This window comes from Eretmochelys imbricata, chromosome 6, assembly GCF_965152235.1.
Source record: "Eretmochelys imbricata isolate rEreImb1 chromosome 6, rEreImb1.hap1, whole genome shotgun sequence".
In the NCBI taxonomy this organism is placed as follows: domain Eukaryota; kingdom Metazoa; phylum Chordata; order Testudines; family Cheloniidae; genus Eretmochelys; species Eretmochelys imbricata.
Genome location: NC_135577.1, coordinates 125,996,543 through 126,119,825, shown reverse-complemented (window position 1 = coordinate 126,119,825; position 123,283 = coordinate 125,996,543). Strand labels below are relative to the sequence as shown.

The 123,283-nt window shown below is 49.3% G+C and overlaps 2 protein-coding genes across 2 annotated transcripts; one reads left to right on the top strand and one right to left on the bottom strand.

Moving 5' to 3' along the window:
* The first annotated feature begins 2,108 nt into the window (after positions 1-2,108).
* RTRAF (RNA transcription, translation and transport factor) lies at positions 2,109-24,635 on the top strand. The gene is made up of 8 exons (XM_077819634.1): positions 2,109-2,305; positions 6,070-6,194; positions 8,309-8,408; positions 9,384-9,470; positions 12,846-12,934; positions 16,966-17,034; positions 23,378-23,426; positions 24,295-24,635. The coding sequence occupies exons 1-8, from the start codon at positions 2,245-2,247 to the stop codon at positions 24,447-24,449; spliced, it is 735 nt and encodes a 244-aa protein (XP_077675760.1). The 5' UTR covers positions 2,109-2,244; the 3' UTR covers positions 24,450-24,635.
* A 937-nt stretch (positions 24,636-25,572) lies between these two features.
* On the bottom strand, positions 25,573-79,364 carry NID2 (nidogen 2). The gene is made up of 20 exons (XM_077819633.1): positions 79,161-79,364; positions 77,898-78,209; positions 61,991-62,223; positions 57,977-58,692; positions 55,541-55,690; positions 55,206-55,451; positions 53,678-53,878; positions 52,155-52,385; positions 46,592-46,735; positions 43,016-43,144; positions 40,106-40,249; positions 38,053-38,172; positions 36,082-36,324; positions 34,189-34,410; positions 33,366-33,535; positions 31,469-31,598; positions 30,579-30,750; positions 28,956-29,113; positions 26,700-26,823; positions 25,573-25,768 (listed from the first exon to the last, which is right to left on the bottom strand). Exons 1-20 carry the CDS (start codon positions 79,362-79,364, stop codon positions 25,636-25,638), a joined length of 4,182 nt encoding a protein of 1,393 aa, XP_077675759.1. The 3' UTR covers positions 25,573-25,635.
* Positions 79,365-123,283: the final 43,919 nt, after the last annotated feature.

The window sequence follows — 123,283 nt, the reverse complement described above, 5'->3', positions numbered from 1 at the left end:
GTCCACTGCTTTCCCCTCATCCACAGAGCCAATTATCTCATCACAGAAGGCAATTAGATTAGTCAGGCATAACTTGCCCTTGGTGAATCCATGCTGACTGTTCCTGATCACTTTCCTCTCCTCTAAGTACTTCAGAATTGATTCCTTGAGGACCTGCTCCATGATTTTTCCAGGGACTGAGGTGAGGCTGACTGGCCTGTAGTTCCCCAGATCCTCCTTCTTCCCTTTTTTAAAGATGGGCACTACACTATCCTTTTTCCCGTTGTCTGGGACCTCCCCCGATCACCATGAGTTTTCAAAGATAATGGCCCATGGCTCTGCAATCACATCCGCCAACTCCTTTAGCACTCTCGGATGCAGCGCATCCGGCCCCATGGAGGGGCCACAAGGGGGCACAACCGTACAAACTTGGTGGAGAATGTGGACATTGATCTAGCCGCTGGAGAAGGGAGCAGGTCAGGACTTTAAACAAAAAACAAAACCTAAGAAATGCATCCCCAGCAGCAGGGACATGGATCAACTGCTGTAACAGATGGCAGAGCAGAATGCCCAACACCAACAACACCTCCAGCAGATGGTTACACCGCAGCAGCAGCTGATCCAGGATTTAGCTGCCCGGCAGCAACCGCAACAACAGCTAGTGCAACAAGTCACGAACAGATTGTGATCTCCCACAGTGGCAGGGCCTTGCCTTTCTGATCCTATCAGACCAACAATGATGTGACCTGAGGATGATTCAGAGGGTCTTTCTCAAAATGTTTGAAAGGGCGGCAGTGGCAGCATGATGGCAACCTGAGCCATGGGTAATCTTTTTGGTCCTGTACTGGACCAGGATGGCGCAAACAGCCTCGTATAAGTTACCTCTAGTAACATCCTGAGTTTATGCGGGACTCATATTTTGGACCCCTTGGGTATCTTGGAGGAAACATTCCACCAGCAATTTCAGGAGTGGTATCCTCCAGGGGCCTGACCCTACATTGTGGCACAGAAATTGTGAGATCTGTGAAGGCGGTGGACAGGGGTCCAAGTACCAGCAATGATTCTGCTGGAACAATTTATGTAGATACCCCTCATCATGTGAGAAGACTGAGTCTTATACCACTGATCCAAGTCAACAGTTGAAGCCTTCCAGCTAATGAAGAATGATATAATGGCTAGGACAGCTATAGTGACATCCCGATAGGGACCCCTTAGGGCCAACGGATGGGCTCTGGTGAATGGGAACCTGCCTGGGAGGCTCCTAGGCCCAGTTGATCCTGCCTTACTAAACCTACAGCCAATGTCAGGTGTGGAGAGGGGAGTTAAAAGAAGGTGACCTAGACCAGTTGAGGGCTGACCAGCAAGGACAGTAGAGCTCTGCTACTTCCTCAGTGAGCCAGCCCCCACCCCCCACCCCATACCTCTTCCCCAGCCACCTCCCCTCCCCCTCCACCTGTAGCCCTCCCGCAGCCACCTCCCCTCCCCCTCCACCTGTAGCCCTCCCGCAGCCACCTCCCCTCCCCCTCCACCTGTAGCCCTCCCGCAGCCACCTCCCCTCCCCCTCCACCTGTAGCCCTCCCGCAGCCACCTCCCCTCCCCCTCCATCTGTAGCCCTCCCGCAGCCACCTCCCCTCCCCCTCCATCTGTAGCCCTCCCGCAGCCACCTCCCCTCCCCATCTGTAGCCCTCCCGCAGCCACCTCCCCTCCCCCTCCATCTGTAGCCCTCCCGCAGCCACCTCCCCTCCCCCTCCATCTGTAGCCCTCCCGCAGCCACCTCCTCTCCCCCTCCATCTGTAGCCCTCCCGCAGCCACCTCCTCTCCCCCTCCATCTGTAGCCCTCCCACAGCCACCTCCCCTCCCCCTCCACCTGTAGCCCTCCCCCCCATCTGTGCCTCTCCCTGTGCCCTAATTGCCCTTCTCCCTCCCTAAGCCCCGCCCACAGCCCCCACCCCCTCTCTCGGCCCCGCCCCCCGCCATTTATCCCTCTGCCCCGCCCCTCCGCTGCCTGCCCGTGTCCGTCTGTGGCGCTGTCAATAAAGTTGGTTGAACGCGAGACCCCTCTGCCGGCCTGCCTCCCCGCTGGCGTCGTCCCTCGCGCTCGCTCCGCGGGCAGCCGATTGGTCGCGGCCGCTGCCGCTCTCGGCCTTGAGCCAGTGGGCGGCCTAGGCCGCCCCTTTCTCCCCGCCCCTCTCCTGCTGCCCGGCGCTGCGAGCGAGCGAGCGGCTGCTGCGCGGAGGCTGAGGCGCTGCGGCCCGCGGAGGGACCATGTTCCGCCGAAAGCTGACGGCGCTGGATTACCACAACCCCGCCGGCTTCAACTGCAGAGGTGCGGGGCCGGGCGCCGCGAGCGAGGGGACGAGGCCGCGGGCCCCTCTCCCCGGGCGGGCTCCGCCTCCCGCAAGCTGCTCCGGGCCCTTCTCACCGTCCGCGGGCTACCCTGAGCCATGCCCCCGCCGCCTCCGCCTCCAAAGAGCTGACCCGCCCCTTCCCCCTCAGGCCTGCTCTGCCCCGCCCCCCCGCGGCCCTTTCCCCTCAGGCCTGCTCTGCCCCCTCCCCCCCCGCCGCCACCGCCGCCCTGCCCCTTCCCCCCTCAGGCCTGGTCTGCCCCCTCCCCCCCCCACCAAAGAGCTGACCTGCCCCTTCCCTCTCAGGTCTACTCTGCCCCCTCCCCCGCGGCCCTTCCCCCTCCGGCCTGCTATGCCCCGCCCCCAAAAAAGCTGACCTGTCCCTTCCCCCTCAGGCCTGCTCTCCCGCCCCCCCCCCCCCGCTCTGGTGGCCCCCAGGGCACCGTGTCCTCCTCTGCTTTGGTAGCCCCCCTATCGTCATCCCTAGCTTTGGCCTTAGAGCGCCCCTCCCCTCCGGCTCCTGCAGAGCTCCAGGGCTGCTCCCAAATGCGCTACGGACCCTTTGGCTTCCGCCCTCCAATAAAAACGCTTGCCGCCTCTGGCCCCATATGCCCAGCTGCTGGTCGGCAGCTGCTCCAGCCTTTATTGCTGGCTTCATGCACACAAGGTTGCGTGGCCCGGCGTCCTCCCCTCCCCTCCCCCTAGGAGAGAAAAGTGTGTGTTTGGGGTGGGTGGATTCCCCACTGTGGGCTTGCCTGGACTGGGGAAAGGCAGCGTTAGGAATGGTGTTAACTAACAATCCATGCAGACTAACACAGCTGCTACTCTGAAATCCATGCTTTGTCCTTCCTGGCAATCAGGGTATGAAAGAGATGTTCCTGGACAATGTACGATAAGGCTGTTTCTGGTCAAAATCTGTGTTTTTATTTTTTAATTCATTTTAAATTTAATTTATGAAGGTGGTGAAGTGGCACTGTAAAAAGTTAGCAAATGCCAGAATTCAAGTTGCCTGTGCAACCTTACTTCAGCTGGGCGTGTGCATTGTTTTATAGTGTGTAATTACCTGATCATATTCAATTTTTTTTCCACAGGCTGCTGTCTCCGTGCATAGGATTTGCTTAGTTAATGAGCAGCTATTCTATATTTTGTTTCATCTTCGTTGTTAAGGATGTGGTCCTAGACCTACCTTACCGCACACTATTTAAACCCTTCCCTGATCACAGAATTATTTCCTCATGAGTTTTTCCATGGTGTTTATCACAACAGTACCTGAGTGCTTCCCAAACAGTAATGAATTTATTTTCACAAGACTTCTGGGGGCTAAGGTGGTGATATTATATACCCATGTTTGCAGTTATCGACCGGAGGAGGCACAGATGTCCAGTTTGAGATGCTTAGTAACTGATTTTTCAGAGTGCTTTCCATTATATATTGCTTTATGTGTTCAGACGCAGCTTGGATTGATTGACTTTGGTTGCAACTGTGAGTGCTCAGCACTTTTGTAGTTCAGATCCCAGGATCTCAAGTTGGGCACCTAAAAAAATGAACACACAGTTTAGTTGCTACCTGTGAAAAGTCTGGTTTTAAGTAACCTACCAAGCCTGCTGTAGAAGCTCTGTGCCAGAGGCAGGGATAAAACCCAGTTCTGCAGTGCACCATTTGGCTGACTTTTTACCATGAGACCATCCTTTCTCTTCCTGCAATCCCTACCTTGTTCACTACACACCTTCCAACATCAACAACCAAGGAGGTACAGTTGTCCTGCAGACAGGTCTCATTCACACATAGCCCTGATTCATTCCCCAGAGCAGGTCAAACCTTCACTGAATCAGGTGGTGTTCCTATGGAAAAAATAGTACCTGATCATGTAATTATAGACTGTATCATAATGCATGTGCACAGGCATCCCTACTTCTGGCACTTCCTAACTTTTCAGCGCTTGATTTTTGCAGCCTTAATGTTCTTTTACTGTAGTCTTTTGGGAGATAGACATATATAGATCGATAGATGTGTAGTTTGGCTTGTGTGTTCAGTTTTAAGCTTCAGGTGGTTTGTTGTCTTTTTCCATGGTGGCTCCTTCAGAAAGTGGAAAAGAGATGTTCTTGCATACTGACATTTGCCATCGTTGCTTGTCTAAAGTGCTTTGTGGTACACCTTGATCACTGTTGAGTCTACCTTATCAAATCTATCTTGTCAGGCAGTTCCACTTCATTTAGGTTGGGAGCACATCTCTTTTTTGTTTTTTCCCTTCTGCTTTCAACAGGATTAGGGTACATTATTCTGCCAAAACATTTTTTCAGGCATTGGGAATATCGATTTCCACCCCTTCTGAAAGAATGGCTCACTGCAAGGATTGAAAATTAACCCTCGTCCGAGGTCCAGGAGTAGAATTTGCTACAGGATATTAAGCACTGAACCAATGCAAAATAGCCCTGCTGCTTTGAGGGGCCAATGTGAGATACTATAGCTTAAAAACATCCATCAACTGTGTGTAGAAATTAACGTGTTATATCACTGAAGAGCAGGTTTTTGTTTTCCGGATCTCATGGCCAAAGAGAGAACCATCTTGCACCCCTCCCTCCATCCCCAGACCTCAATTCGTCTAATTTAGTGATTGTTCTGTAGGACCTGTTAGATTTGAAATAAGCATTTTACATTGAATGAGAGCCAGGAAACCCAGGACTACATTCGCCAAGGGGCTTAGGTGCTTAATTGCCATGTTAAGTGCCTAAATCCCAGAATCAAACCCCACTGGGATTCACAAAACCCCTGCTTATCTGCTCTGAACCCTGTAGGTGCCTGAACTCACTCAATGCTTAAGTTTTTGCAAAAAAAGTTTCCTAGGCATATGTTTTTCTGCGTCTGAGCATGCACAGTGCTTCGTCACTCGAGACATCCAGATGCCTAAGCTCTAGTGTGATGGTACGCTAGCTTGGGACACTAGCCTCCGAGAAACTAGACTGACAGGAAATTTTGAAAAGTGAAATAACACCCATACTCTAAGCACTGAAATTTTGCATTCTGACTAAGAATGCTTTCACAGATCGATACAGATACTGCTGGGGCCATTATGTGTTTCTGATTTAATGTAATTTAGCACAGTATCTTAATTATCTCACCCTAAGAATCTGCATGGACAGTTTTTAATATTTTATTATTATGTCCTGGATCACTGATCAGGAACAAAATTCTTTCTGCAGTGCCTCATGAGGGGGTAGAGGGGCGTGTACATGTATCATATATATGAATGTTGTCTTTACAAGACAGTGTTGATGCACATTACAAAATGTAGCATCCTTGTTTCAGTGACCTGCTAGCCAATCTGTCTTGTAACCTGTGACTTGATAGAGTATTGAATTGCAATTTTTTCCTATCATTGCTTTGTTCTCCTTTCTCTTCATACTTTGCTTAGTTGTAATTATAACTACATTTTCTGACAAAAATCTGTTCTTGTTGTTGACTGATTAGAAGATTAAGCCCATTTTTTAACATGATTAAACACTCAAGTAAATTCTCACCAAGAGACCACATGGTGAAAGATTATAAATTAAGGTGTATTATTGGAATCACTGGACAATAGAATTTAAAAAGAAAATTAATTGGCTGGGGACACAGGTATTTAAATTACCTCCATGCAGTGGATCAGAATTTAAGGGCCTGCTTCTTCCCTCATTGACTTCTGTTTCTAAGAAAACATTACTTTATTCTGATTTATTTCTTAGCTTATTTTTATTTCTGGCTTTAGATGAAACAGAATTTAGAAACTTTATTGTCTGGCTCGAAGACCAGAAAATCAGACACTACAAGATTGAAGACCGAGGAAATCTAAGAAACATACACAATGATGAATGGCCTAAAGCCTTTGAAAAGGTAACTTTGTACCTGAAATAGTAGAACACATTATAGCCTATGTGTGGTGGTAGTTTTTGGTGATAAACCATTTCTCTTTTTACTCAATTTATATGTTACAACAAATATATTTGAGAGAAAAGGTGGGTGAGGGAATATTTTTTTTATTGGACCAATTTTTGTTGGTGTGTGACACAAGTTTTTGTGCTTACACAAAGCTGAAGAAGAGACCAACAGAAGTTGGTCCAATCTAAGATATTCCCTCAACCATACTGTCTAATATCCTGGGGCCAAGGTGGCTATAACAGCACTGCATACAACAAATATGTATGAAAGGGGAAAAATGATGAATTCGAAATTTGCTAGAAATCTAAATATCTTACAGAAACCAAAATGCAGGGGTGATTGAACGCTTTAATTTGTTGTACATAATTTCCACTTTAATCTAAACACTATCAGTTTTTGCAATATTTGGTATCTTTACCTCTTTCCTTACTGGATAAGGTATTTCTGCCTTTGATGCAGAAGGAAAGGGACTAAAAATAGTCAGTTTTTCTCTAAATGAAACTATACACCAAGGTGGAAACTGACTAGGATCAGATAATCCTAGTTTTAGCAGCATATAAAGGTCTACTGTAGCCAACTCCATCTGTTGCTACTTCTGATGGATGATTGTCCACTGTGTGCAGAAAGCATGGTAGACAGCCATCTATTTGTGGCAGACCTGCTGTGCATGAACACTTTGACACTCTCCTCACTGTCTGTGTGTGACATCCACATTCCTTTCTGTCTGAAGGCACAATCCTGCAAGGTGCTGAACACTCTCTGGATCTGATGCTGCAAAGCCGTTAGTCTTTCAGCACATTTATTTCAGTGGGACTACTTGCATGCTTCAGTGTCTTGAGGGATGAGGCTAAAGTGCTCAGGACTTTGTAGAATTGAGCCCTAAAGCACTGGAGGTGTAGTTCTTCAGTTTTTCTGACCTGTCCTTTGCTTTCCCTGCTTGTGTTGTTGGAAGAAATGTGGCGGGTCAGGGTGATGGCATAAAATATAAATTTAATTAGAATGTTTTAGAGTGTCTTAAATCTCTTGTGTATAATATTATAAGGAAAACATCAATTATTCACTAGCTCAGAAGCAGATATGATTCCAGTAAAAGCTGTGTTATCCGGCCCTATACCAACTGGAAAGCTCTATAAACCGGCATTTCTAATCTTCATAGAAAGTCCAGTGTATAGTCCAGTTGGCTTGGGGCCAGCAAGGCTGGCTCCGTGTGGCTCTCTGGAAGCTGCTCCTAGTGTGGGAGAGGGTGCGGGGCTGGGGGTTGGGGTCCAGGAGGGGGTGTGGGGTGTAGGCTCTGGAGGGAGTTTGGGTGCAGGAGGGGGCTTGGGGTGTGGGAGGGGTTTTGGGATCTGTGGGTAGGGCACTCACCTCAGGCAGCTCCCCACAAGCCGCGACCTGTCCCAGCTGCTCCTAGGCGGCAGCTGTATGCTGCCTCTACCTGCACGCACCACCCCCTCAGCTGCCATTGGCTGCGGTTCCCAGGCAATGGGAGCTGCGGAGCTAGTGATCAAGGCGGGGTGAGGGCAGCACGCAGAGCCACTTCCTGCACCTCTGCCTAGGAGCAGCCGGGACAGGTTGCCGCTTGCAGGGAGCTTCTTGAGATGAGTGCCCCCCCTCCAATCCAGCACCCCAAAACCCCTCCCACACCCCAAGCTGCTGCCTCGAGCTCCCTCCCAGAGCCCATACCCCCTCCCGTGACCCAGCCCCGTGCCCCCTCCCACACCCAAACTCACTCCCTCTTAGTTAACCGGCATTTTTCACTCACTCATCGACATTCCCCCAACAAGCCGGATAAAAAAGCTTTTACTGTACTAAGATGAGAGACATGGATGAATTGTGGCATGGGAAGCACTGAAATGCCTCAGAGGAACCACAGTGGGAATATAACGAATTTCAGGATGACATCATTCATTAATACTAGCCTTCTGACAATACAGAGCTTGATAGAAGAGGTGATTGTCCATAATGCTTATTTATCAAAGCAGTTCTGCCCTGTTGACTCGTTCGTGGATATGTTCTCTCCCAACCAGCCATGATGATGGATGTGTTTTCCCTTTTTTTCTCTTCTACAGTATCTGAAAGATGTTAACTGTCCCTTCAAGATACAAGAACGACAGGAAACAATTGATTGGCTTCTTGGGTTAGCTGTTAGGCTTGAGTATGGAGATAATGGTATGGTTGATTTTTTAAATACCTTTACTTAAAGGTGGTAGGGAAATGGTTTTGAATGATTTTTGTTAATATTTTACAGGATTTTTCAAACTGAGGCAAGGAGAACACACAGAAAGTTTGTTTATTAAAAAGGTGTAATTTACTTTCAGCGTTTTTATGAATTCCTATTTTTATTTTGTAACATTCAAAATAAGAGTTTTTTCTCCTTTCCAGAGCAACTTCTCTGGGTTGATTTTTAACAGCAAACTCAAAATTGGTTTCCTAGTTTGTTGGCAGAGGAAGGATTGAAGTAATACACAGAGTTGACTTCACTATGGGATCAATGTGAGGCACGGAGGTGCAGAAAAGACATCTTTGTCTGTCTTCAGCATATCTTTGATCTTCAGAAATAACAAGTCACATGTTCTTAGCAAGATATACTTAATTTTTTTCCCCAATATGAAAGCAAATGGCAATATTCCTATCATGTTATCTAATAGGAATGGTGTCAGTTGTATAGTAAAGTGTCATACTCATCCATCCAATGTCCAAGGATCAGGGTCAACTGAAATGTGTGACTAATGGTCCCATCTAGAGTGATTACTGAATGTCACCTTCATTAATATTGAAGCGGCTCTAGCTTGGAAAGCTAGTTGACAACCTTTTTTTATAGTAGTTCTTAACTCTACAAGAATCAATTGAATTGTTCCTTTGAGCTAGTACGTAGGCAGTAGTAACAACTCCTACTTGAGTAAGGTTTATTAGAATCTTACTCTTCTGGCGTTTCAGTAGTGGGGAAACAACTGAAACCTCTACAAACTGATTTGGCTGCCAGTCTTCCACCGTGTGGTGAAAATGCAGCTGGCCCAACTGCAGCTAACAATGTGCATTAATAATGCTTTTTTCTATGCTTTTGAGCTCTATTAATTTTTAACTAATTATTAGCTCTCACTTGAATTTTACATTCATGAAGCAAAACTGTTTTTATTTTGGCAGCTGATAAGTATAAGGACTCCACGCCTGACGGTGCTAAAAATACTGATAATGCAGCAAAAAATGCAGAGCCACTGATAAACTTGGATGGTAAGTATGCAGTAACTTTATCTTTTTGATCTCTAGAAAAACGTTTTTGTTGTTACATCTTCCTTCAATCTGTTCCACTTAAATCTACAACCTCTATGTATATTTTAAGCGAGAACCTGAAAGTCAATATTTTAGCATTTTGGATACCAGATAGATTGAGAAAATCATCTTCTGAGTTTTTGAAATTTGTGGGTTCCGATATTCTAATCCTGTACTGAAAATACCTATCTCAGGGCATGCTATGTCTTTTGATGTTCGTTTTGAAAGCTTTATTTCCCAAGATTCTGCATTTATACTGAAGGAGAGACGAGTGCTAGTGTTTTGCTCCAAAATAGCTACTCCATATTAATTTCAGTCTTTTTGAATTGGATTGATGAAGAGCTTGTTTTGGTGGGAGAATCTTTTTCCTGTAGAGCAAAATACCTAGAGTTTTATTTGGGCATGAGGAGGAAGGAACGCAAGCCAGAAGAAGGGGGGCGGGGGGAAAGAGAATATTCTAAATAATAGTCTAGTCTAGTCTAGATGTAGTGTAGTCGGCAGGGCCTGATGAAGTGCACCGTAAGTACTTAAGGAACTAGCTGAAGCAATGTCGGAATGATTAGTGTTCTCTTTGAGAACTCAAGGAGGATGGGTTATGTCCCAGAGGACTGGAGAAGGGCAAACAATAGTACGTATCTGTAAAAAGATGACCTGGGTAATTACACTATAATTTTGATCCCTAGAAAGATATTGGAGCAAATTATTAAGTGACCAATTTGTAAGCACCTAGTGGATAATAAGTTGATAAGTAATAGCCAACATGAATGTCAAGAACAAATCATGCCAAACCAATCTAATTTCCTTCTTTGACAGGGTTACTGGACTAGTGGATGGGGGAGAGCAATCAACATGCTATGTCTTGATTTTTATTAATGCTTTTAACGCAGTCCCATGTGACATTCCCAGAAGCAAACTGGTAAACACACTTTACCAAGTGATCCAGATCCCTGTCCTCTTCATTATTTACCATTTCCCCAATCTCTGCGTTGTCTGCAAACTTGATCAGTGATGATTTCATGTTTGCTTTCAGATTATTCATAAAAAGCTTAAATAGCATAGGGCCAAGAACTGATTCTTGTGGGATCCCACTGGAAACATACCCGGTTGATGATGATTTTACAGTTACATTTTGAGACCTATCAGTTAGCCAGTTTTTAATCCATTTTATACGAGCTACGTTAATTTTATTTAGTTCTATTTTTTTAATCAAAATGTCATGTGGTACCAAGTCAAATGACTTACAGAAGTCTAAGGATGTTATGTCAACACCACCTTTATCAACCAAACTTGTAATTTAATGAAAAATATCAGGTTAGTTCGATAGGATCTATTTTCTAAAAACATGTTGATTTGCATTAATTACTTTACCCTCCTTTAAGTATTTGAGTCCCAGGATCGATGTCAAGCTGACAGGCCTAAAATTAAGGCTCTGATTTTGTCATGGATATTTTTAGTAAAAGCCATGGACAGGTCATGGGCAATAAACAAAAAGTCACAGAAGCTGTGACCTGTCCCTGACTTTTACTAAAAACATCCCTGACAAAATGGGGAGAGAGGAGGGTCCAGCACCTGGCCCCGCTGCATGCAGCGGCTGAGAGCTGCGGCCTCCCACCACTGGCCAGTAGCTGGGAGTTGTGTGTGGGGGGGTGTCCCCCACTGCTCTTGGTAACTAGGAGCTGTGGGGCGGGGCGCTGCCTGTGGGGGCTGGGAGCTGCAGGGGTCCACACCGCCGGTAGCACCTGGGGAGCTCTGGGGTCCCTCTGCTGCCCATGGGGCTGGGAGGGATCCCTCACTGCCCTACAGGGCTGGGCAGCTTCCGGCTCCCCCTTCACCCCTGCCTGTGGCAGCTGCTGGGAAGCTGCCTGGTCCTCCCCACAGCAGCTGGGCAGCTGTGGTGCCCCAGTGTCTCGGAGGTCTCTGGAAGTCATGGATTCCGTGACTTCTGCGACCTCCGTGACGTAATCTTAGCCTTACCTATAATTACCTGGATCATGCCATTGAGCCTTTTTAAAAATTGGCAAAAGATTAGCTTTCCTCCAGTTTTCTGTAACTGGTCCAGTGTACTCCTCAGCCAGCTCTTTGAAAATTCTTGGATGCAACTTACCTGGACCTTCTGATTTTAAAATGTTTTACTTTAGTTGCTTCTGTTTATCTTGCTCTGGAGATACTAGCAGAATGGAAAAAGTGGTTATCACCATAGGATGAGATTTTATCATCTCTCTCCCCCTCCCCCATAGAAAAGACAATTTGATGGAACACTTCTGCCTTTTCTGCATTATTATGATGATTCTACCATTTCCATCTAGTAATGTACCAGTACCATTGTTAGGGTTCTTTTTGTTCCTTGTATGTTTAAAAAACTCCCTCTTATTCTCTCTAACTCTGCTGCCCATAGATTTCTCCTTGTGTCCCTTTGCTTCGTTTGTCCTAAAATTCTTAACTTCTGATTTATATTCATTATTGGGATGTAAATATTTTTAAAATTACCCTTTGAATCTGTTAAAATTATATCTGTTTACTAATATTTTACGTCCCTAGTTGCTACCCCGTCAACACCCCCTCCTGCACACTGTCATGGCAATGGGGGGGGGGGGGGAGGACACCATCACATGATCCGGGAGTGTTATGGTGGTGGGGAGAACCTGTCATGTGACCGGGAGGTGTCCATGGCGACATCAGCCTCCCCATCACATGACCCAGTCTCCCTCGGTACCTTGTGGGACTTTGGCAGTTGCCCGTACAATAGGAGTATGGATGATGTCCAGGGGCCCGGTGGAGTCCCCGGGGGGGGCAAGGGGTATTCCGGGGGGCCGGGGCAGTGGCTGCTCCCCAGGCAAGGGGCCCGTGTCTGTGGGGGAGGGGATGTGCCTGGCCACGGTCCCTGTGCTGGCTCCTGGAGGGGAGCAAGACACCCAGCCCTGGGAGCTGGTGCTGATCGCCCAAGAGCACAATGCATTCTGACTGTCTCTGGTCCCTGCTGTTCCGGACTGGCCTTCTGCTTCTTAAGACATTTCCATGTATTTAACATGCATACTGGGTTGAAAATAATGCTAATTACACTTTATTGCCATTTTTATATAATCAGTTTTCAGAATACAGCTTCACTTTAATTGCTCAGCAGTTCTCAGGGTTTGCTTGCTTTATAAAATGAAATGTAGGTTAAACAAACATATTGCCAGATTGTGAATCCCTTACTCACCTATGTAGTCTTGTGGGATTACTCATGCAAGTTACTGTGAACCCCTTATTCAAATTTGTGATCAGTCTGATACATGCAGAGCTAGAAATCTGACCTGCATTTTAGAACCAAATATAATGACAGTATTTATCTTGCAGTGAATAATCCTGACTTTAAGGCTGGAGTGATGGCTTTGGCTAACCTTCTTCAAATCCAGCGACATGACGACTATTTGGTAATGCTTAAGGTGAGGTTCACATCTTTAGTTTTTCATCTTTTGGGAATCTGGTCTGAGCAACTATTATCTACCAGGAAACAAATTCACCCATAACATGGTGTGTGAAGACAGTAACTTTTGATTTTTTAGGTGCAAATAAAAGTTTGTCTGCTAATACATTTTGTACTTAATTTCTGGTTGGAGTAAAAGAAAAATGATCTTCCAAATTGAAGATATGGGCATTCAAAGATTTTCAACAAATGGTGGTAGAATTCCTGAAGTCGTTATCTGAGAATTCGTGTTCAGTACTTGGAATGCTTCTGAGCCATCTAAAGCTACTGCTTTGCACTTATTTCATGCCTTTTATTCCAGCATCTCTGAATGCTTTAAAAATGTTAATGAATGTAAACCTCACAACACACCTGTGAGATAAATAATGGTATTCTATTCTAGAGATGGGAGAAACTTAAAGACAGAGGCTAGGTGATATGTCCAGAGTCTCTTAAAAAATCTGTGGCAGAGCCAGAATTAGAACCTGTTTCTCCTGACTTCCAGTCCTGTACTTCTTCCACATAACTGTCATTCCACTTTGCCTTAACTAAAGCAGATTTTATTTTATCCTGTAAATTAATCAGACTTTCTAGTGGCCAGATAAAGCAAATTGGCTGATTAATTTTCTAATTTATGCTCCGATCCCAAGTACTAATTGAAAGGCACAGAAGATCTGTGGTTCAGTGATGGAACTCTGGAAGTCTTCTATGAATCTCAGTTCAAAACTGTATTCTTACATAATTGTACTGGATTGGAGCAAACTAACAAAATCATTTCCACATTTTATTATAAGCTTTGTTTTGTTCAGCAACCAAAAACCTGCTAGGTATTTCAGACAAATGAAAGGATAAGGTCCCTGCCCTGCAGAGTCTACAATCTAGTGTAAATTTGTTTTGGAGATAGTGTGGATTTAGAAGTTTGTAATGCCTTCTTATGAAGTATATGGAAACCTGTAATAGCTATGTTAAAAATGTAGTTTTTACATTTTCACTATATCCAGTGCTAGACAGCAATAATTGCTATATTTTAGGGCTGTCAGGCGATTTAAAAAATTAATCGCAATGTTAAACAAGAATAGAATAACATGTTTTTGGATGTAGTCTACACTTTCAAATGTAATTGAAATCAGTATAACACAAAATACAAAGTGTACAGTGTTCCCTTTATATTTATTTTTTGATTACAAATATTTCCACTGTAAAAAACAAAATAGTACTTTTCAATTGCACTACAGTACTTGTATTAGGTTAATCTCATTATCATGAAAGTTGAATTTAAAAATGTAGAATTATGTACAAAAAGTAACTCCATTGCAAAAATAAAACCATGTAAAACTTTAGAGCCTATAAGTCCACTCAGTCCTACTTCTTGTTCAGCCAATGACCAAGACAAACAAGTTTGTTTACATTTGCAGGAGATAAGCCTGCCCGCTTCTTGTTTACAGTGTCACCTGAAAGTGAGAACAGGTGTTCAACATGGCATGGTTGTAGCTGGTGTCGCAAGATATTTATGTGCTAGATGCTCTAAAGATTCATATGTCCCTTCATGCTTAACCACCATTCCAGAAGACTTGCGTCCATGCTGATGGGTTCTGCTCGATAATGAGCCAAAACAGTGCAGAACAGTGCATGTTCATTTTCATCATCTGAGTCAGATGCCACCAGCAGAAGGTTGATCTTCTTTTTTGGTGGTTTGGGTTCTGTAGTTTCCGCATCGGAGTGTTCTTTTAAGACTTCTGAAAGCATGCTCCACACCCAATCCCGATCAGATTTTGGAAGGCGTTTCAGATGCTTAAACCTCGCGTTGAGTGCTGTAGCTATCTTTAGAAATTTCACATTGGTACCTTCTTTGCTTTTTTTTCAAATCTGCAGTGAAAGTGTTCTTAAAACCAACAACATGTGTTAGGTCATCATCTGAGACTGCCATAACATGAAATATATGCAGGAGACCTACAATTCTTCCCCAAGGAGTTCAGTCTCATTTAATTAATACATTATTTTTTTAACGAGTGTCATCAGCATGGAAGCATGTCCTCTGGAATGGAGGCCAATGCATGAAGGGGCGTCCTAATGTTTAGCATATCTGGCACATAAATACCTTGCAATGCTGGCTACAAAAGTGCTGTGCGAACACCTGTTCTCACTGTCAGGTGACATTGTAAATAAGAAGCAGGCAGCATTATCTCCCGTAAGTGTAAACAAACTTGTTTGTCTTAGTGATTGGCTGGACAAGAAATAGGACTGAGTGGACTTGTAGGCTCTAAAGTTTTACATTGTTTTGTTTTTGAGTACAGTTATGTAACACACAAAAAAGTGTATTTGTAAGTTGCACTTTCATGATAAAGACATTGCACTACAGTACTTGTATGAGGTGAATTGTAAAATACTATTTCTTTATCATTTTTACTGTGCAAATATTTGTAATGAATAATATAAAGTGAGCATTGTACACTTTGTATTCAGTGTTGTAATTGAAATCAATATATTTGAAAATGTAGAAAACATCCAAAATATTTAACAAATTTCAATTGGTATTCTATTGTTTAACAGTGAGATTAAAACTGCGATTAACTCAAATTAATCTTGATTTAAAATATTAATCACAATTCATCACGAGTTAACTGCGATTAATTGACAGCCCTACTATATTTGTACTATGTTCTTCTATGTAAATGTGTTTGGGGAAAAAAAAATTTGAGAGAAAAGCAGTGAATAGGACCAGAAATGTGGAGAGGATGACAAAACAAATCAGGCAAGAGGAGAGTATGGCAAAGAACATCCTGAGAGAGCTCTTTTGCTCTTAACTGGGTTAAGACTAAAATTCCATGTTGGCAGTTCTGGCTACATAAACCACCCTAATTTTGTTCTCGTGGCTTGATATTGCTAGAATGTGTCGGTGGAATTGCGGTTTGTGCACAATTTTGTGATACATAATATCTGTATGTGAACAATGTGATAATCTAAATTAATACTTGGATGTTATACAATGGCTGCTTTAGAAAAACCTAAGAGAGAACGAGTTCCAGCTAAAATTTACTAAACCTTAGTAGCTAGTAAAGCAAAAATTCCTTTATGTTCTCTTTGCCCAACTAACATTTTGAGAAGTTGGCCGGGGAGAACATCTTCCTCACAGGTACCAACTGTGCTAAAATAATTTTCTTTTTGCCACGTCTCATTATTTTGATGATCATCCGAGATGTAATGATTTCATGAGATATACTAAACAAATTCATATTCTTAGTCAAATTAATCTCTCTCAATGCTAGCTCCCCTGGTTTGAAAGAAAATTCTGTATTGCCGTAGATCAATTTGTAATGTCACATGTCAACTTTAATCATATGCCAAGCAACAGGAGAAATAGAAAGTGAAGTGATGCATGAAGTAATTTTGAGTGCTTTTGTCAAACTTGGATAACTCAGCAAGGAAATGGTGAGAGAAACCGCTGTAATGAGCAGGCTTTTTGCTTTGTTATGGTCGAATTGTGGCTCGCTCATATCCCTTGTTATTTTTAGAGGCCTTTATACAGACCTGTATCAATATGAATAGTCCTGGAGTGGTGCAAGTTGCCAAGTGCAGGAGCCAGTAAATTAATCAGATGGGCAGAAGGATTCTAAGATATCCAAGATCAAGGCTGGACTTTTTTCCCCCATTTTTAAATATTACAGGTCCTTTTGATTTCACATTTTATAAACAATTCAATAGCCAGATTTACTTCAGATTCTGTGCGCGTGGATGAGGGCTTAGATCATCGCAAAGGACTCCCAGCTGCAGAAAGCACATTCAATGGAAAGGTTCCAGTAGTGCAAAATTTTGGGGGCCTTGCAGCTGACAGCATAGCCTCAAAAGTAGGTACTGCTGACTTGGGAGGGGACCATGGCTAGTTCATCCTGGGGATGAGCTAGCCTCTGGTAGAGGTTAAAGCTGCTTCAAGCTGTTTGACTTCCTTGGAGTACTGGAGAGACATGCATCAACATGGAATTCTTATGTTGGTCTTCAAATTTTGTTTCCTAGGCAATTCGCATTTTGGTTCAAGAGCGCTTGACTCAGGACGCCATAGGAAAGGCAAATCAATCAAAGGAGGTATGTGCATGTAACACAAGTCCACCTGATGTAATGAGTCTTTACAGTGTTCAGTCAAGTACATTTAAATATAGAAATGTTATTTGTGTGTGGTAGCATTCAGGTAGGAGAAGCAGAAGATGATTTATCCACTTCATACAGCAAACCTGAATCTGAAAGAGCAAAGGAAAAGTCACAAAGCATAATCAAATGCATGTGATTTTTCATATTACAAATATAGCTATATTTGTAAATGATAGTTATTTAAACAAAAGTTTACTGCTTAATGGAGTGTAATCACAATCCCCTAACATTACAGTAATGTACACTACGACAGGTTTCAGTATCATTTCAGTGAAATTGGCAGAAAGGTCCTGGGCTGACTCTTGTTTCCAAGTAGCAGTGGTGGCTAAATAAACAAGTGGAAGTATTTTATTTTCTTCTCTGTAGTGTAGAATATGCTGTTTCTAGCTTCTCATGTGACTTTTGTGGGAGTTTGGGAGAGAATCTGGGCCTCTTTCCCCCCCATCCAAGAGAAATGACGGAGATGTATAATTCCGTAATTAAAGAATTGCATGAATAATATATCCGTGCAAATATGGCTACAGAGCCATTTTGAATACTAATAGGTTTGTAAGGCATTCAGAATGCTTTTGGACAAACATCGCAGAAGGAATGTTCACGGGGAATAATTCTGGTTTATCAGAGTCGTTTCTTAAACATTCTGGCCATTCATTCCATTACTTGCAGTACGAGCTGCTGGTGTGGTGTACTGAGTTCAGGTAGTAAAGGCAACTTGTACACCTTTAGGGCAAAGCATCGTCCAGAACTGTTCCTAAAAAGCATCTATATGTGCTCAAGAGTAGCAGGTCCCTTCATTCCTTATAATACCTACATCACAGCAACACATACTGTATGATAAATAGATGGCACTTCTTGTACTTGTTAACTGGTGACTACAAATGAGTCTTGAGTTATAACCCACACTGACTTAGTAAGCAGTGGTGCAATAAACAAAGGCTGTAAATGTACATGTGATGGGTTCCCCAGTTCCAGGTGGCACCTTGGGTGGTTCCACTGAGCCCTCTGACCCATCAGCCTGGGCTCCCTCTCACACTGTGCTGCTGGGACAAGCTGTAGACTGCTCCCAGTTCTACACTCCCACCAGCATTCACGCGGGCAGGGACACACTGAGCTACCGTTACATGCCAGCTGTCCAGCCACTGCATGAACCAACAATAGAGAGGCTACAGCCAAGATACCCCCAGCTTCCCAGCCTAGGACCCCAGAGCTGTACCGCTCTGCCCTGGTCGAAACTCCAACCGGTATGAATTTATTTTCCGGTTCACCTCTCCCTCAACATGGAGAGAAATATGCAACAAAGTCGTGTTAACCAAGTTGAGATTTTTTTTCCCCAGACGCTTCACTTAAAGGCAAACAGGTTTAGGTCAAAACATAAAACAAGTTTATAAACTAAAAAAAGATAGATTTTAAGTGATAGCAAACAGATCAAAGCAGATTACCTAGTAAATACAAAAAACCACAAACTAAACCTAGGATATTAGAAAGATTGGGTGTGAATTAGCTATTTCTCACCCTGACTGATGATACAAGAAGGCTTGCAGATTCTCAAGGCACAAGCTGCACTTGCTTTGCAGTTGGGCTCCCTGCTGCCATTCCAAGTCCTTTTCTTTTAGAGCTTCTTTCAGGTGTTCAGTTGTGGAGGAGTGAAGAACAGATGATGTCACTCCCTGCCTTATATAGCTTTTCCATATAGTGGGAACCCTTTGTTTCAAACTTGGTTCCCAGACCAGTTTGTGGAAAAAATACAGGTACCCGAAATGGAGTATAGAGTCATGTGGTCTGGTCAGATGCCCTTGAGTCATAGCAGCTACTACTGACAGACTGTCTGGAGTTCTCAGGAAGGCTCACCAGGTGGGGGATAAGCTTCTCCTAAGGCTTATTGTTTTTCCTAATGGCCCATTATCCTGAATAGGCCCTTCACCACCAGCTGTCTAGGCTGGAAGCATTTTGCCTAGTGGGTGTTACCCAGGTGTAACCACATTTGAAATACAGATATATATATATATATAGTCAATATTCATAACTTCAGATACAAAAATGATACATGCATACAAATAGGATAATCATATTTAGCAAATCATAACTTTTCCAATGACCTCTTACATGACCCATCCTGTATGAAATGCATCATTATTATGCCATAATCCTATCATCATAATATTACTATGACCAATATGAGGTGCACTGTCACAGTACCTTAGTGGTTGAATTAGATTTTAAAACTATTACCAGAAGAGAAATGTGAACAGCTGAGATTACGATATCAATTTCAGTTATAGGATGTTAAGCTTGTAAAATTGAAAGCTAACCCTCTGCTGCTGTGACTTGCGTCACTACGGTGTTGGAGTAGGAAAACAGAAGTTTGATTTCTCCCCGCCATGCCCCCCCACTAGTAACTGCTATGAGAAAACATAACCCTATTCTTTTTTTGGGAGAGGGTAGAATTCCATTTTGTTCTCTACTTTCGGCAATCAGGGTTATCTGTTAATATTTTGTAGTTCCCAGAGGTGTGTTTGGCTCTTCACAGAAGGCATAGAACGAGCCAGTAACTAGCCCAGAGTTCTTATGGACTAAATTTTTAGAGTGATGCAGTAAGTGACCAAGACAAATAGTAAGGAGGAAATCGGTTTGTGAGAGGATGAGTGTTTTGGTAACATAACCACTCAGATACTTAGTTAATGAATGTACACAACTTGGTGGTGCTGCATAGAGTTGGGAAATCAGATTAGCAGAATAAATAGATTATATAATGAACTACTGGATCTTCCACAACACACCTTCTAGGAGGAAGAAAGACCAAAGGTGCCAAATTGATCAAAATGTCTTTTAAGAAGTTAAATCATTAGGAATTTAATGGGATAGAGAGGGTAACAAACTTTTCAGACTTTGCCCAACTTTGGACACTACCAACCTGAGCTGTCTGATGGCTATTAAATAACTGCTTTCAGTGAAGCTATGGTCTCTTTCCTGTGCCCCTTGGACAAGACTCTGCATAAAAATTGTCGTACTGACATTCTTGGCAGCCTCAACACAATGGCTAAGGATTAAATGGATGTAGAAATGGAACTCCTAGAGATGATTTCTCCAACTGAAGGATGAGGCATGCTGCCAGGACTCTGTGGGGAGACTTGCACAACCCCACCTGTTCTTTACCAGCTCTGTGAATAAACTGAAAACTTAAGTTGGTTAGGACTCTCAAAAACTGCATCTTTTAAGGTCAGTAGATTTACTTACTTAAATAGGGACTAGGATTTTTTTTAACTGACACTTTATAGCTCTAGGTCAATATTTAATCAGAGTCTAGACTAAGATTCTGATTATACTTTTAGCTGAAGAGGAACTTTTATCACTGACTTGAATATGAACACTTTCCAATTCCTGTAATGTACCTTAGGTATATTTGAAATATGAAAACAAATTCCGTCTATAAACATAAGAAACTTTCAGTACAAGATCATTTTATCTGTATTACAGTATTTAAAGGTTTGCAATCAGTGTCCATACTGTAAAGTCTTTACAGTAGACACAAGGGAGAGGAAGTAGTTACATTAATTATTTTGGTGTCTTGCCACAAGACCACATTCTCATCCCTTCATAAAGCCTCTTTATGGCACAAAGGGGATATAAAGCTGCCTTAAGACAGCATCTGATTCCTGGGGTTTTTCTGACATAGGGAGTGTCAGAGGTAGGAAGGGGTAGGTCAAGTCCAATGTGCTCCAGTGAACCTGGCCAACAGAGTGGCCCTTTGAGAGGGCCATTAACGGTCAGCACGAGTTAACGAATACCCCAGGGGCTGGTTCAGGAGCTCAAGTGTAAAACGGACAAGGGCATTTTTACCACCATATTGTCTAGACCTTGCTGTACAGTGCACATGATTCAATGCAGCACTGCTTACGTCATCTGGTATAAATGTATACTAGAGTCACTGGAAAACAATAACTGTCTTGTATAACAAATTGTATAATGGCATCCCTCAGTGCTTCTAAAGAAAAGATAGCCCTCTATTTTAAGGGACTAGTATTTAAAATTTTAGTGACACTTCCATGCTGGATAAAACGTGCATGGAATGGCTAGTCTTGAAGCAAAGGTTTTGCACAGCCTGAAATCAGGCAGGCTTTCATTTTATTTGCACTGGATTGCAAAAACGATAGGTGACTTCAATTATTTTTGGTCACACAAAATTGAAATTGGTTGCTTATTAAATTTGATTCTTCCTGGACATGAGTCTGTAAAGTGAATTAGTGTAGTGGATGGAGGGGATTTTAAATGACCACTTGTTTCCTTTTCTTTATGTATTGTAGTCAGGGCCTAATTTCAGGTTGCCAGCTCACCATTAGAGAACTAAAAATCACTTTGGGCAAAAAGCCTGGAGCCACCGGGGGAATAAGAGCACACCCACTATTGCTGCAGAAACATCTGTTGCTCCCACAGCTCCTTGCCTGCCCCAATAACAGATACCACATGATCCAGGAAGAGAATGACTTCCCTGCTGCTTTGCCAGGATGAACAGCTGCTATGAGAGCCATAGATCACTGTGTATCACCAAAAGGACTCTCTGTTCCAGGGACAGAGAGCTGACACCATGTCCATGTGGGAAGGAGGCATTACCAAATAGTATTTCTCATCAGAAAAGTAACATTAGTGGCCTCAGTCCTCCAACACACTTTAAAACTAACAAGTCACCAGTTTACAACTGGTTGTTGTCATGTTTACGTTGTAGAAATATTTTTTTTCGCTTTCTTCTGAAACGAAGAATTTCACATGGATTATCTGGCCCCTGGAAGCTAGGGGCTTTCATATGTGGGTAACAGCTTTCTGAGTAGTAGCTTCAAAGCCTGCTGTAGATCTTGCATGAGTAGTTCCTAAACACTGAATTTGCATTGAAACATTGGGCCATGACTGTTTTGAAAGTGTGTCCACGCTCATTCAAGACTGAAGATGCTAGTTGTAGCTTTGTGGGGTTTCTTTGTATGTGGGAACCAGTCCACAAGGAACTGACTGAGTTCACTTACGTCCACAGGCCTCTAAGGCCCCATAAGGCAATGAGGGTCAACTTAGGTCCCAAGTTTGGGTTTTTTTTAAATGCGTGTTTATAGAAAACATCTATAGTGGTTCACAAATTTTAAAAATTGTTTCCATTGAAATTTAACGTTCTTCTGGAGCATTTGCAATACACACATATAGCATCCTGTGAATGTACAGTATGATACTGATTAGAGAAAATTGTTTTCATCGTATCAGATGAATGTAGTAGAAGAGGTAAACAGAATAAATTGTGGGAAATAACACTTTAGATGATTACAAGTAAAGACTTAAAAAATCTAAGAGGTAGGAAATTTAATATAAAAGTTTGAATCTGACAGTTACCCTTTACAGGTTGGAGATGGAGAGAACATTGCATATAAAGGACCACTTACTTTCCTCATGCTCTAGGAACCTTTGTGTAGCTGGACTGAGGGTGTTGTGCTACATTTAACTTAATTTGCTTGGTTTGGCTGTGACCTCTCAGTCTTACATAAAATTTGAACTGCCTTAATAATTGGATTGTTCCCTCTTGTGTTTAAGTAGTCTTGTATTATCCTTGTCCATGGACTTCTGTCTCCCAGCCAGTAAAATCTCAGCTGAAACTATTAGGCCTGGTCTGCACCTAAAACTAAATTTTAATCTAGCCATGTCACTCAGGGCATGCAAATTTTTCATAGCCCTGAATACCATAGTTAGGTAGACCTAATCCCTGGTGTAGATGCATGTAGGCCTTCAGAAACCTTCTTCCATTGATGTACCTACCACTTCTCAGCGATGTAGATTATCTACGTTGAGGGGAAAAGTCTAAACTGGGGCTCTACAGTGGTGTAGCTGCGTCACTGCAGTGTAGACGTAACCTTACAGTGGTGCCACTGTGAGATTGTCTTGGCATTTCTATTAGCAACGCTGTAGAAATAGGACTTAGAAACTTGGCTACCGCAATCTGCTCGAAAGCTGGAAGGTGATCCAAAGTGTGCACTCTGCTCTATGAGCAGGCAAGAGAATGAATGAATGAACGAACGTAGGGAATGGTGTTAAGGATGAAACTTTCCCTTTGATGTACAGCTAGATTACACATTGCACTAAACTGGGTCAAATGCTGTCCTTGTGAGGAACATGGTACTCAGGTGGGTTCAACCGGAATGATCACATTTGTGTTTTAGTTGGGCAAAATTATGGTCCATTTTATTCCAAAGTTTAGTCTAATTTTTTCCCAAGCATTTCTAATGGCATTTTAATTTTTTTTTCCTTTAAGGGTTTGCCTGTTGCTTTAGAAAAGCACATTCTTGGTTTTGACACAGGAGGTAAGAGATTTTATTCTTTATATGCTGTTTTAAACATGATGCTGCATTGGACTAAGTACATAGTTAATCTCTAGAAGTACATGACATGTACAGTAAAAAGGCATAATTTTTCCAGAAGCTGATAGAAGCCAAAAAGGGATGGTTTTTCTTACTTGCAGGAATTTGTTTACAAAAGTTCTTCCATCTTCTGCTGGAGCATAAAAGTAGAAGACTACTGGTATATTGATAGAGTAGAATATGTCTCAGGATAATGTTTACATGTTGCTGCCATATAAAGACTGACATAGTTTATTGCAGGAAGGATTTATCCTTTTGAAAGTGTCTTGTTTATAAAACCTTGTTTCTCCTGGCAGAGGACTTCTGTTGATTTAATGGTTGCCAAAGGAACCAGTGTTGATCTGCTGTGTTTTGATTATTGGTTTGCAGGTAGCATACTTGAGCCAGACATAATAGTACAAACTGATGTGCTCTCTGTTTGAGTGAATAATGGTTAACTGTCTACAGTCTAGTATACTCTGACTGCCACAGATATCGTTTTTACCATTAAACTACTACTCAAAACTAATTCATTTTCAGGTCTGCTGCAGCTCCCTTGTTCACTTAATCCTGGGCAGCTTCAGATTTGGAGTACCACAGAGGTTGTGTAAAGCCAACTTAGGTCTTGCACAGAACACGCTGGCCAGGCCTGAGAATCAGGCCCATTATTACAAAAGGGTTCATGGCAAATTTGGAATACTTCAGTTTTTGCTCTGAGCTTTTCATACAACTGAATTGTTCTAGAAATTATTCTTGGCTGAGTGTCTCCATGTTTTAAAAGGGAAAGTGCTTATTAGCTATTAATCCATTTCTCCTTTTGCCAATGAACTAGATGCTGTTCTTAATGAAGCTGCCCAAATTCTTCGATTGCTGCATATAGAGGAACTCCGAGAGCTGCAAACAAAAATTAATGAAGCCATCGTAGCAGTTCAGGCAATTATTGCTGATCCAAAGACAGACCACAGACTGGGGAAAGTTGGAAGATGAGCAAGTGAAGACTATAGTCTCCTGTGTACTTAGTACAATGAGGAGCTATGTACAACTCTGGCATGCATTTTGAAGTGGATATTCCACTCTTTTGAAAGAAAGCAGAGGAAATGGAATCCTGACTGGTCTAGTGAACTACCGTCATTTTTCTTTTAAATAAAGTTGGGGAAATGCTAAACAGAACAATGTGTATCTATAAGTTGCCAAGTATAGTAGTCATTCTTATTCCTTGCTTTGTTTTTGTGCTTGCAAATCTTTATATAACACGCCCTTTTAGAGTTCTGTGTTGCTATATTCTGCATTATGAAATCCTAGTTTTGGTACAATTACTACTACTCTGAACTCTGCTACGCAACAAAAACCTAGATCATATGGAAAATTCAAAACATACTTTATTTAATTACTGAAATAACCTAGAAAAAGTGAGAAGTTACATTTCAACAGATATTTACGAACATGGATTGGTCAATAATGGGTAGGTCTCTGGAGGCACTTAAGGACCATAAAGTTAGCATATTCTTCTAATATAAATACTAAAAGACATGCATTGAGGCAAAGGGAAAGATACCTAGAACTGTATGTTGGAAAATCTTTAATGCATTTGCCATTTCCCAGCACAGTTTCTAAAATACATACAAGATCAGGGCTGTAGATTAATTGACCCAGGTAAGACACTGCATTAAAATCTTTCCATTCACATTTAAGTTTTTGGCTAAAAAGAACCTATGGGTCAGATTGTCGATTTGTTTTAATTTCCTCCCATAAAATACTGGATTAAGAAAGTTACACTAAATTTTTTTTTAAATTGCTTACATAAGCAAAAATTAGAGTAATGGCATAGTATTCCCAGAGCCATTATATTTTCTTGCAATATATCAAAATGTCATCTTAAAAAAATACAGTAGTAAAGATTGAGGTATAACTTAAAAAATACTTGATAATCTTTTGCATTAAACTAGATCACTTCATTGCCTTCAGTAAATATCAATGGCCTTTTTTGTAGTTTCTTCCCCTCAGTGGTGTGCAGTGATAATTTTCTGGGTCTGGAATTCTTCCTCCCGGTGTAAAGATTGAACTTTTTTTCACTTGAAGTAGCAGATTATTTTCTTGCTGCAGAGGGAGAGGAAATAGATGGAAGTTCATGTTAAGATAGTGAAATTTACATATTGGCAGTAGCTGGTCTACACTAAACAAGATGGACTTTACCTCCTGGGCAGTATGGGTAAACTGCAGTTATTCCATAGAGATGTGATCTCTGCTCTGGAAGATACTCATCGGTAAGGAAGCCATTGTCTTTATTCACAGCTATAACACCATCCCTATGAACAAAAGTGAGAAATCCTTTAGTCTCCCACAGAAATAAACAGTCTTTCAATCTTCAGAATAAATTATAATGGTTCCTTGTGTCTTAAATTCTATGACCACCTGCATAACACAGGCCAGAGAACCTCACCCAGTAACTCTGCATCAAGCTGCTTTGTTGTGCTAATGTTATTTTAATCAGCACAGGGCAGAATCACTAAGGGAACTTTCAAAGGCAGTGGTATTACCTCCCAAATGTCTGTCATTAAAAATTTGGAAAGAGGTTTAAATTGAAAATAATGGAATGAAGTTGGGAGTGGTTCTTTGTTGCCACTACTGTCACTATAAGGGTTTTTTGGAGTGGGTGGAAGAAACAGGAAGAGGACCTTAGTTATGGGGCATGTTTCCCATTTGGAAATGGGAGTCAAGATTTTTCCTAACACCAGGAATGTTTTATAAAAATGTAGCTGTGGCCCCATTCATACTTTTTTTGCATTGATAATGTGAAAGCTGGGGTAGGTTCTTTTAAAATCATCATATACCTTTGTACACTGCTTTTAAATACAAAGCGCATATTCCATTTGGGCCTCCATTGAAAGGACTACTAAGCCGAACTGGCTTGAAGAATGTGGGGTTGATTTTGCAGTCTATTTGACACAAATGGTTTCTGTAAAAATGACTAACTTGTATATTAGTTAAAATTCAGTTGAAAACCCCTGCCTATAGTACTAAGGCAACTTGGAAAACAAGAACCTGATATTCTAGTGAGTTAACATCATTCAGTGTAGGCTGAACAATTGCGATGGAACAGAAACTTCCCAAACCATGCCCTAACTGCTACTAATACAACTCTCAGAATAGGCTGGCTTGCTGCTTAATATGACATGCTGGCATTTTGCCTTTTAAATAGTTAGGTGACCATCCAGGGTGTAATAGTTACTAGCCTACCTTCTCCAGTCAGTGTGATAAAAGTGATTGGCATAACTAACAATGCTGAAGGGGTAGTTGAGGTTATTCTGAATGACACGCCTTCGTGTTCCATCTGGTAACGTGCACTCCAGCTTTTTAGTACCTTTTACAAATAAAACATTTAATCAGGCAAGAAATAGTGTATTTTCCATGGAATTTTACTCAAGCTAGAAGTTGATAATAATCAGAACAGTCCTGATCAGTAAACTTGTATCCTAGGTCCCTTCCTTCTAAAGGATGTGAAAATCCACATAATTCAGAAGGACTAGAATTTTGGTTTTTAGGGTGTTTTCTTTACCCTAGAGGAAATAGAATCATAGAATATCAGGGTTGGAAGGGACCTCAGGAGGTCATCTAGTCTAACCCCTGCTCAAAATTAAATCATCCCAGCCAGGCCTTTGTCAAGCCTGACCTTCTCTAAGGAAGGAGATTCCACCACCTCCCTAGGTTACGCATTCCAGTGTTTCACCACCCTCCTAGTGTAAATCTCCCCCACTGCAACTTGAGACCATTAATCCTTGTCCTGTCATCCACTACCACTGAGAATAGTTTAGATCCATCCTCTTTGGAACCCCCTTTCAGGTAGTTGAAAGCAGCTATCAAACCCCCCCTCATTCTTCTCTTCCGCAGACTAAACAATCCCAGTTCCCTCAGCCTCTCCTCATAAGTCATGTGTTCCAGTCCCCTAATCATTTTTGTTGCCCTCCGCTGGACTCTCTCCAATTTTTCCACATCCTTCTTGTAGTGTGGGGCCCAAAACTGGACACAGTACTCCAGATGAGGCCTCACCAATGTCGAATTGATTCTATACCGGGAGTATAGTGACAAATGGCATTCCCACTTTGACTGGGTACATATGCCTGCACCTCTACTCAATCCACTATAGGGATGTAAAGGAAAGCATTTACCATACATACTTGTTCAAACGCTGAATTTTTTTGGTTAAAAAGTGAAGCATTAAAGAGAAGGGGTTGGCTTATTGATGGGTCTACACCAAAATTTGACGATTTTAAGCTCTGTTGAATATCTAATACATTGTTGTTTTGCTTACCTGGAGCGTTCACAGGCACAGAGCCCCTCAGCTCCCAGTGGCCGCGGTTCGTTGTTCCCAGCCCAGAGGAGTTGTGGGATATGGTGGCCAGCATGTTCCTCGGCCCACGCCACTTCCCACAGCTCCCATTGGCTGGGAATGGCAAACCGCGGCCACTGGGAGCTGAGGGGCTCCATGCCTGTGAATGTTCGAGGTAAACAAAATGTCCTGACCCACTAGCAGCTTACCCAGATAGGCCGGGAGCCAAAGTTTGCCAACCCCTGAAATGAAAGGTTCATATAGTTTTTGCCATTTTTACCTATCCATCTTGGGGGGGTCGGCTTATAAACAAACGGGCTAATGAACAAGTATATAGGGTACTTTATTTTTGTCTGTGCACCTGTGTACAGAGGCTCAGTTCTTCAATCTGTGCCATATATACAGTATTCACTGAAAGACCCATGTAGACTCTAAACTCGGTCCTGAACATATCTCAGTACAAAACGCATCTACACATGCATTCTCCTTAGATGCTGTATAGGTACAGAAAATGCCCATCTGTGTATAGCAGCCAATACACCCTTGTGATGAAGTACGAGCTGTTGTGGGTTAAATGTTATAATTCCACATTAATATTCATGACAGTCAAAACAGCATGCAAAAGAACTGTGGAGAAATCCAAACAAGGAACGCTTTTGTAGAAACTATGAAGGGGCATCCCAATTTTAGAAGTTAAATTATTTCACCTTTCCTTTAAAAATAAAAATCTCCTATCTACGTTGAGTTTCTACATTCTACTGCTTGAAGTTGGAAGCCTTTGTTCTGTATACAGCCCTCTGCCGGTGGCTCTAAAGCTGGTCTGCCCTACGCTCACTTAACCTGTGAAGACATCCACACTTTATTCACATACATAATCCTAATTCGTGGTAGAGGAATATCGTCCACAATCTTTTAGTTGACAGAGGCCAGCTAACACACTTACACAGCCTCAGCAAGACCATATTATTCAGTAGGACATTTTCAGAAGTCAGTAAAGTATTTTTTGCCTTTTCAATCTAAAATTTGTCATGTTTAGACAGGCAATGTGTGAAAAAAGTCTACTGTGTTTGTTATGGGGGGATGATGGGAGGTGAGGAAGCGTAAGGAGAATTTTTATAGCTGTGCTTTGTTTCCAGTATGTTTCAATCTGTATTAGCTTAAGTTACCTGCGTCTGCCCAGCAAATCAGTTTGGAGAACGGGTCAAAAGTCAAGCCATTTGGTAAGCCGATGTCCTTATTCACCAGAATCCTCCTGTTAGCTCCATCTACGGTTGAGGTTTCAATTTTAGGTGCTTCACGATTCCAGTCAGTCCAGTAAAGGTTGCTGTGAGGGAACCAATTAAAAAACCTCAGTAAGGATGCACAGTGGGTGAACCAATTTAAAAAAAAAAAACAAAAAACAGAATTTGCAATAACTATCAGAAAAGTCCCAGACCTCTCAGTCTGCTTTCTGGAACAGATCATTAGCTGATTTGAAAGTCCATAAAAGGAAAGCTGAACAAGCTCCAGAATGTTTTTTACAACCAATCATTTGCAATGATTAGATTAAAGATATTCTTCCGTGATTAGGGCCAGTCCCATTAACTTTCTAGATAGCAACTGTACATACATGGGGGGTTATAACAATTGTCATAAAACCTGTGTTCCAAATTTGCACAAGATTCAAACCTTTCAATAATATTTTAAATCTGAACACAGAATATAATTGTGGATAAATTGGAGAGAGTCCAGCGAAGGGCAACAAAAATGATTAGGGGTCTAGAACACATGACTTATGAGGAGAGGCTGAGGGAGCTGGGATTGTTTAGCCTGCAGAAGAGAAGAATGAGGGGGGATTTGATAGCTGCTTTCAACTACCTCTGAAAGGGGGTTCCAAAGAGGATGGCTCTAGACTGTTCTCAATGGTAGCAGATGACAGAACGAGGAGTAATGGCCTCAAGTTGCAGTGGGGGAGGTTTAGATTGGATATTAGGAAAAACTTTTTCACTAAGAGGGTGGTGAAACACTGGAATGCGTTGCCTAGGGAGGTGGTGGAATCTCCTTCCTTGGAAGTTTTTAAGGTCAGGCTTGACAAAGCCCTGGCTGGGATGATTTAACTGGGAATTGGTCCTGCTTTGAGCAGGGGGTTGGACTAGATGACCTTCAGGGGTCCCTTCCAACCCTGATATTCTATGATTCTATGATTCTATGAAATTTAGCCAAATAATAGATTAGTAAATAAAAGGGGACAACGCATAGGGCAAAAGTGTTTCATGCTCTGACTGTTGCGATTTTGAGAGCTTCCTTCCTACACACCCTTAAGGAAATAACTAGCTGGAGCGTGTGCACATGAGAGAAATGTCTATCATGACAGACAGTACCACTATTACTTGATTTGCAGCTAGGTAGCATTTACTCATATTATTTAGAGCACAGAGAGTTTTGTCTCAGGCCAGTGACTGATTAATAAAATTACTGTAGGGGGCAGCATGTACATGAGGAAAATTCAGATTACTTAGCCACCGGTGCTTTTCCAGCAGGGTAGCCAGGAGGCCAATGTATTTACTAGCAGGTTTCTCTAACCCTGCTCTGAGACTTGTCTACACTACAGCTTCCACTATTGCAGCGGTGCTAGTGGTGAATTGTGGGTCTGACTTTTAACACTGAAAATGCAGCTCCTAGGTCCAGCATTGTAGTCAGTGGCCCTGTAGGTGAATCTCATTTCATTCCAACCCACCCTACGAACATACTGACACAAAGGTCTGAGAAGACAGCCTTTTCCAAAGCATGGGTGCTGTGCTGCCATTTACCCTCTGATTGCATCCACAGCGATTGCACGAGGATTCACAAGGTCTGCATCAAACAGAACTCGGCGCTCAGAACCATCCAATCTTGCACGCTCAATTTTGTCCAGGCCGCTATCTGTCCAAAACATGGTTCTGCGGAAGTGGTCGATGGCGAGTCCTTCGGGACTCATCAGGCCTGGAAGGATATGCAAAGAGGAGCACGGTCAGTATATGTGCAAGGGAGTATTTCATGCTCATACTTGGTGTTTATGTACAGTAGAACATCAGGGTTACGAACACCTCGAGAATGGAGGTTGTTCGTAACTCTGAACAAAACGTTCTGGTTCTTTCAGAAATTTACAGCGGAACATGGACTTAATACAGCTTTGAAATGTTACTTTGCGGAAGAAAAATGCTGCTTTCCCTTGATTTTTTTAGTAGTTTACATTTAACACAGCACTGTACTGTATTTGCTTTTCTTTTTTCTTCCCCCCGTCTCTGCTGCTGGCTGATTGCATACTTCTGCTTCCAAACGAGGTGTGTGGTTGATTGGTCAGTTTGTAACTCTGGTGTTGGTAACTCAGGTTCTACTGTAATACATTATATTACAAAATTTAAAGTAATTAATCCTCCCTGTACCCCTGTCTGGCGATTTACTATTATCCCTGTTGTTCCATCTTGCTTGGTAATCATAGTTCTCCTCCCCAGAATCTATCATAATGTGTGATGCCTAATTGGGAAAGCCAGGCAGATAATGGCTTGCCAAAGGTTAGAGAGAGTGACCGCGTCAAAGCTGGGATTAGAGCTCAAAAATTCCTCATTCCCAGCCCCACTGTGATTCTGCTATGTGGACAACAGCTTCAATGTCTGTGTTCAAACCCGCCATATTCAATCCCAAGGAAATGGTGATTTACCTGAGTTAATAATGGTTTCAGGTTCAGCCCCTGGTTCTAAACTTGCTCGGTTAACTGTCCGACCAGCAACGTCTGTCCAATAGACCATTTTTTCTCGACAATCATAATCTAGTCCAACCACTATGGAACCCTGTAGGGATAAATATATCTATACATTATTTTTACTTATTTTTCTCCACTGCAAAGGTCTTTACGTGGCTGCAGCTGATGGGAGGCAGAGCTGACGCAGGCAATCCTGCATGCCTGGCTCGGCATTCTAGCCGTAGCTTGAGGTTTGTCACTTTAGTTCTGCTGGGTACAATTTGGTTAAAATGAGCAACCTTTCTGCGTGCGGGAATAAGATTGTAAGACATCAAAGTTCAAAATGGGTGGTTATATTTTAATTCAACCAGCGGGGCCAAATTCTGTGCTGCTGTAAGTGGCTGCAGCTCTACCAACTTGAGTTGTGTTTCAGCCAGCAGAGAATTTGAACCGCTCTATTTGTCTGACTTTTGTTTGGTTTGAGAGACTCAGGCTGGAAGAATGTAGAAGTGCTTCCTTCTACGCTGAAGCACTGGTGTGTTACTGTCCAGGTTTTGTTAGTTGCACGGCCTAAGGGTTTGTACTGAAATCTTTGGGAATTCTTATTTAAGACAGATGTCCAAGCCACATGTCTGTCTCCAGCTGGGCTTTAAAAAAACCTCCGGGATCAAGCAGAGACTTGTACAAGATTGTAGCCAACACATGTAATGCCCTTCAAGCTTTCAGGAGAGAATATTTCACAAGTATATTTTCCACCAAAATACAGATTTGATGGTCATGCCCCAATTCTTAGTGTCTGTCTGCCTGTTTAACCCCTTTTGAGATATGTGTGACTAAGTGGCTTGTCTCTAATGGGGGGAAGGGGAGGAGGAGGAGGAGGAGGGAGAAAAGATATAAAAAGAGAAGGGGCTGGGGAAAGGTTCAAATACTTTCTCAACGAAGTATCTGAAGCAAAAGCTCAAATGGACGTTACACCTTGGAATCATTTGTATAGTTGAGAGCAATCTCTTATTTGGCCTGAAAAGAGATATTTACAGAGTGACGATGTGGATAGTGTCTTAAAAACAGACTGGGGCAGAGGAGAGCAAAAAGGTCGCTCAGGAACGTTGAGAGGAGGGAGACGAATGCTGCCCATGTTGCTGGGGCAGTGGAGGCAAGTGACTGGGAAAGAGGAGGGGCTGTCTTTCATACAGTAGGGATAACTGACCGGTTTTGCCTCCTGTTTTCTGGTCGTTGGAACCTCACCACCTCAGAGTCCGGTTTTATTTTATTGGATGGAGAAAGAGGAGAGAGACGACAAAACTGAAAATATTATCCTGATACACAAGCCAGGCCCACTGGGTGAGGGGCTTTGTGTCCCTCTAGTGGTGGCCATGGCACAGCAAAGTCGATGAGTCTACTACAGCCTTGTCTCCAAGACCTGGGTCTTGCAGTTCAGGAAGCAGAAGCACATACATTCAGAGCCGGAGGTTCAGTCCCCGGCTCCGACAACACACGCGGGGCATGGCAACACAAGTGGTGGCCTGTACAGAGAACTCAACTGGGAAACCTCCAGTTCAAGCTGGCCAGGTGGAATGCGTAAGCCATGTCCGCTTGGCGTAGTGGTCGGTCTCCTTCTGGTGGGGGCTAGGCCGCACTGCGATTGATTAGCCTGCTCCAGTTTGGGCAAGAGAGTTGGGTTTGTTTTTAACTTAGTCAGACAATTCCCATCACCCGGCCCCTCTCCCCGGGGTACTGGTGTTACATACGTATACATTACTTATACAGACAGCTCATCTCCCGAGGCAAAGATTCTGTATCGACTTGTCACGACAGAATACGCATCCTTTAAAGCCTGAGCTGCTGGACTCAACGCATTCTGAAGAAGATACTTTACATGCAATGAGAGCAGGGTCTTTGCCATCTCTTTCTGAAGCCTTGTGCCGTTCAGCGGTAAATAGCCTATTTGCTGTCCCTGAGCATACAGCAGGAAGGTCCCTGCAGTGGGCGGAGTCACATCAGGACGAGGAGAGGGCTGGACCGTGGGAGGAGCAAGGCTGGGGAGACCTGTCAGTCAAACACAAAGATTACATTCCTGCTTGACCTCGCACAGAGAGACTTTAAGGATGCAGTGACCTCTGGAAGGGGAAGATCAGCTGTTCTGAGCAGAGTTCAAGTTGGAGACGTGTGTGTGTGGGGGAAGGGAGGGGGGGGGAACACTCTCGTTTGCCCCTCGCTCCACCACCATTTTCTTTGTCAAAACTTTGTTTTGATGGGAATTTTCCACCCAGCTCTAAGACTGTGTGTGGGCAAGTGCACACACACACAGAGACAATGTGGGTGAGGTCGTATCTTTTATTGGACCCCCTTCTCTTGGTGGGAGAGAGACCAGCTTGCAAGCTACAGCGAGTTCTTCCTCCGGTTCCACACTTCTGAAATCTACCACACTGGAATCATTGCTAGATGGATGACAGTTCAGCTTCCTGATGATTGATTTAGGGCCTGATCCTGCACTTGGAGCGGCACAGACATCTGGATCCCATTGCAGCATCAGGGCCTTAATCAGTTATATCCTCTGATCTGCAATGTCTATAGACCCTTGGCTGTGACCCAAGTGAATCTACGAGCATTAGACTAGCAGCAGTGTGACTGTTTTCCTTGCCCCACCAAGCCTTTTGTTTCATACACCATTTCCCCCCAGCAAATCATTGCGTACTCACACGGAGGGGGAATGCCAGGTTGCGATCTCGTTCCTTGAACCTCTCTGCCGCTTTCATCCACGCACCAACAATACCCACTGTTGCCATGACACTGCAGCGGGTTAAAGTTGCCCAGAGCATCACACTGGGGTACGTACTGGTCTTCACGTGGCCTGCCACCGTAGTGCTCAAGAAGGCTTTGCCTCCAGCGTTCACACATCGTCTGCGGTCTCTGGGTGGGCTCTACAGCGAAGGGTAAGAGGTTCGGATGGGAGCAGGGCCAGGCTCTCCTTACAACACACACAAGCCCTACGCACAGGCTCCACCTTGCAAGGCTCACCGGCGTTCCTGCACCAGGCCCATCAATGACGCTAAAAAAGTTTAGCGCCCAAAATAATTAAAATTGACTCGAGCTTAATGGAAAACGTGCAGTCATCTGAAGTATTTTCAGGCTGGTTTATAATAGCTTTCAATGGGACGGCGTCCCTTTAAGGACTTACTCATCGCTCCAAACCCAGGTCATTCTAACCCGTACAATGCCAGCCTCGGCAATCGGTATCCATGAAAAGAGACAGTGGCATTTACTACAGTAAAGAGAAGATACATTTTGAGGACCGAAGCAGGGTCAAGTACAGGAATTGACACTTTGACTCTGGGCTCTGGAAACCGTCTGAGCCAATGATAAGCCCTGGAGAGCAGCCGACTGGTTTATACAGAACACAGCGGGAACTCTTGCTTAACCTCTAAATACTTTCCTAAGCAAAGGCTATAGCCTTACGGCTAAAGAAAGGGGGTGGTTTCTGTTTGAATTATTTTCTGAACAGCTTTTGGCACCGGTTACACAACCCACTGAGCTGAGTGCAATTTGGAAATGGGGGGTGCTGATCGTAAGCTGGGCCATCCCTGATCGCGTGCCCAGAAGGGCAAAATATAACCAGCCAGCGAGGACAGTGATGGGATGGGAATGGAAGGGAGAATGGAGAAATCCCTTTTGTACCAATGCAGCTCTGACCCCAGGTGTGAGCACTGGGCATCTCACAACCTCCCTAGGAAGGGCCTTTGCCTTTACTCAGGAACGGTACGAGAAAAGGCTCCGATTTGTGGGGCTGGGATCTCAAAGGGGAGCTGAAAACACAAACGGTCACGTTGATTTGGGAAGCTCCCCAGTGACCTTCTTCCTCCCCCAAAGCAGCAGGGGGCTGAGGCTCAGCACTTCAAAGGGATTTAGGTGCTTAACTTCCAGAGATTTCAATGGGAGTCAGGTGCCACAATATCCTTAAGCATCTGGGCCCGAGTGGCTTCAGCCTGCTTGGACTTCACCAGGGGCAGGGGGGGCTTGTTCCACCATGGGACAAGCCCTGCTCCACGTACTTTGCCTTACTCAGCAGACAGATTAGTAACCCTCTCTGTTCACTCTCATCAGAGGGACCTTAATACACCTGCTGCTCTGGGCCTGATGCTGAGAGGTGTGGTGCACCCACAGCTCCAGTATATTATGACAATAGCTAGTGTGCTAGGTGCTGTACAAATACCTAGGGAGGGACCGTCCCTGCCCCAGAGAGCTTCCAATCGAAAGCGGTAAAGTGAGTTACGCAAGCTCAGTGGCAGAGCTGGAAATAGACCCTCTGGCACCTGGAGCCCAATCCAGTGCCCGGGCCCCACTGCCAGCCAATGTGTGTACAGGAGCAGGAGGGAACAGGGCTCAAAGCCTCAACATCAGCCCCTAAGCCAGGGCTCATAGATCTACAGCGCCACCTCCCCCATTGCCACCCCGTGCCCAGGGCTGGGGCTGTGTAGTACTCAGGAACCCAGGTGCATTTTGGCTGTGCACGCTGAAAAGCAGGCGTCCTTGGTACCGGTGTTACGGCCCCCGGCAGTTCCCACGGTGGCCTCAGGAGGGCGGGGCTCACTCACCCGACGTCCTGCAGCGCGGCGGGGCGGTGCCCGGTGGGCGTCTGCTCCCAGCGATCTCCTGCCCAGCTCCGTCCACACACCAGCAAGAGCCAGTGCTGCCGTGGCACTGTAGCGGCCTGTAGCGCCCCTCGGCGTCGCACTGGGGTCTGGGGAGCCCCGGGCGGGCGGAAATCCCCCCAAGCCCACCGGCGGGCTTTGGATAGAGGCGCTCCTGCTCACACGGCGTCAGGCGCTGGGCGGCTTCTGCCCACGGGCACGCAACAGCGAGCAACCGACACAGCCAGGGAAGAGGGGCGAGGCCGAGGTAAAAATCAAACACTCGTGGACAGCCCCGGATAGCCGGGGCCAGGGGAGGCTAAGTCTCCCCAAACAGCCCGGGTGACCCCGCCCATGCTCCACCGCAAGACCCCCCCTCCTGCCTCCCGCTCTTCCCCTGTGGCCCCAGCCCAGGCTGCTCCTCTGCCCACCCTTGCTCAGCCTCTCCCCCGAAGAGGGCAGGGGCTAGGGTGGGCCGGCAGCCTGGACTCGGGGTGGCTGGGGCCAGGGCTGGCCAGCACTCCGGGCTGGCCAGGGCTGGCCGGTTGGGGCCAGGGCTGGCCAGCACTCCGGGCTGGCCAGGGCTGGCCGGTTGGGGCCAGGGCTGGCCAGCACTCCGGGCTGGCCGGTGGGCTGGCCGGTTGGGGCCAGGGCTGGCCAGCACTCCGGGCTGGCTGGTGGGCTGGCCGGTTGGGGCCAGGGCTGGCCAGCACTCCGGGCTGGCTGGTGGGCTGGGACTCAGGGCTCCTCTGGTCGTGGTGGGGGGCTTGGGGCTCTGGCGGGGAAGGGGGAGAAGGGTGGGGCTTCAGTCTGAAGGGACGGGGCTGGGGACTAGTCCCACCGCCCATGGGGACAGTCGTTCCCCCCAGCCTCTCTGAGCTTGTTCCGGGCAGTGCTCCAGCCTTAGGCACCTTTGCATGGGAAGCAAATAGTACAATCCCCTTTCTATTGGTAAACTGAGACACAGAGAGGTCAGGTGATCAGCCAAGGCCACACAGCACGTCACTGGCAGAGTCAGGACTAGACCCCATGAGTCGCAACTGCTTCTCCCTTGCTCTAACCACTTGACACCCCCCCTCCCCACCTTGCAATCCAGCTTCCTTTACTTGCCCAGATTTGGGGTATTTGTTTTCATATTGCCCCCCATGGCGAACATTGGCCAAACCAGACAGATAAGCTTTGGCCACGTACATACTCACGCTGTACTTACACCAGTGAATGGTGCTATAAATTACAATCCGCCCGTTAAAGTACTCATTACTTGTTCTGCCCAGCATCAGCAGGGTTTGACCCTGGGCCCTTCAGCAGGGCCTCTACCATTTGAGCGAATGGCGCACCTCTGGTAGCAATAGTAGGCAATTATCCTCTAGCAGTGCAGTCAATAGAAAGGGGAGCATGGTATACACGTTGCCAGTGTGCTCAGCTAAAGAGAACTAGGCTCATGTGTTCAGTGACTTTTGTCCAGCCTTGGGCAAGAACACACGAAACAGGCCGCACGAGGGAAGCCAATACAAGGCTAGCAGTCAGAGTCGGTGGGTATAAGAGGCCAGGGGAGGCTAAGCCTCCCCAAACAGCCGGCCCCATGGCCTTTGGTATGCGCCACCACCAAAATAGTGGGTGCTTTGGCTGCGGCCCCGCCATCACACCCCGCTCCAGCTCGGCCTCCTCCCCTGAGGGGCGAGCGGCGGACGGGGTGGTCAGGGGTGGGGGCCTTGAGGAGGGGGCCGAGCAGGGCCGGTGATGGAGTGTGAGTGGGGCTTTGAGGGGAGGAGGCTGAATGGGGGTGGGGCCACAGTCTGAGCACGCACCGCCTCCCCCCCGCAACGGAGCAGTCCCACGCCTTCCACGCGAGCAGTGTTTATATGATGCTCAGCAGACGCATGGGCCAGTCCTGACGTTCGTACTGCATCAGGCCTTCAGCCCGTGAGCCCTTACCAGGTGTGCAGTGGAAGCCGTCCCCTTGGTAGCCTGGTTTACAGCGGCACGAAAAGGAGCCGGGCGTGTTGTAGCATGCGGCGGCTTGGTGACATCTGCCTTCGGCGCATTCATCCACATCTGCAGTAGAGTCAGAATCTCAGGGTTGGAAGGGATCTCAGGAGGGCATCTAGTCCAACCCCCTGCTCAAAGCAGGCCCAATCCCCAATTTTTGCCCCAGATCCCTAAATGGCCCCCTCAAGGATTGAACTCACAACCCTGGGTTTAGCAGGCCAATGCTCAAACCACTGAGCTATCCCAGGTAGTAGTTTACAGCTGGTCTATACCACCGTGTTTAAGCCTCCCCTGCCCCACCCCAGGTGCAGGCTCAGCGGTGCCATGGTAGAGCCCGGGTTGTCGGTTTTGCACTCACCCACCCGGGGGAAGCAGCAAGCGAGGGCGTATTCCTGCTTATTCCCAGACCCAGGCTCCAGGTTGCCGGCGCAGGAGCGTGAGTGGGGGACTGACTCCCTTGCACGTCACCCTTGACCCCACAGAGCGCAACCCGCATTGAAGACCCGATTGAAACTGACCAACCCTGTTGCTATCGATTGTCCCCAGCCCAGAGCTCTGTGTCGGGAAGCAGGCCAGCATCCCATCCCATCGGTTTCCACGGCGGCTAGGAATATAGCTACAGCCTATGGCTTGCTTCATTGATACGTTTCCCTAGTCGTGTTAGGGCAGTACACCGGGATCAGGAAAGTGCAAGGCACGTGTGAGTGTTTGGGTTCCTGCACGAGGTCATTCTGCCCATCCCTTCCGGCTAGCCCAGGGCACGCCCGTCGGCACTGCTCTCGCGGCCCGGCTGCCGCAGCGACACCTCCAGCTGCAGAAGGCAGCGAATGTATTGGGCACGGTAAATACAGATGTGGAGCAGGACAGAGCCTAAGGGGAGGGAAGGAGAAGCCCCCCCGCAGAAGAATGTTCAGGGCCTCCGCCAAGTCGCTGGCTTTCCCCCTTCTGCAGGGAGCGGTTTGGCTGTCCACGGCCCCGGCTGCGGGCATCACCCGAGCCTCGAGGGGTGGACTCGATCAACGGGTTGCAAACCCTCCATGCTGCAGAAACTGATGCCCTCGACAGCTGGCTGTGGTGATGCGTGCCACGGCAGCCCCTGCTGAGCCCAGTTGTACCAGACTCTCGGGCCATGGTCTGCAGGGGCTTGTGGAGAGGAATGCAGCGAGTTCAGACCCTGGACTATGCATCTGTGTAAGAGAATAAAATCCCTCCTTATGCTGGATCTCCAGTCCTTGGGCAAGGGACTAAACCGGACTAAGAATCCTTTTGCTCCATCCCTGAAGCACGGGGATGGGGCGTGGGCAGGGCCTTGGCTCGTCCCATCCACTCACCAGCCAGCACAGCTGAGTTGGCACGGGGGTTGGGATTGCCATAATTTATTCCTGGTCCAAGCCAGCAACAAGTCGCTACCCCATTCCCACGCCTCTCCCCAGACGGCAATGAGGAGGCAGAAGAGGATTCTGGGTCTAAAGTCACAACCCAGTCCTGAGGCTAAAGGAGGATCCAGTCCTGCTCCTGCTGAAGACACTGGCACAATGCCCACTGGCATCAATGAACATAGGAGCTGGATCCTGGGCGAGGTGCCCGCTTGCGAGGAAAATCCAATAGGCATAAGGCTCGCAGTAACCCTGCCTCCTCCTGCCCAGGCTGTATGTTCTGTTGCCCAACAAGGGCCAGGACATGCCTGGGGATAAGTTAATGTACAGATGGGCCCAGAACAGCCCCTCAGCTCCAAAGGACCCCGTCCTTTAGGAGTGTTCACAGTCTGAACCCAGAAACGTGGCTGAATTTTGCAAATGGCCTCTCTCTTTGGAATGGGGCCATTCCAACATCCCCTGAATGTCGAGTCCAGATCCGGATTTTGCAGCGTGTTATCACCAACCCAAACTGGCATCTCCCCCTGACGGTCCAAGCAGAGAACAGTGGTCCTGACAGGGGAGCACTCCAGAGGGAAAGAGGTAGGTGGGGAACCCAGCAAGGCCAGTCTGAGTGAACGTACCAGAGCAATTATGCCCGTTGCCCGTATAACCCGAGAGACACACGCAGCTGAATGAGCCGCCTCCGTGGTGAACACAACGGGCCCGGTCTGCCGAAGCGCAGGTGTGGCTGCCATCTTCGCAGGGGTTGGATGGCGGGGGGATTGCTGGAAAGGGAACAACATGATACGAGGATTGTGAGTGGCCTAGGGCTGCCTGCTCTCTCGGACTCCTAGACTTTAAGGCCAAAAGGGACCATCATGATCATCTAGTCTGACCATGGAACCTCACCCACTCCTGGAATAGACCCCTAACCTCTGACTGAGTTACTGACGTCCTTGAATCATGGTTTAAAGACTTTGAGTTACAGAGAATCCACCATTTACACTAGTTTAAACCTGCAAGTGACCCATGTCCCACGCTGCAAGGGAAGGTGAAAAAGCCCCAGGGTCTCTGCCAATCTGACCTGGGGGAAATTCCTTCCTGACCCAAAATCTGGCAATCAGTTAGACCAGGGGTGGATAAACTTTTTGGCCCAAGGGCCACATCTGGGTGGGGAAATTGCATGCAGAGCTGGGGCAGGGGGTTGGGGTGCGGGAAGGAGTGCAGTGTGTGGGAGGGGATGTGGTGTGCAGGAAGGGGCTCAGGGCAAGGGGTTGGGGTGCAGGAGGGGTGCGGCGGGGGCTCAAAGTAGGGGGCTAGGGGTCTCAGGGCAGGGGGTTGGGGTGCAGGAGGGGCATGGGGTGTGGGAGGGGGCTCAGGTCTCAGGGTTGGGGTGCAGGGTGCACGAGGCCTGACGCCACTTACCTTGAGTGATTCCGGGATGGCAGCAGCATGCAGTGGGGCTAAGGCAGGCTCCCTGCCTCCCCTGGCCCCGCGTTGCTCCCAGAAGTGCCCAGCGTGTCCAGCAGTGGCTCCTGAGGGTTGGGTGGGGCAAGCGCTTCTGCCCCACGCTGCCCATGCCTGCGGGTCCCACCCCCAAGCTCCCATTGGCCACAGTTCCCCGTTCCCGGCCAATGGGAGCTGAGGGGGCAGTGCCTGGAGGTGAGGGCAGCACACGGAGCCCTCCGCCCCCCCACTCCAAGGGCCACAGGGACATTGTGCCGGCCACTTCTGGGAGCGGCACGGGGCCAGGGCAGGCAGGGCGCCTGCCTTAGCCCTGCAGCGCCATGGGGTTGGCAATCCCGTGGGCCAGATTGTAAGCCCTGATGGGCCGGATCCGGCTCGGGCCCTAGTTTGCCCTCCCCTGAGTTAGGCCCTGAGCCTGTGGGTGAGATCCCCCAGCCAGGCACCTGGGAAAGAATTCTCTGTAGTCGCTCAGAGCCCTCCCCATCTAGTGTCCCATCACCGGCCGTTGCAGATATTTGCTGCTGGCAGTGGCAGATCGGCTACGTGCCATTGTAGGCAGGCTCACCAGAGCGCTGGGTACAGCAGCGAGAGGGCCCAGCCCTGGCCCATCTGCCATTCAAAGGAATAGGCCCAACAAGAGCCCCTACAAGGAAAGCATCTTCCCCTGTGGGAGTGGGTTTTACATTGTCACATAAATGACCAGCAGCCAGCCAGCCCTCTCCATCCCACCACACTGTCACAGGGCAAATGGGTCAGGCCCTGGCACAGCATCGCCATCTCTATGCTTCCACTCCCATAGCACAGAAGGGCCTGGCAGGGCTGCGGGGGGGCCTGGCCAGAGTGTGCTGAGCTCTGGTGATGCCCACTGGCTTTACAGCCCTCGCGGGGGCATTACAAGCCATTACAGCCCTCAGGCTGCTTTAACTTGTGCTGTTGGCCTGTGCCAGGCTGAAAGATGGTGGAAGGCCACCTTTGCCCCATCCCACCTCCCTGGGCCTGGGTTATTGCAGGGTTAGCCCGGGGAGTTGCACCCGGGTCCGAGCTCCAAGTCAGCCTCGCCCAGGTGCGAGCAGCCACCCTGCAAAGCCCTGCCTGCGTGACTGGGTCCTCACTGGTGCTGCGGTCCCCCATGCGTGTCGGCAGGGTTTCTGGGGAGGGGCGCACCCCGTGGCGCACAGGGTGCTGAGCCGCAGTGAGTGGCGGGAGAATGTGTCTGTCCTTCTGGGTGCACAGGGGGCATTGTGGGAAGGCGATGGAGGACGAGCAGCACTCGGGTGAGCTATCTGCATGAAAGCAGCCCCCGAGCTCAGGGGAGAGGGCTCTGTGTGCGGGCCAACACCTTGGCAAGCGCCAGCCCTAACTCCACCACCCCTGAGCACGGTAATTAACAAATGCTCACCAGGGTGGTCCCCTGGCAATCAACGGGGGCAGCTCACGGGAGCGCAGCGCTGATCAGGGTGAATACGGGTGGCCCACCTAGGCCCCAACTCAGGGGTGGCCAACCTGAGCCTGAGAAGGAGCCAGAATCTACCGATGTACATTGCCAAAGAGCCACAGTAATATATCAGCAGCCCCCCCCCCCATCAGCTCCCCCGCCCCCCGCACCTCCCGCCCACCAGCAGCCCCGCCAATCAGCGCCTCCCCGCACCTCCTAATCAGCTGTTTCGTGGTGTGCAGGAGGCTCTGGGGGGACACGGCAGGCTCAGGGGAGGCGGCGGGACGGGGTGGAGTGGGGGCAGAGCCAGGGGTTGAGCGGTGAGCGCCCCCCGGCACATTGGAAAGTTGGCGCCTGTAGGTCCAGCCCCGGAGTCGGTGACTAGACAAGGAGCCGCATGTTAACTTCCGAAGAGCCGAGTGTGGCTCTGGAGACGCTGGTTGGCCACCCCGCCCCAACTGAACGGGCCCCGGCGAGTGCTTGGGGCCAACTCTCGATTAACTGCCAGGCGATGGCAAAGCTCCCTCCGACTCCAGTGGCAGCAGGATCCTGGGAAAGACGCCTTTGACCCGTGCTGTAGCATGCAGGGAATGTACAGCTGGGGTCGCGGGGAGGGGGAGGAAGACTCGCAAATGGGCTCGACACTTACGCACGCAGGTGTGTCTGTCAACAGCCAGCTGGTACCCGCCGGGGCACTCGCACCGGTAGCTGCCTGGAGAGTTGATGCACATGGAGCGGTGGCCGCATCTGCTGAGGCTCTCCGCACACTCGTCGACGTCTGAGCAGGAAGAGAAGAATCCGGTTACACAGACGGATGGGGAAAACATTTGCTTTTAACACTTCCCGGGGGCCTCAGCGCAGGGGTCTCCGTTTAAACCGGCTGATCAGGAGCGTAAACGTTTCTTTCCTAAGCACTGGTTTGGCTCTCTTTCAGCGGGAACATTTCGCCCCCCTCCACTAGAGCCAACAAAGAGGGAGAGAAATGTCTGCAGATGTTTTTAAGGGGAAGCAGATCTATGAGCTCCTTTCTGTACTAACAAACATCAGCTCAGTCTGAGAAAAACACCAATTCAGCTCAAACGCACACAGCCCGAGCCGGACCTCGCTTACACCAGTGTAACCCCACCGACGTCAGTGAAGCTGCTCCCAAATTCCATGACAGTCACTGAGGGCAGAATCAGGCTCCGAATATCCCGCTTCCCCCCAAACATGGGTCTATAATTTCCTCCCTGCCAGCGAAGTTCTTGGAAGACTTTTTTCCCTCCCCCACTAAAAATGTTCAACATAATTAGAGCAGGATGACGGGGCTACACCCTGGAGCTGGGCCAAAACCCGCAACCAAGCTCCCGGAAACTTTGGATTCCAGTTCAGCAGGTAGGCCCAGCACTATTAGACTTCAGGGAATCTATTCCTGCCTCTGTCACAGGCCCACAAATGAGGCACCATGGTCCAGGGGATAGAGCGCAGGCCTGAGCGTCAGGAGACCTACGGTCTATTGGCCTGAAGAGTCACCATGGGCAAGTCATTGTGCCTCCCTGCCTCAGTTTCCCCGTTTGTACAATGTGGGTACTGCTGCTGCTGACCTTCTTTCGTAAAGTGCTTGGGGCTGCATGGACGAAGGATGCTACCTACTAGGTAAGTATTATTCTGTTACGACGTGGCTTTTGGCAAGTCACCGGCCCAGATCCTCCAAGGCACATAGGCGTCGCTCGGCAGCATTGCAACACCTCCCCCCTAGGCGGCCTGAGGCATTCTCTGCCCCAAGCGAGGCACCCGTGCTCTCTGTACAACGCATGGGGCGAGTGAGGCTCCTCCGACAAGGATCCTCAGAAGCCAGCACGGTGCAGGGGGTGCTGCCAAAGCTAGCCAGGAGGGAAATGCCAAGGAGCGGGGCAGGGAAGGAGCAGGACTCAAGACGCCTAGGCCGTGGCCTGGTGTTCCAGGCTGATGCGCCAGAGATGGGCACCTTCCTCTGCCACAAACCTGCTCCTGGAGACAGGCCCCTGAGCCAGGTCAGTCGTTGAGGCAGCTGATACCAGTCAGCTCTGTGTTCTTGGGGAACCAGGGTGCAGTATCCAGCCTGTCGGACTCATGAAAGACACCTCCTCCCCTCATTTAAACCAAAATCCATCAGAGGAAAAAACTTGCAGAGAGTAGGGAAGGGTGTTGGGAGACACACTTAGACCCCTCCTGACAAGGGTGACGAGATTAACACATCTCCATTAGCATACAGAATGAAGAACAGAAACAACTCCCCTAGCCTCGTCTGCATGAGAGATGGGACAGGGAGACATCTCAATTTGCATACAGAATGGAGACTGGAGAACCGCACTGAACTCTGGGACCAGAAAAGCAGGGACGCACTGCATCATGGGAATCTCTGCTCCAGATGCTAATGAACCTACACCAACCCACACCCAGCTCAGCAGTTATCAGACCAATTCTAGTAATAAATCCTTGACTGATAGCCCAAAATACTGACAGGTTTCAGAGTAACAGCCGTGTTAGTCTGTATTCGCAAAAAGAAAAGGAGGACTTGTGGCACCTTAGAGACTAACCACTTTATCTGAGCATTTCCGAAATACTGAAGCAGCCTAGTTGCATTGTGAGCTCCCTGGAAGAAAACACCGCCAAGAGTGATCGGCTTCTATTGTCTAGCCTAAAGAAAACCCTCGAGTCATCAGTTTATCTATAAACAAATCTAGTGTTCGCCCTTGAACCATTGTATTTTCTCTGTAAATACCCCTACCTATGCCCAAGTAAGTGTTCTGATGCTTAGATCCAAACTTTGGATCAGTTCCACTGGGAATCCATCTTCTCCTGACTGATCGTGCTGGGGGCTCTGCCTGTCTCCAGCCCTCAGCACCCTGAGCTACCCCCATCGCCTGGGAACCCCGACCAGTTCAAGCCTCCTGGAGTGGAGGAGATCCCCCTCTTTCTCTCCGTTTTCCTTTCCACCTCAGGTATTAACCTTTAACCATGTACGTTATGTTGGTTTAGCCCTCCTTGTGTAGTGATCACTATTATTCAGTAAATAACTGTTATGGTTAAGCGGGTTGCTTCTCTCTCTGAACTTTACTCTTTTGTGTTTTTAGCTTCCCCCATGCTAGATCCCTGTAGTGCCCCAGAATACTGTGGGATTTGCTCATCAAGTGCTACCATCAGTACAATTGCGAGGTGAAAGTGGGAGAGGGACGTGTTAAACCTGTGGCCTTGACAGTGCTGCTCAATCCAGCCCATTGAGTACGGGGACAGATAAGGGGATCAGCTGGAGAGGGCTGATTGACCCGCTCAGACTTGCTCTGTTAGCCTGCGTGCCCATCTAGTTCTAGGGCTGGAGGGACCCAGCCCCGGGGAACCTGGGGCCGGCAGGAGAGCCCCATTGGGAGGGGACTTACAGAAGGAAGGAGTAGAGCTCCATACGAAGACACAAGTGACATAAGCAGCACATTAATAGAATTACAGAATCCCCCCCGCCCAGAAGAGTAACCCTAATAAATGAGCATACCCCAAAGTAACGGGCACACCTGGTAACACAGCCCAGGCCCTAGCAGTCTGCTGCTCACGCTCTCCCGCCCACCCTACATTTCCATGGGCACTGGCGGTCTTTGTGTGGGTGCTGTGAGCACCCCCTAGTATCAGCAGCCTGCTTCCAGCCCTCCTCCTGACAGGTGTCAGGCCTGAGGCAGACTCAGAACATGCCTCTGGGGTCAGGCCCTGCTGGTGAGACAGGATCCCTGCCTGGTTTGAGAATCCTCCGGGCCCACAAGGCTTCAGCTTGAGCGGGGCTCAGAGCAGCTTGTTAGCTGGGAGGTGGCATCAGCGGGGAGCCTGCTTTGCAGAAACTTAGGAGCCTGGGGGATTTAGGCACCTCCTGGGTTAGGCGGCAGCTGAACAGTGGCTTTGGAAATGCTAGTAGCACCTAAATGGCGGATTTGGGCACCTAAAGAGGCGGATAGGTACCTAAATACCTGTGCGGATCGGGGCCATACCTGCTGGGTGCCTCAGTTTCCCCATGACCATGATACTGACCCTACTTTGAGCTCATCCGGTGAAAAGTGCTGGGTACACTCCCACTAAGCAAGTATCATTATAAATCTCCCTTCGGCCGTTCAGTAAGGACATACAGAGACAGGCAAGATGGTGGACTGTAGATCACGACGCCTGACCCGCAGAATTGAGCCTGCGATCGGGCGAGCAGCCGCTAGCCAGGTTCTCCACTTACCCACACAATCTCTGCCATCTCCCCGATAGCCGGCCGTGCACTCACAGGTGTAATCCAGACCGGTGCCCGGCTGGCACCGTGCTGTCGTGTCACACGCATGGGTGCCGTCATAACAGGGGTTCACTGTGCTCAAGTCGGCGCCACCTAGATTGGCCAGAAAGCAAAAGGCAAAGCTGGACGAGGAGCCTCGGGACGGGTATTTATATCACAGGAGAAGCCAGAAGCCCCCACTGAGCTCAGAACCCCGTTGTACTAGGCACTGCACAGATCATAGCAAGAGTCTCCCTGCCCCAAAGTGAAGGAAGGAAAACAGAAATGAGGTGACTTGCCCAAGGTCACCCAGCAGGGCAGTGGCAGAGCTCAGAACAGAACCTAGCTCTCCCGACTCCCAGGCCAGGGCCTTACCCACTGGACCACACTGCCTCCCCAGGGCACACAGCTGTACGGCATGGGCTAGGCAATGAAGATGCTGCTGGTGCCACTGCAGCTTGCCCCTTGGCCACCGTATCACTCGCACACAGAGCAGAAGGGCGAAGTTCTCTAACCCACCAGGCAAACCTGGCCTGTGGCATTCTGCTCCCCTTACATGCGTCGGATGCAGAGAGGGGGAAGAACATCCCAGTGCCGTGCAGATCGGGAGGATAATGGTGTCCTAGAGGTGCAGAAAGACCCAGGCACGCAATGGTGAGTGAATGCACCTTGCCTGCTGGCACTTTCTAAAGCTAAACCAAGCACAGCTGGTCACCCAAAATAAAGGAAGAACCACAGTACATGCTGCTGGGGATGCAGCTATTGGCTAATTTGGGGCTGGACGCTGCTCTGTCCTGCACCCCATATAGACCATAAGGAGGTGGAAGGCACCACCTTAATCCGCTAGACAGGCTCCCCATAGATAGGCTCCTCCTGCACGTGAAAGGATGGGAAACGGTGCAGCTTTGGCTCGAGCCTGCCAACACAACAGCCAACGCACCTGTGCCAGGGTGCGTCCCCCACGGAGCAGGGGGAAACCAGGACGCAGAGTGTGACTCCGAAGCAATCTGCCCCCAGTCCGTTCCTATGTGCTGCCCCCTGCACGGTGCCCGGGCAAAGCCAGAACTGGCTCTTGAAGTTCCTTGTTTAGGGAAGTCAGGGAGAGATTGAATTCGGCTTTGGACTTTGTCTCTAGGTTACCTCTTAATTCACTGGCAAGATCAGTTCATAATGGAGAGGAGCCTGACCCAACACCCAGTGGAGTCCAAGGGGGTCTTTCCCATGGAGTCTGCATGGCTTCAATGGGTGCTGGATGGGGCCCTTGAGTAGAAATTTCAAAAGCCCCCGAGTGATTTAGGATTCTAATTCCCATTTTCAATAGCACCTAGGTGGCTTAGGAGCCTAAGTCTCAGGGAAGTCATTGATTTCAATGGGAGTTAGATGCCTGAATGCCTTTGAGGATCTGGGCCTAGGTGACATAGGTGCTTTTGAAAATGTTTCCCCTGACCAGTTGCAAGTTTGTGAGGAAATCGAGAACTGCTGGTTAAGGTCTCCTAGAAACAACCCTGAAAAACTCAACGAAAGGACTTTCCAGGATGGTAAAGTTCCACCAGCTTTAAATAAATACAGACCAGTGAGGACCAAACCCTGAAGTCTATATTCAGTTCTTACACAAGCAAAACTCCTGTTGACCTCACCTTACGAAGTGAGTAAAGACTCGCCAGCTTTCAACCAAGATCGTAATTCAAATGATTTAGCCTCCTCTGCTTCTGCGTTTTCATGGGTTTTCCTGATGGAAACTGGCATGATCTACATTGGCCCATCTGAAAACCAGCCGGAAGAACACCCTGATTTATAATGTTATCATCTCGACTCTAGAGGGAGCAGGTGTGATCTATTGTACATGTCCCAGAATACCCCTCTGGGTAACGAATGCAAACCACAAAATCATTCCAATGGCTGGAAGTTGAGACCAGATAAATTCAGATTGGAAATAAGGTGTACATTTTTAAGGGTGAGTGTAATTAACCAGGGGAACAATTTGCCAAGAGTCGTGGTGGATTTTCCATCGGTGACCATTTTTAAATCAAGGTTGGCTGTTTTTCCAAAAGCCCTGTGGCAGGAATTATCCAGGGGCAGTTCTCTGGCCTGGGCTATGCAGGCGGTCAGATTGGACAATCACAATGGTCCCATCTGGCCTTGGACTCCATGAATCGGATTCCATAGGGCTGGACTGTGTTTTCACCAGAAGCCCTGAGTAAGGGACTGGGCGTAGCTGTGCAGGCCAATGCACGGGGGCTGGGACTTCCCCCACTCCCCATCAACCTGCACAGGGACCAGGGGCTTGCAAGGGCTGCTCTCCTACCAGGCTGCGATGTGTGATCCAGGAAGCCCAGCCGGGGGAGCACTCAGGCATTTTACAGCTCCTTACTCACCAGGGCACATGCTCTGGGCCAGAGACAAGCTGCCCGGCCCAGTGTAGATTCAGCCCAGCATGCAGGAGCGGCTTTAGCAGCAGAACTCCCACTAGCGTGGGACTAACGTGACTCCGGCAGCTCTAGCCAGAAGCCTATTGCTGAGAATGCATCGGACCGGCACTGGGAACGTTCCAGCCCAAGGCTCCCGGGCACACACTGCCTGGCTTTAGGGAGGCTGCCGGGGCTTCTGCTGGCTGTGGCCGGAGCACAGCCCCACCTACAAATCACAGCTGCTAACTCCAGCCCCAGCCCCAGCCCCAGCCTTCCCGCGGACCCGGTTTTGCTTTGCCCCTTTACACCGAGAAGGGCTGGCTGCAGAGCAGCCTGTGGATCTGAATCTCCCCCAAGTTCTGGGGGTGCTGGGACCTGGGTTCTCATGCCCATCTCTGCGATCAGCCCAGGTGGGCACTACGCAGCCTTGGCCGTGATCCTGGTGTAATTCGTTTGCTACAAGCCCCCGACATGGAGACGTCCCTGAGTTGCAGACTCTGAATCCCTCTCACATTCGGTCCTGGTTGTGCTCTCAAAAGCTTCCTCCTCTATCTCATTATTGCACTTGGCTAGCCAACAGGAGCATCCCCCTTTGGATCCTTTACGGCCTCTATTAAATGGCTTGACTTCCTGACCCCAAGAGCTGGAGCTAATTTACTTGCTTGGAGTAGGAGGCTGGGGAGGCTTTTGTCCAAGGAGCGGCTCCTTAAGCAGAGCACATCCACCCTGCACGCTCCCTATCTCTTCACCCTGTAGGGGGAAGAGCTCTCCACTCCCAGGTGATTGCCCCCGCGAGAGTCAATGTGCCCTTTAAATTCCACACAATCAGGAAGGGAAGAGGAGGGTCAATAGCTCTGGCTCCCAATTACTGATTCAGGAAGGACACGGCCCTTTGACTCCATCCTCCTGGAAACAATGAGGCTCCCAGAAAGCGCAGACAGCTGTGTTGTCCTACACGCATTCCAATTAGATAACAGCTCCCTGGGGACCAATAGGGAGATTGGGTTTCAGGCTCCACTCAGAGGAAGACCCCTCTTCAGAGGGATTACCAGCTTTCTACTCTGACGGCAGCAGCGGGAGACAGAGAAGAGCCAGCGTCCCCCACCTAACCAACCAGACGGTGGCTAGCACCCACCCACCTGGCCTTAATCAGCTCTCTCCCATGGTATATCCACACTTCAGGCCTTCCAGCTTCTCTGTCTTTTCGCCACCGATGGTGATATGCAACTCAACAGGTAACGATGCAGACACAGCCGGGGCCTGATCCAGCGCCCATGGAGTCTTTTCACTGCTGCCAGACGCACCCAGAACAATGCCCACTGCACACATGGTACTACGAAATACACTCGGCACCACCTCTGATCACCCCACTCCCACTCCGGGAAATAAAAGGAATACAGCATCTGGCTCCAAATCTGGTCCTGTACAGACATAGAGAGAGCTTTTCTTCTATCTTTTCTTGAGCAACTCCTGGGCCAGTAGATTAGACAGAGATTACTTACACACACACACACACACACCCCTGTACACAGAACTCCCAGTAAGGTTTAATGTAGAATCTGCTTTGGCTGGAGAGCAAAAATAATGAAGCAGCAATGTGGAATTTCCACCCCACTCTGCAAACGGGCTGTCCTGATGCTGTGCAAGAAGGGATGGAAATGGCTAGATGGGTAACACGTGGATGTCCCGGTGCATTTTTGAATGAGGAGAGACCAAGTCCGTTTGTAGCTGTGTTACCAACCTAGCTATTTCGTTCTCCTCTAACACAGGACACCACCACAGTAGAGCTGGGTGGAAAAAATCCCCATTTTTGCTACTTTACTTTTGTCTTAGAGCCAATGCGGAATCGCGTGAAAGTTCACAAAGCCGGGGTAAATGGTACCACTTTCTTGACTAAAGTTTTGAAGTTGTAGGAAGCAGCAGTGGCTGCTGGGAAATGGGGTTCATTGTATTTCAAACTATGGGCCACCGTATCATCACTGGCTATGCCAACCTGGAGACAGACCTCTGCCAAGAGAAGGCAGGAGGAGATGGGGGTGGGAGGTGTGGGGCGGGGAGGGTACTTGCTTTCCACCTGGCCTGTCACTATGTTTTTTCATGGCTGGGGAGGGGTTTGCAAGTCCAACAAACAAACCAGACCCCAGAGTTCTGCCTTTCAACACTGAGAATAAAACTCAGCACGAAGCAACACTGCGGGGCGATTCTGGGCCAGCTCTGTCCGCAGCGTGGATAGCTTTGTACCCGGCCGTGCAGCAGAGTTTACAGCGGGAAAAAGCTGCCTACAAACAACGTGTCTCAAAGCACAGCATAGGCCTGCCAGCAAAACCCTCGCTGGTACCCCAGGCACTCAAACTAACAGCTTTTGCTGTGGGGCGAATCCTGAGCAGATGAAGTCCTGCAGGGATCTATCATCATGGCAGGTGCTTAGCAGGACAAAAAAATCCAATCCCTTCATAGTCATCTAACAGCTGTGGGGAAACTCCACCTGGGTGAAAACGGGGCAAAGCCAGAGAGGTCAGCGGCGTTTGGCCCCTGTGCACACAGCCTACAGGAGCTCCACAGATATTTTCTACAGGGAAAATTGGAGCGTGTACAAGCCTGGGTGCGCTCACAGGAACTGTATCATTCCACCAGCAGTTACACCCAGGGCCAGACTGCCACATGGACCATGTGTCTGTGCAGAGGAGGAAAAATTCACCTTGCCCTCGCGCATGGGCTACCAAGACTTTTGGTCTGGGGCCACTGGAGTCAGCCGGTCACTCCTCCTAGAGCAGATGAACAGAGAGCTCTGACTCTGTCCCGTCCACCCCCTGCCCAGCCCCGCTGAGCCACTGCAGGGGGTGGTGCAATTTACTGCTAGGAAATCACAACCCCCAGGGACCAAGGGGAAGCAGGGGAGGGTTGTGACTCAGTGGCACAAGGCCCCCCAGGTCTAGCCCCGGTGATGCAGCTCATCGCTCCGCTCATAGCCATGCCTGTAGTCACAGTAGACTGACACCGATCTTCCTTCTCCTTGCCGCCTGCTGTTTTAGGCCACGCTGAAAGTGGGGGCGTTGCACCGGCAGGGAATTCGGCCCTTGCTTTCAACAGGCCGACGGAGTCGGGGATGACTCGGCAGAGCTCACCTTCGCTGGAGCCAATCTGGTTGGTGATGGCGTAGCGCAGGACCCATTCCTCGTCGTTGTACAAAGCGAAGATCCGATCCACGCTCAGCTGCTGAACGGCAGGAACGACCCTGTGGTGGCGGGCGGGCAGGCAGTCCTGGAAGGTAATGTTCTGGTGCAGTCGGTAGGCAAAGGTCTGGTTGATGCTCCCAAAGGTGAGGAAATACTGCCGGTAAGCTGTGGAAGTCACGGCTGCAAAACAGCGTAAAGGACCCTGGTCACACAGGCATGCGGTAGCTTGATGAATTATTATTATTTGCACCGCAGCAGTGCCTAGAGGCTCCCATCAGGGATGCAGGCCCTGCTGGGCTGGGCACTTTCCAAACATGGAGTCCCTGCTCCAGGGAGTAACGCAACAACTGGTGGATAAGCCCAAGCAATGGAGAAGGGGTGGGGGAGAAGACGAAGAGAGGAATAAATACAACCGTGTTTTCACAGACTAATTCTGTGCACTGATGACTATGATACTTTCGCTCTCTGGAGATGTGAGCACTGGGCTTGGGCCAATGGCCTTTGGTTAGCCCTGAGCACTGCCATGCAGGAAATAGGGTGGCCAGATTGAAAAGCGGACCTGATAGCGTCCAGTCAGATCTACTGACCGGACAACCAAAGTCCGGTTACTGCGGGTGGGGGAGGCTCTGGGTCATCACCCACGCCGGCCCCTACTCAGCCAGAGCTGCTTCCTACCTGCATCGGGCGGCTGCAGCTCCCACCCCAGCTCCGCAGGAGAGTCTCTCCTGAACCAGGCTGCGGGGGGGGAAGCCATGAAGAGCAGCGAGCGACAGGGGGAGGGGGAATGAGGAGCAAATGGGGGCAGGGCAGAGGCAGGGCCTCGGGGGGGAAGAGGCAGGGCGGGAGAGATTCCATTTTTAAATATTACGAAGTTGGCAACCCTAGCAGGAAACGTAGTGATTTCACGATGAGCAAGCATGCACAGCACAGGGTGGGGGAGGAAGATGATGGGAGGGAGGCGGTCTATCGCTCAAATGTGACTCCTGCAGCCACGTTACAATGGCAGCCATGCCAATCTGAGATTACAAAATCCGAGTCAGGGCTCAGCTCTGGATTCCAAACACCCCAATATTCCGGACTGTTCAGTTCCTGGCTTTCGGCTGATCCCTTCAGCGAGGCAGAGCCCATCTGCCAAATTCAGGGGAGGATTTTGATCTGGGATTTGGACTCCATCTCTGCAGTCCAGCCCTTTTCGGCTGGGAGAATGTTATAGGAGACCCGGAGTCCCGGAAATGCACTGAGTCCTGCTGCCTAGAAAAGGGAGAGCGTGAGTGCTGCAAGGAAGCAGTTTCTCAGCAGATAATGGTGGAAAAAAATTAAAAATGACCATTGGTTACTTGAAAAAAACCCTGCAGAACACTGCAGAATTCCAGTGTGTATAACAAGCTGTGGGCAGCCTGGCTAAGAGCAGGCTAACAACATTTGCTCTGCAAAACAAAAACACACAATGAATGAGAGTCCTTCAGTCATACCTGAGTGAGAGTAGTGGTAAAGCTCCTTGTACGGTGCAATGTGGACAGTAAAGTTCTCCGGAATAAAAGGCACCTGGCCCTGAATATTTGTCTTAAGGCTTAGGTAATTTTCTGGACCCAGGCCATCAGCTGTTTGAGTGATATGGACCTTCTCCTCTCCTGGGTAGAAGGTGACTTCCAAACTGTGGGTGAATTTAGCACCTACAATGAACAGGGAAGAAAACCAAGCTCTGCTACAGCCGTTTTAATGGATAAATGAACAATCTTTTTACCCAATCCTTAGAGTATATTTGAGACAGATAACACAAACCGATCATTAGCACAGAGCGGCACCAGAAAATACCAGTCAATAATACCGACCTTTTCTGAAGCCTTTTGATTCAAGACGCTGTTTTAAAGATCTGCATGTGCTAATATCACACACTGCCTGCATCTACAAAGGGGAGACTAATCGGTTACACATCCAAGTCGTTACCCAGCCCGGAATAGGTCAACGCTGCTAGTCACTTGGAGCCCAAACCCGAGTTCGCACTACGCGTTCAGAAGTTTTTTGGCAATAACGTTTTTGGTGTAAAGGCTGGGCCAACACTGGTGTAATGGGATCACAGGGAGATGGAGATTCTGCTTGGTGCTTTAGCTTCCAAGTCTGCGGGGTCTGGGAGCACCCAGAGACAGCACACTTAAGCCCCAGTCCTCGGAGGTATTGCGGCACCTACCTCCCACTGGCTATGGGCCTTAGTCCCGGGGGGAGGGAAATGCCTCTTGCCCCTGTAGTGAACCCTCTGGCCACTCCAGGAGAGCTCCAGAGAAGACCAGCCAGAGAACAGGGAGTGTCACATAAGGGGAATAAAAAGGAGGAATGGGGGTTAGGGCGCTCAAGGTTGAAAGACATCAGGTGTGAGGAGAGGAGGGGAAATTTAAGGAAGTATATAACCATTACACAAGACAACTTAATACCCCTGTCCCAGAGGCCCGAGGCCTAGCCAGGCCTGATTACAAAGGAGCCACACCTGGGTTGGATCAGGTGGTCCCACCAGAAGGCTTCCACCGTGACGGCGGTCTGGAGAGTTGTTGAGGGGCAGGGTCAGAGCCTCAGCCCAGCAGGGGAATAGTTACGGCGTCAGACGTAGCTCTGGTTTGCCGTATGGGGAAAAGGAAATAAAGGCCTGGCCAGGAGGGCCTGGGAGAGCCCTGAAGAGGGGAGAAATTGTTAGCAAGGCACCACAGAAGCATGCCTGGCTGGGGAGGGAGGGTGTGGATGGCAGGCAGCTAACCCTGCCACAATCCCCCAGAATAACTAGTTTCCTCCATCAGTAGAACCAGCCCCATAACTTTGGAGATTCAGAAGGAGAAAACAAACAGCAGCTCAGAAGATACTGGGCGTTCCTGACGATTAGCTGTTCCATGCCACTCCTCTCACTCCTTGAGAGCCCCCCAAAGTCAACGGGAGAGGCTCCCCTGGGGAGCAATGGGCCCCAGCCCATGCCCTGTTTGCACTGCGTAGTCAAACGTGACGCACTCCACTTACCAGTGACACTAAAGCCGTTCTCGTAGCCTGGTTTTTCCAGAGCAAAAAGCCACCCGAAGAGACCTCCGATTGGAGTCAGCGGCATGAGCGCACGAGCTGCCGGCTGAGGTATATGGCTAATGGCGGTGTAGGCTCTCCCATCGTTTCCAACTATGTAGGCATGTAAGTCAACGGCACTAAACCGCACGGGCGTTTGTCCCACCAGGAGATTCCCACTTACTTTACCGTTGAGACGGTGAGCGGCCCCTGGAAGAAGACACGACGCCTTGGATCAGTCTCAAAGAACAAGTCAATGCCAGAAGCTTTGAAGCCTGCAAACACCCGCTACAATTTACCTTCTGGCAAGCAGTGTCTGCCGTTCCCATAGAACTTGGGCTGGCAGTGGCAGCAGAAGCCGGTGGCGTAGTCCGTGCAGAAGGCATGCTGGGAACACAGGCTGTGGTTCCACTGGCAGGTTTCCTTGCTGGCGGTATTGTACGTGAACCCTACAGGCAAAGCACAGGTTAGCACGTAGTAAGGAACCATGCCTTAGCACATCGCCAGTTGCACAGCAGTCTACTAGCAAAGCTGTACAAAGAAGGACAAAACCTTCAGATCTTAAAGGAAACCTGACAACATCTGCCATCTCACGGTCGTTGTTTGGAGTTGGACAGTCAGCTGTCCCTTCAAGGTGGGTGGGATTCTGCACAGACAAAGCTCTCGCTGACCCCAAAGGGAGTTTAGCCTGCAGCAGGACTGAAGGATCGGGGCCTGCAAACACCCGCTACAACTGAAAACACGATAGGTGTTCCACTGGTGAACAAGACAATAGGTGCCTTATAAATGCCCTAGAGAGACAGCCAGTGGTTTCCACCATTCCCCAGTTCCACCCAGGTGCCAGGCATGTAGTAATGGAAAAATCCTTCCCAAGGAGAATTGCAGAGGTACAGGAAACCTGCAAACTCTATTCCATCATGGGGTCTGCAGCCAGCCAGTGTCCCCATCCACAGGGGTGAATTCCCCCCTGCCACAGACTGGGGTGGGATGGGTGACTGTGTGAATGATGAAACCCAACACCTCCACTGGCCATTCTCAAGGGTGCACATGGGGAGACGTTCTTATTAGCGCCCTGTACTGTAGGAAAGGACAGTTGTAAAATTCATGTAGGCTGGGAGGTTCGAAGGGGCTTAGGGAGTTAGGCACCCAACCGCAACTGAAGATCAATGGGATTTTAGCACCTAACTCCTTAGCCCCAAGTGAAAACTCCAGCCTGCATCCCTCCTAGATACTGAGAGACACGATCACCATTGCACGGGCCCAGGGCAGACCGTGACCCCATTTCGTATGCCACGATTCACTAGAGCGAAGTGGCTTACAAAGCTGCAGCCTTCGTGGGCATCACCGTAAAAGAGCCGAGGTCCTTGAGTTCAGTGCAATCACACCTGGGGCGAGTTTGGCCCAGCATACGTCAAACTTCACACACAACTACAGCCGGCCTTGGTGCTCTCGAGCATTTGCCTTGGTAAGGGCCAGTTCTCAACTGCCCGGCGTTGCAATGGCTGAAAGGTTCAATTTCTGGAATTTCTTGCTTTTCACCTTCCTGGCCAACTTTTTCTCATGCAGCTTGTAATTCTCACCCAACAGCCAGGCTACGTCCTTTATCTGGCAGCTGTTAAACATCATGCCTCATCCTTCAGAAGGGCTGGAATCCCCAACCCCGCTCTCTCTGCACATCAATAACAACTCCTCCTTACTCTCCTTCCCTGTCACTCAGCTCACTCAGGAGGACATCTGGCAGAGCTCCCCCCGGCTTGTGTCAGCTGTCATAGGGACAGACAAGCACAATGAGCCAGCCAATGCAAGCTTCTCACACAAAGACGCTACCTCCCGCCGAGACGGTTCCGCTGTTGGGGACTCATTACCTTCTCCCACATTCCTGCCCCCCCCCACATCCCCGGTGTAGGACCAAGGGATCCGGCCCCATTACCACGTCCTTAAAAAGTCTCCAAAAAACTCTCAGGCAATCTCGTCACCTCCACCTGGTCCTTGTGGAGTATGAAGCTTGGAGTAAGCTTGGAGTTCGCTCTGTTCTGGATCATCCAATCCCCCTAAGAGTTCACGTAGCTCCCCTGCCTTTCGGGAGCCGGAGTGGCCCCTCACACCCTTGTTACAGGAAGTTAAAAAATAAGATTTCTGAATATTAGAAGCATTTGTCAAATGTGTTATCTCGGCAGTTAGTTCCCTGCGGTGGAGAAATCTCTCTCGCCCAAAGCCAGTGTAGGGTTATACAGTGACCCCCTCCCAACAATGCCCAAAATAACAATGCTCCTGCCACTGGATTATCTGTACTTCCCCACTCCAAACCTTAAGCTAAATCTCCCTTCCCTTTGATGTAGCTGAATTCCCGCTCTAGGTAAGGGTATCAGAATCTGGCCTTGTGTAACTCTGCTTTCAGTTCACACTGCTGGGGTGAAGGTCATTTACTGCTCAGTGGATATGATATTCAAAGTTCTGCGGGACATCGCCAAGTTAAATCGCTCACGATGGGCCACATCCTCAGCTGGTGTGAATCGGCGTCGCGCCCCGGACTTCAGTGGAAGTCAACTCCTAAGTCCAGCTGGCTTCAATGCAGTCGATGCCAGTTTACGCTAGGGAAGGTTCTGGCTCGGTGGATCTTAATTTCACTCATTTCCTGATCAACAAACAGGTCTTTTTGGTGAAAACGTTGTTAGCTACAAAGAAACCCAACAGCTGGAAATCAGTTACAGACACTTTGGATTCACATCACTTACCCTCCCGGTTAAAGCTGCCGTCTTCGTCCACACCAACTACCTGCCTCCCACGATTAAAGGGAGGGGAGTTCTCTGGGTAGCCCTGAAGCATGACCTCCCCCTGTGGGTAGACTGAAAAGATGTCCGTCTCGGACGGTACAGTGCCACTGTCTGGGTAGGGCTGGGCATTGTCCTGTTCAGGGTTTGCTGGCAGCCCCTGGGTCGTTAGCTCCAGCAGGCTGTCCTCGGTCTCTAGTGAGGATGGGTTTCTGATTCCTGTTTCTTGGGAGGACTCCACTTCATCTTCCAACGCAGGAGGCAGCTGGGATGGGCCTTCCTTCATCCCGGGCACTTCAGGATAGGCCGGGCGACGGCTGGACACCGGATATGGCAATGTGGATTCCAGCTCCGAATCCAGCCTGGCACCGGAGTGTCTTGGCTCGCTGTACAAAACATCAAGTCTTGTGTAAACATCAGGCACCAGCTCAGTCGGGTACTCAATGTCGTCTTCTTCGTTCTCATCATAAAAGGGCTCGGCATAGTCTATGTTTTCATCAGGGTAGTCAGCATCCAGGATGTTCTGCTCCAAGGTGGCACTGCTGAGCGTGCTCTCCGGAGTTTGCTGGGAATGCCCCTCAGAAGGCTTTTCACCAACTCGAGCTGGCATGACATTGTCCAGCGGGGAGGTGCTGCCAATGTGGAAGGCCCATACGCCAGGAATCCCTGAGTTGCTTGTTCTAGAGACAAATTACAAACAGTTACATGCCACTGCTATTTACAGCTGCTTACAAATCACAGAGCGTCCCATCCAGCAACTCCTGCTCAGAAAAAATCTCCCACTGTGCTCGATGGGAGATCTGCCTGAGAAAAGACTGTACAACTGGAGCTATGGGTCAAAACGATCAGAAATGGCTAGTAATTTGGGGGGGCAAACACCTGAAACACCTTAAAGGGGCCTGATTTTCAGAAAGTGCTAACTACTCACCCTCTCAATAAACAGACCCCTTTAATAATACCTAGCCCCTGTCATCGGTAGATCTCCAAGTGCTTTACAAAGGAGGACCAGTATCATTATCTCCATTTTACAGATGGGGAAACTGAGGCACAAAGCAGGGCAGTGACTTGCCCAAGGTCACCCAACAAGCCAATGGCCAAGCCAGGTCTCCTGAGTGCAGTATTCTCTCCACTACACTGCCTCCCTTAAGGGGCCTCAAATTGGCCCCCCTTAATTTGGAATCACTCGTCCCATTTGAAAATTTCGGCAATGATCTTTCTGGCACAGGAGAGGGTCAATATTTTATTAGGTCAGGAGGAAAAATCAAAGTTTATTTCTTATAAAATCCCATTCCATATGTTTTCACAGCTGTTTTTTAATTCAATTTGATCAGCTCTAACCAGCCTGCGATTTGAGCTGCGCCCGGCCTTAAAAGGCACTGGTGCCTTGTGGGAAAAAACGTTTCTTTAGAAACAGTTGTGCTTTTATGTCACATTTTCTGCATTTTTTTTTCTTTTTCTTCCCTTGTTCTTTATGGCTGAGGTCAGCTATGTGCAGAACAGCTGGTCCTTGAGAACAGTGTTAATGTACAGAACGGCTGCCATTTCACAAGCTCAACGGCTCCCATTGTTTGGATGAAATCCCCCCTCTGTGCAGAAGGCCAATACAAGGCCTATAGGACACTTCAGGATCATATAAGCCCAGCTTTGACGGCTTCACCGGTGTTCTGCCTCTCTGTACGTGGGTGAGTTTCAGCCCTACTGAAGTCTGTAACGGGTTGGTGACATCACAATCACTTCCACAGCAACCGATTCTGATGTCTCCGGCTCTAACTTTCTCAGAATTCATACACTCCTAGACACCTAGGGCTAAAAGGGAGCTCCAGAGGTCATCTAGTCCATCCTGTGTGCTGATGCAGAAGTAAGAACACCTCAACAAGCCCTGACAGGTACTTGTCTAACCTGTTCTTCAAAACCTCCGATGACGGGGTTTCCACAACCGGCCTTGGTAACCTATTCTAGTGCTTAACTATCCTTAGAGTTAGAAAGTTTTTTCCTAATATCTAACTTCAGTCTCCCTGGCTGCAACATAAACTGATCACTTCTTGTCCTACCCTTGGTGGACATGGAGAACAACTGATCACCTAAGTTCCCTGTAAGCCGTGTGGCCATGCAGCCACCTATTTAGTGCCGCTCAGGCACTCAGGGAACCTGGCCAGATCTGCTGCTACGGGGCACCCCTCCTCCAACCCCAACTTAGCCTGCGGCCCGGACCTGCTGCGGCTGGGGCGGCACAGCCAGATCGGGCCCAGATGCAGCCAGGGAGGTGTGGCGCGGCCCAGCCCGACCCCGGAGTGGCCTGGCCCAGACCCAGGCATGGCAGGGGCGGCCCTCCCCCAGCCTGGAGCTGCTGGGGTGGGCTGCCCCTACCATGCCTGGAGGGACCCCTATCCTTCAGCCCCAACTCCAGAGCTGCTGTGGCAGGGAGAGTGCGGGGGGGCGGAGGGGGGGGGAGAAGAGTCCTCTCTCCCCACCGTAGCCTGATCACCCTCCTGCACCCCAAACCCCTCATTTCTGGTCCCACTCCAGAGCCCGCACCCCCCCCAGTGCCCAATCCTCTGCCCCAGCCCTGAGCCCCTCATCCCTGGGCCCATGCCAGAGCCTGCACCCCCAGCCAGAGCCTTCACACCCCTGCACTCCAACCCTCTGCCCCAGCCCTGAGCCCCGGCCCCATCCCAGCCACATGGATGTTGTTATGTGCACCACTATGGAGGTGATGTGTCAGACATATTGATGCACATAACAAAATTCATTCTGCACATGGGTGGGAAAAATTAGAGGGACCACTGCTGATCACCCTCCTCTTTATAACCACCTTTGACACACCTGAAGACAGCGAGCGTGTTGCTATAACAATAGCCTGTTCCACAGAACTTGGACTATGTTCTACCTCATCAAAAGCACCGAGGAGCATTGGCAAGAACAGGTGAAATTCTGGAGCTGCTGAAGTCAACGGCAAACCTCTCATTGACTTCCGTGGAGCCGGGGCTTCACCCAACATATGGGCTTGACCAATGTCAATACACAACCCATCCAGCCTGCTTGTTTCCATATTTTCCATGTCTTAATAGCACCTATTATGACCTCCAAGCCAGCCAGCTTATCAAGTGATCCATCCCCTGTTGCCCAGTTCCAGCTTCTGGCAAACAGAGGCTAGGGACACCATCCCTGCCCAATCGCCATTGATGGACCTATCCTCCAGGAACTTGTCTAGGTCTTTTTTGAACCCCTGTTATAGTCTTGGCCTTCTCTAGCAAGGAGTTCCACAGGTTGACTGTGCGTTTTACGAAGAAATACTTCCTTTTGTTTTAAACCTGCTGCCTATTAATTTCATTTGGTGACCCCCTAGTTCTTGTGTTATGAGAAGGAGTAAATAACACTGATTCAGCTAGTCCAGTGGTCCCCAAACTTTTTAGCTCGCGACCCCCAAAGCCCTGTCTGCACCCTCCTCCACAGGGCCGGGAGCGGGGTCACGGCTCCGGGAAGAGGGGTAAGGGTGTCAAGGCTGGGGCCGCAGCTGGGGTGGGGGCAGCGCTTCGGCCAGGGCCAAGGCCGACAGTTGGGACCCCAATTGTGGGGCAGGCAGCCAGGACCAGCAGCCGGAGTCGGGGCCAGGAGCAGAGCTGGGTGGCGCTTGCTCCCTCCCTGCCCCGCAAGGGGGCTGGCCTGGGCCCCAGACATGCCCCCCGAACGTTCTTCTAGACCCCCGTAGGGGGACCTCTGAGCTAGTCATTACCTAAGTGCAATAACAGGGGTAAGTAAACAGTAGGAAACCAGCAATCAAGGCAACATGATCAGTATGCATTTCTGCGTAACAGGATCCCAAAGCAGAAGACTGTTTCCAAAGGGGATGTTTTCCCTGAGGCAGCCTCTGCTTTTAGTTCTGACAGATCCAGCATTTCAGCAGCCTGGGGTTTTAACTGATGAAAGAGCCGCGTTATACAGACACGCCGTTCAACGCGCTCCCATCGCGCTACTTACTGGTAGAGATTTTTCACAGATTGCTCGCTGCTGGTGACAGTGTAATACGGCCCTTCTCTCTTTACGTAATCCGTTTCGCCTCTGCTGAAACCCACTCTGGCTGGCAGCTCCAGTTGGACGTTGTAAGACTCCTTGGGCCGAGTCCCAAAGAACTGAAGGCCGTCATCGGGATAAAGGAAAAGGGCGTAGGTGTCGGAGTCATCATAGGCTAAGACTGCCTGGAAGGTATTCAGCTGCAGAAGAAAGCATCATCACAAACGTATGGGAGACTTGTTAAAGGCCTGGATGAGTGAGAGAAAGCCCTGGAATGAGGGACACAAACTGACCTCAGCTACATGGGACTTTGGTTTTGATGCAATTAGTTTACAGCAGTGGTTCCCAAATTTTAACAACCTGTGTACCCCTTTCACTAAAATGTCAAGTCTCGCAAACCCCCTCCTAAAAATGAATATTTCCAGGGATTTTCTCCTTTACCTGAGTATAAATGATAAAAGCAGTGATCTTGGAAATATAAAATTTGTTTTTATGACATGCTTATTACACACTATTATTAATTATTATTTATCATTACAGTATTTTTATCACATTATGAAAATGGCAACACTCTTCCAAGATCTCACTTTCGTAGCCTACATCACTTTGAATGAGCCTGTTATAAGACAAGGCTCCTAGGGTTCATCAAGGAGTATCAGATGTGAGAAAGCATGACAGTATTTAAGAAGCCAACTCAAAGAGTTCCTTCTACACAAGCATTCAGGCCTTGAGCAGTCCAGGCAAACGACGCAGGGTACAACAAAGCTTAAACTTGTTCTTCATAATAATTTTAGAAAACAAGACTAGCTGCCTATTTAATTTTAAAAACAGCAAAAAATATCTACCTCCCTTTCCATTTCTTATAAGGAGTCTTGAAGTTTAAATCTCCTCAATGTGACAGATACGCTTGCTTTGATCTGCTTAGTTCTTGGAAGTCCAGGGGCTCCGTGCTGCTGGCCCCGTGCTGCCCGGGGTCCCAAGCGACAGTTCTGTGCACCATTAGGGAATTTTTTCCCCTGAGAACCCCCTGTAACATTTCACGAACCACCAGGGGTTCACAAACCCCAGTTTGGGAACCACTGGTTTACAGCAATTAAAAATAAGGGTGCATCAAAGGGGCTTGGGACTTTGGGACCAGACTGGATAACATCTCCTGTGATGAAAACTTGAGAGGTAGGGACAACGGCTATGTTAGGGTTCCCTCCCCACTCTGAACTCTAGGGTACAGATGTGGAGACCCGCATGAAAGACCCCCTAAGCTTATTTTAACCAGCTTAGGTTAAAAACTTCCCCAAGGCACAAATTCTTCCTTGTCCTTGGAACGGTATCGCTGCCACCACCAAGCGAGTTAGACAAAGATTTAGGAAAAGGACCACTTGGAGTTCCTGTTTCCTCAAAAAAAATATCCCCCAAAGCCCTTCACCCCCTTTCCTGGGGAGGCTTGAGAGTAAACAAGGTGAGCACAGACCAGACCCTTGGGTTTATAGGACACTACAAACCCCAATCAGGTTCTTAAAAGCAGAACTTTATTATAAAGAAAAAGTAAAAGAAGCACCTCTGTAAAATCAGGATGGAAGGTAATTTTACAGGGTAATCAGATTCAAAACACAGAGGATGCCCTCTAGGCAAAACTTTAAAGTTACCAAAAAAAACAGGAATAAACCTCCCTCTTAGCCTAGGGAAAATTCACAAGTTAAAACAAAAGATAATCTAACACATTTCCTTCCTATTACTTACAATTTGTAATCTTAGATGCTTAGTTCAGGTATGGCTTTAGGAGCTGTATTTTCCCTGCCCTGATTCCTCGCTGACCCGGAGAGAACACAAAGAAACACAAAACAAAAACCTTCCCCCACAGATTTGAAAGTATCTTCTCCCCTTATTGGTCCTTTTGGTCAGCTGCCAACCAGGTTATCTGAGGTTCTTAACCCTTTACAGGTAAAGGAGGGATTTTATGCTACCCTTAGCTGTATGTTTATGACAGACTAGGATTTCACAGGAGAGTTATGCCTCTCTGAAATTCTCTGGGAACTGGGAATCTCATTCCCTTGGAAAATCCCACTCAACGTGCTTAACCAGAAAAATGTGTCAATAGCAATGTGTCTCTTTCCCCCTTCCCCATGTATGACCAGCATTAGAATTATTACAAACCCCCATGTCTCTTTCATTGAGGAGCGAATTATTACAATCATCGCCTTTTGAATCTAGGAAAATAATTTAGTGTCACAATCTTACATGTGTTACAAAATGATCCGTAAGTGTGATCTGTTCTGGGTGTTTAAAACAGGAAAGGGGGGAAATTGTCTCCAACACACAGAGACAGAGAGAGAGCGCGCTGGCATTCAAGAGAAGAGAATGAGGGCCCAGAATATTAGCTGGAACTACAAGAAATGTGCAATCTGGGGCTTTAACTCTGAAGAGAGACCTCCTAGCATATCATAGGGAACGCCATGCAAAAAAATTGAGTCTGGAATGTGCTAATAGAACTGCTGTTACCAACCCCAGCACTGTACAGAGGAACAAATGCAGTGTGTGCCTGCCACTTTTCATGTGATTTGTGTTTGACTGAATGCTAACATTGAATTCTTGCCTCAGCTCACACAGGAAAGCAGCCAGAGATCAATAGCGGCTCAGGAAGAACCAAAACCATACCACATTCAGCATTCGTTATTTTGTATGAGAGAGAGATGGCTCATTGGCTCAACAGGATGTGGTTTAAATTTGGCTTAATGAGATTTTTTGTGGAATTGGTGCAAATGGTCCACTTCAAACAAGGAGAGAATGATCAGTTCACACCACAATGATCCCATCATAAGGAGTTTCCACTGTTTGGAAATCCAGGCATAAACTTCTACAGTACTGCCCACCAGCCAGTCAGACCACGAGACTCACCATCTGTCCATAGATTAGTCCTCAGTCTCCAGACATGTTACATGTGAAACAAATTTTGCTGGCCCCAGTCACAGTCCCTAGGGAGCAAGACAACCCAGATGGCAACCTCTGGTCAGGACAGCAGAGGACCAAACAAGGGCAGGAGAACAGGGCTGCGGTCAGGAACAGAGATCATTCACCAGACTGCGTGGGGACTATGGTTTCCACAGCTCTTCCTCCCATTACTCACCTGCCTTTCACGCTGATCTGATGTTCAGACATAAACAACCCTCCCAAGACTGTCAGCGTCCCTTGTTACATAAACAGGGGGCTGTGTAGGAATTAGCGATGACGAACACAGCACCCTAGCTCACCCCCACCAAGTGGTGATGCCTCAAGCTTCTGTCCAACTGAGATAGGGGCAAGAGAGACACCTGAATTTGCCACTGTGAGCCAGGAAATGCCCCTGTGAAGTGTTTTTGAGCATCCTCCGGCTACAGGAAGACACATTATTAACAACGTGAGGCTAGATTCTGTTCTCACTTGTACCTGGAGTCCCTATCTCTAGTTTCTATCTCTCTAGTCATAGAATCATAGAAATGTAGGGCTGGAAGGGATCTCAAAAGGGGGGCCAGCACCACATGATGAGGCAGAGTTAAATATACCTAGTCCAGGGGTTCTCAAGACAAAATTTTTGGTGGCTTCAGATTGCGGCCATCAATTCTTGCTGGTGGCCACTCTCACACTTTTTCCTACAATACTTCATTAGCTTTAGGAAAAACAAACACATATGCACATAGACACGTCCAAATCATTGTAGTTTGTTTACTGCTAGCTAGTAAGACTGCTGTGAAAAGTGATATTAACAAACATACAAGTATCACTTTTCACAGCAGACTTACTCAGCCCAGGCAAGCCTGGGGACAAATTCAACCCTGGGTAAGGGTCAGGGGAGGCAGTGAGGGTGGGTGGGTGGCCGGGGGAGGTTGGAGCACGAAGCCCTGTGGTCAGATCCCAAAGCCCCACGGCTGGGGAACGGGGCCCGGGGACAGAGCCCGAAGCTCTGTGGCTGGAGCCCAGGGCTGGAACCTGGACCCCCGTGGCCAGAGCCTGCCGCCTCCCCAGGGCTAATGCCCAAAGCCTGAGCTCCACCACCTCTGGAATGGTGGGGAACTCACTGGCTGCCTGCTCCTCCAGTTTTGTGTCCCAGATGTCCCCAGACCCAACCCCTGCTCACAGCCCCAGCAACAGCCACCAACACCAAGGCAGTACATCCAGCAGCAACAAGGAGTGGCCTCTACTTTCCCTCTTCCCCACCCATCACAGCCCAGGAGATTGTGGCGTCAAGAAAAGCCCCTTGGTGGCTGCATGCAGCCACATTTGAGAAACGCTGACCTAGACCAGCCCTGACAGGACTTTGTCCAACCTGACCTTAAAATCCTCCATGGATGGAGATTCCACAACCTCCCTAGGTAGCCTCTTCCTGTGCTTAGCTACCCTTAGCGTTAGTAAGCCTTTCCAAACATCTAACCTCAATCTTCCTGGCTGCAGATTAAACCACTTCTTGTCCTTGTCATGGAGAACAACCGATCACTGTCCTCTTTATAACAACCTTGGACATATTTGAGGGCTGAGATCGTTTTCCCCCTCAGCCTTCTCTTCTCTAGATAAACATGCCCAGTTCTTTCAACCTTTCCGCAGAGGTCAGGTTCTGTTAACCTCCTCTCCTTTCTGCTGCTCTCCGCTGGACTCTCTCCAATTTGTTTGCAGTCTTTCTTCAAGCGTGTTGTCCAAACCTGGATGCGGAACTCCAGCGGTGGCCTCACCAGGGGTGAGTAGAGGGCAACCATTAACTCCCGCGTTGTCCATGCAACGCTATTGACTTCAGTGGAGCTACTCCAAATACACAACTGGATCAGAGGAGATCAGAATCTGTTCCAAAATCCTGAGATTGTCAGTTTACAACTACTTAGGCTATGTCTGTGTAACCCACACACCTCCTGGGTGTGGTGTTCTGCCCCACCTAGTGGCACTGAGACCACGTGGAGATTAATGAGTCTGCTCTACAGCCTTAGAGAAGTGCCACAAGGCTTTTGGCTCATGCACTAAGCTCCAGAGGTCCCAGGTTCAATCCCACCCGCTGATGACCAGGGTCTGTCGGCGTTACATCTACACTAGAAGTGCTTGACCAGCATACTATACTCCCAGTGTGGACACAGCTATGCTAGCAAAGCCGCAGTTCGTATGAGTATCATAAAACAACTACACTGGTAAAAGGGCAGGTTTGCGGCTATATCTACATTGTGCTGTACATCAGTCGGTCAGGGATCACACCTCTTTGCACCCCTGACTGACACAGCTACACCTGCAGAAGGTTGTAGTGTAGACGTGGCTGTAGCCCTTGTCTACACACAGGTTTTGTACTGTTATCAATGTGAATTTTTTCCAAACATAGTTTTACTGGTACAACCCCACATGTGGACATAATTATATCAGTATAAAGGTGCCTTCTACCAGTGTAGCTTATTCCTCTTCCCAGTCACTGTATGATATCCCAGTATAAACACATTTATACCGGCATAACTGTCCCAACACTAGTGGCTTGGTACAACTTGTGTGTGGAGACAAGGCCCAATGCACTGGAAGGAAGCTGCTAATTCCTCAGAAGGTGACTCAGTATATCACAGGTCTCCTTGGAGGAGATGTACCTTGTAACCAACACCGGGCCATGTAAATGGCATCGCCCCAGTGGAGCCAGTAGACCTGTGCTGATTTACACTGGCCTTGTCTAAAAACTAGTTATAAGCAGGAATTTTTAGACTGATCAAGGAGCGGCTCCAGTTAGCGAAGCTCATAGGGCGCCCCAAAATTAAAATAGGTCCCTGGTCCATTGTCCTTGGGTGAAATTCACCCTGGGCAGCCACCCAGCACATCTATCTGAGAACTTCACCAACACTATTTGATTTCATCCCCAGTCCCCATCTGAGCTACGGCAGTGCTATTAGCCCCATGGGAAACTGATGCTCGGGGAAGATTAAATGACTTGCCCAAGGTCACACAGGAATTCTGTGACTCAGCCAGGAACTGAGTCCAAGTCCAGTGTCCTATCCCCATCCTTCCTCCTCAAAAGAAGTGCTGAGCAGGTCTCGTACTGGTCCTCTGTCCAGGGCTGAATTCCATCACCTGAGGGGAGATCAGCCACATAACAAGCACTGCATTGTGACACTTGCATGGCTCCAGGGTGAGACATTCATCTGCTTCAACGCCATCCTAAACAAATTCCACTTCCTTCCCTTCCTCCCCACAGGCTCCCAGTGAGTTATTACCAGGACGTTCTATTCCCCTGCAATGGGGCTCTTCCATCATTTTCTCTACTTTATCTTCCAGGCTCTTAACCCCAGCTCTTCTTTTCCTGAGCATACAAGAAACTCTTCCACAACATCTGATTTTTCCTTCACAACCAGGAGACTTTTATCCTTCTGCCGTCACCTAATCTCCCAAACTCTCTCTCTCCAAACTGAGCCCCAAGGCCTGGCTTCACATCAACACCCTTGGTCAGAACATTGGGAGAATACAGAGAAAACACATCGCTGGCCACGTTCTGGACTCCGGTACATTGCTAGCTCAGAAGTTGACCCCCTAGTACAAGATCATCAGGACCTGCATAAAACTGCTGTCTCTGTTACCACAGCGCGCTGCTACCAGGTGGGCATTTCGAGAGGTCCTGAAAATTTGGGGTGAAATCCTGGCACCAGCGCAATCAACGGGAGCTCTGTCACTGACTTCGGCAAAGCCAGGAGGTTATCCTCAATCAGGTGCATGTTTCCCCTGAATGTTCCACGGAGTGTTCATGAGCAGTGGGCACCCACAGCTAGCCCCTTGCAGAGTAACTAGTCCTAACTCATCCTGAGCGAGCTACCTTGCAGGACAACCCACACCTCTGATATGCTGAACTCCTTTGGACTTGCCTTTGAACCTTGCCTCTAGGTTTAAAGGAACCTTTGTACTGCATTCTGAGTGATCCTGAAACACGATTCTCCTGTATCTCACATCAGCCCTCTCATGGCTGTAACCCCATTGGCTGCTTTGGAGTTACTCCTTCTTTGCACCAGCAGGAGAAGAATCCGTCCCCCAGTCTCTACTAAAACATTTTTCCCCCCCTGAGTTTTGGGCTCCCTGATTTAATGAGGCTGAATCTCTGTGTCCATCAATTCCCCCAGCTGGAAATTGAATGATAATACTTCCTTTCTCACTGTCTTTGTCTTGTCCTTTCATACCGGCAGGGACTGTCTCCTACTATGTGTATGTACCACGTGCCTAGTGTAACACCAACAGACCCCAGCTGTTGGTGGGTGGGATCGAACCTAGGATCTCTGGAGCTAAACACATGAGCCTCTACTGCATGGGCTAAAAGCCACCTGGCTCTTAGCCAACGCTGTAGCAGACTCGTTAATCTCTTGGTGGTCTAGGTACCACTAGAGGGGACAGCGCGTCACACCAAGCAGGCATGGGTTATGTACTTCCCCTAGCCAAGGAAGCAGACCCCAAGCTTCTGAGACTTCCCAGTTGATAGCCCAGACGAGGCCCCACTTGTAACGCTGTCGGCAGGTGGGATCAAACCTGCGATCTCTGAAACTTACTGCATAAGCCTCTACTGCCTGAGCTAAAAGCCACATGGCTCTTTGGTGGCTGTAGCAATCTCATTAACTCTAAGTGGTCTAGGTGCCACTAGAGAGGGACAGAGCCCCACACCCAGCAGGCATGGGTTACACTAGCACAAAGGGGCCCTGCTCTCAAATCGGGTCCTTTAAGGGCTACTGAAACATAAGTACAGAATGAGAGTGAGCTGCTAGTGTTTTATCTGGGGGGAAGGAAGGAATTGAAATGATGTTTTAAAGCCTTTTCAGAGAAATGATGGAAAATAAAATCCTACTAATGATCCAATTCTAAGTGTGACGATGCGGGTAAAGTCACGGAAAGATGCCCTCCCACGTCGGTTAGCCTTTGGCTTGACAGACACTCAGCAGCATGGACTTTTCTCATTACAGTAATTTCAGCAGCCAAAAAGGGGCCCCAGCTCTATTTGTAGAGTTTCTTAGCATTTCCACAAGGCAGTCATCATCCCTCCTATATAAAAGGGAGTTTGTTGTGAAGGACGCACACCCACACTCACAACCCCAGGCATTTAGGACTATGCCCCAGTGACAGCAGTTCAGCAACACAAACAAAGCTACACTGAAAAAGATCTGGGGTGGGACGGGGGACACAAACACATTACAAAGCTGGGCAATCAGAGACTGCACCAAATCCATCCCTGGTGCAACCTCACTGCAGTCAACAGAGTTTACTCTGGAGCTTGATTCTGCCCACTAAGTCCTCACTGAACAAACTGAGGATAATCAGATGGGAATCGCTGCTAAAGTTTGCCAGAAGGGTTAGAGAGAAATCGGACAGATAAGAGGGATGGATGGAGTGTAAAGGACAGAGGTCAAAGAGCAAGAACAGTTAGCTCAGAGCTTGTTACTAGGCTGATCTCAATGGAGTTTGGCCGTTTAACACTTGTTAAAAGAGCCATAGAAGGCAAATTCCACCTCAGTGCAGCTTCCCAGAGCTCCAGCTAAGGGTAAGCCAGATTTCAACTCGCTTCACTGTGCAGGCTGCCAGAGACCATACTGCTCACAAACACTGTTGCTGTTTTCAGTTACTCAATCAAGAGTGTGCCATTGTATAAAAAACACCATGGAGAAATGTCTACAAAATGCCGTCCCTAAACAAACTCAGTAGCAGCATTGTCAGCAACAGTATATTGATCCAGCATTGCTACATCTTGCGGTTTTATCGCAAGTCTCATTCGGTGTCTATTTTAAAGCTCCTGCTCTTGGAGTCATGTGATTATGTGAGAATCTCAACTTTTTTTTTTTTAAATGCAAGTAAGGTACTAACTCATGCATGCAGAGAAAAGCTTGAAAATGTGACCCCAAAGATTCAAAACCTAGAAGGCAAACAGAAACCTCCTTTTTTTTAAAAAAAAAAGCCTCATGATTTTTAAGTCACTCACGATTTTTTTGAGTTGGAGGGACAGATTTTTGAACACTTGAGTTCAACAAAATTGTTGCTCCTTGAGTGATCGATGCTTGGCATGTCACAAGTAGCTGATATTTTAATTAGTGATTGTACGATTCTTTTCCCTGATGCATATAGCAACTTCCTCCTTCAAAAAGAACATATTTTTCTTCACTCCCATTTGGTACCAGGTTAGGAAGTCCTGAAATGCTGTCACTCCATTTCTCTCTTGCTCTTTCCCACACCGGCCATAAAAACCCTCAGCACAAACCCCACCGGTGACCCTTACTTCCTATGTCAGACCAACATCCTGCAACGGAGATGCACTTGCATGGCCCCAAAACCCACAACTGGGCCAGGCGGCTCCAGCGACAGCAACCCTGCTAAGCAGTGGACTTTTTAAGAAGATGTGTTGAGGGGAGGACTGCACTCCTGTTCGCTGCTTGGCACGGCATGGGATTTTTCTTCCAGTCAATCAGCCAACCTCCAGGAGACCCACTGGGTCCACAGAGGAAGGCGGTGGACGATACTGCTCCACTTGGGAATGGGAGATGCATTGCCAAAGGAAAAGAGGCACTTTGACAGCTTGAAAGGCAACTTGACATTCAGCCAGACTGTTCATCACAAGCATGGAGAGGCAGCAGAAAGGGCTGATAAACAACCTAATAAGAGCCCATGGGAAGAGAGAAAGAGAGTCTATTTGTAAGGTTCTTGAAGCAAAGAGGCCAGGGGCCAGTGCTTTGGAGATTTCTCGGTCCTAAAACAGGCTGTTCCACATCCCATGCTTGACCTGAAGGAGGAGCTGCAGAAAGACATTCATGGGGAAGCAGCACTAGCCTATATGCTGGATGAGGAGAGTAAAGGTCAAAGGAGACCTTGTTTTCTGAAGACACCCTTAACCGTTGCAACCTCTTAATACTATAGTACAAGTAAGTGCAGAATAGTGAAATTCTCTCACCACATGGCAATGCTGGGCCACATTATCTCCACCACAGGATCAGGCTCTTCTATTTGCCTTCTCATCATCATACAAAAACAAGAGGATGGCAGCAAATTTAAAACTTGATTAAAGGAAATATTTTGCATATACAACATGTGGCTGGTTAGCCGGCGGAACTCATTGCCACAAGGTACCAGCGAGGTCCAGGGTTTAGCAGGATGCAAAAAAGGATAGGGCACTTGTATAGACAACTGGATAATGAGAACAGTCAGCGTTACATTACAGTAGAACCTCAAAGATATGAACACCAGAGTTCCGGACTTATTGGTCAACCAGACACCCTCTGGAACAAGAAGTAATCACGCAGCCGCGGAGACAGACAGACAGACACACAAAGCAAATACTTTATTGCCTCTGGGCTTTAGCTTGCTCCGGGCAGGGTCAGAGCTTCTGACCCTCGGGAGCACTGGGCTCAGGATTTTAGACCTGGGGGAGTGCTAGGGCTTGTGGCTTCAGCCCCATGGCTCCGTTCCCAGTTTCAGTCCTGTGGGGGGCACTGGGGCTTGGGGCTTTAGCTATGAGGGGAGCGCTGGTTTCAGCCCCAGCGCTCCCCCTATAGCTAAAGGCCAGGCACCCCTCCCCTCACTCAAACCAAGAGCAGAGCCGTGGAGAGTCCCGAGCCCCGGTGCCCCCCAGGGCAAAAGCCAGGAATGGAGCTGCAGGGCTGAAGCCCTGAGCCCTGGTGCCCCCCGCGAGGCTGAAACTGGGAGAAGAGCTGTGGGGCTGAAGCCCCGAGCTCCTCCCAGATCTAAAGCCCAGAGCTCTGGGGCTCCTCAGAAGCCCTGACCCCGGCCACAGCCCTAACACATACCCCCACCCGTGGCTGCAGCCCCAACCCTCCGTCTCCCTCCCCATAGATGACGGCTGTAATGTCTTGTTCGGAGTTAAGGACATTTCAGAGTTATGGACAACCTCCATTGCCGAGGTGTTCGTAACTCTGCGATTCTACTGTAATATTTTTTTGAAAAGCCGGGTGGGGGGCGGGGAGAGAAATATATGCAGCCTAGATGTAGCCATGATATAAATATCATGTGTATATATAAATAATCATATAAATATTCATGCTTCAGGGTACAAACCAGCTCCTAACTGATAGGGTTGGGAAGAAAATTCCCTACTGCAATTTATTCAATAATTGCCCATCTCTGAAGCATCTGGTACTAGTCACCGTCAGAGACAGGGATGCTGGATTAGATGGAGCACTAGGCTGACCTGGGATGACAACTGCTATGTTCCTATCATGTTGCAACATGATGTTAGCATGTCATCAGCAAGCTGCACGCAGGTAGCTCAGAACAGCAAATCAACGGTATTTTTCAAGAAGTTTTTTCTCTGCAACCCAAAAGAATTCCAGATTTAAAAAACAAAAACAAAACAAAAACTACAGCCAGGCTTTCAGGGCACATGAGAGATGTGCAAATAGCACTATACAAGTCAAGGAGCGGGGCAATGACAACACTAGGAGCTCCCTACCCCCTCAGTAAGGAATCAGACCAGTGAACAGCGTTCATCATGACAGCAATTTCCGCCTTCATGGGCCAGAGCCATGAAATGACTTGGGAATCCAAGTGCTGTGAATCTGAAAGCGTTTCAGTCTATTCATGAGTGTTATCAGTTCGTGTCCCTGAAAAGCATGCATCACTGCAGGAAGTTCTTGAGACCCAATCTAAGTGGTGCCTACTTTCCATATCAACCCACAGTGGAAATTCTGAAAGCTATTCCCCACAGACATTTGTTAACAAGTAGCTTGGAAAACAAACCCCAGAAAAGGAGAATAGGAGCCCAAATCATTAACAAAATGTTTGGAGTGCTTAAAAAATATTTTTTTAAAAATCAAATCACAAATCCTGGGCCAAACCCTACCTGATACACTCACAAGTATCAGTCCCTCTGAGCCAGATTCGGATCTCAGTTACACCATTGTAAATCCAGAGCAACTGTATTGAAGGTACATTTGCAGCTGAACCTTTCAGCAAAGGCCAGTGGGGGATTTCTGCACCACCTCTAGCTAATACCATCACCCGGAGCATTCTAAGCGCCTGCTTGGTTCTCTCTTTGTCTATACTTAAGCCCCTTCATTTTTGGTTTAAACCGATTTTTACAAAAAAAAACCCAACAACCCCAGGTTTTACAAAAAGAATTACTTGTTTCTTTTCTGATTTTCAACCTACTTTTGTATCATTCCAATATATTTTAAAAAAATCAATCGTTTTATTAGGGAAATACATCTCTCTCATGCAATGGATTGTTGTACAATAATACATTTTAGTCTGTGTGTATATGCAAAGCTGTCTGTTGGAATAAGGCTATGTATTAGGCTAGACGATACACACAACAAACAGGCATGCACACAACTCTGAAGTGGGTGCGCATCTGAATGTACTGATGAATATTACGCCCGCCCCGCACACATTTCAAGTTGTTAGCAGATAACGGTTTAAAGATCTGATACACTAACATGGGAAGAAAATGAAAATCTGTCTCAGAATACGTTTCAGAACACAAGGAAGTATTTAAAATTAAAAAAAAACAGGCGAAAAGGATGAAGTTGAGTGTATGCACTGCAAATGATGTGGCCCAATTATTAAATGTAAATATTTATAGGCTAATAGTTCTAAGTCTACAACAGTTAACTGTTTATTCAAATGAAAAGATTCATCGGGGGGGATGAGAGATGTATTGTTTTCTTAAACTCAGAGGTGACACTTTGTTTTCAGTTCTGTTTTAGTTCTGCAGCAAACCACATTGAATTCCACTCATCAAAGCTACTGGAGACTTTTTCCCCCGAGCTGCCATCCACCAAAATAAACCCCGATATTTACCCAGAAAAATTATTAATTGTTTTTTCCACCTGTTTTCGTTGTTGTAGTAATAAACACCGATAAATTCCCAGGAAAATTAAATATAATAAAAACTGAAAACAAAAGGCCCTATCTGTACTGTACTGCAAGGTCTTTGCAGCAGAGACCACCAGAGTCTTTGTATATGTTGAGTGGATGCTGTTAGTAGTCAAATTATAATAGCTCATGACCGTTGATTTCCACCACTGGTGTTTGCAAGAGAGATCGTGAATCCCTTGTGAGGAGTGAGTGACAAGAGTAGCCCAGCTGACTTCAGCACGACTCCTTGGAGTCAGGGTCTCACAATCGGTCCTTAAGGGGTTTGTGAATGGCATTCTAGCCTCACCAAGAGAGATCCAAGCTGTGCTGCCCTCAGCTGTTCAATTGTAATCCCTCTAGATCACGGAGTTTGGGCTGTGACTCCACGTCTGAGCTCTGGCTCAGCTGATGCTCCATGAGATGTTCGAGAGCACGTGAGTGAACAGGTCTTAGGGTATGTCTACCATGGGCACCAATTTCTCCTGGTGCCAGTGGGTGCTCGTGCCCCCTCACCTCTGGCCCCGCCCCAACTCCATCCCCCTTCCCCAAAGTCCCCACCCCGGCCCCGCCTCTTCCCCACCTCCCCCCCTGAGTGGGCCATGTCCTCGCTACTCCCCCCTCCCTCCCATAGCTGTTTCACAGCAGCAAGCACTGGGAGGAGAAGTGGGGAGGGCGCGCTCAGGGGAGGAGACGGAGGCGAGGCGGGGAGCTGCCGGTGGGTGCAGAGCACCCACCAATTTTTCCCTGTGGGTGCTCCAGCCCCGGAGCACCCAGGAAGTCGGACCCTAGGATGTCTACACTGCACAGTTAAGCCAGAGGCACTTTAAGCCCAGGCTAGCCAACCCAGCTGGGGGTATGGGTTAGAGCCTGAACTCCACTTTAACTCAGGTTGAAAGCCAACCATTTTGCAGTAAAGATAAGGGCTAAATCACTCAAGTGCTGATTGTCCTCTGGGGGGGAGTTGTGGGAAGGGCATTGGAGGACTGACAAGTTCTTCAGTAATTGACATAACTTACAGGGAAGGAATCCTAGAGTGTCTCATCACAGACAGCCCTCCTGCGATCTGCCACCCCCCCTCACACACACACACACACGGGTGAGGGTAGAAACACTGGGGACACAGTAATGCAGGTAGTACTTTGTGTAACCCACACACCTCCTGGGTGTGGTGTTCTGTCCCATCTAGTGGCACCGAGACCACTTTGAGAGAGATTAATGAGTCTGCTCTACAGACTTAGCTAAGGGCTATATGGCTTTTAGCTCATGCGGTAGAGTCTCATGCACTAAGCTTCAGAGGTACCAGGTTCAATCCTGCCCACCAACAACCAGGGACTGTCGGTGTTACAAGAAGGGGCTCATCCGGGATTTCAACTGGGAAGTGTCTGAACATGGACTTCCATGTAGGGGAAGTATGTAACCCACACACCTCCTGGGTGTGGTGTTTTGACCACTTTAGTGGTACCGAGACCACTTAGAGAGAGAGAATAATAAGTTTACTCTACAGCCTTAGCTAAGAGCCATGTGGCTTTTGGCTCATGCACTAAGCTTCAGCGGTCCCAGGTTCGATCCCGCCCGACAACGACCGGGGTCTGTCATTCTTACATTTGCAGTAGGCATGCTCACACCTGAGTAAGGCTAACCAGGGTGCTCAGACCCTGGTGCCAGTCACCTGGGATAACTGTGCAGTGTAGACATAACCTTAGTCTGGAAAACTGGTACAGATGCTCAAAAACAGGGACCATTGACGTGGGTAATATTTGCACCATGCATTTCTGGTTAGAAACCTTTTCCCAGCCACATCTCTCTCTGGAATTACACTGTTTCTTCAGATCCCAATGGGATCACAGCAGCTAACATTAACATTGGCAGGTTTCAGAGTAGCAGCCATGTTAGTCTGTATCACCAAAAGTATAGTACATCAGTACACCAAAAGTATATACACCAAAAGGAGGACTTGTGGCACCATAGAGACTAACAAATTTATTTGAGCATAAGCTTTCATGGGCTACCGCCCACTTCATTGGATGCACAGAATGGAACATATAGTAAGAAGATATTTATACAGGTGATTTATAGCAGGTGAACACGCCCCGGATGGTGTGGCTGATGTGATTAGGTCCTAGAGTGGTGTTCCCTGAATATGGGGACAGAGTTGGCATCGGGCTTGGTTGCCAGAATAGTTTCCTGGGTTAGTGTTTTTGCACTCTCACAGATCTTGGGAGACAGGCCAGTCCTCGCTTACAGACAGCCCCTCAACCTGAAGCAAATACTCACCAGCAACCACACACCACACAACAGAACCACTAACCCAGGAATCTATCCTGGCAACAAAGCCCAATGCCAACTCTGTTCACATATCTATTCAGGGAACACCATCATAGGACCTAATCACATCAGCCACACCATCCAGGGTTTGTTCACCTGTACATCTACCGATGTGATATATGCTGGCACATGATGGCAATGCCCCTCTGCCATGTACATTGGCCAAACTGGACAGTCTCTATGGAAAAGAATAAACAGACACAAATCTGACATCAGGAATCATAACATTCAAAAACCAGTAGGAGAACATTTCAACCTCTCTAATCTCTCAGTGACAGACTTAAAGGTGGCAATTTTGCAACAGAAAAGCTTCAAAAACAGACTCCAATGAGAAGCTGCTGAACTTGAATTAATATGAAAACTAGATACCATTAACGTAGGTTTGAACAGAGACTGGGAATGTCTCGGTCATTATACTAACTGAATCTATTTCCCCATGTTAAGTATCCTCACACCTTCGTGTCAACTGTCCGAAATGGGCCATCTTGATTATCACTTCAAAAGTTTCCGCCCCCCGCTGATAATAGCACCTCTTAATTAATTCACCTCTTACAGTTGGTATGGGTACTTCCACCTTTTCATGTTCTCTGTATGTATAAACATCTTCTTACTATATGTTCCATTCTATGCATCCGATGAAGTGGGCTGTAGCCCACGAAAGCTTATGCTCAGATAAATTGGTTAGTCTCTAAGGTGCCACAGGTACTCCTGTTCTTTTTATTAACACTGGCCTTACCTTCTTGGAGGGCTCCGAGTTTCGAGACACTTCCTCATAGGCACCCACGTTCTCCCAGGTGGCGACGAAGGCATGGGTGGGAGCGAAGGCAGCCGCAGCTGCACTAGGAAATCCAGCACGGATAAGGCGAGCGGCCTGGCCCAGCACCTCGGTGGACTCATCCTCCCGGTAATAGATCTTCCCCCTCCCGCCGCTGGTGTCAATATCGGACATGAAGGGGGCGATCGCTGGGAAGTCAGTGGGGAAGTCATCGTCCACATACTGGGTTTCTCTGGGGAAATCCTGGGTGGAGATGATCCCATTGGTTCCTACCTACAAGAGACAGCAAACAACTCTGCTCAAAGCCCTCTCCACCATCTCCTCCACCCACACAGGACTCCTGTCAACAGGCAGCAACAGCTGCAGCGCAGAAAGATCCCATTCAGTGCAACACTCCCACCCTTCCTCTGCATCACCAGTTCCTCCCTCCGAGCCAAGTCCTTCCACCCACCCCATCCAGGGGCTTTCAGTCCAGCCGGGGCCCAGCCACAAGGGACCTCACTTACCCAACATTACGGGGGGGGCAGGGGGGAAGGACTCAGCTTCCTCTCTTTCCTCTCCACCCATGTAAGCTCCATCCCCAGCTGCAGGCTCACTCCAGGCAACCCCCCACGCCAGGGGAAGCAGCTGGGCACAATGTTTTCCAGCACCATTAGCTAGACAGAGGGGTAGGAATAGCTAGGTGAAAGGGGAGCATGTAGGACAATCTAGGGACGCACCAAGTTCTTAGCAACTTCTGAGACCAGGGCTGGACAAACTACGGCCAACGTCCAGCCCATCAGACCCTTTAATCTGGCCCTCAAGCTCCTGCTGGGGAGCGGGGTGGGGGGCTTGCCCTGCTCCATGCGTGCCGTGGCTCCGTGCAGCTACCGGGCAGCAGCAGCGTCTCCCCCCTGTCTGGCTCCTATGTGTAGGGGAAGCCAGGGGGCTCCACACACTGCCCCTGCCCCAAGCGCCGGCTCTGCAGTTCCCATTGGCCAGGATCCACGGCCAATGGGAGGGACGGGGCGGCCCGCCATGCCATTTCCATACCCAGATGTGGCCCTCGGGCCAAAAAGTTTGCCCAGTCCCGGACCAATAACCCCGCTGCGGGCTGTTATTGGCCCTTCAGCTTTAGTTCTAGCCGCCGGGTGGCGGTAGCCTGGGCGTGCCCGGGAGCCCCGGGGCGAGCGGCCGCGGGTTCGAGCCCGGGCCCGGGCGCTCAGCCCCGCGGCGGGCACTCACGTAGAGGTGGCTGAAGCGCGTCTCGTAGAAGAGCAGCGGCTTCCCGAGCGTCACCACGGCCGAGGTCTCGTCGTCCCCGTCCTGCAGCAGCCGATCGCCCCGGGGCGCCCCGAAGGGGAGCAGCTCCCGCCGGGGAAGCGCGACCGCCCAGCCCAGCAGCAGGCAGGGAACGAGCAGCGGCGGCAGCAGCGCGGGGAGCCCCATGCTGGGCCCTGGCGGGGCGGCGGCGGCGGAGGCGGCGGCCCGGGGCTGGCTCCCCTCCCGGGCGGCGGCAGGGGCAGGAATCTCCAGCCCAGGAGCCGCTTCCACCACGTCCGACCTGCGCTCCCGGCGCTGGCCGGGGCGGGGTCTCGGCTCTGCCCCAGCGCCGCCATTGGGCGCCCCGAGCCCGGCCAGCGGCCAATCGCGCCCGGCCCCAGAAACCGGAGCGGCGCCGCGGCTGCTTCTTGTTAAGCCCGGCGGTGCCCTGGGGTCCCCCCCCCCGCCCCGGGCAGGAGCCTAGCGCCCCCCAGCCCCGCGTGTGGGGGACGCGGGGCCCCCGTTTGCCGGGGGCTGGAGAAGCAGAACCCGGCCCCGCTGGTGCGCTGCACACTCCGGATTATAGGGGGGGAAAGGTCGGGGTTACGATCAACCCCTCTGTGTATGAGACCCCCCCCCCAGCTGTGGGGTGGTGGAGGGACTGAATCAGCCCCCTGGGGTGCTAAGGGCTGGACTGCTCACACCCCCGCCAGGGAGGGTGACCAGATGTCCCGACGTTATAGCGACAGTCCCGATATTTGGGGCTTTTTCTTATATAGGCTCCTATTACAACCCTCCACCCTCTGTCCCGATTTTTCACACTTGCTCTCTGGTCACCCTACTGCCACGGCCAGCCATGCACTGAGGGGCTGGTGTGCCAACGTGGCTCTGGTGTGGGGAGCCCTCTGGGCTGGTTTGGCCCCCCTGCGTTGACTGCCAGTGAGGTTCACTTGACTCCATCTCCCCCCAGGGGCAAGGCAATCCGAAGCTGCAAGGCTTGGAGGAAGGCTGGGCAGGTCTCTTGGCCAGCTGACGACAAGGAAACACACACACACGACTGTGAGTCCGTGGAGATTTTACGCTGGCGTTTTGCAAACCTACAGCGTGCAGCTGGTTGCCCTTCCTTAGACCCCGCTCCGGCCCATCCCAACGGGGGTGCAGAAAGCCAGGGAAGCCACATCACTCAATCAAATGTTAGACAGCCGAGAGTTTCACCAGGGATGAGTCCTTCTGGGGGGGCCTCCATTTTTGGGTACCCAAGTTGATCCCCCATAAAGGAGATTTGCCAAAGGAGGAGTGCTCGGCACTCTCCAAGACACAGGCCCCTCTAAGGTGTCTCAACTTGGGCCCCCAAAAATGGAGGCAGCCAGTAGCGCCAGCCGCTTTTGAAAATCTTGGCCTGATTCTTTACCGGGCATGTTGTAAACCTTGATCTTCTCCAGCTAATAATCTGACTATACCTTTCACATTCCCTACTCATGCCCCTTTGGCCTGAAACATTGTATTATCTATGCACAAGCACCTACTAACATCCCTTTGGACCGAGCGGAGCTGGCATCCGGGGGGAGCAAGCGGAGTGGCTGGCGGGGCACAGAGCCAGCAGCTGGCACAGCAGCAAGAGGCTGGTGAGGCGGCCAGTGGTGCAATTGGAGTGGCTGAAGGAGTGACCAAGGTGCCTTCTCCACCCCCTTGCCCCCCCCCAAGGTGAACTCACACTAATGCCCTTCTGAAATCTGGGTCTTCACTGACCAAGGACAACAGCTGTGAGTGGGGTGCGGTAGAGGGAGAAGGGAGGGGCACATTAAAGAAACTTTTGGTTGTTGGACTTAAGAACCCGTGGCAAAAGACACTGCCCAGTGGATGGACTATGGGTTGTGGGTTTTGTATTTCCAATAGCTAACACCGCAATCTTTGTCTGCTGGGCTTTAATTGTTTTAATAGTTCCGTCTTAACAAAGAGACATGCTTATTATCAACCACGTGTGTTCCTTTTGTTTGGTCCTGAAAAGTAGAAACAGATCGGGCTGTCTTTTTTTTCAAAGGTAATAATATGGAATACATTTGTGTACAAAGAAGGTTTTTAACAGCCATGAAAGCATTCAGGAGGGCAGTTATCAAGTCTAACATCCTCCGCCTTCTAAAGCTGTACACTGGGTAGAAACAGGCCGAACACTGTGCTGATTCATCACTGCTGTGTCTGGCCATCACTTGGACTGTCCCCATTCAGCTCGTCGCTTTGAGTGGCCACATAATTGACACTTTCCCACCTGCTGATTTGCAGTGGGTAAAACCCACAAATGATCAGCTCCTTTTTGATGCCATTCTACAAGCATCATTAAATACAGTTTGAGAGGGAGGGGTTGGTTTATTTCATCAATGGGTTATTCCGGATAGTTAGTACCTAATCCCATAGTCGGTTATATTATCCACCACTTGTAAAGCCACACACCTTGGTGGCCACTGGTGTCTTACAAATGCTTAGCTAGCTACTTCCTTAGCAGCCTTCCCCCCACTTTGTCTGTTATCTCAGGCTGCACTGTGACTCCATATCTGCATAGCTCCCAGCAGGGCCCCATTGCCATACCATGCAAGGGCATAAATTAACACCTCCTCACACCTTTCCCCTAGAGAGATTAAGCGACTTGCCCAAGATAAAACAGGAAGAGGATTGAACCCAGCTCTCCTGAGTCCCACTCCAGTGCTGTAACCTCAAGCCCCATGGTTCTTAACGCCGCAGCCTGCAGTAAGGGGCAGTGTGCCCCACTGGGAACTTCTGGAATGGGAACGGGCCCGGAGTTAGGGGCAGGCAACCTAGGCGACCACCTGGGGTGCCGGGTTTGGGGGGCGCCGCACTCGGGGTGCTGTATTAAAGTAATAAGGTATTCAAAAGCTTAACAAATGGAAGGGGGAGGTGCCAAAGATGCTCCTCGCCTGGGGCACTATTTGGTCTAGGGCGGGCCCTGCATAGGAGCATGGCTGGTGTGCCATTTTCAAGCAGGGTGCAGCGTACATTCCCCCCCCAGCGCAGAGATGGGCACGGCCCTCGCCCCCTTTGGAGAGCTAGCAGCACTGGGCTGGAGTACACTCAGAGGAACACAAGGACGGAGACTATGCCTGGAATGAAAAGGGAGGTCGGGTGCAAAAATGCCTTCCCCCTTCTTCCCCACCCCAAACACACACGCTATGCACCCAGACATGACCAGACACAATCAAGTCTTTATACTGCATGCTACTCTGGGCAGGGACCTCAGTTTGTACCCGCCTGCAAAGTGCCGTCTGCACCGATGAGGCCTGATAGTCAACAATATTTACCCACACACCCTGGACCCACGGAGGGAAAACTACAGCTAGACTCAACACCGGAGAGCATGTGAGAGTTTGTGGGGCTGCAGCATGGACAGGAAATCCCCACAGCCCTTGGAGAGTTGATTAGAAATTGCACCAGGGGAAGCTAAGAAAATAAACAGGAAATGCTAATTTCTCCTGGGACGTTTTGAAGACAAAAACGGATTCCAAGTGATGTTGTCATTGTGCTTCTATTTGAGGTCGTCATGTTACGGCGTAAGGACCATGCGGAGAACAGGCTGGTTTGGGTTATGTTTTGATTCTACAAGGATCAGAACAGGAGCAAAGGATTTTTTGTAATAGTGTGGGGGGGGGGGCCACCAGGCCCCGCCCCTGCCCCTCTTCCCCCGAGGCCCTGCCCCCCCGGGCAAGCTGGAAGCTGGAGCCGGGTCCCCACAGCTGCCTGGGCTTCCTTGCCCACCCTTACTTGAGCCAGGCTCCTGCTTCCAGCCTGGTCGGGATGAGGGGGCAGGGCCTCAGGGAAGAGGAGGGGCAGAGGGCCAGGCCCATGGCGAAAAGGCCTGTCCACTTTCAGAAGCGGAAGGGTCATGGCCCCTTCCCCCCGTTCCAGCACCCTTGAATCAGAACAGAAACAACGTTGAGTTCTTAAACCTAACCTCAAAGCCTAATCATCTTCATCTGTCTGCCTTAGGGTATGCACTGGGTGCCCATTAATTGTTGTTATTAATTTGTATTACTACAGGAGCCCTACTCATGGACCAGGAGCCCATTGTGCTAGGCGCTGTACAAATGCTGAACAAAAGACAGTCCCTGCCCCCAAGAGCTTCCAATCTAGGTAGAAGACGAGAGCTACAAATGGATTCAGACAAAAGGGAGAGCACGAGGAAACAGCGAGATGAAATCGGTCGGCCTGATCGGCTGCGGTCTCAGCACACTGGCAGTCTAACCGCTGTTGCAGCACAGCAAAGGAGCATTTGGAGCAGGGATTTGAAGGGAAATATGGAGGTAGCTTTGTGTCCGTTTACGGGGAGCTCCTCCAAAGCAGGAGGGCCAGCATAGGAGAAAGCAGGAAGGTGTCTGTTTGAAAACATAGCAAGTTTTTCAGTGCCTCCTAAATTAACAGATCGGCAGCACGAGGTTGCTAGTGTATTTCATGTAGTCTCCTCCCCTCATCTGCTTCCCTGGTTAGAGGAAGCTCTGCCTGGGGTTGATTTCTTTGAAGGGGAGGGCTGTGGTTACTGCTTTAAATGTTCTTCTGGTCTTGGTGGAAAAGCTTTGCTCAAAGAGGAAGGGCTTGCTGTTAAGTGTTTGGACTCTGGCATGGAGTTAGTTTCACTGGTACTATTTGTGTCCACATTTGGTCTCGGTTTTGTATGGATGTGGATTTAAATGCCACCACATGGTGCTCACTTTTGAGGTCAAGACATAGAGACAGTGAACACAGCCATCCTGCTTCACGTTCACAGGGATTTTTTAAAAACGTTTGCAGGGATATAAACCCTCTGGCTTCAAGTCATAACCCAAGCGCTGGGAGTAGGAAGAAACAGGAGATCTCAAAGCACTCTACAAAGGAGAGATGGGGAAACTGAGGCAGAGGGAGGTTAAAGTGACCTGCCAAAGGGCACCTAGCGGGCCAGGGGCAAAGAAAAGAACAGAGCCCAGATCTTATGAGTCCCAGTCCAGCGTGTTACCCACTAAGGGAACACTATGCTCCTAAAACAGCTGGACTGAATTTATGGATGGGAAAGCAAAAATTAGTTCAATACTTCTGTGCTCAGTAAAGCTGAGCTTGATCCAGTATTAAACCCAGAGGGTGAACTCCTAGTCCCACTGAGATGAGTGGGAGTTTTGCCTTTAGTGGGACCAGGATTCCCCCCCAACACAGGCATTCAGCCTGACACGATACCTGCAGTAGCTCTTATCAACGCTTTGACAGAGTGCAGGCAACTGTTGCTTCTGTTAACCCGGCAAATATTGGACACGCACAACATTCAGCCCCGGGTCGGTTCGCAATCTGTGCTGATGTCATCCGGGAAGGAAAGGGAATGTTTGTCTGAAGCATGTCAATTCGAAGAGGGCTTAGCAGACGTCCCTGCGGTGACATACCGTGAGAGCTTCGCACTCTCATGCACGGCTCTAACTTCGCTGGTAAGGAGCAAGGCCGGGAGCATTTTTTAAAGGGGGAAAAGCATTAAGATGCTTAAACAGCAGGAGACCGCACCACATGGCAGAGGCGCTCAGGAGGGGAGAGAGGAAATGTACGAGACGGATGGGGGGTATTTCCTCCCTTTCCCCTCTTCATATTACTAATCTTTTGGCTTTTGAGCGAATCTCTTACAGCTGCTCGATCTTGCGTCTTGGCCAAGGACCCTTTGTTCGTCCGATCTGCACCCACATATGTCTTCGCACACAAAGTCCGCAGCTTTGGGAGTAATAGATGCTGTCACCTCCAGGCCTGAGCAGCACAGAACCGCTGCAGGATTCCTTTGCCAGCAAGTGAAGCACACATGGGCCCGTTTCCTCACCCTTAGAGCTAAGGGTGAAATCCTGGCTCCACTGAACTCTGTGCGAGTTTGGCCACTGAAGCCAGGATTTCACTCTAGATTTTCAACATGGTGCCCAGCCCCCAGATACGTATAGATGGCCCTTGTGTGCACACGGACACGGATGATGTAGCTGAACGACTTCCCCAATGTGTCTTTCTCTCTATTTCACCTCGTCAGATACATAGGCCCTGATTCAGAAAAGCATGCCAATCCGGGAGAGCATTACGCACACGCTTACGTTCCACTGGCTAAAATAACACCCAGTGGTTTAGCACATTCTTAAGTGCTTTCCCCTGAAGCAGGGCCTTAGTTGTATGCTCTGGGGCACGGTCTGTTTTTTGTTGTGTGTACAGGGCCTGGCACAATAGACCCTGATCCCTAAGTCAGGACCCCTGGGTGGTACCACAGTATAAATAGTAAATAATGTGCAACCAAGACCGGATGACAACTAGCTGAGTCAGACTCACTCTTGTTAAGGCAGAGGTCATGCTTGGAGCTGTGGGGAGCAACTGGAATCAAAAGCAGAGATGCTTTATTCTACCACATTTCTAGGGAAGACGTCCACTATTTGTTTGCCAGGTTCATGCCCCAGGGGCGGGGGGAGGTTGGGTGGATTTCTAGAGTGATGGTGTTTTTGTGATGTGCACAACAGACCCATTCCTTGGATAAATGCTTTGGGCCAGAGCAATAATTTTCTCTGTGTTGTACAGTCCCAACTGGCTGAGACGTTTGGCAGTCATAAAATAACAGAATACGACCAACAACTCCTTTCATGTTGGGTAGATCACTAAATAGCTATCAAATGACAACAACTTGGAGTCATGATTGATATCAGAGAGCCTACATTTAGTCCATTTGGCCTACTTCATAGCACTGAACTTTTCTTGTGGCGAATTTGGCTACCACTCCAAATCCAGAACTCCACAATATCTTCTACAAAATAGGGCAGCAGCTGCTGATTTATCTTTAGTAATGATTGCAGCTGATTGCGTCCCTTTTTTTTTTTTAAGTGAATGTTTTTGCCTTCTTTTTGTTGTTGTTCTTTTCAGCGAGAAGTCGATGATTGTCTACTACAAAGATACATGCTAAGCAAAGCCACAGGTCTGCAGGATTTATAGCTTGTCTGAGTCAACATTCACAGGAGAAATCTATTTTCTTCACTCTTGTCCAACTAGTCCTTCCTCAGCATTCCCAAAAGCTGGCAGTACCCACTGGGTTCTGCAGTCATTATTATATCATGGTGCCTAGGAGCCCCAGTCATGGACCAAGATCCCATTATGCTAGGCGCTGTACAAACACAGACCAAAAAGAGAAGTCCCTGCCCCAAAGAGCTTATGATCTAAGTATTGGGAAAGAGACAACAGACGGATACAGACAGGTTCTCACTGCTCTATATGGTAGCGCACACGAAACACTACAGTGTAACTAAGTCACGCTATAGGCCACCCACTGATCTCAGTGACACCCAGTGAGTGGGGGTTACACGGTGATATCTACAATCAGGATTTGGCTCAGTGTTTCTGCACAAGGAGATAATTTACTGAGGCCTTCACAAATGGTCACTATTTTCTGGGTGCCTCACTGTCCAACTTGTGACCCCTGAGCTTTGATTTTAAGAGTTGCCGAGCACTTGCAGCTTCAGTACCCCCATTGACTGCAATTCTAGCTATACTGGGGACTTATCTGTAGCATCTGAGCACCTCACCATCTTTAATGGATTTATTCTCACAACCCCCCAGGAGATGGGGAAGTGCTATCACTTGTGGAATGGAGGCTCAGAGAGAGACTTAAGTGACTTGCTCAAGGTCACACGAGAAGTCTGTGGCCAAACAAGGACCCACACAGGAACCTGGGTCTCCTAAGTCCAAGACTAGTGCCCTAATCACTGGCCCATCCTCCCACCTCTGGATTTATGGGTGCAAAACATTTCTGAAAACCCAGCTCCCAGGTGTCAAAAACAGAGGTGTTGAAAATGTCCTTAGCTTTGTTTGTTGGCCAACTGAACGGCTGCTGTGATTTAAACACAGAGATCCCCGAAAGAAAGGTACGGTACGTGTTCTATAGCCAACTGGTAGTTTAGGTCTTTCACCAGGGCAAATGAAGTGCAGCAATTGGAAACGCTTCTCTTAAACCGGTTCACTCTGCTCCTTGCTCATCACCCATTGCATTTAGGGTCTGATTTTGCAAACTTGAGTCAACAGGAGTTGTGCCAAGACGCAGTCGCAGGGTCATGTGCTGACAATTTTCTCAATGGGATTTCCTGTTTCCCGGATATTGAAAACTCCACGAAAGTTACTAGGAAATTCTTTGATCAGGGCGCTTTGCTAATCAAGCTGAGCGTGATGCTCAGCACATTCTCACCACGTATCCCTGAGTCACGCTAAAGGCTAATGCTGGCCTCTCAACCAAAGTGCTATTATCTAGCGGCAAATAAACACTGCTCATAGTCTTCGGAAGGGAAAATTAGTTTCTTCTCCATCCCACTCGTTTTCCATGTGATCGTGGCAGCTGCAGTAAGAATGGCTGATGTTCCTCCAAAAATGAACGATTCTCCTTGCTGCTGCAACTCCCACAGGTCAGAGTGAGTGGAAGTGCGGGAGCCTATTTGGAGAAATGATAGATGCAATCTAAAGCTATTAGCCATTTTGTGTCTGAAACAGATGGATCTAATTATAGTCAAATGGGCCCATTGGCTGGATGCTCAGATTTCTTTACTTAATTGATCCAAGCTGCCGAACCATGAATATTAAAAGCTTGATCACAAATCAACAACATTCTCTCACACAAATCGCTACAGGCAAGAAGGAGATTGGTTCACTTTGGCCCAGATCCTCAACGGTATTTAGGCTCCTAACTTCCACTGAAATCAATAGACGTAGGAACCTGTGAGGATCTGGGCCTTTGTGCCTACTTCTGACCTAGGAACAGCCTAATTGAGCCAGACCAGTGGTCTTTCTAGCATCTACTCTGTGACAATGGCCAGTACCAGCTGCTTCTGGGGTAGACAACTCTGGATTAAACTGCCGATGGGTGATGTTTCCTCCTGACCCCCACTGGGTAGTAGTTATTGCTATTGCACAAAATGTAAAGAAGAGCAGGATTTGGTCCTTTGTATTTTTCTGTATCCCAACACATTAGGAATGGCTCTGCTTGAGCTTTGGTAATGTGGATCTTAGAATCATAGGACTGGAAGGGACCTCGAGAGGTCATCTAGTCCAGTCCCCTGCACTCAAGGCAGGGCTAAGTATTATCTAGACCATCACTGAGACGTGTTTGTCCAACTTGCTCTGAAAAATCTCCAATGATGGAGATTCCACAGCCTCCCTAGGCAAGTTATTCCAGTGCTTAACCACCCTGACAGGAAGTTTTTCCTAATGTCCAACCTAAACCTCCCTTGCTGCAATTTAAGCCCATTGCTTCTTGTTCTATCCTCAGAGGTTAAGAACAACAATTTTTCTCCCTCCTCCTTGTAACAACCTTTTACGTACTTGAAAACTGTTATGTCCCCACTCAGTCTTCTCTTCTCCAGACTAAACAAACCCAGTTTTTTCAATCTTCCCTCAGAGGTCATGTTTTCTAGACCTTTGTGCCCTGGCCTTTTGGACTTTAACTCATTTCCATCTGAAATGTTGCACAGAACCATCTGGGTCTGCATTTACCTCCATAGTGAGTCCAGGGGAAGCCCTTTTTGGGTTCCTCCGGCAGCTTGGAAGTCAATGGGGCTATGCTGATTTTCATCAGCTGAGCAACTGGCCCTGTGTCTCCAGAGCCTCATTAGTATTTCCCTTTTTGGGACAAGATTTCATTTAATTTGTATATCTCTTCTTCAGAGCAGAAAGTGACTTCTGCTGACTCATCTCCTTCTTGGACTCTCCCACTGCTCAGATGGGGAAGGGAAGGGGGCATCTATCCATGCCGGTGTCCACTCTGGGTCTGAGCAACGTGGGGCCCAGCTGTCGTTCCCCCAATAGTCCCTGAGATTAGCACAGTGAAAGGTTTGATTGATGATGTCGATAAGAGAGGCCTCCACACAGAGAGATGGAGCCAAATTTATCCCAGTGGTAACTCCAGCTGAGCTTGGCTGTGGAAAGGTGCCTTTATGTGTGGAGGAGAAAAAATGTGGACCTGTTACTTTGAAAGGCCAGCTACTGAAGCTGATTTATTCCTGGTTCTCCCAGCCAGAGATGTAGCAAGGCTGAGAATTTCTAAGTCAACCAAGGGATCTGAGTTCCTTGTCCTTGTTAGAGGAGAACAGGATTGGGGTTTCAAATCCTATAGGCAGGTTTGGAAAATCTCAGCTCAACTGGCTAATGCAAATCCTTAAAAATGTATTTAAGAGGCAAAGTTTGAAAAGAAAAAGGAATTGTATCTGTTGTACCCCTTTCTTCCTTCCTTCCTTATCAATAGCTTGACCTTTCTTTGCCACCGCATGTCAGGAGATGACCATTAAATGATGAGAATGAAACACGGCCCCAGCTCCTTGGCTGTTGTAAGTCAGCATAGCTCCATTGACTTCAGTCGTGGTGTCTGTCCGGCCCTTCCCCCACTGGAAAGTGAGATGGCATCTGTAACTACATCTGGCAGGTTTCAGAGTAGCAGCCGTGTTAGTCTGTATTCGCAAAAAGAAAAGGAGGACTTGTGGCAGTCACTAAGGTGCCACAAGTACTCCTTTTCTTTTTACATCTGGCAGTGATTGATTTTCTTAGTGAGAGTCTCACTTTGGGACAAAGCCAGAAGTCCTTACTTGGTTCTTATTCATGCAAAACTCTTCCTGATGTAAAGGATTTCATTCAATTCAATTATGGAGAAACACAAGACGCTCTTGTTTAATATCAGCTCATATTGCATAAGTGTTTTGCATTTCCAATACAGAGCCATCATTTTCCCATGTGCTGAAACTGTGCTTTCTTCTTACTGCCATATAGAAATATTTTCAGGCGTCTTAAAGTGCTGATCTTTACAGAAGGAACCTTTTGTTGTATATTTCCCCAAACAACTCTCAGGTTTCCGCAATGCTCATTGAGACACATGTATCCTGATGCCTGTCCCTGCTTCCTGGCTTTTCACTGTGTAGAAGTTCCTTCTGCTACAGTTCGTTGCTCAAAAGGCAAAAATCAAATGTTTTAGGTAATTCTGCACCAGCAAAGAGGGGATTAAATGCAGAGCAACCATCTTTCGCTGTGGAAGCCAGTGGCAAGTGTGGGACCGTGGTAGCGATAAGTATTACATTGTTCATTGTGAGACACAGAGGTATCTCCTGGCCAGGCAAGGATCGATGAATGAGGGGAGTGGCATTTTGTATCTTTTGACAGGACAATCAGAAATTCCAAACCCTGCTCAAACACATAACAGAGCTCAGAACGAGACCCACCCAGGGGCATCCTAAAAGAGGGGAATTTTAAAAAGAGGATATGTTTAGGGTGACGTGACCATATTTCCCAAAGGGAAAATGGGACACCATGCAAGGCAGCCTCTCCCCCTTCCCATCGTGGGGCTGGCCCAAGCCACTTGCCAAGCCCCCATCCCCATGCAGGGGGCAGGCAGGATTCAGGCGAGCAGCGACACACATATTAAATAGGGTGACCATATTTCCAAAAGACTGGGGCTGGCATCGCTGCTCACCCGAGCCTTGCTTGCCACCCGCATGAGACTGCTGGCTTGAGCCCTGCCTGCCCCCCCCCACTGGAGCCCTGCCTCTCCCTTCTCCCCGTGCGCGGGGCTGGCATCACCACTCCCCCCTCACATGTTCCACTGCACCCCATTCCCCCCCCCCAAAGTGGGCATTTGTCCCGTTTGCTTTTGCCAACTGATCACATTGGACAAATGCTCACTTTTGCCATAAAAAAGCCAGGACAGCTAGGATAGGCTTAAAAAAGGGACTGGCCCAGCCAAAATTGGATGTACAGTCTCCCTAGGTATGTTTGAAATGCAGCACGGTACCTCGTCTGCGCCATAAGTCACACTGCCGATATGCAGTGCGTAGGTCCCCTCTTCTCCAAAGCAGGCAACAGTTAGTGCTCTGAGAACATGCGGCTTGAAAGCCCTCTGTGTCGTCGGCCCTGTGGCCTCATATTTGATACAGCCCTTTTGGCCCGGCAGTGAACGAGCAGCAGCATTCTTTGAATTTTTATGCAGACGATGTTGCACAGGACAGGCGTTGCAGCAGGAGCATATGAGGAAATCCCTAACGACTGCTCAGATGGAAAGTTCTTCAACCGATGCTGCAGGAAGCTGACACCACCGGGAGATTTTTTGATTTTTTTGTAGGAAGCCCAGATCCCGTTACTATATTAACACAAGACAGATATTTGCTGACTCCATCCTAGTTAGGCTTTGTATACAGGTGTGGGAGCCTATAAATAAGCTGGAACAGGAACTCTTTGGCTGGAAAAGGCCGGCCTTTTCCAACAGGGAATAGATTTCCATTGTTAGCTCTTCCGCATCCTTTCCACAATAAGGGCTTCATCCAAAGCCCATTGAAAACAATGGAAAGACTCCCACTGATTTCAATGGGCTTTGCATCAGGCCTTGGTGCTAGAGGGTCAATGGGCAGATGTAGCTCCATTGAAGTCAATGATTTGCACTATTTGAGGATCTGGCCCAGGTGATCATTTCTATTCCTGTTTCTCCTCTCACAACTGTGCTTTAATATATTGGAGATGGACCCCGATAGCCTTCCTCCTGCTAACTAGTGTCTTGTTCCATGAGAAGTCTCGTTGAAATCTAAGAGTAAGGTGCTACTCAGCATAATCTGGCCCTCTACAGCCTGTGGAATGGACTGTTAATGCCACTCTGAGAAACTTCCCAAGGTCATCCGCAGACTCCTGAGCATTTAAATCAATAACCCAGAGAGACAGTAACATGAAGTTACCCTTAGTTGCAGACAGAGCCGAGGAAGGACAGAGTCCATGCTGAAGAGTAAGGTACTTTGACTGCTGGAAGGTTGTTGTCTTTGATCTATTCTTAAGGATTCGCATAGGAATCTCCATTTGCGTGGTAGCACTTCTCCACCTCAGAACTCAATAGCAGTGCCTCTAATAGAAATGTTCAGACCCTTCCCAGAGTCTGGCACTTGCTCTGCTCATCTCACCCCAAGCGGGATTCCACCATTGATTTTCTAGATCCTAAATATGTCACTGGAGCTGATTTTTAGTGGCACGCTGCTGCCAGTCGGGGTCCCGGCTGCTGGCCCCGCTCAGCCTGCTGCCAGCCTGGATGGATGGAACCCCGGGCCAGCAGCCGGAACCCCAGACCGGCAGCAGGCTGAGTGGCTCAGCCTGCTGCCGGTCTGGGGTTCAGTCTGCCAGCCCCTGCCAGCCAGCCCCCCTCAGCCCACTGCTGGTCTGGGGTTCTGTCCATCCAGGCCGGCAGTGGGATGAGCAGGGCCAGCAGCTGGGACCCCAGACCAGCAGCATGGGTGGCAGATGGAACCCCAAACTGGCAGCGCGCTGAGCCGCTTAGCCTGCTGCCGGTCTGGGGTTCCGTCTGCCAGCCCCTGCCAGCCGGGGTCCCGGCCGCCGGCACCATTCAGCCCACTGCCAGTCTGGGGTTCCGTAGGGGGGCCCCTCTAAATGTAAAATTTATTACTGGGATGCAAAACCTTAAATTAATGAAGACTTGGCACACCACTTCTCAAAGGTTGCCGACCCCTAAGCTAGATCTCTAAATTTAGGATTTTGGGGGGATAAACAATGCAAACTTATGGGTGTTTCACAGGAAGGGTCTTTTAGGCAGGAGTGATCTTCTTAGAATGTAGAGCAGGTTGGGAAAAAATTGAAAATCTAAATTTCTATGAGAAATCACAAAACATATTGGCAGCAATTACACCAAAATTTCCTCCATCTTTCAGCCAACGCCAATTAGTCAAAATAGTCTAGAGGGGAAAATCCCCAAGAGTTTGGAAGGGATCTAACCCCTCATACTTGACCGCTTAAGCCAGTTTCTAATTAAACCCTTGTTTACCCAAGAAAATTGCACTGGTTTAATTTAAATCAGTTTTCAAATTGGTGCAAATGGTGGGCAGTTATTCTGATTTAAGAGTCATTTATTCCAATTTAGCTTAAACAATTCCTATTCAATTTAAACTAACCAAAAGAAACCAGTGTTAGACCTAAATAAGGGCATCCATGGGGGAGTGGGGATTGAACCTATTTAACTAAATCGCTAGAAATTCACATCTGATGTTAAACTGATTGAACTTCCTTGTGTAGACATGGCCTAATGGGGGTTGGAAAGAAACTCTCCCTGGGGTCAGGTTACCCCATAACTACCTTCTGCAGAGTTTCTTTTGCTGAAGCAGCTAGTGCTGGCCATACTAGAGAAAGGATACTGGACAAGATGGACCCCCGGGCAACTCCTATTCAAATGAAAGGTCTGGCTCGAACATCATGCCGCAATAAGGATTAGATGAGCATGAAGATTTGTCAAATAACATTAAACTCCACTGTGGAGCCATATGAAAGCGAATGCAATTGTAGCCTAATGATAGTCAGATACTTACAAATCATTTCTGAGAGCACAGACCGAATGAATACATCCCTGGGGAGAAGATGAGAGGGAGAAACAAACCAGACAGGACAGATGCTAGTCACGACTCTCGATGCACAATGAGAAGGGGTGCAACTACTCCAGTAAGGAGGGGAGAATCAGAACCTGACTCAGATAGCATCATGTTTGAGGTGGCAGGGACTCTTCCCCCTCACGCTGTGCCCCAGCTAACTGCTGCGTTCCCCACCTCTGCAGGGCGACGGTTGATACATCCTCATAGATGCAGACCCACCTCTTCACCAGTCTGCCGCTAAACCCACCAGCAGACCTTGCATGGCTGGTGCGCTCTGAATTCTGTTCCCTTTCTGAGTAGTGGAACCACAATTCTGCTCTGCCCAGTGCCTTCCCAGTGCGGGTCAGGACTTGCTTCTTTCGTGTTTAATAAATGAGGGGTTACTGAGGTTTTTTTTTACCATGCAATGGCAGTAATGCATTGCAGAGGGGAAGATCTTCTCCGCTTCTGGCTGCTTTGCTCCCTGGTATTTTCCACATTATATACTAGGCAGATTTTAAAAGAAAAAAAGAAAAAAACAAGAAGTGGGTACAAAACTTGATGAAGCTTTCAGGGCCTTTTCCATGCAGGGCAGCGAAGGTGAGAATTTGTAATGACAATTGCACTCTCTGTTGGATAAAGTGGAAAAGACACCCTCCTAGTAGTCTGTATCAGCAAAAAGAACAAGGAGTCATTGTGGCACCTTAGAGACTAACAAATTTATTTGAGCAGAAGCTTTCATGGGCTACAGCCCACTTCATCGGATGCATAGAATGGAACATATAGTAAGAAGATATTTATACATATAGAGAACATGCAAAGGTGGAAGTACCCATACCAACTGTAAGAAGCTAATTAATTAAGAGGCACTATTATCAGCAGTGGAAAATACAATAGGAAGATAGATAGATAGATATACACACACATACAGAGAACATGAAAAAATGGGTGTTGCCATACACACTATAACGAGAGTGATCAATTAAGGTGAGCTATTATCAGCAGGAGAAAAAAACCTTTTGTAGTGATCATCAGGATGGCCCATTCCAACAGTTGACAAGAAGGCGTGAGTAACAGTGGGGAGGGAAATAAGCATTGGGAAATAATTTTGCTTTGTGTAATGACCCATCTACTCCCAGTCTTTAATCAAGCCTAATTTAATGGTGTCCAGTTTGCAAATTAATTCCAATTCAGTAGTCTCTTGTTGGAGTCTGTTTTTGAAGTTTTTTTGTTGTAATATTGTGACTTTTAGGTCTGTAATTCAGTGACCGGGGAGGTTGAAGTGTTCTCCGACTGGTTTTTGAATGTTATAATTCTTGACGTCTGATTTGTGTCCATTTATTCTTTTACGTAGAGACTGTCCAGTTTGGGCAATGTATATGGCAGAGGGGCATTGCTGGCACATGATGGCATATATCACATTGGTAGATGTGCAGGTGAACAAGCCTCTGATAGTGTAGCTGATGTGATCAGGTCCTATGATGGTGTCCTCTGAATAGATATGTGGACACAGTTGGCTTTGTTGCAAGGATAGGTTCCTGGGTTAGTGTTTTTGTTGTGTGGTGTGTGGTTGCTAGTGAGTATTTGCTTCAGATTCGGGGGCTTTCTGTAAGCAAGGACTGGCCTGTCTCCCAAGATCTGTGAGAGCGAGGGGCTGTCCTTCAGGATAGGTTGTAGATCCTTGATGATGCGCTGGAGAGGTTTTAGTTGGAGGCTGAAGGTGATGGCTAGTGGCGTTCTGTTATTTTCTTTGTTGGGCCAGTCCTGTAGTAGGTGACTTCTGGGTACTCCTCTGGCTCTGTCAATTTGTTTCTTCACTTCAGCAGGTGGGTACTGTAGTTGTAAGAATGCTTGATAGAGATCTTGTAGGTGTTTGTCTCTGTCTGAGGGGTTGGAGCAAATGCAGTTGTATCGTAGAGCTTGGCTGTAGACAATGGATTGTGTGGTGTGGTCTGGATGAAAGCTGGAGGCATGTAAAAGTACAGCGGTCAGTAGGCTTCCGATATAGGGTGGTGTTTATGTGACCATCACTTATTAGCACTGTAGTGTCCAGGAAGTGGATCTCTTGTGTGGACTGGTCCAGGCTGAGGTTGATGGTGGGATGGAAATTGTTGAAATCATGGTGGAATTCCTCAAGGGCTTCTGTTCCATGGGTCCAGATGATGAAGATGTCATCAATGTAGCGCAAGTAGAGTAGGGGCATTAGGGGACGAGAGCTGAGGAAGCGTTGTTCTAAGTCAGCCATAAAAATGTTGGCATACTGTGGGGCCATGCGGGTACCCATAGCAGTGCCACTGATTTGAAGGTATACATAGTCCCCAAATGTGAAATAGTTATGGGTGAGGACAAAGTCACAAAGTTCAGTCACCAGGTTAGCCGTGACATTATCGGGGATACTGTTCCTGACGGCTTGTAGTCCATCTTTGTGTGGAATGTTGGTGTAGAGGGCTTCTACATCCATAGTGGCCAGGATGGTGTTATCAGGAAGATCACCGATGGATTGAAGTTTCCTCAGGAAGTCAGTGGTGTCTCGAAGATAGCTGGGAGTGCTGGTAGCGTAGGGCCTGAGGAGGGAGTCTACATAGCCAGACACTCCTGCTGTCAGGGTGCCAATGCCTGAGATGATGGGGCATCCAGGATTTCCAGGTTTATGGATCTTGGGTAGCAGATAGAATACCCCTGGTCAGGGTTCTAGGCATGTGTCTGCACAGATCTGTTCCTGTGCTTTGTCAGGGAGTTTCTTGAGCAGATGGTGCAGTTTCTTTTGGTAACCCTCAGTGGGATCAGAGGGTAATGGCTTGTAGAAAGTGGTGTTGGAGAGCTGCCTAGCAGCCTCTTGTTTCTATTCCGACCTATTCATGATGACGACAGCTTTTTTCTCCTGTTGATAATAGCTCACCTGAATTGATCACTCTCGTTATAGTGGGCATGGCAACACCCATTGTTTCATGTTCTCTATGTATATATATATCTTCCGTCATCTTGCTCACTCTTGCTCTCTCTGGGACTCAGCTTGCTCCCGCTGACTTGCTCTTCATGGCTTGGCCCTCCAGCTAGGTCCTTCCCTTCTGGGGTTATCACAGCCCCATTGGACAGCTGTCTCAGCCAATCTTCTGGTCCACTGTCCACGCTGTGCCACTTCCCCAGTGGCTGGTAGGGGAACATGGTCCTGTTCACTATTCCGGGTTCCAATCCAGGGACTACAACCAGCAGCCAACATCTCACTGCCCCAAACCTTGCTGCTGTTTCCCTGGATTGTTTCCTACACCCCCTCTATCAGGCTCCTTCTCTGACACCTCTCTGGGTACGCCCTTCCCTCAGGGCCCGGATCCTCGGGCTTTTATTCTCCCCCTGGCTTCCTCCTTTCCCTCGCTAAGCCCAGAGCATGACTGCAGGTCTTCCATACTGCAGCCCCTTTCTCACTGCCGCTTTCCTGGCTTTGTACCAGCCCCGCCTGTTCCTTCTTATCTGGGCTCCATCATCAGTCAGGGGTTGCTTAGGCCGCCTAATTCCCCTCAGCTGCAGCATTATCTGATTCTCAGCCTCATTAACCCCTTCCAGGCTAGTGTGGGGGTGAACACTCCATCACCTGTGGACTTGGGCAAGTCACTTAGCCTCTCTGTTCCCCACAGGGGGGCTCTGAGGATGAATACATTAAAGATCATGAGGATCTCAGATGCCATGGTGATGGGGACCATCGAAGTACCATAGATAGATAAAACCAAATTAGATTAGATGCCCATTAGTCTGAATGAGTTAATCAGTGGATCCAGTACTGTCCTCCTCGAGTTCCTTTGACTTCAAGAGAGTTTGGCCAGAGCACAGACTTCAGGCTATGTCCCATTACGTATAACATAGTGGAAATGAATATATGTCTCTGGATAAGATAAGCAAGTTGCGACGTTGACTTCACATCTAGCCCCAGGAGAGGATGCAGTCTGCTAACAATCTTGTTTCCCCATCTCATCACTTTGCCGATGGCACAGTAAAATCCACTTACAATCATTGGAGCCTGATAAATGACACAGCTGGGACATTGACTAGGGATGGCATCAGCAATGAATTAATGTACAGCTCACCTAAAGGCAACAAGCCCATTAAAACAGCCTACCTGTGTAACACCGACAGACCCCAGTCGTTGGCGTGTGGGATCGAACCAGGGACCTCTGGAGCTTAGTGCATGAACCTCTGCTGCATGAGCTAAAAGCCACATGGCCCTTAGCCGAGGCTGTAAAACAGACTTGGTCTCTCTCTAAGTGGTCTCGGTACCACTAGATGGGACAGAGCACCACGCCCAGGAGGTGTGTGGGTTACACCTGGCTTTACCGTGTCTGCAGCCTACTTGCAGACCCTAGCAGGATTCGAGTTTGCTGCTATGGAAAATCCAGCTTTGTAGCTCCTAGACTGATTCCTTCTTGTACTATGGCTGCTGGATGATGTGAGCCGCATGCCACGACAGTGTCTGAATCATTACTGCTTTGAACAAGGCTTATTTTTACAGCAATTGACGAACAACGTCACCCCAGATCACCGCGACAGTCCGTGTGCTCCCCTTGACTCTCCACTGATTCTCCAAACACCCCCCCTTCACCTACAGCTGGCCATCAGACTGCACCACCCTCCTGTCAGACTGGGCCACTATGATCCACGCATGTGGGATTTGGTCACTGCAATCCTCTGAACCTAGGAAGAAAACCACTGACCTCTCTAAAGTACTCCAGAACATGGTGGGGTCCTCTGTCTTTTCTGGCTCCCTGTTAAAGATCAGGGCTCATTCGAGATTTCAGCCCTGAGCTTCACCCAGCCCTCCATGGGGCTAGCCCACGTTACCCTACGTTGTTAGGGACCATGGCAGCAGAAAGAATTGCCTGAGGATATAATCAATATAGCTTTCTGGGGAGAGTGAAATAGTTAATTACCTTCCACTAAATGCTTTATTTCATTTCCTTCTCCTCCTCCCTGAAACAGGAGGCGTGTGCGCTGCCTGTGAGCATCATCTAGGTAATTTCAGACTGAAAAGGACAAACTTCACCTGCTCACCCCAGGTACTGAGTTTCAGGATTGCATCTGTTTAACCTGTTATGGTGGGTGTCACCCGTGGGTGCAGTTACATTTATTCGTTCTTTGTGTCAGAGCAGAGTACAATCTTGGAAGAAGCGCTGCATTGGTGTTAGTTTTGTGATGCTGTATCTTTAAGGGGGAGGTGTTGCAAGCAGCAGGGGAGTTTGCGCTGTGCCGTCATCTCTCTATCTAGAGCCACTTTTGTGAGGGCGGAGATGCTCCCTGGGAACCCAGGCATTGGTGTCTGGGCTGGGATCCTGTGCGCTGTTTGTGACCACCTCTGTTCCAGGAGTGGTAAATAAAACAAGTTACCTTAAGAATATAGCCAGACTCCTCATCACTGATTTCACCTCCAATGAGAAGCCGACCACTGGGGCCCCAACCACACGGCAAAGGGGTGACAATACGAATCAGTTATTTACATTGTCCTGTTCTTCCACAGCCACGCAGGAGAAAAAGGTCCACCTCACTCCAGCTGCCACACGGCTACATAGGAAATACCCAGATCTTGGGCCAGGTCACAGGGCTTGCGTACCTCATACTCCTGCCAAGCAAGGAAGTGGGTAGGAAGGGGGATGCGAGGGGCAGGGAGCGGCGGGGAGCAGGCAGAGCTATATCTTCACCCCACCGGCACCGGAGGGTAAAGGGCTTGTAAGGGCCGTTGCAGGACGGTCTTCCCCCGCTATGAAGGGGAGGTCTGACAGACCGTGCCTCAGAGAGGTGTCTGTGCTCCTCCCCAGAAAGCAGAACTACGGGCTGTCCCATGCTCGGGGCTGAGCCTAACGCCCCCATCTGGCCCTTTAGAAAACAAATCCCACAAGCACAGGCTTGGGATCGGCTTTCCCAGGCACATTTTCAGGGCGCGGCCCCCCACAGGACCGGCAGGGAACGACTGGCCACCGCTCCCTTCCCCACTGCAGCGGACAGGGGGCCGGATCACGCCCACCTCCTTCCCTCCCCAGCCCACGAGAAGGCTGCTGCTGGGCACGGAACGTTTCTCCACACCGTTCCTGTGCGACTGGCACTAGCCGAACACAGGCAGCCTCCACCTCGCCGGGCCTGCAGGCACGACAGCGCGAGGCCCCCCCACCCCGCCCCACTGCGGGACACAGAGCCGGCCCGTGAGGCCTCCAACGCAGGTGACGCCAGGACAGGGGGTAGCCGGGCCAGGCCAATGCCGCTCTTATAGCCACTGCTCCTGTAACGACTCGCCCTCGACAGAGCCTGTTGCCGCTCAGTGATGGCGCTGCCCCTGGGAGCTGAACATCCCCATGGGAGCTGGGGGGGGGTGGCACAGAGACACCATGTTTTATACTCAGCCACTTGCCTTGTCCGGACGCCGCGTGTGCAGGGCAGCCGTGCCCCAGCTTGGATGGGCACAGGCTAGTGTCCACCGCCCTATGGGGGGGGCGGCCCTTTCACCACCACGTGCTTGATTGTGCTCAATGAGAAAACAGGGCCTTTACTTCCCCTCCATCCCTTGCTCCCCCCCTCCCCCCCCGTTTTGCTTTAGTCCTGCAGCATAGCCTGCAGCATGGCCCCCAAACTGTTTTTACGGGGCGAGACTGGCGCAAAGGTCAAGCTGAACGACGACGCGCCGGGTCTCTGTTATGATTAAAGGGTAAACGTTGTCTCTGGAGCGTATCCCGACGCCTCTGCCTGCAAAGAGGGGGGTCTCCGGGAACTTCCAACAGCCTGGTATCAGCAGGCTGTAAAGCACGCCCCAGCACATCAGCACTGATCTGGCAAGAGAGCTGCAGGGAATTTAATCCACCCAGGGCGCTGAGTCGGCTCGGGGAATGAATGTTTAGTTTCACAAGGACGCTGATAAAAAAAACAACTTGAAAATGGGCTGATCCGGCAGCATACCTGGAGCCTTATAAACTCCTGTGAGAAAATCCCATTAAACAGAGAAAGTCCATGAGCCACATGCTAAAGGAACGCAGGCAGGGCTGGCTGGCTGTGATTAATATATTGAACTGGCAGCCTTTGCAATCCTATGAGACGTGCTGGGGCTAGGGTTGCCAACCCTCCAGGAGTGTCCTGGAGTCTCCAGGAATGAAAGATTGGGCTGTATTCGTAGGAGCATTGCCAGCAAATCGAGGGAAGTGATTATTCTCCTCTATTCGGCACTGGTGAGGCCACACCTGGAGTATTGCGTCCAGTTTTGGGGCCCCAACTACAAAAGGGATGTGGACAAATTGGAGAGAGTCCAGCTGAGGGCAATGAAAATGATTAGGGGGCTGGAGCATATGACTTATGAGGAGAGGCTGCAGGAACTGGGCTTGTTTAGTTTGCAGAAGAGAAGCGTGAGGGGGGATTTGATAGCAGCCTTCAACTACCTGAAAGGGGGTTCCAAAGAGGATGGATCTAGACTGATCTCAGTGGGAGCTGATGACAGAACAAGGAGCAATGGTCTCAAGTTGCAGTGCGGGAGGTTTAGGTTGGATATTAGGAAAAACTTTTTCACTAGGAGGGTGGTGAAGCCCTGGAATGCGTTACCTAGGGAGGTGGTGGAGGAATCTCCTTCCTTAGAGGTTTTTAAGGCCTGGCTTGACAAAGCCCTGGCTGGGATGATTTAGTTGGGGTTGGTCCTGCTTTGAGCAGGGGGTTGGACTAGATGACCTCCTGAAGTCTCTTCAGCCCCTAATTTTCTATGATTCTATGAATTTGTCCTGTGACGAGACCTCCAGGAATACGTCCAGCCAGCGCTGGCCACTCTAGCTGTGGCAGCATCTCTTCTGCTCCGCCGCACGGAAGGCTGGGAGACATTGTGTCTGAGGGCCGTGCGGTGCATCACGGGGGAATCACATTCTGACCCCGGCACCTGTTCTAACCTGCTCCCAGGGGCTAAGGAAGAGGGAGGGGAGGAGCCAGAAGTCCCCCGAAGGGGAAGTAGGGCTAGATTCTGTCCCCTTGGGGCTGTCATAGGAACACAGGAACTGCCAGACCCCATCAGACCTGAGGTCTGTCTAGCCCAGCATCCTGCCTCTGAAAGTGGCCGGCACCAGGGCCATTATTTGCTATGGGGTGGGAGTTGGGGGGCAGTTGCTCCCCCAACCTTGGTGTTTGTGTGTCGTCCCCCCCCCCCCGACTTTTCATACTGCTCGCCAGCCGGCGCTGTGGTGTCTCCCCAAGGCCTGTGTGTGCTGCTGTGGGGTGGGCTGGGTCAGGGCTGCTAATCGCCACATTGTCAGCAGCACCTCTCTGCCCCCCAGCCAGCCAGGTCGCAGCACTGGCAGCTTGGGCTGGAGCTGAGGATGGAGTGAATGAGCCAGTCCCACTCCCTGTCCTAGGGCCAGTCACTGGTGAGACAGCCCCCTTCCGCCCCCAACTCACACACACTCCTCGGGATAGGACCAGCCCGCCAGCTCCCCGCCCCCTGACTAGGATGGGACTGGCCCACTAACCCCCCACGAGTAGCCGTGGCCTCGAGGGGGAGGTGGGAGTGGCGATGATGACACAACTTTGCCCACCCCAAAATTTTTAAGGAATGATGCCCTGGCTGACACCAGATGCTTTACATGAATGGTTTTCAAACTTCCTTTTGGGGGACCCAGTTGAAGAAAATTGTTGATGCCCACGACCCAGTGGAGCTGGGGATGAGGGGTTTGAGGTGTGGGAGGGGCTCAGGGCTGGGGCAGAGGGTTGGAGTGCGGGAGTGAGGGCTGCAGGGTGGGGCCAGTAATGAGGGGTTCAGGTTGTGGGAGGGGGCTTTGAGTTGGGGCAGGGGGTTGGGGTGCAGGAGGGGGTCAGGGCTCTGGGGTGGGGATGAGAGGTTTGGGGTGCAGGAGGGGCTATGGGTTTAGGAGGGTTCAGGGTTGAGGCAGGGATTTGGGGTGCAGGAGGGGGTCAGGGCTCTGGAGTGGGGATGAGAGGTTTGGGGAGCAGGAGGGGCTATGGGTTTGGGAGGGTTCAGGGCTGGGTCAGGGAGTTGGGGTGCAGGAGGGGGGTCAGGGCTCTGAGCAGGGGTTCCAGGCTTTTTTAATGTCCCGGTCGGCGGTGCTGACCAGAGAAAGGTGACCCAGTGCCTTGCATGCCGCGACCCAGCAGTGGGTCATGACCCACGGTTTGAAAAACACTGCGTTAGAGGAAGTGTGAGAACTCAACTGATGGGAGAAAAAGCCCATTCATCAAAACCAAACCAGTTCATGGGAAAGGGTTTGGTCTCCATGAATTTCCCATGTGGGGATAGTCTGTGTGTGTGTGGGGGGGGGGGTGATTGGGGGCAGAAGTTGATGTCTAAACATCCCATTCTGACATTCGCTGAATGAAAAGTTCTAGTTTTGGGATTGACACTTCATTTTAAAATGTAAGTGAATTTAGAATTTTAAAAACTATAAAACATAGATACACACTAAAAAGGATGAAATCAAAAAGAAACGTTTAGAAGTGATCAGAACGAAAGGGGACCCGATCTGAATTTTTTTTTTTTTCATATTTTCAGTTTGTGACTATTTTAAAGATTTCAATTTTTCCTCCTGATTCAGGACGGGAAAGATTTTTGGACAGCTTGACAATTCTCATGGAGCGTGTAAAACTGTTCCCAGCCCATGTCTAGTAAGAACGGATAATCTGCCCCCTAGTCTGGTCTCCTGTAGTCAGAGATAGAGATCGGCATGAACCCTGAAACACAAGGTTTAATAGCCCTTACAAAATTTTGTTCTTGTTAATTATGGTAACTGGCTATTCTTGTAAATCTTTTTTAGAACCCTGTTAATGGCAAAAGGATATCACAACATCTATGTCCCTTTAATTCAATTCAACCAAAGGAACAGAACCTACTCAGTACGACAATTCGTCTGCTCTTCAGCAACGGGAAATATATGGGACTGTAATGGGGTGCACTGACCTCTCGTGAGCACCCCCTGGTCCAGTGTGTGTGCCTGCAGGTTTTCCCTCCATTTCCTCTGTGGGCTGCTGCGCTTGCCAAGCCGGTCTTCAGTGACTCAGCCCTCCAACCGAGTCACACTCGGTCCGGGTGCGAAACAAACAACCCCCTTCCTGGGTACACAGTCCAAACTGTCCTTCAGCCCTCCCTGGGCTCAGTCTTTAATCAGTCCGACAAGGCCCATCACGGTACCCTCGCTTGGTCTGGCTAGGTTGCAAGGCTCCTACTCTGCAATTGAGCAGCATCCCAAAGGCTTCTTCCCGGGGGCTCCTTGCCTATACTTGAGTCCTCAGTTATTCCAGCCTTCCTGCTGAGCCAGGTTCACTGACCACAGCTCCTCGCTGAGTCAGTCCCAGGGCAGCCCCCTTCCCTGGGGGGCCACAGTTCTAATTCCCTTCCTTAGGGTGCAGCCACTTCCCGCAGTGGCTGGTGGGGGGGGGAGGGACTTGCTCCCACCCACTGGTCCGGGTCCCAACCCAGGGACCCTTTAAGCATAGCAGCCTCGTGATGCGTCTCTTTACTAATTGCTGCTCTACGTTTCCCTGGGTCACTTCCCCGTAGCCCACCTTTGAGTCTGGCAACCAGTCAGAAGCTATTCGCTCGCTCACCTAGTCCCTGCCAGCAACTGATCTGCCCAGCCCTTTCAGCCCCTGGAGCCAGTCCCCCAGCCCCTGCCAGCAGACTAGGGTGACCAGATGTCCCAATTTCATAGGGACAGTCCTGATATTTGGGGCTTTTTTTTTATATGGGCTCCTATTATCCCCCCACCCCCACCCCCAATCCCAATCCCAATCCCAATCCCAATCCCAATCCCAGCCCCAGCCCCACCCCCACCCCCACCCCCACCCCCACCCCCAATCCCAATCCCAGCCCCACCCCCACCCCCATCCCAATCCCAATCCCAATCCCAATCCCAATCCCAATCCCAATCCCAATCCCAATCCCAATCCCAATCCCAATCCCAATCCCAATCCCAATCCCAATCCCAATTTTTCACACTTACTATCTGGTCACCCAACAGCTCTCATGCTGGGCCTCCAGATCTCACACTGGCCCTGCAGCTCCTATTATATGGCCTGCTGAGCCCTGATTGGCTGCTCCCTGCAGAGTCTCTCATTGGCTGCTTCCCCTGCAGCCACTCTAGCCCACTTGAAGGACCTCTACTGCTCCTTTCCTGGGATGGGCATGGCAGGACCCGGAGACCTCCAGCCCACCCCCTCACTGGGACACCAGGCTGGCTGGTGAGGACTCTGTTAAGAACTGGCAAAGTTAATCTCTGCTTCCTTAGCTCAGGGCATCAGCCCTCCTTCATCAAAGACCTTCGCCATCTTAGGGACTTTGGACTCCTCCCTTCTTTCAGCTCTGGCTGGCCTGAGGATTGCAAGATGCAGATTCCATCTCGATAACCCAGGCTTGTGTCTCCTCATTGCAGCTCTTTTGCAACATACTGTAGCAGCTGGGGCTAACCTGACAGCTGCTCTGGGCCTCCCACTGGTGCAGTATGGGGCTGCTCTCCTTTTACATAGGACAGAATGAGAGAGCGTAACATCCCTGTGCACCACACTCTGCCTTGGCTGCCGGTTCCCTTCCAACTGAAATTCAGGGTATGGGTCGTCATCTGCTATCTCTGAGGTCAGCCCCTCGTTAGCCCTAGTGCAATCTGGAGACAAGCTTCTCTAAACAACAGGCCCTGACCCTGGAATTTGACCTGCCAGAAATACATTGTCCAAACTGTAAGATAACTCTTCATTTCGTCTTTCTGGTAGCATCCGACACTGGATTCCCCAGCTATTTAGAGCCGGAGCGTCACATAAGCAATTGTGCATGCAAAGAGATGGGCACATATGCATGCCTATTTGTGTAGGTAATTGTGATTGCCTGCACACATTTGGTATTTGCATGTGCAAATGGCCAGTTATACAAATAAGAACAGTGTTGCTGCTGACCAAGGAGCAGAAAGCTCTTTGTTCTACTTAGCGTTTTAATAAAATCGCAGTCAGTCTCCAACCATAGCTGTAACTGTCCTAGCATTTTCTGCTGTGAGATCCACGAGGGTTTGCAGCAAAATTGCAGGTTTCAGAGTAACAGCCGTGTTAGTCTGTATTCGCAGAAAGAAAAGGAGTACTTGTGGCACCTTAGAGACTAACGAATTTATTTGAGCATGAGCTTTCGTGAGCTACAGCTCACTTCATCAGATGCATACCGTGGAAACTGCAGCAGACTCTATATATACACAGAGAATATGAAACAATACCTCCTCCCACCCCACTGTCCTGCTGGTAATAGCTTATCTAAAAGCCATTTCCAGCACAAATCCAGGTTTTCTCACCCTCCACCCCCCCACACAAATTCACTCTCCTGCTGGTGATAGCCCATCCAAAGTGACAACTCTTTACACAATGTGCTGACAAAGGAGGTGCTGTTGTCATCATGAATAGGTCGGAATATGAACAAGAGGCTGCTCGGCAGCTCTCCAACACGAGTTTCTACAAGCCATTACCCTCTGATCCCACTGAGAGTTACCACAAGCAACTACAGCATTTGCTCAAGAAACTTCCTGAAAAAGCACAGGATCAAATCCGCACAGACACACCCCTGGAACCCCGACCTGGGATATTCTATCTGCTACCCAAGATCCATAAACCTGGAACTCCTGGGCGCCCCATCATCTCAGGCATTGGCACCCTGACAGCAGGATTGTCTGGCTATGTAGACTCCCTCCTCAGGCCCTACGCTACCAGCACTCCCAGCTACCTTCGAGACACCACTGACTTCCTGAGGAAACTTCAATCCATCGGTGATCTTCCTGATAACACCATCCTGGCCACTATGGATGTAGAAGCCCTCTACACCAACATTCCACACAAAGATGGACTACAAGCCGTCAGGAACACTATCCCCGATAATGTCACGGCTAACCTGGTGGCTGAACTTTGTGACTTTGTCCTTACCCATAACTATTTCACATTTGGGGACAATGTATACCTTCAGATCAGCGGCACTGCTATGGGTACCCGCATGGCCCCACAGTATGCCAACATTTTTATGGCTGATTTAGAACAACGCTTCCTCAGCTCTCGTCCCCTAAAGCCCCTACTCTACTTGCGCTATATTGATGACATCTTCATCATCTGGACCCATGGAAAAGAAGCCCTTGAGGAATTCCACCATGATTTCAACAATTTCCATCCCACCACCAACCTCAGCCTGGTCCAGTCCACACAAGAGATACACTTCCTGGACACTACAGTGCTAATAAACAATGGTCACATAAACACCACCCTATACCGGAAACCTACTGACCGCTATTCCTACCTGCATGCCTCCAGCTTTCACCCTGACCACACCACACGATCCATCGTCTACAGCCAAGCTCTGCGATACAACCGCATTTGCTCCAACCCCTCAGACAGAGACAAACACCTACAAGATCTCTGTCAAGCTTTCTTACAACTACAATACCCACCTGCGGAAGTAAAGAAACAGATTGATAGAGCCAGAAGAGTTCCCAGAAGTTACCTACTACAGGACAGGCCTAACAAAGAAAATAACAGAACGCCACTAGCCGTCACCTTCAGCCCCCAACTAAAACCCCTCCAACGCATTATTAAGGATCTACAACCTATCCTAAAGGATGACCCAACACTCTCACAAATCTTGGGAGACAGGCCAGTCCTTGCCTACAGACAGCCCCGCAACCTGAAGCAAATACTCACCAACAACCACATACCACACAACAGAACCACTAACCCAGGAACTTATCCTTGCAACAAAGCCCGTTGCCAATTGTGCCCACATATCTATTCAGGGGACACCATCACAGGGCCTAATAACATCAGCCACACTATCAGAGGCTCGTTCACCTGCACATCCACCAATGTGATTTATGCCATCATGTGCCAGCAATGCCCCTCTGCCATGTACATTGGTCAAACTGGACAGTCTCTACGTAAAAGAATAAATGGACACAAATCAGATGTCAAGAATTATAACATTCATAAACCAGTCGGAGAACACTTCAATCTCTCTGGTCACGCAATCACAGACATGAAGGTCGCTATCTTAAAACAAAAAAACTTCAAATCCAGACTCCAGCGAGAAACTGCTGAATTGGAATTCATTTGCAAATTGGATACTATTAATTTAGGCTTAAATAGAGACTGGGAGTGGCTAAGTCATTATGCAAGGTAGCCTATTTCCTCTTGTTTTTTCCTACCCCCCCCCCCCCCGCTGTTCTGGTTTAACTTGGATTTAAACTTGGAGAGTGGCCAGTTTGGATGAGCTATTACCAGCAGGAGAGTGAGTTTGTGTGTGTATGGGGGTGGGTTTTTGGAGGGGGGTGAGGGAGTGAGAGAACCTGGATTTGTGCAGGAAATGGCCTAACTTCATTATCATGCACATTGTGTAAAGAGTTGTCACTTTGGATGGGCTATCACCAGCAGGAGAGTGAATTTGTGTGGGGGGGTGGAGGGTGAGAAAACCTGGATTTGTGCTGGAAATGGCTTTTAGATAAGCTATTACCAGCAGGACAGTGGGGTGGGAGGAGGTATTGTTTCATATTCTCTGTGTATATATAGAGTCTGCTGCAGTTTCCACGGTATGCATCTGATGAAGTGAGCTGTAGCTCACGAAAGCTCATGCTCAAATAAATTCGTTAGTCTCTAAGGTGCCACAAGTACTCCTTTTCTTTCTGCAGCAAAATTGTTACCCAGTAGATGGCGGAGCATCTCCGCGAATGTTCAACAGCTCTGGGTTCTTGTAAGAACATTTCACTGACTTTCACTTGCTGGAAGCATATTTGTTAGCACTCAGGGGTCATGTAGGAGCCAGGATAGTTTTCAAAAGGATAATGTATACAGCAAACCAAAATATTTGAGAATTTGATTCTTTCACCGACCGGTTCTCAAGCCGTTCCCCAAGGTCCAGCCCTTTTTAAGACACTCAGCTGCCTCTGCCCCAACCTCCCAGTCCTGACTTCGCACCGCGCCTTGCCCACCCTGGGCTAGGCTGAGAGTTTCCCCTCCACTCTGTCTAGGCCCAGGAGGGACTCCGGAGAGGAACTGTGACTCACAGAGATGCCTGAGTCATGGTTCCTGCCAAGCCCCTGTGCTGTACGGGGCTGCGGGGAACAGCGCGCTGAGTCAGCTCAATACCAGCGCAGGCCCAGCAGCTCCCTGTATCCCTACCCCACGCCCCAAACCCGCTTGGGTGTGGAGTTTGTGGGGCAGGGGGAAGCACTGGACAGGCAGGCCCTGTTGTCTCCCTGTGTCTGGAGCCAAGATCCGGGTAGGTCTCTGCAGCTTCTGTAACCTCTGTGCAGCGCCCAGTCTCGCCCCTGACAAAGTCCTAGTAGGGGACGCGTAAGAAGCCAGGACGCAGTAAAGCTGGCTGCGATGGCCTGGGTGTGGCAGCTTGGTTCTATCCCTGCTATTTTTAAATCTGGGCCCTGTATTTCCTGCGCAGGCTGGTGACAGCGCGAATAGGCACGACTGCCGGGTGCGGTTCCGCACAGAGCCGCCTTCCATCAGCCCGGCTAAAGAACATTCTGGGCTGGGCTGAGGACCCACCGCTTCTGGTCTCCCTTCCTCCAATTTCCTCAGCCCTCACTTTCCAGGGCCCCGAGCGGTTTGGGTCTGTCCTTCCCTTTGTCTGGCCAGGCTAGCGCCACCCACCAGCAGCACCCACCCCCATCCCTCCCCCCCATCCCGCCCCCCGGAACAGCGACAGTTATACCCAGAGCGGCACAGGGCCACATCTACACTGCACTGTCTGGGCTTGTGGACTCAGTGTTTCCAAGCCCATGCTGCATGGTGAGCCTGGGCTTACAATTGCTTGACCCGGGTCTTCCAGCCACGCCAACGTGTCCATACTGCACTACGCAGATCTTCCGATTCAGGTCTGTGGCGTGAACTGCATCCACACGGCAAAGCAACAGGCTCCGATCCACCCCCACTGCAGGGCCCTAGGACCCGGGTCCTGAATTTTTGCGGACCTGAGTCAGCCTGCTTTGTATAGGTTGGCTTGGGCTCAAACCCGAGTCTCTTCCTGGCCTTAATACGCAGTGTAGACACCCAAGGAAACATGCGCCACTGAAAGGCCCACGCGGGAGTGCGGCTGGAAGATTCATGTGCCCACCGCAGTACCACCGCTCTATCCAGCTAACTTCGGTGCTTACATGGCCCCCGCACCCCGGGTCGGAGCGCCTCACAGTCTGGGAATGTATCTCTCTTCACATCACCTCTGTGAGGCAGGGAAGTGCCAGTATCCCAGTTGAAATCAGTGGAAGTTAGGAGCCTAAATACCTTTGAGGATCTTGGCCTAACTGCCTTAGGAGCCTCCCATTTTCAAAAGTGATGCAGGCCCTTCGAGCCTTTCCGGGAGAGGTGGGCCCTTAAGCACCAAAGTCACTTTGGAAAATGGGACTTAGGCACCTAAGTCATGTACATCTACATGGTGGGAAATAAACTCAGGCAGCGAGTAAAGAGCTGGGTAAATATTCCAGTTTGGACTGGAGCTTGGGCTCTGAAACCCACTCCCCACCCTGGCTTCAGAGCCAGACCTCCAGCATCCACACAGCTGTTTTTAGCGCCATGGCACAAGCCCACCTCTGCAGACTCAAGCTGCTGCAGGGGCAGTGTAATGGTGCGAGACTCACCCAGCGGCGCCTCCTGCTGGCTGTCTGGGAATTAGCTCTTTTTACCAGCTCCAGAGCACCCTCTGCCAGTGTCTTGCTGTCCCTGGCCCCCGTGTCCCTCCCGGACCCTGGTGCCCTTTTACCTGGGGTGCTGCCCGTCCAGGCAATACCCTGCAGATCTGGGTCTCCCCTCCCTGGGGAACCGCCACCCTCTATCCCCACCTTGCCTCAGCCTATGGGCTACTGCCAGTCACCATCTAGCCCCCTTTCACTGAGGCTGACTAAAGTTTGTATAAGCCAGTCATCATAGGCAAGGGGGCCTTCCTCGGCACTCTGGATCCTGGTCCTGGGCAAGGACTTCAACACCACCCTCGAGGACCGGGACCGCTCAGGAGTCGAGACATCCCAGGCAGCCGCGGGCGTCTTCAGGGAGATCGTGGATCATCACTCCCAGTGGAAGTCTGGCACGACCACCACCGGACGACGATGTTACCTTTACTTATGTCCAGGTGGAGGGGGTTTGGTCGTGCCACTCCCAGTTGGACCGCATTTATATCTCGCGTTTCCATCTGGCACGAGCCTACGCCTCCGGCATCCGGCTGGCCCCGTTCTCGGATCACCACTTGGTGACCGTGACAGCCTCTCTCAGTTCGGGGCCGGCCTATTGCCATTTTAATAACAGCTTGCTGGAGGACTTGGGCTTCGTTGCGTCCTTCCAGGAGTTCTGTTTGGCCTGGCGGGGGCAGCGGCATGCCTTTCACTCGGCAAGGCGGTTGTGGGATGTGGGGAAGGTGTGCGCACGGCTCTTCTGCCGTTACTACTCCTGGAGTGCCACCCGACGGAGGGATGCGGTGATAGGGCATTGGAGCGGGAGGTTTTAGAGCTAGAGAGGCGTCTCACCTCCGGCCCCGAGGATCCACCCCTCCGTGCAGCATACCGGAAGAAGAGGGAGGAGCTCCAGGCCCTGGAGGACCATCGAGCCTGGGGCGCTTTTGTTCGATCCCGCATCCGCCTCCTTTGGGAGATGGATTGCGGCTCCTACTTCTTCTACACCCTGGAGAAAAGGAGGGGGGCCAAAAAGCACATCACCTGCCTCCTGGCGGAGGCCGGGACCCCCCTCACAGATCCGGAGGAGATGCATGGAAGGGCCAGGGCCTTCTACGCTAACCTTTTCTCCCCAGATCCGACCGACACTGATGTTCGCAGGGTGCTCTGGACCGAACTCCCGATGGTCAGCGTGGGCGACCGAGACCAGCTGGAGTTACCTCTCTCTCTGGCCGAGCTCTTGGAAGCCCTCCGTCGCATGCCCACTAATAAATCTCTGGGCATGGATGGGCTGACCATGGAGTTCTACCATGTGTTCTGGGACGTCCTCGGCCTGGACCTTGTCATCGTCTGGGCCGAGTCCTTGCAAAGCGGGGTCCTCCCTCTCTCATGCAGGTGAGCTGTGCTCGCCTTATTGCCGAAAAAGGGGGACCTCTGCGACTTACGGAATTGGAGTCCCGTCTCGCTCCTCAGCATGGACTACAAGGTCGTAGCGAAGGCCATCTCGCTGTGGCTGGGGTCCGTGCTGGCGGATGTGGTCCATCCTGACCAGACCTACACCGTCCCGGGCCGGACCATCTTTGACAACTTGTATTTGGTCCAGGACCTCTTGGAGCTGGGGCGTAGGGATGGTCTGTCATTCGCCCTCCTGTCGCTGGACCAGGAGAAGGCGTTTGACAGGGTGGACCACGGGTATCTCCTGGGCACCCTGCGGGCATTCGGCTTCAGGCCCCAGTTTGTAGGCTTTCTCCAGGTGCTGTACGCCGATGCAGAGTGTCTGGTCAGGCTCAACTGGACTCTGACCAAGCCGGTCAGCTTCGGGCGGGGAGTACGGCAAGGGTGCCCCCTCTCGGGCCAGCTGTATACTCTGGCGATCGAGCCCTTCCTCTGTCTCCTCCGCCAGAGGTTGACGGGGTTGGCGCTTCAGGAGCCGGAACTGCGGCTGGTCCTGTTGGCGTACACCGACAACGTGCTCCTCATAGTCCAGGACCCAGACGACCTGGTGGAGGCCTGCCAGGCTATTTACTCGGCGGCCTCCTCTGCCCGGGTCAACTGGGTCAAGAGCTCTGGCCTGGTGGTCGGGGACAGGTGGCAAGTGAGTTCCCTCCCACCTGCGCTTCAAGCCATCCGCTTGCTCTATCTTGGCGTTTATCTATCCGCCACACATCCTTCTCCGCCGGAGAACTGGCAGGATTTGGAGGCCAGGGTGGGTGAGCGGCTGCGGAGATGGACAGGACTTTTCTGGTGTCTCTCCCTGCGAAGAAAGGTGCTGGTGCTGAACCAACTGATCCTGTCCATGCTCTGGCACCGACTCAACACCCTGAGCCAGGCCCCGAGGATCCTGGCCAGGCTCCAGAGGATGGTGCTGGAGTTCTTCTGGCCGGGGCTGCACTGGGTCTCTGCAGGGGCTCTGAGTCTTCCTCTGGAGGAGGGAGGACAGGGCCTGGTTTGCTTGTGCAGCCAGGTCCATGTTCTTCCGCCTCCAGGCCCTGCAGAGACTCCTTTACGGTGCAGGTAGTCCGGCGTGGAGCACGTTGGCGCACGCCTTCCTCCGCCGCCTCTGAGGGCTCCGATATGACCGGCAGCTCTTTTTTCTCCATCCGAGAGGCCTTCCGTGAGACCTCTCCGAGCTGCCGGTCTTCTTCCAGGACCTCCTGTGGACATGGAAGCTTTTTTCAGCGATCAGGTTATTTGTGGCCACTGAGGGAGTGGACCTCCTCGCGGAGCCCCTGCTACACAACCTCGATCTCCGTGTGCAGGTGGCGGAGTCTCCCTCGGTGTTTCGGAGGTTGGTCCTGGCAGAAACCACCAGAGTCGGAGACCTCCTGGACTACGACGGGGGGACTGGGAGGTGCCTCGCACGCTTGGTCGACGCATGGGGCTCTCCACCCTTACGACCCCTAGGTGCGTACTCCAGGAGGTGAAGGCCGCCTTGTCACCCGATTCTTTCGTTTTCCTGCGGAGAGCCCTGTGAGAGGATGCTCCCCGCCCACCCCTCACCCCTGGCTCTCTGGACATTATTCTTGGGCCCGTTCCGTGAGCCCCCCCCGGCCTCCCTGCTCCCACGCTCTGAGCCAGCTGCATACTCTGCAGCCGGTCCGGTTTCGAACCATGCCCAGAAACCATCTGTACACGCTCGTCCTCCATACATTGCATTTTCTCACCCTTGTGTCCCGCCCCGACACCAAATGGTGGGACTGTCTTCCACCTAGAGAGGGTGAGGAGCCCTGATGGGCCAGCCTTTTTTCCACCTTGGTCCCACAGCCCGCCGGGGACATCCACTGGCGGCTCCTTCATGGAGCCATGAGCACGGGCATGCACCTGGCGCGGTTCACCCCTATACTTGAGGCCTGCCCCTTTTGCGGCGTGAGGGAGAACCTGGCGCACGCCTATCTCGAATGCGCCAGGTTGCAGCCCCTATTCCGGCTCCTCCAGAACCTCTTGTTGAGGTTCTGGCTGCACTTTTCCTCGCACTTATTCCTTTTCGCACACCCTATCCATAGCCTCACGAAGTCGCGAGACCGCCTCATCAACCTCCTCCTGGCTCTGGCCAAAGTCTCCATCTATAATACCAGGAGGAGGATGTTGGACGAGGTGGTGCTCTGCGACTGCGGGGCCTGTTTCCATTCCTCCCTAGTTTCACGCATCCGGGCAGAGTTCCACTGGGCAGAGTCCGCTGGCTCCCTCGACAGCTTTGAGGAGCAGTGGGCGCTGTTCGGGGTTCTCTGCTCAGTGTCCCCATCCGGTAGCCTCGTTTTGAACCTATGACCTTCACTCTGATCCCTGTTTTTCATTAATTGTGCCCTGTAATCAGTTGGTCCCTGGGTCCAGTGGGGGAGGAGCCTTTAAAACTTCCCGGGTTTTCCAATACGACCCTGCTACAGGCAGTCATCAGTGTAGACCTGTCCTCTGGCCCTTCTGAAAACATTCCCCAGAGAGTCTATTTGTTCTCTGGGGATGGCGCTGGAGTCTTTTGAAAAATTGGCCTTAAACTTTTATTTGGATTCTTAAATGCAAAAGAGAGACAAGAAAAGGAGCCACTGCCTAAAGTCTGCTGAACAGAATGGCGTCTGATTCAGGAGGGAATCCCAGTGACCTGCTCCCCCAGGAAGGGTGTGGCTGTAGACATCCTTACTGACTTATGGGTTGATAGATAATTGTCGCTTGGGCTGTTTTTCATCTAGCATAGTCCACATTGCGTTTTATGTCATGTCTTAAAAGAAGCACAATAGTCTACACAGCACAGAAAGGGGAAAGAGACCATGTTTGCAGCAGTATTCTTTGAGTGCAGATGTGGTCGCCCCATCTCAAAAAAGATAGATTGGCATTGGAAAAGGTTCAGAAAAGGGCAACAAAAATGTTTAGCAAAAAGAAAAGGAGTCCTTGTGGCACCTTAGAGACTAACCAATTTATTTGAGCATGAGCTTTCGTGAGCTACAGCTCACTTCATCAGATGCATACCGTGGAAACTGCAGCAGACTTTATATATACACAGAGAATATGAAACAATACCTCCTCCCACCCCACTGTCCTGCTGGTAATAGCTTATCTAAAGTGAGCAACAGGTTAGGCCATTTCCAGGATTTGTGCTAGAAATGGCCTAACCTGTTGCTCACTTTAGATAAGCTATTACCAGCAGGACAGTGGGGTGGGAGGAGGTATTGTTTCATATTCTCTGTGTATATATAAAGTCTGCTGCAGTTTCCACGGTATGCATCTGATGAAGTGAGCTGTAGCTCACGAAAGCTCATGCTCAAATAAATTGGTTAGTCTCTAAGGTGCCACAAGGACTCCTTTTCTTTTTGCGAATACAGACTAACACGGCTGTTACTCTGAAAAATGTTTAGAGGTATGGAACAGCTGCTGAATGAGGAGAGATGAATAAGACTGGGCCTTTTCACCTTGGAAAAGGGACGACTAAGGGGGCATATGATTGAGGTCTATAAAATCATGGAGAAAGTAAATAAGGAGGTGTTATTTACTCCTTCTCATAACTCAAGAACTAGAGGTCACCCAATGAAATTAATAGTCGGCAGGTTTAAAACAAACAAAAGGAAGTATTTTTTTCACACAACGCACAACCTGTGGAACTCCTTGCCAGAGGATGTTGTAAAGGCCAAGATTATAACAGGGTTCAGAAAAGAACTAGATAAATTCATGGAGGGTAGGTCCATCTATGGCTATTAGCCAGGATGGGCAGGGATGGTGTCCCTAGCCTCTGTTTGCCAGAAGCTGGGAATGGGTGACTTGGTGATCACCTGTTCTGTTCATTCCCTCAGAAGACAGGATACTGGGCTAGATGGACCTTTGGTCTGACCCAGTATGCTGTTCTTTTTTAGCACTGACTGTCATTGACATATCCAGGCACTAGATTTGGGTCTGCAGTCGGACAGCTCTGTGACAGCAATTGCACTGGAAATCACTCCATACGCAGAAATGTTCCGGGAGTCAATTGCACCCCAGAAAAGTACAGGTGCAAAAAGAAGTGAGGCAGAAAAGTCAGCTCCTTAATCACTTCATAGAACCGGACTTTCATAAAAGCTCAGCCACTACAGTCGGCCCTGATTTTCAAATGCACCCAGCACGCTGGTTGCATGATAGATGCTGAGGGCTTTCCGAAATCTGGCTACTTATTTAGGTATGTACGGGAGAGCTGAGCTGTTTGGAAAAATCTGGCCCACACTGTGCCTGAGAGTTACTAGAAATCTGAGCCATTTGCTGTTGGCCCAGCTTTCTTTGCCACTACCCCGGCTTATCTGTAAACAGTCCCCCGAGACAAAAGCGCAATCAGCAAATCAGTTCATACATCCTCTGCCTCTCCTGCATCGAGGTATCTGATGTAAAAACCCAGCTGGCATCTTATCAGAACATCTGACAACCACTACAGCAGCTGTCTTATATCCCGTGTAATTAACACGGAGATGGACCCTTTAAACAGATGGCCCCCTAACTCCTGCACTGAGTCCCTATGCTGAAATCCACAGCACTCTGTCAGAGGAAAGGGCCACATGTGCATGGTTGTGGGATTGGTCCATGGGGATTTCCAGGAAATAACTTTTCTTCTTTCAAATAACTCTGCTTGTTCCACTAACTCCCACAATTACATCATACCAGCATCCTCACAATTTCCACAGCAACCAACTACAGTGCCCCCAACGCCCATAGGACTAGCCAACCTGTGCTCATTACAGAACCTCAGTGGGGAGGGAGAAGGCAAAAGGTCATTTGCCCCCCTTTTGCGGCTGCCTGATTTTGGGGCCTGCCAGAGGCTGGCTTGGTCCCCAACATAAGTTAGAGCAGCCCCAGTGCTGGGGGAACTTCCAGCTGACCAGATGGGGAGGGTTACCATATGTCCGTATTTTCCCGGACATGTCTGGCTTTTTGGTTTTTAAATTGCCATCCGGGAGGAATTTTTAAATATCTAAAAACATCCGGGATTCTGCCATTATTATTTTTCCCCAAAGAAGAGTTGATCATTCAAGAAAGAGAGTGAATGTTGATCATTCGAGAAAGAAAGTGAATGTTGATCACTCAAGAGTGTGCCCACTTTATCCCCCTAGCTCCCAGCGCTTGCACCGCGAAACAGCTGTTTCACGTGGCTGGGAGGGAGTGGGGAGGAGGGGGAACGCGGCGCATTCAGGGGAGGAGGCAGGGCCGGGGTGGGGATTTGGGGAAGGGGTCCAATGGGGAAGGGAGGGGGCGGAGTTGGGGCGGGGACTTTGGGGAAGGGGTTGGAATGGGGGCAGGGAAGGGGTGGAGTTGGGGCAGGGCCGGGGGGCAGGGGGCGCGAGCAAATACCCGCCCGTGGAGTGTCCTCTTTTTTGAATGTTCAAATATGGTAACCCTAAGATGGGCCTGGGCTTTATGGGCATTTCATGCAAAGATGCTATTGCAGAACAGAGAATCAGACCTGATGGTTTTAAGCAGGCAATAAGAAGCAGGAATGGGCAAATTCCTACTGGGCTAGTCTCCACTCAGCATACACATGCAGCAATAAGAGGAGCTATGCAGGTGCCTAACTCTCATTGGGGTCAAGAGGAGTTAGGTGCCTGAATGCATTTGCAGATCTGGAGCTACATCAACTAGCCGCGGATCTAGGTTTTTACAATGGTGGGTGCACGACTGGCCGCACTTGGCTTGGTAAGTAAATTAAATGTGTGCGGCTATCTCAGGGGATGGGCTCCCCTTGAAGGAATGCACTGACACTCAGTTCTGAGGTGCATACTTACCACCTTTACGGACCATGTCTGCACTGCCCAAGGATTCACACAGCACAAGCTGACCTCTCAAATCCCCAGCATGCACTGGCCCCTGGAAAACCTGATGGCTCCTTTGCGGGCAGCTCCTCTGCAGTTGCTCCAAAGACCTGGTCAGGAACACGGAAACAATCTTCCCAGGGCACTGCAGAGGGAAATTCATTTTCTTTAAGGGCCCAATCCAAGAAGAAGGGTGCCTGGCTGGAATGATATCTTTCCTTCATTCCTTTGGATAGTTGCTGAGTTATTTAGCACCAATTTGTTTCTCCTTTAAAACAATTAACATGCACCGGCCCCGCGGTACAGTTGAGCACAGATCAGCAAGGCAGAGCACAGGTTGGCCAGACCGAGGACGTGCGCGCATTGGCAGTGGTAATTGAGGAAGGTTACTGAGGTCTCTGCTTGCACAATGCTATTTTAGATTTCTGGAAGAAGCTTGTTGTCTTCAGATGTTTACTACAGATCTCCACCCTGCCGTGTCTTGCCTTTCCTGCCGCTCAGCTGCCTTGCTTCCTTTTCTGTACTCTGAACATGATCATGCCAGAAAGCACATGGCACAGACCTCAGTCATTATTGCTTCAGAGGCTGCAGGGCAATGGGGCCAGATCCTACTTCCACTGAACTCCGTGTGGGGATTTATAGGAAGCTTCCAGAGAAGCAAGAAGGCAGCGTCTCCCCAGCTTGCTAAGGGCTCACTGCCTCCCCAAGGGCTCTTTTAGGCGGTTTTAGTGTCCAAACTTCAGTCCAATCAACACAAACAGTTCCTCAGCTCATCCTGGGCTACAGCTCCCTGGGGCCTTTCCCCCTGTAGTGCTCAGGTTCCTTCTGCCTCCCCTCCCCAGGGACTCTGGCCCCTCACGTCCTAGCTCTCCAGGGCTCCCGAATCCCAGGGAGCAGGCAGTGAGAGCCCCAGCTCCCTTCTCTCTGCCCCTTGCCTGCCTGGCTCTCAGCCTGACTCACCGAGGTTCCCTCCCCCTCACCAGCTCGCTCCTTCTCCAAGCCCAAGTGCCCTCTTTCAGAGCTCAGCTGGGGTCAGCTGGCCAGTCACAGGTGCACTGACCCGGCTCCCCCTTGAAAGGCCAGTGTCACCCCAGGAACAAGGCCTACAACTAAGTACACATGCAAGCATGTGCCTGACAGCTGGTTTGTGCAGGAACATTCACAGCAGTGGAGGGAGAGCTTCCCATCTCCATAACTCTGCAGCAGATGGTTAACAATAACATTCTCATTCTTTCATGTATCCAGCATCCCCAGTCACCATGGTACAACCATTCCAAAGAGGGCAATGCACTAGTAGTACTTTGGGAAATATCCCTGAGTCTTTCCATTCCTGGGAAGAGGCTTTTCCATGCCATCATACATCTTGAATCTAGTGGGAATTGCCTCCACTTCTAAATAAAAGACAAATGATTTAAAGATTCTGAACACAAAAGATTTCTTGTGATGAGGGTTACGCACATATATTACTCAGCTGTTACAGAGTTTGCCTAATCGGACCAGACCATTAGCAGTTTGCAGTCTTTATCCACTTACATTAAAGTTTCATTCTCAAGCAGTTCTCATGATCAACTTTTCTTGGGACTTAGAACTCTCCAGAGAGCAATTTTATCTGGTCAGCAAAAAAAAAAACGTGGAGTCCTTGTGGCACCTTAGAGACTAACAAATGTATTTGGGCATAAGCTTTCATGGACTAGAACCCACTTCATCAGATGTATGAAGTAAAAGATACAGGAGCAGGTATAAATAATGAAAGGATGTGGGTTGCCTTACCAAGTGTTAGGTCAGTCTAATGAGATAAATCAATTAACAGCAGGATACCAAGGGAGGAGAAATAACTTTTGAAGTGGTAAGAGAGTGGCCCATTACAGACAGTTGACAAGAAGGTGTGAGTAACAGTTGGGAGAAATTGGTGTTGGGGAAATTAAGTTTAGGTTTTGTAATGACCCAACCACTCCCAGTCTTTATTCAGACCAAATCTGATGGTATCTAATTTGCAAATTAATTCCAGTTCTGCAGCCTTACGTTGGAGTCTGTTTTTGAAGTTTTTTTGTTGAAGAATTGCCACTTTGAGATCTGTTCTTGAGTGACCAGAGAGATTGAAACGTTCTCCTACTGGTTTTTGAATGTTATGATTCCTGATGTCAGATTTGTGTCCATTTATTCTTTTGCGTAGAGACTGTCCGGTTTGGGCAATGTACATGGCAGAGGGGCATTGCTGGCACATGATGGCATATATCACATTGGTAGATGTGCTGGTGAACAAGCCCTAGATGGTGTGGCTGATGTGGTTAGGTCCTATGATGGTGTCCCTTGAATAGATATGTGGACAGAGTTGGCACCGGGGTTTTTAGCAGGGTTTGGTCCCTGGGTTGGTGTTTTCGTTGTGTGGTATGTATTTGTTGGTGAGTATTTGCTTCAGGTTGGGGGACTTTCTGTAGGCAAGGACTGGCCTGTTTTCCAAGGTCTGTGAGAGTGAGGGGTCGTCCTTCAGGATAGGTTGTAGATCCTTGATGATGCGCCTGGGAGGTTTTAGTTGGGCGCTGAAGGTGATGGCTAGTGGCGTTCTGTTACTTTCTTTGTTGGGCCGGTCCTGTAGTAGGTGACTTAGAAGAATAAAATTTATGGCAGTGGTTTCTAAACGATGGTCCGCTGAGGACTTATGTTGAGCTGGTTGGTCACATGGTGCTGGCGTCTCGTCTTTCCGGGTGCTACCCTGCACTGAGAGACAACTCAAACGACATTCCGAATAGCCATTTGCCACGTCACAAACTGCTGTCATGCCACAAGGATACTATCTGATCCCCTAGGGGAGGGAATGGATGGCTGCCTCCACAAGACAATCTCTCTATGGAAACGTGGTCCATGCTATGAAAAAGTTTGGGAGCCCCTGGTTTATGGAATTTGATGTATGTTTCCGTCCTGATGCAAGCAAAACCAGAAGCAGCTGTGTTCATGGATTCAGCGTCCTATCGGAATATCAAATAGGCACTGTCTTGCCAGTGCAGGGTTCAGCAAGGATTTCCCCACCCGGATCAGTGTCCTAAAGAGGAATATACAGCAGATGCCCTCTTTACTACATTTCCCTTCCCAATTTTTTAGGTCTTTTAGTGCATTAGAAATAATTCTGCCCAATTCCCATTTCTCAACACATACATTTCGAAATACAATGGCTGAGATCCTCAGCTGGCATGAACTGGCATCCTTCCACTGAAGTCAATGGAGCTACAGGCATGTACAACAGCTGAGGATCTGGCCTGTTATTCCTTTGGTAACCGTCTGAAGTTCCAGGATTTCACAAAAAGTGTAGGGGATATGCCATGTGGCTTGTGTTAGTTTATACTAGGGCCTGAGCTCATCCCCAATTCCAAAACTGACAGCAGCCCTGGAAGGCTCACTTTACTTTCTCTGGTCATTGCATCAGGGTGTCCAAAATTTGCCACGGGTTTCCAATTTTTGTGCAATTAGGGAAATGTTCCAGTATTTCCAGCTATCCCTTGCATTCATAGTCCTCAAGGGACATAGTAGGGCTGATGCACGCTGCTGCTTTTCCGCTTTTGGCACATGGCATTGGGATATGAAGAAGTGGTGTTGGGCCACACTGTATTTGCTACAAAAGGTAAGTAATAGAGTCTGTGGTAAAGTGTGACAATGGAACATGTCTGTGGCATACAGACACTATGCACGTCAATGTCATTTGCCCATCCGTTTGGTCAATGCCTATACCAAGGGTTTGGCTCCAGGCTTGACTAGTTTGGGGATATTGCTTTGCCCAGCTCTCACATACTGTGGCAGGTCACGGACATTTTCTTTGCGGTGCAGCTGGCTCAGGGCAAGCTGTTTTGGAATTCTACAGCTGGAGAGAATTACAAGGGCTTTTTTAATGGTTATCTGATTAGTCAGAAAAGGCTTAAATTTAGAACTGTGAACTTGTTTGTGCAGTTAGGATCCAATAGTGCAATCTCTCCTTTCACAGAGCTCCGGCTGACTTACACCTGAAGGAGAGATGTGGTCCTTTAAATGGTTGAAGGTACTAGGATTAGAACTTAAGAGGCTGAGAGTGTTTTAAGTCCTGACTCTCTGTCTGGTTTCACTTTAATGAAACACAGTCAAACCCTAACTTCTGTGGTATCTACAGGTGCTCAGCACTTCTGAAGACCAGACCGTTAGTTGGGTGCCTACATAAGGATTTACATGCTCACTTTAGATACCTAGATTGGGAAACATTAGCCTTAATTAGGCCCCTTTTCAGGGAATCACCCCTCTTCAGGAAAGCACTTCAGCACTGACTTCACTTAAGTATTTGCTTAAGGCCCAGTGATATCAATGGGATTCAGGTAGGTTCTTAAGATTAAGAACATCCGTAAGTGCTTTCCTGAATCACAAGCTTGGGGCAGAAGAACTGGGGGAAAGGAGACCAGATTGGAAACGTATTTTTGTAAGGCGTCAATTCCAGGGGTGGAGCCCACAATTAAAAAAAAATAATTGCAACGATTGGTTATATAACTGTTTCCCCGAAAGCCTATACAGGTGAGGATTGTACAAGAGGAGTGTAGCAGGGCGGTCCCCCCGCTCCAGCCCTGAAGGGGTTAAAGCAGCCCTGGAGGGGGTTGGGGCTGGGAAAAGGGATTAAGAATGGTTGGGGGAAGCTGACTATGTAGCTGACCACAGCTGTGGCAGGCTCAATCAGGCCACAGCTGGCCCTATAAGAGGGCTGTGGGCCAGAAGCTGAGGAGTCTCACTCTAGCCTGGGAGTGGGAAGGGCTAGCTGCCTGAGAGCAAGGTACCTTAAGCGGAGCAGTGCTGGGGAAGGGCAAAGGGAGCTGGGGAGCTCCAGCCTGGTAAATGCTCAAAAGGTACTGGGGCTGCAGAGGGGCAGCCTGAGGATAGGCAGAGGCAGCTGGTCCAACCTCCTTGCCAGTGATGAGTGGCCATTACACTGCAGGCTGCCCCAGTGAGCGGGGGCTAGATGATGACTGGCAGTAGCCACTGAGGCAAGGTGGGTTTAGAGGGTTGGGGGTTCCCCTGCGGTGGGCAGAACCCCAGGGTAAGGGGCATTGGGGTCCAGGAGGGACACGGGAGCCCTAAGGCAGGTGAGACACCAGCCTGCAGAGGGCGCTCCAGGCTGGAAGAGCTAGTTCCAAGGACGACCACGAGGAGGTGCCGTGCCGGTGAGTAAGTGCTTTGCTACAAGGAGACAAAGTGTTTGCTCCAGTGATATTCTCTCCTCACTCAGCTTAGAACAGGACGAATGGCTGCTAGGAAAGAAACTGCTTGGCCAACGAGGCCGGGAAGCAGCGCGGCGGCCAAAGGGTCTTGAAAGATCCGCAGGAGACAAGGCTTAAGGAGCCAAATCCTGCCCCGCTGGGGTGGAGAGAAGGAAAGTGGGAGAGACAACCCCACCTCTCAAACCTAGTGTCATGACCCACTGCTCTGAAACCCTGGACCGCATTACAGGAGCAGCCATGCTCCAACCCTCCACCTGGCAGCCTGCTGGCAATAGCTGACCTGGGACGCATGAAGCTCAGGCCCAGTGTGAGGCTCTGCCCCCCCCCCCCACGCTCCCCAGGTCTGATTGGTGGAGTCCCAAAACAGCTGGCTGGCCCTCCTTAACCCAACAGCAGAAACAGGAAGATGTTTGACCAACTGTGTGCTGCCCTGCGGGCCTTGTGCTTCCTACTCCCTCAGCTTGATTTCCTGGCATCTGACTCGTGGTTCTGATCTGCAGTTTGTCTCCTGCCTCTGATCTCCCAGTATCCCCACTCCAGCCTCGTGCCTATGGCCTCAGGCTTAGACTGCTAGGTCTGGCCCATGACCGTGCTGTGACAACC

Excerpts from the sequence above, each read along its gene's own strand:
- RTRAF (XM_077819634.1), top strand. The coding sequence starts at position 2,245 with ATGTTCCGCCGAAAGCTGACGGCGCTGGATTACCACAACCCCGCCGGC. Across the intron at positions 9,471-12,845 it reads GCCACTGATAAACTTGGATG|TGAATAATCCTGACTTTAAG; the intron begins GTAAGTATGCAG and ends TTTATCTTGCAG. Across the intron at positions 12,935-16,965 it reads ACTATTTGGTAATGCTTAAG|GCAATTCGCATTTTGGTTCA; the intron begins GTGAGGTTCACA and ends TTTGTTTCCTAG.
- NID2 (XM_077819633.1), bottom strand. The coding sequence starts at position 79,364 with ATGGGGCTCCCCGCGCTGCTGCCGCCGCTGCTCGTTCCCTGCCTGCTG. Across the intron at positions 46,736-52,154 it reads CCAGATTGGCTCCAGCGAAG|GTGGCGCCGACTTGAGCACA; the intron begins GTGAGCTCTGCC and ends TGGCCAATCTAG. Across the intron at positions 40,250-43,015 it reads TGACAGACACACCTGCGTGC|CAATCCCCCCGCCATCCAAC; the intron begins GTAAGTGTCGAG and ends TTCCCTTTCCAG.